The sequence below is a fragment of the Eleginops maclovinus genome, chromosome 2 (assembly GCF_036324505.1).
Source record: "Eleginops maclovinus isolate JMC-PN-2008 ecotype Puerto Natales chromosome 2, JC_Emac_rtc_rv5, whole genome shotgun sequence".
NCBI classification, from domain to species: domain Eukaryota; kingdom Metazoa; phylum Chordata; class Actinopteri; order Perciformes; family Eleginopidae; genus Eleginops; species Eleginops maclovinus.
Window position 1 is genome coordinate 8,966,288 of NC_086350.1, and position 142,871 is coordinate 9,109,158.

Genomic DNA, 142,871 nt, shown 5'->3' on the forward strand with positions numbered 1-142,871 from the left:
CCCCAGGACAGAGCTGGCCTTCCTTATCAGTCTGTTCAGTCACTTCCTGTCAGCAGCCGAGATGCTGCAGCCCCAGCAGGCCACACCATAGAAGATGGCTGATGCTGCCACAGAGTCAATCTTTTTGGGCTCTTTGCTTTAAAACACAATTTCCTTTTTTTGTGAAAATTTTGTTTTAAACACAAGTAACTGTAAATTGTTTGGATAAAATGGGACGTGGGAGTTATAATCATCTTTCTTTGTGGATGAGGACAGGACAAGTATTTTCTGTTTGTGTTTTTTTTATGCTTTCATGCAAAAATCCTCTCAATAAAAAAAAAGTGTTTGGATAAAGTATAAGCCAGGTAATCATTCTGTTCAGACAGACAATCATGGAGTAATCAAATTATTAGAGGTGATTAACATTCTTTTTTTCAAAAGTTCATCAAGCTAATCAACCTTTGAACTTTGTCAATCCAAGACAGTACTGAATCTCTATCTTAACCAGTTGTTTATCAGATTTTGGGATGAACACTATAGTATAAACATGTTGACTTCTCTCCTAAACTGCATTAAATACTTTAATTTATCCCCATATTGATTTAGGGGCTTCCTTTAAAAAGTTACCTCTGTTATCTGGACAACTTGACAAGAAAACAACTGCACTAACTTTGAGTTTAAACAAACGTATCAAACATGAAAAACTCAGCACACTTGATTCATGGAACTTTAAGCCCCTGTCTGTATAACCACAGCAGGTTGTTTACAAGTTCCTTCTGGATAAATAATGCAAAATCTGTATCCTCACCCAGGGACTTACTGTTGCGTTTTGTGTACCGTGGCAGTGGGAGATATCGCAGGCTCCTGTGCGGGGGACGATAGCCTTTCAGTGTGTTATTCGCAAATCAATTTTTCATCAGTGCTCTGAGGGAACAGAGGACAGCACCTGTAAGCGTTCCTGTGCTGTAGTTACCTAGAGACTGTGTCCAGCTAATTAAAGGCACTGATACGACCATTAAAACTTAATGACCAGCTTAATTATATCGTCGGCTGCTGTTTTTAGAAGTCCAGTACATCCTGTAGCTCTTTAATTTGATTCCCCACGGCCATATCTCCAAATCTCTCTACTCACCCTGCATGTCATGTTACACTTGCTGTTCAAACAAAAGAGGACAGCCCAGATAATCTGCAAAAGCACAAAGATATTGTGTGTAACTGTAAAGGTTTAGCGATTTGTGATGCAACATGGGCTTTTGTTTCCACAGCTAGGTGGATTAGCAAGCTGAATGAATGTGAGAGAAAGGCCCCGCTGGATTGTTCCCATGGCCTCTTGGGGCTTTTAGTTTTAATGCTTAAGGGCAACTGAGGAGAGCGCTACAAAACAAGGTGTCTCCTATATTATTTATAATATTACAAATATGGCATCAACAATTTTTGGGATAAAATATAAAAGTACCAGCTACGGACATCTCAGCAGTCGGATTTCTCTTGTTTAAAACATATTTTGGGTAAATCCAGGATTTTATTTCTCCAGTTTAGATATGATTTGTATTGTTTTAAACTCTACCAAATCTCTCAAGTCTTGAGTCTATCACAAAACCAAAACAGTGAGTGTTTTGGTTTGGTTCTTGATACAAAATTTTGTTTACAGGTAATATAATGTACATCTTTGGAAATCGGATATGTTTTTAATTTGTAGGCTATTTCCCCCTATTTTATACAGTCTATGCTTTTCCACATATTTTTTAAACAATAACTGTTGTATGAGTGACATTTACTCAGGAACTTTACAATTTTGAGGTACTTGTACTTCTGTTGGGCATTTCCATTCACTATATTTAATACTTCTTTTCGACCATACAGTTGTTTGACAGCTAGGAACTAATGCAGCACATGTCGACAACAAAATGATCATGCATTATTACAGATTAAACTACCCCATCATTACACTAAGTATCTTAGTTTACTAGATACATTAAAGTGCTGATGACTTTTGGCATTTTCTTATAATGGGCTTTTTGACATTTTCTGAACTAGAAACTTTTCTTTTCTTTTAACTAAAGTACAACTTCAACTTAACTAGCTTAACCGATACTAATGACTTTATGGGCTGTGAGTTAACATGTGTAAAATGCATTATTAAAAAAAACAATATTTCATTTATTTAATCAATATTGCAAAAGGCTGATTCTTTGCTTTGTTGAAATGTGTCTCCAAAATGTGACACTTAATTTAAAAGTAATGAATCATAAGATGCCATAAAGTAAAACCACACTTCAAAAATAAACATATTGTGGTATTATAATTATTAAGGAATTTCCTCTTGATCCTAAACTCAAAGAAAGAAATGTACAGGCTGTTTTTTCACCAGTGAGAGGCGCTGAAGGAGTTAACCCCTCCTCTCGGACAGAGAGAGGCGGAGCTTTATTTGTGTGTGTTGAAGAGGGCCGTCAGAGTGTGTGAGAGGCAGAGAGAGGGGGAGAAAAGGGGCTCAACATGGACACGAGATTAGGTCTGAGTTGTAAACTAGTCTAGCATTGAAGCCCCAGCCGCTCCGGACTGACCCACTAACCCGGGTTTATTATGCCCAGCGCCAACGTGTCGGTGCGAAGTTTATCCGAAGTGGAGAAATACCTCAGCAGCCGGATGGTGAGTAGTGTCATGTGAGAGTGTGTGTTCGCAGCATTGTTTTGTCAGGCAGGTCCCTTACTGTACCAGCGCACATTGTTATCGGTTCATCTCCACGTCATGAGTAACCGACAGCTGCGCCTCTAAAGCTACACATTTCCCCCGACAAAGAGCCTCCACCCTTGGGTACATGAAGGGAAATTAGGCAGAGAAAGAGCATGTCTTGTTCCACTGGTTGGATTTCTTAAAGTGTCACTGTGAACTCCGGGTACACCATCCTGTTCGACACATAATGGGGTTGTCCATATATTTCAAGATATATACACGGGATGATAATCTTTCTGTGGTTCCTTACATCCAAATTACGCCTGAAACCTATTTCACATATCGATTACTGTGTGGATCATTATATAGATTTTTTCGATTCATTCTCTGCTCTATTAAAAGGAATACATTACAGAAAAAGGCCCCCTACATCCCAGAGCATGAATTGATGTCTTGACATTGCCTGTTTTGTTCAACAGTCCAAAATAATTCAAAAACATGTTAAGTCCCAATGGGTGAAGCTGGATCCGTTGAATTTGAGTAAAAAAATAAATACTCAAATTAATTATTAATAATAAATACATATTTTTTCCCCCTATAACTATGTATTTCAATAACCTACATGTTTGCTTTAATTAAGCTACACAGGCATTGGCTATATTTGATATAGACCAGTTATAGTTAGTATTTTTTTTAATGTGATTTTGACTGGTGTTTCATCGATATGTCAATAACTTTTTGTAGCTTGTGAGGATGTTGTATGTTATTGCAAAGTGTTTTTATGTGTTTGTCATCAAACCAAATAAGATGGAATTCTTTTCTCTAAACTAGTATTTCAAGATTCAGATAAGACAATCAACAACCTCCAAAGCCTCTTCAATTACACATTATCAAGTGTGGGGGAAACCACCCAAGCTTTTAGTGTTGTTAATGTGTGATGCTGATGAAAATCCCCCAATGTTCAGGCATTCAATGAATTTAAAGGCAGGTGCTTTCAGCCGCAGCGACACCGAGGCGAGGACTGCTCTCTCAACTGTGAGGCTTGTGCAACCAGAAAGTCTGTCAGGTGTTGTGCAGCAGGTTGTTTCTGTTCACAGTGTATGTATGAGCCTCCAGTGTTGCCACTCCTGTCAGCCATACTCTTCAAAGGGATCCTGCAGGGCAGAAAGAGAGCCCTGGCAGCTTTCCTGTGACCGGTTTAGCTCTTATTAAACCAGCCATTTGAGCATATGCACATACATTCAGATTACAATAACTCTAATTAGGGATAAATGAATGAAATTAATAACATTTTCGCTGGAGTGGAGCTTGAAAGATACACAAACAAATCATTTGACCCAGCTTCTCAAGTAAACAAGTATTTGGTTGTGGTTTGATTGCCATCACAATATAATGGAACAACATATCTTAGGATTTGGCTGGTTTATTACCTCTGGGCTGTGTAATTATGCGTTTCCTCCATTTGTTGGCTGCAAATGACATTCCTGTTTGGTTCCACAAAAAAAAAAAAGCCATTGTGCAGCAGATATAGTGGGTTACAGGCCAAAGATGATGCAACACCTCATTTTGAGTCTCTAACCCTCTCACTAGATGGTGGCTCTGTAGAGATTTATGTGTCATTTCCATGTGACTGTCCTCACATGAACCTCCTTAATCTATAATGGTTCTCCAACATTAATGTCACCAAGAAAAAGCTTAACAATACATCAGTATAATAAGCAACCTTTTAATAGCTATCTTTTCTATGTTGTAAATAATTAACTGGCAACTATTGTCCTTTTTTATTTATTCATGTTTAATGTCTCAGGAGCTGCCTGACTGGTCACCAACCTTGCTACGTCACTTGCTCTATTCAATCTCCCACTTTGAATCAGTGCATTGAATGTAGCTGCATATGATCTTAATTGAATCCCATTCAATGCTTTCTCAGTCCACGGGGGGAAGGCAGATGCTGGGAGTGTTAATGGGCTATTGATTTAGTGCCGGACCAGCTTGTCTATGAGATAATAGTGAATATGTCTTAAGTAATTCACTCCGCTGACCTCCCGGGGATTAGTCATTCAGGGAACTCAAGACCTCGAACTCTGTTGCTGGTTTTATTTCCTCTGTTGTTCTGATGAGGCATACTTTTTGGCTTCTAAAGAAAAAGTTTAGCAAAAAGTGCGGTTATGCAGCTGTGGGATGCAGATGAGAGGAGGAGGAGGAGTTGCTGGGTTAGCTCTCTGCTATCAAAGAGGGGCTCCCTGTCGCTCTCCCTCTCTGGTTTTCTTCCCGTCTCCCTGTGTGAGCTCGGAGTGGGAGAGTGTCTGTATCCATGCGGATCAGCTGGAGGGAATACCAATAAGCACCGCAGGCTTCTTCCCCTCTGTGGCTCTGTTCTCTCTTGAAGGGACGGTTTTGTTCCATCTTAATGAGTGTGCCAGCTCTTTTGCCCCTCTGTGTGTGTGTGTGTGTGTGTGTGTGTTTGTGTGTTTTTTTTATTCAGGGTTTGGACAGTGAGAATAAGTTCCTAGCTATTCACCACTCACCAAAGCCTAATAACTATTATCTTATTTCCTCAAATAACCACAAACATCTGTGCCTGTGCATGTGCTTTTGCAAGACCTGACCTTTTGTGAACTGATGATCTCACAAGATTAGATATGTGAGCTTTTGCAAACATTACTTCCTTGTAACGGGGACAGTGCCTTCCTTTTTGCATAAGAAAAAAACGCCTCGAACAGGGAGGGACAGTGAGTTTAGCTAAAAACCAGCTCAGTTTCTGTAAGTCCTGCTCATCTGAAGAACCAATATTTCTCTCGATAATGCTGCTCAGTACTTTTACTGCACCCATTCTGAATAATTAGTGTGCTTTTCACCGCACCCCACTTCAGGACTTTAATGCTGAACCGCTGCTTTGCTTGTTTCTTCTGGTGCTGCGGTACAAAGATCTGTTTTTGCATGGAAAAATGAAATCACTCACTAGATCATTGATCCAATAGAGAGAGAGAGCTGCAGTGCAAGATAAGCCGCATCTGCAGTTTCTGTCAACTCCCCCGCCTTTGCCCCCAGATGTTACTGAGATTTGGATGGATTTCTCCAGCAGAACAACACACAGCTCTCTGTTGGGCTCAGATTGAGGCTAATGCAGTTGGATCTTTATGCTATGCTGTGTCTAGCCAGGTCAGAGTAGATAAAATGGGTCATGGTGTTGGACAGACGCTGTTTGCTATGTAGGGCAGCGTGGGGGACAGGGGGCTCAAACAGGGCTGAGGTGTAAGGGAGGCACCCCGGGGGCGTCCTGTAGATCCTGTCAGAGGAGATGATGATGATGATAATGATGATGATCGAGATGATGTGTGCTGCTGTGCCATGTGTTTGGAAGCGTCCTCCTTTTGTTCTATTCCCGTCATTGTATCTGTTTTGGTTTTTCTATGTTTTGGCACCCACTTTCTGTCTGTCACTCTGCTTCCGATCTCCTATCGAACTGATACCAATGGGCTAGTCAAACAGTAGTGGCTTATTCATTTCAAAGACAACATAACCAGATTTTAGGCATACGATCAGAGAGATTGTTAATGAGCACAAAAAGGAGGTCATCCTGTTGCTCAAAGACAGCCATATGGGTATTAGGATGGAGATTGAAACTCCATAATATCAAACTCTAACCGGTGTTGAATCTGGGATATTTCAGTAAAGGGCCAGCCACATACCTGTCAGATTTGACTGTTGCCATCTGCCTTTTCGTAGCGGCTTTTCCCATAGTTCCTTGGCTATCCCCCCTCCCGCCAGCCCCAAAAGTCCTTTTAATCCTCTCCATGTTCCAGCCCTCTACCTCTGGAGAATGCCTGCATAACTCACTGGGAGTAACAGAGTAAAAAGTAGGGCAGCTCCTCAGCATATTTCGGAGGACATTTTTCATCAGTATGAGTCTAATTCACTTAGCAGAGCCACTCACCCAGAGAGACCCTCACATTTCTCCAGCATTTAGCCAGCGTGGGTAGGAATCTTGAGTAGCTGCAATGGAAATGGGCCTATTCAATTTCTTATCAAATAGTCACGTCATGCATGTTTTTGGGATGAATGTGTGTAAAACATCTGGGTTGTGTTATCTGAGCTGCTCTCTTGACTCAGGCCTCATTCTGCCAAAAGCCTTCTTGTTCTTTTTTTTACAAGAACAATCGTTCAAGCTGTGTCAAACTCTTTTGGCTTGACATTCACTACTACAGGTATTTTCCAGAAGGCTCCAGCAGTGATTTATCAATGGCTGCCATCCCGGTCACAATTTGATCTATTCTACGCTCATCCGGTGTATGTAATATCACAGCACCTTGAAGCAATACAAATACACCCCTGTTTTCTCTGACCCTTGCTGTTCCAAGAGAGAGTATTGAGCATTTCAAAGTTAAGGCTGTGGCAGGAGAGTGCCTGAGGAGCCAGCTTAGTTCCAGTCCTGGATAAAAAGCATGCAGTCTAAGCTTTCTGGTCGAACAGGCAGCTCTTTGTGTTTGTTGTTTGAAAACTAAAACGATTGGGTAATATGAGCAACCTACACACAAGACTGCCTTACACTTCCGCTTGAAGAAGGAGGATATTAAGCTCCTCTTTCTTTTGTATGACAAACAGGTTTGACAAAAAGCAGGACTTATGTGTGAACCTGATTGTTTCGACAAGAGTTATTGCATGCACTCTGGAGGAAGCAGGATTGTGATTGGACCCGGGGCTCCTCAGGCTATACGTCAGGCCAGTGAATCCATATGCAGTAGCTCGCTCATCAGAATCCTGGACAGAGCAGAGGTAGGACATGACAAAGTGCGCTTTTTTCTTAGCAGACAAAGAGTACTGTGTTCAAGAAGGACAGATGCCAGGGGGGGGGGGGAGTGGGATGAGGACAGAGGCTGAAATACCCCAGGCATGCTTGTAGAAAGAAGCATTACATTCTCTGGTTACACACTACAGAAAGTATGTAATATGTATGTACAGTATAATTATAGGCACTATAATATTACAATTGGTGAATGCGTTCATGTACTAGTAGTTATTATTACAGCCATGCTAGCAGTTGCTTGTAGCTGTACTTACTTTGATTTGATTGCTAGTGCTAGCAGCATATTTTATTGTAGTTGGTTTGCATGCTAGCATTTGCTAATTGGCTCTAACCTGGCCTCATGATGGTGTTACGAGAAAAGTCACCAAAGTTCTTCGGATTTATTTTCTGTGCAACATGATTCAATTGCGAAAAAACTCTATCAAACCCATCTTAGTTGGGATAGTTTAGTCTGTTCCAAAGTATTGAATCAGGAGATAGACAGACAAACAGAAACACCTACTGACAGATGACACACAGGCGGACCTTTCCAACCTTAGAGCCACTCGACGAGCAAAGCCAAAAACAAGTTAATTTTCTGTGTTATTTTATAGCGAAACTTCTTGTACAACAAGGGGAAGTCAGCGATGATGCATCAAATTCTTGCTAGCTGGTATCAACCACACAAACCGGTTCGACTGGGTGATTAAGTGTGAGGTCATAATAACAACAGCAAGAAAATGTGTAACTGGATAACTTAAATCCAACTGGTTTGAAAGAGGAATAAAGACTCCGCTGAGTGAGAATAGATTTCTTATTTTGTCCTCTGTTTGTGTGCAGCAGTGTACTTATACTTAATCACTGTATTATTGCTTAACCCTGTCTTTAGTTACACTTGACAGTCACATGTCGAGGAGTGTTGGTGTGTGGTGAACGCGAGGCATTTGTCAATTGTAAAGGTACTTAGCTTGCAATATGTAAGCATTGCGTGGTGTTGTGGGAATGCTAAGCTGGATTCAGCCCTAAGCCTGTCTGAGTTAGCTGTGATCTGTTTATTTGCTTGAAGCTAGTGGTGTTACATTTGTTAAGGATTAGTGCAGCTTTGTACAGACCATAGTGCTTGTTGTACAACACTTCGCATTAGGCTTTATCAGCTTACACATCCTGTCCATACACTGGTGTTGTGCTGTGATCAAATTGAAGCGCCATTACACTTAAAGTGCAACTCATGTTCTAAAAACACTCCTCCGAAAAAAAATATGTCTTCACATCTTTTGTCGGTTTCCCCTTTATGTAAAGTTGTTAGGTTTCCTGCCATAGTTGAACTTGCTTACTTGAGCCACATTTATTGTTTCACTTCCTCAAGTTTATAGCAGACTTCTTGACAGTGAACTATTGACATGTCTGTCAGAGTGTAATGTTTTACCTTTTGTTAGGAGAATGGAGATTTACTGTAAAAACAGGGAAAACTGTCTGGAAGTGAGATTTCCTGAGCCTCATGGTCTGATGTGACATTATCACTGACCTACTTTAGATGTGAACGCTCCACTTTTTTAAATACACATTAATAGCTGGTATCTGAATTTGTCAAGTGTGTTATATTGTAAATGAAACAGGATTAAATTCTGGCTTTAAACATAACAGATCTTCCAAATAAGAGCATTACATACACACCCAGATGGTCTCACTGTGGCAATAGCAGGAAACTTGCTATGTTTTACTGAAGAGAAGAAGAGCACATTCAGAGACGTCAAAATGAAAATAAAGGAAATGTTTTATTACTTGGCTCTTGTTTTCTCCTCCATTGTTCCTAACATTTCACTCGCCAGCTACCCACCTTTAATGTTCTTAGTCTATCAAATGGCCGACATGAATGCCATTTTAATGCTTCAGACGGTGCAAACCGCGCCTAACACAAGCAGGGAAATGGCCAAAAACAACTGCCTTCAATAGACATAAAAAGGCCCCTTGGAGCAAAACACTTTTGTAGATCAAATGTTGGAACAACCATCCAATTTGACCAAATTATCCAAATTTACTGATAAATGACAGTGAAAATTATACAGTCCATTGGACTGGAGAGCTATTTAGCAGTATCCATCACCTGTAGTTGTCCATACACACTATATAGTTTTGCAATGCATTCGAAGATGGTAAATGACAGTTAACAATGATTTATTTTTAAAATCTTTTTAAATAGGTGACTCTTAAAAGAATATGGAAATTATGTGAGATGAAATAACATAATGTACTGTAACAAGAGCTCTTGCTCTTGGGGTTTTAAAGTAGTTCCAAGTTCCAAGATTATTTCTGAAATTGCTCCAGTATGTTTATCTGATTGTTGTTTGTTCTACTCGTAGGACCAAAGTTCTGAGGGCAGTTTCTCGAGCATCCCCGGGTCAATGCGGCGGGGCTCTTCAGAGACCGACCTGGATCTGACCGATGGAAGTCCTGGTCCTTCCATGGGAATCGACGTTCAACGTAGCCGTTCTTGCTTGGACAACCTCCAGCAGAAGATCCTGAAAGTCACGGAGCAGCTGAAGATTGAGCAGATAGCCCGGGATGAGAACGTGGCCGAGTACCTGAAGCTGGTGAACAGCGCGGACAAGCTGCAGGTCGGGCGCATCAAGCAGGTGTTTGAGAAGAAGAACCAGAAGTCTGCTCAAAACATCGCCCAGATGCAGAAGAAGCTGGAGCAGTACCATAGAAAGATGAGAGACAGTGAAACGCATTACAGCCCCTCCCCTCACCCGTTGCCTGTCAAACACAGCACAATGCCCAGGGAGTCTCCTCGACAGCTGAAAGATATGACGGGCAGTGGCCGACACCCGACCATGGACAAGATCAAGACCATTGGCCCAGGTGTTTCCCTCTCCCCTCCTTTCTTCTTTAGCAAGCCCCGAGAGTTCGCCAACCTCATCCGGAACAAGTTTGGCAGCGCTGACAACATCGCTCACCTAAAGAACTCTCTAGGATGCTTCCCCTGTGCTGCCCACTGACACTGCAAGCAAAGGACTGAGCAGCAGCACCTCCATGGTGGGCAAGCCCAAGTATCCCAGTGATGATGAATGCTCCTCAGGGAGTGCCTCCATTTCAGCAGACAGTAACGGCAACCCAGCAGGGCTGACTCCGGGCCAGCAGGCCAAGGATGACAGCCAGAGCAGACTAGCTCTAAGCCTGGAGGAGGTGAGGGAGATCAAGGAGGCCCAGAGCCAGCTGGAGGAGGATATGGAGGAGATCAAGGCTCAGTTCAAGAGGGAGTATGGCATCATCAGCCAATCACTGCAGGAGGAGCGATACAGGTATGTTTTTATTACTTAATTATATAATTTGGATACAATATTTGTTCTCTTCTGGGCAAGTATGCTGAGGGACTTAGGCTTTTGTATCATTCTTTTTTCCATCATAGTATCCGTTTGCTCGAAATGCTAGCAGAGGCATTTGTGGCTTTACACCCAAGTGAGTTGGAAGAGCGAGTCTGTTGTGTTAGATCTGCCTGCCCTCCTGCAGAATCAACCAATAGGACAATGCATAACTAACTAAGCTTGCTTGTAATTTTCCCTGGGAGTGGTGCCAGAGACACCCAGTTTGGAATACTGGAGGTGCATGGGCTTTCCTCAGTGGGGCAGAGCCTCAATTACCATTGTGTTGCCTCTATCCACAACCTTTTTGATTTCTACAAGTGTGTGACTAGCCTAACTTATCTGGCTTCTGACTTCTAGAGAGACAAGCTCTATTTACAAATATGGATTGAAATGTCCTACGCCAAAAAATACCTTGACAGTCCACATTATTACTTCATTCAACAATACAGCCTCTCTAATGTTACGTCTATTCTCAGGTTGAGAATAATAATTATTATAAATCGAAAAATGTATACAAATGTGGCATTTGGTGTTAAGTATTTCATGAACAGTATTCAAATCTGTCATCTTAAACATACATTTGTGCATCCTCTACCAGGTACGAGCGCTTAGAATATCAGCTGAACGACCTGACAGAGCTTCACCAACATGAGATGACTGATCTAAAGCAGGAGCTGGCCAGCATCGAGGAGAGGATCGCGTACCAGGCTCAAGAGAGGGCCAGGGACATACAGGCATGTAGTAGTGAATCTATAATGTAGCTGCATAATATAAGGGGTTGACATCAGCCAGCAGTTAAAGGGGCCCTATTCTGCTCATGTTCAGGTTCCTAACTGTATTTTGTTTCCATGCTTTAACGTTCAAAAAGGTCTTTATTTCTCTCATACTGCCAGTCTGCTTTGATTGGTTAGCTGGCCAGCGCTGTTTTGGAATGATCAACCACTTAGAGACCTCCCGCCCCCTTCGCCTATCACGTACAATTTGTTTGAGAGCTGGCCAATAGAGGTCTTAATGTTACATAGTGATGTTATTATGTTATAGAAGTAAACAAACGAGTCCAATGAAGGCATAATGCATAGTTTTAGATCAAAGTAAAAATCTTAACACCTCCTTGAAGCTTATCCAAATCCCATAGCAAGTCTATTGTCATCAGGCTAAGGACATTACCATATAGAGGCGAATGTATTGGTGGCCTATGTACAATCGTTCCCTTCATGAGATAACACTCTGAAGGGTACAAAGTCTGTTTTGTCATTTGACATTTACCTTCTCTGTCCTTGTGTCTCTCTGCTCATGCATAAGGAATCTTTAATTGGAGTTGGATTAATTAAGGGTCAGCAATTTAGCAATTTTGGAATCATTCAGACCCTCATGGTTCTTCTCTATCTTCTGTAGGAGGCTCTGGAGTCGTGTCAGACTCGAGTGTCCAAGCTGGAGCTCCAGCAGCAGCAGCAGCAGACGGTGCAGATCGAGAGCCGTGACGCCCGAGTGCTCCTGGGAAAAAGCATCAACATCATGCTGGCCATCATCACCGTCATCCTCGTGTGTGTCTCCACAGCTGCCAAGTTTGCCGCTCCACTGATGAGGAGCCGGCACCATGTGGTAGTTACCTTACTGGGAGTTTGTTTTTTGACCATTTTCTGGAAGAACTGGGAGCGTTTACAGTACGCCATAGACCGGTTGTTAGTGCCTGCCTGAGAATGAAGAGTGCACAAATAACACTTCTGAAACATGGACGCTGTCTGGTGTCAGGATAGGACTGTCTCAGAGGATTGGTTGTACAATCGTCAGTAGACACGATCGCCACGCATTTACAGGTCATTGTTTTTTAAAGTTAAGCTGAAAATTAATTTTGGTAATTTTTCTCTTGTGTAGAACTTGAATGTGTTGCTAACATTTTTCATTTAACCTTTCAAATAATATTTATAAGAGTTAAATGAATTAATAAATGGTGTTCTCTAAGGTTTAATATGAGTTCATCACAAGAAATAGTCAAGGATCAAGAAGGGTGGAAAGAAGTGCATAGGAGACTTACTTTTTCCCTCCGTTTTTTGGGGAAATATTATTTGATGAGGTCAAATAATGCAACTGATAAATGTTTCTCATATTGCTTCCGCTTGACTTGAACATCTGTCCATCTGTTAAAAAAACATTCACACACAAACAATACCTCAAGCTTGGTATGTTGTTGGGTAACGTTACAAAATGCTAACGTCACCTTGGTAAGACTAATTGGACATTTGGGGAAATATGTTTATCTCCATTATGCTAAATTCCATTTATATCTGTGCAATCAATATGATGCTACGGTTAGCTTTGCTTAGCATAAACCATGAAAAAATGGGGAAACGGCTAGCCTGATTCTTTGAGAATGTAACAAAATCCACTGAAAAGCTGACAAATTAACACGTCTTGTTTTATCTTTACAAATGAACGTGTAAAAATGACAGTTTCTGGCTTATGTGACTGACTTTATTCCAGGAAGTTACGGCTTCTGGCACATACATCTACTACATGTCCTTTTTAGATTTTTACACAGTTTGTGTTTAAATGCTCCAAGGCAGATGTTGTTGCCACCATTACCTTTGCACAGAGACATGCTATCTATTTCCCCATATTTTTATTCTTTATGTTAGAGATAATTGGCTACTGATAGTAGATTATTTCAAACCCGGGACATTGCAGTTATCTGGCATGTGCTGTAACCACTCGACTACCTAAGTGCATATTTAGCATACAGACAGCAAAGTGGTATCAATCCACTTATACTCTGCAAAAAAATCAATAAGCATATTTCCCCGAATGTTAAACTATTGCTTAAAATGAAGAATTTACAGTCTCAAGCACAGAGGCAATAGACATCCTGTTTTTAAGTGTTTTCTTTTCCTTATACCTCTGTCGGCCCTGTGCGGTCAGTCGCCTCTTAAAGTTTTTTCTGTTTACTGTTCAAGATGTTTTAAGTGCAATATGTTACATTTCTAAGAGCACTGTTTTTAAAATGGTATTTTAGTAGTGAGCATTCATGTCAATGTTTTACAGTGATAGGGTGCTGTTGGTGTGGGGTGGGGGAAGTGTCATTAATGTTGGCATATGGAGATCCATAACCACTGAAGCCTCTGCTGGGCTCTGATAAGACCAGCTGTCTCTCTCACTGTGTTACCGTGCTGTTGGCGTGTTAAAATTAACACACGGAAACTCCCAGGCACACACACACACACCCAAACAACACGAAACTCAGCTCTCTTTATGTCTTATGGGTCTGATGTTTTGTTTTATTAATAATGTGAGTGAGAGGCGATGGATTATACTGTGATACAAAGGCCTTTTTCTGAGGAAAAATGCAATTCTTTTTTTGTTTTTTTTGGTTCAGCCTTCAGTACAGGCTCTGAGTGATGATCTACGAGCCAATTTTTGACTGATTAATGTATTATTTTTGTCTTACTAACATTGCCTATGATGATCTCATATGAAGCAAAGGACCACTTTTTAATGTTCGTCTGCCATAATAACATGTTTGTGTTAATATTTGTTTGACTTCCTGTTGTTCTACTTACTGTATTATATTTCTCTCTTCCTGTGTTGGACATATTTGAGGCCATTTTGCTGATACATACATATCTGGTTTACATTCTCTGTTCCTCTCTGATGCACTACGTTATCAATCAGTTGTATTTCATGCATTACGTGCCTTTGTCTTACACTTGTTAAATTAAAAAGCCTTTTTAATCATCTTGTGACTGATGTCTGGAGTTGTTGTATTTGTTATATGATCACTTTTTCTTACATATTCCAGTATTGATCAGTGTTACAGTGGTATAGTTTTTCTCTACTCTCTACGATTCTGTCTAACTGGATTCTTATGTGTAGCACTGAGCATTTAGATTTGTATGTCAAGTAGGTAAACATTTCCTGGGAAAAGTCAGTACTGTACGATGCTGTTATACATTCAAAAAGGATATGCACATTTTTGTGTACACAGCAAAGTCTTACACCTAATTTAAACAGTAAAAATATAGTTAACCTTTCATGTTGAATCATATTTTGATTAGAAGTTCTTTACTGTGACCCAGCAGGTAATCAAGCAGACAAATATGATGGATACTTATGTCGTATACATGTATTTCAGTAATATTTCAATAATTTAACTAATTATTTTGCATGTGATCGCTGAAACAATGAAGGGGTTAGAAGTTATAATTGAATTAGGAATCAGTTTTGTATTGAACCAAAGCAAAAGAGGAAAAAACTGTAGAACGGAAACCGAAGAGTCACTATAGCTCTGAAACTGGGAACACTCTTTATTAATAACACTGCTGATTTTTAAATCTGAGGTATGAACCTTTAGAAAACAGGCAATATGAGTACAGTTTCTAAGGTAAATTTGAACACAACAAATGTTTGCTGTTATGACTAATACTCTTTCCTTCGACACCACTAGAGGGGGATGGTGCTGCACTGTTGACACAACAGAGACTGAGAAAACATACAGTATAGCAAGGCTGCAGCTTCTTAGTCAGCCTAATATTTTTCTGCATGATTTATGTCTAAATTATTCATTTAAATTCCATCAAAGTTAATGACAGTGTTCACATATTCAGAAAATAACACCGTAGACAACACTTTCCTTTGGCAGCGAAATCACTAGCAGAGTGGAGGAGTGGCACCCTCTGCTGTTGTAACAAATAAACATTGAAACTATTTTTTCAATTAAGTGCACGCCATTTATGCCCCATCACAGAATATTGTGCATATTTTCATTAACATTAAATCTAGGTCATATTGTACTCCATGCTGTGAACAGGAATGCTTTCTGCAAACTGTAACTGTGTCTGATGTGGTTCCCATCAGGGTGGATGTTGGTACCCAGGATGCATATGATCCAAGAGAGAAGCATAAAAAAACAATTAAAGTTCATTTTATGATCACTTAGCCGAGCTGTTACAGCATCACACAGCCACATTTATAAACGTTGTGAAATATCACCTTCAAAAATAACATAAAACATATCCCACATTCTTATCGATACAAACAGCTTCAACATCACTGCTGCGTATCACTGTCAGGGAGCAGAATGGACACACAAACACACATATCCAGAGAAAACGAAGCTCATGCACGGTTAAATTCAGCCGCAGTGCAATATGGGTCACCTGGCAGAGTGGTGTGTGTGATTATTGCCTTCCTGCATGCCATCTAGAGGCACAGACACACGTTGAGACACAGGAACAGAAAATCAGAATGATAGACAGATAGCTTAACTGAGGATCTAGAGCACTCGCACAATGTTCCCGTACTTTGTGAGAGCTTAAGTTTAGGAGTGGAATTGTGAGTTTTGTGCACATATATCTGTGTGCGTGTGTGTGTAGGACATATTGTGTTTTAGTGCATTTGTGAAGCACCTAAGGGGGAAAAGAAATATTCAGATTGGTGTGACGCAGAGATCCTGACGAACACACACAAGCACACTGCCACCCACACACACATACAGAGGCTTAAAAACGGGGATTATGAGCTATATTTGTAGGTGTGAACGGAAAGCAATATTTTTGTTCTCTCTCTCTTCTCTGTATTATGTGATCTGAGAAGTGAGCACTTCCTTTGATGTGTCCTGTGTTTTCCATTGAGCTCTCTTGTGGCTCCTGGTGCTTGTTGGCCTATTCACTGGGCTCCATAATGAGCTGCTAATTATCCCAGGACCTCATCAAGTCTCTCCGCAGCTAAGCCTCCTCCTCACACAGGTTGGCATGGTGACCGTAGGGGATGGGACCAGGATGCCACCAAAAAGCACCGCCACAGCTTCACTCCCGATCTCCTTTTACTGAGGAGGTGTGAGAGGGACACATTTTATTTTATACTCCCCTTAAGCCAAACGATAGAGTGGGAGGTGTGCAGATAAAATTATCTTGAAGCAAGGATGGTGTAAATTTAAGTTGTAAGTGTTTGTAAATACATATGTGAGTCTGTTTTATTGTGAAATGTTATATCGTTGTTCATCGCTTAAGGTTTTGAATGTTGTGATTTGTTAATCCATCCATCCATCCATCCATCCATCTTCTCCCGCTTTTCCGTCAGGGTCGCGGAGGTAACAGCTCCAGCAGAGAGCCCCAAACTTTCCTTTCCCTGGCCACATCTTTGTTAAACAAATTTTGAATACTGCGGAGTACATTAGTATTGTATAAATCATATAAACACATAATGTTACATAAAAAGTAACTAGTAACTACCAGAGGTGGAAGAAGTACTCCGATATTGTACTTGAGTAAAAGTAGAACTACTACAGAGCGAAAATACGCATCTACAAGTCAAAGTCCTGCATTTCAGATCTTAATTAAGTAAATGTAAAAAAGTACTGGCAACTAAATGTACTCAAGATACCAAAAGTACTTATTGTGCACAAAAGCTCAATTCAGAATCATGTACATCAGTGGATTATTATTTTTGATGCATTAATGTGTTCATAGCAGCTGGTAAATGTGGAGCTAGTTTTAATTACTTTAAATAGTACTGCTGGATATCTTTACCTATATCATAGTTTATATTTTGCATTAGCTTATTATCTTAACCTGTCAAGTAAATAGTAACTTATTTTGACAAAGAAATAAAATCTTAATCTTCTTAAATATAGTGGAGTACAAGTATCCATGAAAAGAAAACACCCAAAATCAAACTTAGGTAGAACACTTGAGTACATTTCCTTTGATACATTACAGCACTGTTTTTGGTCCCATGATTTGATATTATGGGAAAGTTGTGACCTCTCTTCCACGCTGATTTACCCTCCTCTGGCAGCACGGGGCCCAGCCCATTTCCTGTTTATGGTGTCATGGAAACAGGCCATATTCCCTTGCTCTGCTTTTGCACATCACATAAGAATGTGCCCAGCATCAACAGCTACAGTCCCATACCTCTGGAAGATCTGCAGCTGGGACTAGAGACTGCAATGATGAATACTGAGAATCAGCCGGTGGAAAATTCCTGATTTATGGCAACATTTGTCCTCAAGGTCTTCATATAAATCACCTCTTAAAATGCCCTAAATCAAAGGCACCTTCAGTTTCCTTTAGTTGCTAGGCAACCGCAGAGCGCCACACTGATGCTGGGAGTTAAAGGCTGGCAGCCCGGTGGTGTAGAGACGACCATGGGGGTGAATCACTGTATTTTACAGCTCTGAGGTTAGATACATGGCCAGCTGACAGTGACAATGATACACCGTCACTAGAGAGTAATTATACACCCTGCTCATCCCTCTGGTGCGTCCAGAAGCTAATTATGTTGGCCCAATGGTTGTAGTGCGGCTTGTGTTGTGTGACCACTGACACTGGACGAACATCATCATCAGATTTTAAATAACAACATCTGGTATTTCTGCCCTTAGAATTAAATGATGTTCTTGTTTAAGAAACGACAACTTCCTTTTGCTCTGTCCATCAATGTCCATGAAGTCTAATTAAGGTCTGCATGCCATTTGGTGCCATAAGTGTCTGCTATTGGTCTGTAAATGTAGGTTCTATTTTTTCTAAATCTTTGTTCTGCTCATGGTTTGATTAACCCACTCTGGGGCCCTGATACAAAAATGTGCTTTTGGGCCCATTTCCCCCACACCCTGTTCCCCCTGCTCTGTGTGCATGTAATCCATCATCTCCAAAGTCCTATTAAGAGCACACTGCAGAGAACATTATATATCACCTGGAGACTGAGTTAACAACAACAAGTTCAACCTGTTCCAGGTTTGCTAACAATTTCCGGTAAGACTAAGCCCCATGTAAACACAAACAAACAACACATGGGGCATTAGGAGCTGTCAGGTAGTTGCCATCTTTACCCAGTTGGTAGACCCATTTTGAATGTACATATGTGCTCGGATGTTGATATGATATATTGATTTTTGTCTTAATGGTTTTTCCTCTAATCCTTGTACTTGCCCATGGACTGAAGAGGAAAATCGGCCATCTAATTTTTCATATTTTAAAGAATCTGCAGTCCCGCTATGGGAGGATGGACTTGGGTACAGTTACACTTGGTGCTACTTGCTAATGCTAAATACAAAACAGCTGAGGCTGATGGCAATGTCATTCACTTTGCAGATCATTGCAAAAAGTGTCAAAGATCACCAAAGGCAGGAAGGTTCATCCTACAGGGCCAATGAATGTCCGTACAGCATTTCATGACAATAAATCTAGAAGTTGTTGAGTTATTTCAATCCAGACCAAAGTGCCAGACCAACCCACAAACTGACCTCGCCATCCCTGGAGTCATGGCTCAGACACAAGAATTACACACTTAATCGTTCATGATGCAAATTTTTGTGCAAATCCTTTTTAAACACTCCCATTGAAACCATCATTTTACTCAAAATTACACGAGAGCAGGATGTAGAATGTAAACCCTTAAAATTGAAAATAAGAAACTGTTGGCCCTTTGTGTGTTTTTGCATCTGTGTGCATCCATTTGTGTTTCTTGTCAATGACAGGCTCACATTTCTGAGGGCGTCTTGCGTATGACTTGTTAAATGTGGAGAAAACAAAGAAGACAGTATGAGAGGATGGATTCCCTGTGCATGACCTCACACTCTGAGGGCCAGAGCTCTGTTACAGAGCAAACACTCCGACATTGGTCGTATGGCACTTGTAGATACTTTTGCAAAAAGAAAACTTTGGGTGTGGTTTGCTGTAGAAAAATTGGACTGATTGTCTCATAGTGTAGCTTCCAACAACCCAGCCATTCAACAATCATCTAAGTGTGTTTTGGCTGATAGATATCCATCCTGCCCATCTGGTTCAGCAAGCAGTTTGGGACAAGCAGTGAGAATAATTTGAGTGTTGGAGCAGGGTTTAATCTTGTATCTGCATTCCTACTGTACTAGTTCTGCTCTGCAACCAGGCTCCTGCCGCAGTATGTGACACGGTGGACTGAAGCCAGACATTGTCAGCTCCTTATCAACACCTTGTCAGCAAACAGCTCTCACTTCCTTTGTGTGTTAAAGAGACCTTTTTGGTGGGACAACTTTGAAAGATGCATGCATGCTTAATCTTCTTGTAAGGGATCCATACACGGATGCCTGCGGAAAGCTGTGCAGAACCACACGGTAGAAAAAGGAAATGGTTATAAGTCTGATACCCTTTATCCATTTTTACTTGTTCACAACCACATGTAGACACTCTTTCTATTTCCGATGCACTTACTTCTGTTTTTTTTTTATACATTTCCTCTTTCAGATGTCGGCAGGTTCCTATATGTTTATGCTTCTGTGTGCACTTCCTGCTGTTTGACAGTGCTGTGATAGGAATATCCTCCTAGTGGGCCAGCGAACGGTTAAGGCTGACCCTCCTTTCCTCTCTCTAAGCTGACATATTTTCAGTGTGTTTCACGGCACACCTCACAATTCTGGCTCCTTACGCTCTGCACAGAAGTTGCCAGATGTGATAGCGACTGAGAAAGAGTGAGAAAGAGGTGAGAGACAGTCAGATACAGAAAGAGATGTGTGTGTGTGTGTATGAAGGGAAGTGATGAAAATAGAGATATATGTGAGTATGTGTGTGTTTGAGATGCTGTCTATAGTGTAAGAGCAACTAAGCAGTAAACAGAAAGAGAAAGAGAGTCAGCCAGGGGAGGAAATGAACAATGGAGGGGAAATGTTCAGTAATCTGCTGTGGTAGCTGTCCACAGCAACAGCCTGTCTGGACCTCGTTATAGGTAAATTCATCTGGCTTAGGGGCCAAGGCTGAACCTATATGAGGGTAAGAGGAAGCATGTGTGTGTTAGTGTGTGTGCATGTGCATGTGCAAGAAAGCACAGATGAATGAATGCTATGAAGCAAAGACTGAGTTTGGAAATGTTTTGGTGCTGTGATCCAGTCAGCTCTTCTTGAAAGCTGTTTGTATTTATATATATTCAAAACCTTGACCTGAAACCAGATTGAATCTGCATTAGAAAACATGTTTAGCAAATGTAGCATTTGGCAGCAGAATGCATTGCCATTCACTGGAAATCAACTATTTTGGATACTGTTGGTCCTACCGAGTAGATTAGTAGTGTATACATCTTATAAACACATCATGTTACCTGTGTAAAAAAGTAGGTAAATTCAAATATCTAATAAATGAAGTGGAGTAGAAAGTACAGTATTTCCCTCTGAGATGCAGTGGAGTAAAAGCATAAATTGACAGAAAACGGAAATACTCAAGTAAAGTGTAAGTACCTCAAATTGATACCTAAGTGCAGTTCTTGAGTATGCATGTCTCGGTTGCATTCTACCACACTGTGTATTTAAAATAGCTGGGGGAAAAGAGGGAATAAATTGAGGGAGGGAGGGAGGGAGAAAGAGAGAGTGCTTGCCGTCTGGAAAACAGCGCCCCCCCACTCTGCTCCTCCCCTCTTCCCTCTCGGCATCTCTCCCACGCTGCGGAGCTCAGCCTTCAGCTCCCCGGATCCTCCCAAACTCTCCCGAGGTACAGCCTCTTTGTGTGTGTGTCCATATGTGTATCTAAGCGTGCATGTGTGTTTGAGTGGCGAGTACTAGTGCTCAGTACTTTCCGTGTGTTTCTCCCTCTCTCTCCCTCCCTGCAGCTGAGGTGGGCGTGTGGAGCCTCTTGACCCTCTCTCGCCCACTCTCTCCGAGTCTCCCCCTCTCTGCTGCAGCTTCAGGGGGCTATGGATGGACTGCGTTTACCTCCACTCATCGAGGAGGCTTTGGACTCAACAGGTCTGTGCAGCTTTTTTTTGTCTGTGTGTGTATGTGTGTGTTTAATCGCAATGATTTGGCTATTTTTAGCGTCCGTACTACAGATAGGCAGGAAGAGGTAGAGGGGTCGATGTTTATCTCTGCTGAGAAAGAGTGTTTACTCCCAAAGCGAGGGATAGTGTGAGCCGAAGAGCTGCAGAGAGGTGATCAGCTGGTAGGAAGTGGGGACACTATTATAGGAGACTGTCTTTATTAGGATCTGTGCCCGAGCTGATACACTGACTGGGCAATACTGTCAGCTGTGGCATCTGTGGACATTTGATGGAGGCGACGTGCTGCCAGGTAATTATAGAGGACTGGCAACCAGAGGCATGTTAGTTAAGGTTGTGTTAGAAGGGCTGCATGTGTTATTCTGAGACTGATGAATTAAATATGTTAGATCCTTTAGTAGTTAGGGTATACAGTAATTTGGTTTTTAGGGTTTTTGGTGAGTGTAGGTTATGTTTTACGGTTGTAATGTTTGTGAATAATACTTGAACTCACTCAATTCTCTCTGTATCAATGATATATAATGTAAATACTTATATTTATTGTCTTGACCCCGGTTCTCAAGCTTCTTATAGCTTATTTGGGTGTCCCATTCCACGTCTCCATTATGTGTTATGATTGTATTTTATTTTAAAGAAACTTGATGGTGATGACAATTGACGGAGTCTGGATGTCATTAAGCTTATTTTTATGCTAAGGTTGAGCTTGTGGCGGACTCACTTTGCATAATGGTTGGGTTTGACAGCTGCTGCTAAGCTTGTTTGGTAACTTTATGAATGTGTTGCCTGACACTGGGCACAGTTCATCTTCACAGAATCAGTTAAGAACGTGTGGAATGTTTTCATGTGTCCGACAACATGAAAGAAGGATGTGTTTTCTTCATGTTTTGAATGGGCGTGCAGACAGAGCAGCTCTCTGTGGGACACCCCAGTTGGGAGGATGTTTGTCGGTGTGGAGGGGCACAGAGAGAACCACAGGTCACAGCCGTCTGACCACCCGCCATGTTGCTTCCTCTTCCTGCGTAGTACTGTCCTGAAACTGAACTTTCAATAACAAGCATGGAGCGGATTATCTCTCAAAGCCCCCCTGCTCTTCAGAGTCAGCAGTAGACTTATTACACCGCTTTGTTGTTAGCGTGTAATTTCCTTTTATTACATTATGCTGATGCTTGCGTATTGACCATCATAGCAGTTGATGCTCTCTCAGGAGAAAAGCTTCTTCCCTAACAAGCTTGTTCCTGCCTTATTAACTCTGGAGACCACTTTCCTTTCATCACAGCCTGAGGCATGCTTTTAAAGCCGGAAATTCAGCATCTAGTGATGGCAAGTGTGCGGTTTAATGGAGTGTGAATCCTGATCATAATAAGGATAGACATACAGCAAAGGAAAATTTGATTTTGGCGATGGAAAGTATAAACTCATGTCTTTTTGAATAACATAGACCCTGGAATTTTAATGGAGCAAAGTGAATTTTATCTGTCTGGATGAGGTCAATTATCAGTTTGACACTTTTATTTTAAATGCATTTTCAGTCCTGCTGGGACGTTGTACCATAGTACCCTGAAATGAATGCTTTGTACCACTTTCCAAACTTACCAACAGGGAATACAGATGCTTTTACACACACACGCACACATACACACACACACACACACACATGCTCCCACTGATCAATAACACACCATTAGAAGCTGATCTCAACCGTCGGCCACCATATTGTTCCTCCCACTTGCACGAGTCACCAAGCATATATCTCTCCATCCTTCTCTCTCCTCTGCTTTCCTACACAATATCTCTTCCCCCCTCTTTCCATCGCAATCCTCTGCTCTCTTCAGCGCCCACACACCCTCCAACACACTCACGTGCACACACAGGCATAGAGACATAAACCTTTGCACCTGCCAGTGCCTCAACCCACACATCGTTTCTCTCCTGTCCTCTTCGACTTTTCACTTCACTCCTCTCCAGTGTTGTGCCCTCACCTTGTGAAATGCACATAAGCATTAATACTGCCAAAGGCTGGAAAAACAGGATTTCTCTCAGCTCTTTAAATTTAATAAATAGCAAAGTTGCTTCTGTAGACAAACTTTGTAGATCTGGGAGCTGCAAAGACCTCTGAGAAAAACAACAATGTGAGATTCTCACATCAGTGTTTAATATTGCAAATCAAATGAAAACAAATCTTGCATGTTTTTCCACCCTCAGGCATCCCGGTTCCTCCGCCCTGCACCATCCTATCCCATCAGACTTTAGTGCCTTTTAAAACAAGCTTTCAATGCACTCTGCAGGTACCTGAAATAATTGAGTGTGCCACATGATTTTTACTTCTCAGTAAGTTGCATAATGGAGCAGATCCTCAAACTTTCAGGGGAAAAAAGAAGGTTCATGAACTCATAACTCCTTCCTGCAGCTTATGCTATTGATTTAAAAAACTTTTCTTCCCCCCTTGCAGACATGCTTGGCATCGACAACCTATCATTACTGCGCTCTCTCTCCCCATTAGTCTTTATACTTTTTTGATTTCCTACATGATGAGCTGCGGTGCCCCGTCTTTCCTCCTCGATTTAAAGGAACCCTATGCTTTTTGGGGGTTTCCTTTTCCTGTAGTGGGCTATATACGTAGGTTTTAATGATTGTAAATGGTCTGCAGAGGCTAAAATCGCTCCAAAACATTGTACGTGATAGGCTAAAGGGCTGGACATCTCTAAGCGGTTATCCAATCACAACAGAGTCAGCTAACCAATCAGACCAGACTGGGCTCTGGTTCCAGACAGAGGGTGAAAAGAGGTGCTGTGCAGCACAGGCAGTATGAGAAAAAATAAAGACTATTTTGAACATTAAAGCATGGAGACAAAAAAGAAGTATGAACCTGGAAATGAGAATAACAGGGCCACTTTAAGTGATTTAAAAGTGGTTAGGGGGTTGGCCTGGGAACTGGAGGGTCACCAGCCCCCGAAAGGCCAAGTGCTACCGTGGTGTCCCTGAGCAAGGCACTGTTCCCTACACTGCTACCTGGGTGCCTTACATATCCACTGCTCCTAACACTAGGATGGGTCAAATGCAGAACACAAATTTCCCCACAAGGATTAATAAAAGTAAGTTTTCATGTGTTGTTCTCTTTCATATCCCTTAATGCAAAAGCTATACAAAAAGCACATTTGGCACAAACAGTGCACCACCACGTACTCCCATGACGTAACATCACCTGCAGTATTTACACACTGACACGCTTTTGTGCATGTTCATCTAATGAGGGCGAATTATAGCTTATTCTACAATGTCTCTATTCTGTTGACCCACATTGTCTTATTCCCTTTGAAAATGCAAACATGGATTTTCCATTAAAATAGTCAGTCCTACTCTTTGGTGCTTATGATACCGTTTCTTTTCTTGTCATCTTCGGCTGCTGTTGTTCCTCACTTTCCCTGGAGGTTTCAGGCTCAAACTACAGAGAGAAAGAGGGAAAGAGATAAACTCACATTGACCTTATTAAAGACCTCCAACCCTGTGGCTCACTCTTCATCTGAAGCGGTTGAGTATCACAGTTTGAAGTCAGAAAATCTCATATGATGCCGGCTTCACTACGTGAGCTTTATGGAGGGACACCTGATAAGATCACCTGGGCTTCTCTGTGGGGAAAATGCTGGGAGACAAATGCCAAGCAAAAGTGTGGACAAAACATCTTTATTGCCAAGGTGACTTTCCAGATGGTGGATCCCCGTGTTGTTGCCGTGCAGAGGTCACCATAGAGATAAACGAGTGTGATACATCACCTGACTCCTTTTAGTTTCATGAGGAAGTGAGCATCTCCCAGGCCATTGCATAACTCCGCCTTCCTTGCATCTCTCTGATTGTCTTCTCCTCCTGTGCTCCTATTTTGCTCTTGCAAAGTCTCCCCGTGATTTGTCGACTCCTCCCTCCCTTCCCCGAATGATGTGTTGCTGAGGAAGTGTGCCAGTGCAGGGGAAAAGCTAGCATCATAGTGCTGGGCTGGCTTCAAAGCTGGGGCGGTGTGCATTATGCATGGCCTCCTACACATCTGCAGAGATCCATGGCATACATACACAGACTGCAGCTTAAACACGTGCGATCATATAGACTCATCACAAGTGGGTCTAAGAGATAAAACAACACAATGAAACACAAGCCTGCATATCGCCATTGTGCATGTACAAACAGGTATAAGTACAATTACACACTCATGTATACATTTTATACATAGAATTAGGGCTGCAAGATAGAACAAATGACTATTGGTGTTTATTTTGAAGTTTGTTTTTATCGTGATATGATGTGCGATGTAAGAGGGAATGAAACAGTTATTATTATTATCATCAAAAATTACGCAAATGATCAGGGGATTTTTTCAAGAGGATCTGTACAAAACAAAAATGTTTTTTTAATATATGTGTAGAATAATTTGTAGGTCGGCTCCACAATACTTCATTCAGATATGTTTTGCAAATGTTGCGCTTACTTCGATTAGGGTATTGCATTAGTCCAAAATGCGAGAATAGAATTTCAAGTTATTGTGCAGCCCTAGACAGAATCACAAAAAAGCTACACACACACACACACACACACACACACACACACACACACACACACACACACACACACACACACACACACACACACACACACACACACACACACACACACACACACACACACACACACACACACACACACACACACACACACACACACACACAGCAATAACACTGCCAGCACCATCTTTCTCCTCATTAACATGTTCAAGCTTGGTTCGGCACAAGGCACCATCACATTACACCTGCTCACAGCCTCCAGCTCCTGTTTCAGTGAGCCTTCATCTCTTTTTACAGCTGATTTGACTCCAGATGTTCCTCTCACTACAGTGAAATGAAAAATATAACCAGCAGTCAGAGAAGGAAGAGAGCCACTTGTTACATAGAGAAGCCTTATTGCGATATATATCAAGACATTTGAAATGACATAGCACCTGATTAAATAAAGCATAAAGTATAAAAAACGAGTATCATGATGTCAGGTTAAATGACAATTTATTTTTTCAGAAATACCTTGTTTGGTATACTGCCATCTACTCTACTATGCCTTTTGGGTGGTTTTCTCTTTCCTGCAGTGTGTTATAAGGTTGTGTGCATGTAAATGGTCTGCAGAGGCTAAAATCGCTCCAACACATTGTATGTTATAGGCTAAGGGAAGAGACATCGCTAAGTGGTTGACTAATCACAACAGAGTCAGCTGACCCATCAGAGCACACTGGGCTCTATTTATTGCAGGCAGTATGAGAAAAATAAAGCATATTTTGAACATTATAGCATGTAAACATGTCACAGTTGAGGCACAACATACAAATATGAACCTAAAAAGGGGCCGTTTAATACACTGAACTGTAAGTCTCACAGCAGAGTCACACTGAATGCTTTATGGAGAAAGGCTTGCCTCTGCTGGCGGGTACAATCCTCTGTCCTCTTCAATTACGCAAAGTGCAATTTTCATTACACTATACACTTCATCTCTGAACACCAAATCAGAAGCAAAACAAAGGCCTTGTATTGCTACGTTACTGTTCAAATTTAATCTCGGACATCTTTTCTGAAATGCTGACGGATAACACAGCCCTGCTTGTTGTCTGTTTTATAAAGTGGCACAATGTTTGCAGTGACACACTCAAAGTGTTTGGCTGCAATGTGATTACGGAGGAATGTGCAGACCAGATAAAGCCATCCTCTGCCCGGAGCTGTAACTCTGCTCCTGAGATGCCTCCCTCGCTCTTGTATTCAAGCAGCATCCATGGCTAATGCAATCCCTGCGTGACTAAAGACCAGCACTGAGCCAAGTATGCTGTGGAGTGATCACAGGTGTCACTGCATACGATTCTGCTGCACAATGTGTTTGACATACACTCACAAGGTGAGGAGATAAAGCTTCATTAAGGACTGAAGTGATAAACACACTGATGGGAGTTGCCAAGAAGGAACACTGGACAGATAGAGATGGCTCTGTAGGAAGGTTTTACAGAGTTAATGATGGGCACAGAATCCAATGTTGAGAGGCACAGGCTTATTCATTTACATCAAAGGAAGTTAAAGAAACTAGAGAAGTGCTTTGTGGCCTGTCATATTAACAGATGTCCAAAACAATCCAGCAGCAGCTATACAGAAAGTGGGTCAAAACTAAACTAGCCTATAACCTGTATTTCAGTTTATTTCTAATCAGCTATAGTTTGTGCTCATTATAGGGCAGCCCAAATGCCACATCTACACAATTTAAAACACAGGAAAAATCGTTTGAGCCAGCTTTCTGAATTTTTTACATCCTGAAAGATTCAGATGAGAGTGATACTCAGTGGGGAGCTTTTTGTCTCTCTTTTGTACAAGCAGCTCCGGCCCCTCTCTCTTGCTCCCTTTCTTTATGAGTAACTCATTACAACAGCATCAAAGTTTAATGACAAAATAGCCCAGCACTCATGAAACCTCCTCACATGCCTCTTAGGGGGCTGCATTGTTTAAATGAGGACTATTATGACACAGGAAGGATGCAGTCTGCTGTTAGTGCTATATATATGATTAGAAAAATACATGCTGGGTTGTGGTGGAAATAGTTACATCTCGCGAGGGGAACAACAAGGCAGAGAAATAATTACCACAAGAGATGGAAGCATCCCCTGAGCCAGGATTACCCCGGTGAGCATCACTCCTAATTAGATAGATCTTTAGTTAATGCTTTGCTGTGTCCCCTGCTGCACTTTTTTCCTGTCACATCCCTTTATTCCCTTCACGGCAAACAATACACCCCTCTCCCTCCCACACACTGCTTACGGTAGAAATGTAAATGTTCAGAGACCACTTGAAATGAATGAATGTTGTGATGCTGCACATCAATTTATTTCTGAGATTGGACTTGACCCCAGAGGGCATGTTATTGAGAAATAAGAGAGAAATGTTCTCAGGCCAGTGCGAGATGCAAAATGTCCTGGGATGAGACAGTAACTGTGGCACAAATGATCTTTTAACCTTTAACTGAATCTGAGAGCAAGCTGACACTGTGAATATAATATGCATTTAGCTCTGGCCTTTCCCACCTGGTAGCAAATCTCATCGAACTAATGGGAAAAGACTCTTCTGCTTCGTCTAATGAGAATTTACCAGCATGCTGTTGTGCTGTAAACGATGCCTTCCCTTCTCGTTTTCTGACCTGTTCTGCATTCATCTCTGCAGCCTTGGCAAGCAACAGCTGTAATCATGTCAAATCGAGTATACATCATAATGTTTCATTGGGCTTTGTGGACTCTTTCCAGGATGTTGACACGGATAAGGAAAATCCACACAAAGAAAACTGCAGACAGCCATGAGATGTGACACGGTGTGATACAAGAGAGAAACGTGTTTTTGTCACATCTCTCGTACTATGAGTGCTAGCTGATGTTATTATGGACTTAGAGGTGCATTGCTGAGTGGTGAGTCATAGTGATTGCTTCAGCATACAGCCCCCCCCCCCCCCCCCTCTCTCTCTCTCGCATTGTGTCGGCTTACTTGCTCCACCTGCTGGTCAGACATTTAAATGTGCGGATAAAGCAATGTAAAACAGATGTGTCTTAAAACTGTAATGTGTTTTCATGAACAGGGTTTATGTATTAATAATGTCTAACATAAAATCAACAGAATATAGAAACTTTGCCAGCAAGACAGATTAGATTTATATTTTGATGCATTATACCTCGAGTGAATGGACTTCCTTTAATCCCTTTCTAATTAACAGAAGCAGAAAGAAGTGTTGTCAATTATTTTTTTTCTATATAAAATTATAGTGTATAGTGTGTTTGTTTGGGGTATTTGAATGCAAAAGAAGTTGGTGTACAATAGACTCAATGCAAGATAAGATCACAAGATGGTGCTGTTGATCCAAAAGAAAACCGTATGCTGTATTCGAATCAATTTAGGTTGATGACAAAGAGGTTTTTCACCTGGTCATCTCTCTTCCTGTCACCCTCTCTTTTAATATCACGAATCCCTTTCTAATTTCACTCTCGTCTTTTCCTCAGATGACCTGTGCGATCTGAAAGCAGAGTGCAGCCCCACCATGGACAACCAGATAACAGCGAAGGAGAGAGGCATCCTGCAGGAGAACAACGAGAAGGAGGAGATGGACCAGGAAGGCGAAGAGAAGAAACTGAAGGAGGAGGAGGAAGGCGAAGGGGAGGAGAAGATGAAGAAGGAGCAGGAGCCCCTGACGGAGGAGGAGGAGCTGGAGGAGCTGAGGGCCCAGGTGCTGCAGCTGCTGCTGGAGCTGGACGACGCCAGAGAAACCTCCAACAAACACCAGGAGAGCTTCCACGAGCTGCAAGGTCAGACCTCCAGCCCATAATATGACTGTCACCGCTCTACCTTTACACTATAACTTCATTATTTAGTGCCTTGAATCATTAATCGTCCTCTAACACAATCTTTTATCCATTATTTACTTACAGCCAGCTGACCTGAAATAAAGATCTCTTAAGCTGCATGCAAACATCTTCCACATAACCTAAATACTGTCGTTTCAGCCCAAACATTTACATCTCCTTCCAGCTACAGAGATTCAAGAAAAGCACATTTGGAAAACAATAACAGCCAAAGCTTTGAAGAAATACGTTTGAAAAATGTTAAAACAATGTAACATTAAATAGTCCCGTTACCATTTGTAGAGAACTGCATGGGAGATGTCTATGTCACAATTATCCACAACTGGAATCCCCTTTAACCTTTATTTATATGGAGGCAATTCAATGCCATCTGCATAGTGAGTTCGTAGTATAAACACAGGCTCAATGGAAAGCAAGCAGCAGCTTAATGGTGTGTGTGCATTCACATGGTGGGTAAGTCAGTGACAGGTTGAACACAAAGTTGATAAGCCACGCTATAAAAGGGGCACGTTTTTTTTCTAAACCAATTTTGAAAATAAAGTGATTTTGTTTACTTTTAATAGTAACCATTCATAATATATAGTAAAAGCTTGACCACTTACTTTATCTGCAGTTTACGTTCGATAATATTTTGTGACGCTGCCATCATGTTCAATCTTAGTCTTCGAGTGCTTTCTAATCGCCTTGTGTCACTTCAACTGATCACCATCTTTCTGCATTTGCGTTTCCTGCATCTCTACAATGGAGGTCATGTGTGAAATGTTAAACCATAAACACAAAGTGGACCACACTGAGATTAAGATCCACATTCATTTCCCTTCATCACAAGTGAATTGTCAATAAACAAGAAAACCTTAAAACTTAATGAGCAATCAAACATTCACATTTATGGGCCTTCTGCCATCTGGAGTCTTCCCTCTATAAATCAGCTTAATTTATGTAGTAAGATGTTATGATTATAGATTCCATATTTAATCAATACTGCAGTAAAAATAAAATGAACATTGCACTTTTCCATCTCAGTGATAGTTTACATTGGATCAGTTTTTCACAGCACAGAAGAAAACCTCTTTCTCTACCTGGACAGCTTAACTTTCCAACCCCGACGTCTCCGGTTCAACACAATCTAGTTGAACATGTAGAAGCGTAATGTTTATATGTGGTCACTGACACGGTCAGTTCCTCATAGGCGCTAAATGGAGCATCACATCATAGCTTAGAAATGATGAGCTTAATGTTCAGGGACACGAGCAGTGAGTAAGGCCTTGGGTATGGGCTAGTGAGCTCAGTGTATGTGTGTGTATATGTGTGTGTGTGTGTGTGTGTGTGTGTGTGTGTGTGTGTGTGTGTGTGTGTGTGTGTCTGTGTGTGTGTGTATATGACTGTGTCACACTAAAAGACGCAGTGAGCTCAGTTGTTTGTTTGGCAGCGGTAGAGGCATTCCTCAGACAACTGTGTTCATGCTGAGGGAGGCTTCCAGACTGGGTGTCCTAAATCACATCGAGGAAACACTTTTGGTAAACTCCATCTGAGGACAGTCAGCTGTCCCAATGCTGGCAGCTGTTGGGGTGGGGGTAGGGGCTCTGGTGGGGTTCCTGAGTGTGCATGGTTTGAGAATGATGTAAGGTGAGATGAAGGAAAAATCAAGGGTCTATAGAGGATTGTTAATACAAGCTGCAAATCATGCTACACTCACCAGGGGACAGGACTGGAAATGAGAAACTCTGAGTGGGAATGACATTATATCCAGCAGTAGAAAAATGTAAAGCAGAATATTCTGGCTGAATATTGAGTTACTTCAGGAAAAGTGCAGCAAACTTCACTCCCTGCTGTATTTTTAAACTATATTTCATTATTTACCTCTAGTGGTATGGTGTATAGCCTTACAGCATTTTCTCCCTTTCTTTTCTGCCCCCACAACAACAATATGATGGAGAAACAGTCTTTCTAGAAACAGTGTCACTTACTCGATAATGCCCATGACAATTGTTGATAGTTTCATTATCTGCCCTGGCCTTGTTTTGTTTTGTATGTCACTCATTAGTGTTTAGCATTTTATTTTACACACCTCTGCTTGTGTTTCAGATCCCTTCCAGCCTTGTGTGTTTTCCCGCCGGTTTTCTTTTCTGCCCTGATTAGTTTCACCTGCCGCTCGTTAGCCCTGCAGTCACCAGCCCTCCTGCTCACCTGCTCCCACTTCCCCATTAGTCTTTCACAATTTGTGGAGCACAACTGTCAGGAAGGACCCAAACACAGACACAAAGCAGGCTGCCTGCAGCAGTTCAATGATTTATCGCTTACAGATAAGAGTCCAATTGCAGGCAGGTAACAGGTAAACAAAACCCAATACAGCAACTGACAAAGAACAAAGGAGCTAGGCTTGTATAAATTGTGAAAGAGTAATGTGGAGATGGGAACAGATGAGCAGGCGGTCTGGGGACTGCAGGGCTAACAGGGGACAGGTGAAACTAATTAGGGGCCAGGCAGACAAAATCTGGAGGGAAAACACACAAGGAAGCAAGTTAAGTTATCTGTAACAAGAGGAGATGACTAACAAAATAAAACAGGAAACACTTAAAAAAGCTAAATGAGTGACACAAACAAAACTTAACATACTTGCCACCGAGGGAAGACGTTCCGGGGCTAAATCATCATATATATTTATATATATATATATATATGTGTATATTTATATATATACATACATATATATATATATACATATAAATTATATATATATATATATATAATATATATATATATTTATATATATATATATATATATATATTACATATATGTATATATATATATATATATATATATGTATATGGCTGAATACCGCTCAAGGTTGTTTTATTTGGTAACTTTCTATTAATTGATCCTTTAAGAATATACAGGCTCAATTGAAGGTCCTCTGTATTCAAGTAGAAGTTGTTGTTGTTATTAAAACTATATTTAGATCTGGCCAAAGCATGCTAGAGAAATGACTTGGCATAACAGGGACCAAATGAAACAGAAAGAGAAAAATAGCAGGAAAACCGAAAGCACAGCCAACAATAATCAGCTTTATTTCTTTTGTTGACCTGATTTGAAAAAAAAAGGTTTACTTTAAAATGTGAATATCTTAAATAATCTCATTCAAAACTGCTGGTCAGGCTCAAGTGTATTCAACACACTGGCATACACAGATCTGCTTGTGTCATTCCTACATGCCTCAAGGTTGAAGAGCTTATCAAGATGTCATCTTTTTCTTTGGCTGCTGAACTGACATTTTGTTCTTATCTTTCTCCAAATCCTCCCCTCCACTCCTCCGCTCACTTCACCTTTCCGACAGGTCTGTTGGAGGATGAGCGTCTGGCCAGTGCCCATCAGGCTGAAGCCTTCACTCGCCAGATCCAGAATTTGCAAGGTATCAAAAAAAGAACATGTCAGCTCTGTGCTTTAAATAAACCCAGACAAAAACTAGGACTAAAAAACAGAATCTGTCAAAATCAAATACAGATATTGCATTTTGCAAGTCATGCTGATTTTACTGTGTGGAACAATTTGTTAGCCTTAATTAACATTTTGTATGTCACTGTAATACTTCTTAGTATCCCACTAGTTCTCTATTGAATAGTCTCAGACAGAGAGTACTTAATAAATATGTGACATTTTTTTTATATTAGGCGTTTCTAAAGCTTTCATTTTCAGTCAGTTGGGGGAATACCAAACTATGTAATGAAGCATTTGCATGCGTACAATAATTATGTCTTTGGAGTTATTGAGGGTTTTATTGTCAAAGTGTTTTTTTTGTCTTCATATTGTCTTTGTGAGAAGTAGAGAATATATCCTTTCCTGAAATACTAAACATATAATCCGAACACATCACCCTGAGAAAAAGCTGTTGCCATCAGTTACATCAGCTCCACTTTCATACAGTACACACACACACACACACACACACACACACACACACACACACACACACACACACACACACACACACACACACACACACACACACACACACACACACACACACACACACACACACACACACACACACACACACACACACACAAATATATAAATCTATAGTAATGCCGCAGTCCCACCTACACATCCCCCATAAAACAACACTCTCCTTCTCCTCCTCTCCTCACAGCCCAGCTGCGCTCTGTGCAGGAGGAGATGGACAGCCTGGAGGAGGAGAAGGAGAGCGAGCTGGCTGAGGCCCAGGAGGAGCTGCGAGTTGCTCAGGAGGAGGTGATCCTGCTCCAGCAGACAGCAGAGGAGGCGGCCGCGGAGAGAGAGAACGACATAGCTTCGCTGCAGGAGGAGCTCTGTCGCCGGCGGGCAGAGCTACAGCGCCTCAGCGAGGAGACGCAGGAGTACGAGTTGGAGATCACCACACTGAGGGCTGAGATCAGCATGAAGAGCCAGCGCAGGGTGGCCGAGAGGAGAGAGGGTGAGGGAGGAGCACCGATGGGAGGGATCAGTTTAGTAATAAAAGAGAAAACACACAAAGAAGATAAGTAGGGATGGATGCAAGAGAGGAAGGTGGAAGACAGAGGGTGGAGGTGGTTTTGGTAGTTTTCACACAAACCTTCTCCTCCTTTACAACATTGTTTTACTTACAGTACATAATAGATAAGATTAAACAAGTCCCGTTTTGACACTTCAGCTTCACACCTCATGTAAAAAGCCATCAGTCGGAGAGATTTATCAAACCCTCTACTTGAACAAATAGTCCACGATCAGTCGTTGTGCCTCATATTATGGAAACAGAGCAGGGTGTTATAGATGTTCTTTTTCCAACTCTCACATCAGCTTAGCACCCTGCAGTCAAGCACATTAATCATTTGAGGGGTTTAATAAATATTGCAAATGTGATGCTGAGTGCTGCAAGGGGAGTGGTGTCTGAGTGTGTACGTGTGAGTGTGTGTGTGCATTTAAAATACCAGGGACATGAAGTCACGAGCGGGAGGGACACACTCTTCGAACACATGATATCATCGCTGGGCTCTGCAGTCTCAGGGGGGAGCTCACAATATTTCATGTTGGGCTGTTTCATGTAAACATCAGACAGAATGTCATTAATATTGAAGTGAAATATAACTCACATTGGCCAATAGTTTTAAAGGAGTAGTTTTTGACATTTGAACAAACACGCTTATATGGTTTCTTGATGGCACGAAGTGGTGAGAAGGACCGGTAACTTCCTGGATTTTACCCTCGTTCCCTGGCAACCAAGCAACAGTCAAGCCACAGTCCAGCACATAACCCCTGTATAAAACGTCACATTGATGTTTTAGCATTTTCCCTTTTGTTTGGATGAAACAAATAAGATGCGATATTTAATATCGAGCGATACAAGTGCTATTGGGCAGATTTGGTTACAGTGGAACAGAGCCGGGCTTGCTGCTTCCCCCTGTTTTCAGTCTTTATGCTAAGCTAAAATAAGCTAACTAGCAATTGGTGCACCTTTACTGAGTAGCATTAGGGTGACATCAATCTTCATATTGAACTCTGGACAAATTCATATTAGTGCTAAGAAAAAGGGTAGTTGATAGATAATCAGGCTTTAGTTAAGTTATATTAAAGTTAACAAACAATAAACTGATAATTTGTTTTAATTACTTAATCAGAATGCTACAATTTATATTGTTTCATCATTAGTTTGGATAAGACTATCATAGAAAAGAGAAGATCACAATACTATATTGAGTATTTCTTAATGCATTACAAAAATGGATGGACCACACCATTTAACAAGGAATAATAATCTTTAGATGCAACACTATAGTGGTCACCCAAAAATGCCTTTAGTCATTTACTATAAAACAAATTTTAACGCTTCACACCATTTTAAGAATCAGTACCTGGGACATCTTTTGTTTTGTGTAACTATTGCATTAGTAATAATACATTAACATTTTATTATTTGTTAACAGTAAAAAAAACAATTAGCTTAAGGTTGACCATCTTTTACTCAACCGCTCAATGATGGTTATTATAAACAGTTCCTTTAGTATGCTCTTTAGATGTTGTAATTATGTTATCAGTAACATTAAAGATGAGCTCACCTTATCTGCCTCGGGAGGTATAGTGTAGTCATCCATCAATCTAAAGGTTGGTGGTTCGATCCCCAGACCCTGCAGTCAACACATCGATGTTTCCTTCAGCAAGACACTTAACCCCGAGTTGCTCCTGATGGCAGGGCCAACGATGTGTGAATGTGTGTGAATGTTAGTCTCCCTGAGCAGGTGGCACCTTGTATGGCAGTCGCTGTTTGAATGTATCTGAATGCTGACAAAAAAGGGACAAAGGGATATATAAACACAATCCATTTAACAATTTTTCTGTCTGACCTCTCTGTCCTGCCAGGTGACGTGGATCTGCTGAAGGAGGAGTGCCGTACACTGAGGGAGGAGTGTCAGACCCTGAAGGAGGACAACAGGCGTCTCACTGAGAGGCTGCAGCTGCTGCAGAGACAGAGGACATGGTGAGAGGTCGACGGCTGCTCACTCATCAGCTGTGCTTCCTGCATCAGCTGGAAGGGGATCCCTCTGGAATATTACCCTCGTCATTCACGCCACGTCTCATTTAGAAAGGACTCGCCACCTGTTTAATCGCTGCAGTACAACTGTAACATCATACGAGGGATTAAACACACATTTATTAAATGATAAGTAGATTGATGGAAAGATAATGGACAACAATTTGGAAATTGAAAGTTAATTCTTGACCTTAAAAACAATTTCTTCACACTATCTATGCAGCAGCTGCCGTATTTTTTTTAGCGCCTCACACGATTTTCCTCAGCAGATGGGAAACTGGGCATCTGCTGATAGAGATATCCTGATAAATAAAAGGCAATTTATAACTTTATTTGTAGTGCTTTCCAAAACATATGTTACTTAGTGGAGAAAATATATACGACATAGAGAAATAACCCTCAAAATAAATTATAAAATGAGTTCTTATTTCATTGATGTCAGCACCATGACCAGAATATATCAATTAATATGATGATTATTCAATTTAAATTTCGCAAATCAAAAATGCCAAACCAGCTCCGCTATTATCTGTTTTGCATCTTTTTGAATTTAATTAAATAAGTGTGTTTTGGTTTTGGACTGTTGGTCAGGCAAAATAAGCAATTATTTTTGTGGTGGGCCTTTTGTGACATTTAACAGACTACACAATTAACTGATAACAAAGGAAGCAATCATTTGATTGATCTAAAATTACAATATTCTTTAGTTGAAGCACTATTACAAGGCTGGCTAAAAACATAATGTCTCAATCAGTTATCAGATGTTGTGTACGCCATGAGGAAATCCCTGCATATGAAATGTGACAACACAAATTCTCCACAAGCTCTCACAAAAGAATTGCTGGAAAAAACATTGGGGAAAGGATCGGCCTATTTGGAGCCCATTTTTTAGCTTTAGGCCTTTTCAGCTGCAATTAAATGTGTATTGTGGTCACCATTACTCCTTTTCCTCCAGCTCCAGCGTCTACCTGTCACTGAAGGAGGAAGATGGAGAGGAGGGCTCAGAGGGGAAGGATATGGGAACTGGCTGCGATGAGGTCATGACAGAGAGTTACATGACCATGGCCCAGTCTGGGAACTGTCACCTGGTGGACGCCTCCATCCAGAAGAACATTTCTTTTGATGGGAAGCCCGCAACACCAAGCAGCTGGAACGGGGGCATCGGGGAAATCTTCTCCCTGAGGGAGCAGCTCAAACAGGCGGAGGAAAAGGCCTCCCAGGTCCAGAGAGAGGTATGGCACCCTGGGAGTTAATCGCAATATGAATAAAACATGGACAGATGTTGGTCAGACATTACAGGAGAAAAAATGTTTTTGTTTTCTGCTCTTGCTCTGAGCAAGAAATCTCCACTGCAGCAGCGCTTATATACTCCAGACTTTCAAGTTTTATTCCCATCTATCTTCTGAAGGATTTTACAGAGGGTTATAGTCATAAATCATTCATACCCTGATTTATATAACATTTTATGTCTGAAAACCTAGCGAAAATAGATGTTTTTTTTATGGCTTTTTTGACTTGTGGAGTGATACAACCAGATTAAAAAAAAATCTCTTTAAAAACATGACTCTTATACCGACAACAGATTGAAAGAATAACATTTACCCTGACTGGATTCAATGTTCAGATTTATGATTTGGAAATTATTTATTATAATTATATTATATTAAAATAATAAAGAAAATGCCAAAATCTAATATTTAAAGTTTACATTTCAAAACACCAGTCATACAAAAATGAATGAATTAACTGTCATCAACTGGGGAACTTGCATGGTGGTATCTATAAGTAATATTTTTACCTGTAACGTCTCCTCTTAATACATGCAGTCAGTCAGTCCCCTGCTGCAGGGAAACGCCTGAGAGTGTGACCTTTTTGTCCTCAGTGTGACGGCCTGAAGACGGAGCTGCAGGAGCTGCAGGTTCTTTATGACAGCAGTCAGAGGGAGCGCGCCGAGCTGGAGGAGGAGCTGCAGCGCTGCAAGGCAGAGCTGCAGAAGCTGTCAGGAGGGGCTCAGGTGAGGGGCTTACATGAATAATACAATAACATTCAGTAGGTAGCAGAAGTAGGCAAACTGATGTAAATGCTATGAATACAGTTTGTTATTTATGTCACTTTTTGTGGTTTAGCTTTGCATCTGCAGTGCAGGTTTTGTTGTCTTTAAATGTTAAATTAAATTAAAAATATTCTAGAAGTAGTTTTGAGATTACAAGCCATGATGACAACACAATTAAATAAATGCTTTTTCTTGGCACTCACTCTGTCAACAAACATGCCTCACATCACACCTACTGTACCCTGTGTCTGTTGAGCCCCTTTATATGTCTCATAGTGTAAAAATCTGTTTTGATATGAACTGACCAGGCCTCTCAGCCCATATCAGTATTTACTGTGTGCATTGGACTGGGGAATGTCCCCCCTGCTGTGTCTGTGTTCAAACTTCTGTGTGAAAGTTATGCTTGAATACTCAGACAAAAATACCAAACCGGCAAGAGAATGCCTATTTTACTGAAACTTTTTGAAGTGTCTCATATTTTTCAATTTGGAAAAAGTAATGAAAGGACAGTTGAGATTGATGTTATACTTTATTAAGACCTGATTTATTCGTTATAATAAGGTGCTGTGTGAAAGTAAACTTGCAGTAAAATGAAATAGGTTGTTCTAACAATACCATTTCTTTTGTTTTACTCTAGTCAAAGTCACACTATCATGTGTTGCATAATGAGTGTTTGAAAGGATGGATCGTTTTCATTTGTTCTCAAATGCTCATGGGAAAAACTAAACTGTTAATTTGAACCGTTTTAACCACATTATCTTAACCATCTTTGCATTTTGTTTGTCCTCTGGGTTTGACTTATTTTGCGATCGCAGCACAGTGTGACTGTTCGATTTTCAGACCCGAGGACAATCTGGGGATTTAACTGCACTACAAAACAAAGACAGACTTTCTGCAAGTTGATTTTCATACAGTTTTTATAGGAAAGGACAAAAATACTTTAAAAACAAACAAAGGAACAAAACTAGTGGTTCAAAGAAATGTTAAATAGTGTACTGTAGTATGGTCCTTTATGTTTTATGAGAAACAAACCGTGCTTACACTCTGTGTTTTGTCTCCATCAGCCTAATGAGATGTGTGCGTTGCGTCAAACTGTCTACCCGTGCCTGTCGCTGATACTGTCCTTGTTCTATGAATGTCCATGACCTCTCAGCCTGTACGATCACAAATGAGCAAAACATCAAAACAAACTAAAGAGATGAGGATAGAGAGACACAAAACACCACCATAAGCTAGTCACAACATTCATGCTGTATGTCTTTCTTTCTTTGTCACCATTACATCACACGCTGCCAATAAAAGCCACACAGCACTGCTCGCACATAATCACACTGAGTTGAAGATGTGTATGTCACCTTAAAGATATGCTTTGTTTATTTACAGCAAATGTGAATCGCTCCATCACAACCCCTTCCCTCCTCCCTTTTATATCACAGTCATAGACCGTGTCTCACTTTTAAATAGAGAGACTTGTTGTGGTGGTCCATTTGTTTTGTTGTCACACACTTTTTATCTGTGTTTGTTTTATTTGGATACTTCTATCCATCCATCCATTCATTCCCTTCATTCCCATCGTATTGTGTTTGTTTTTGTTCCCTCCTCAGAGATTCATCCATCCGTCTGAGCACCCTGTTCTCTCCATCCCCTTCATAGGAATGATTGTAATATTGGCTGTGGTCTGGTGCTGGTTGTCGGAGCTGGCGTCCCAGAGGGCAAGGTATGGGAGGAGCTTATCTCTATCTGATGCGTTATGCTAAGTCTTGCTCTTACACACTGATAACATAAAAACACAGTTTCTGGCATGCCTTATCTTGCTATGCAGATAGTTTTGCTTCTATTTGCTCAGGTTTTGAGATATCTGTTTGACCTGAAAACAATAAGTGGAAATAATGTTGTTCCTGTTTACTCTGGATTATTCACAGAAACTGTCAGTAAGACACTATACTGTAGAAACATAGTGCATTCTGGGAAGTATCCAGAATAATCAGGACACTTTCTGAAAAGACATATTTCTGGATTCATATATTTTTTTAATTCACTTGCCTTGTATTTGGGTTGTAGGAAAAACATCTCAAAACCTGAGCATGGCATCTGCATGGCTCAATACTGCCAGACTTAAGTGAGGAAATAGGGTTTTGTGTTACTGTGGTGAACTGACCCTTTAGTGTTAATCATTGCTTCCGAATCATTTAAAGTGGTGGTTGGTTTGGGGAGGGTCTAAACTGAAAAAATGCCAGATTTGCCATGGAAATCTTACATGAATGTGGGTAGATATTATAAAAAAATGTATGGAAGATGGACGTGGGACGGGTAGGCAGTTTGGCAAATTAAAACTATTTTTTTTCCCTTTAAATGGTGCTGAATAAGTCATTTACAGGAATAGTTTGACTTGTTTGGTAAATGTGCTGATTTGTCAGGAATTAGATGCGAATATTTTAAATTTGACCTTTTTTTAAATTAAAATATTGGCCCAACAAATCTTTATAAACACAAAACTTCCATTTTGATGATGATTTTAAAAAGAAAGGTAAACAAAGCCTATTAGGCTGTAAAATTGAATTGTAAAAGTGAATGTAGATTTTGTGGTTATGAATGGATACCAAGTAAGGTTTTGGATTAGATTAGTTTATCATGAAGGCATGACGAAGCGGAAACCAAAATTCTAAAATACCAGCACATCTGAAGCTCACTAATTACAACATTGTATGTTGTTGGTTTAATTTGTACAACAAAACAAATATAAAAACAACAATTTGTGGTCTTTGGGGCGCTAAGAGCCGTAAATTGTGTGCCGGGGACTGTAACTCCCTAGTGTTTGGTATCACCACAATCAATCAAGACAGCATTTGGGCGGACGGATAAACTTGGTTAGTGATATTACTTTAACCACAATCTATTTTATTTTATAAGTATATTTGTGTGTGGATTCAACAAACAGGAAACATCATGTTATATCAAGCTTTAGAGATGCTTGTAGGAGGACATGTATTTTTGATTTTCAGAGGGAGCTAGGCTACCTGTTTCCCATTGCTTCAGTTTGTATGTTAACTAAGTTAATCCCCTCCTGTCACCATGCAGCTCCAAAGGAGAATGGTAAAATGTTTCTAATCTGACTCCGTACAAAATTCAATCAGCATATTTCCCAAAATACTAAACTAATCCTTAGCCTAATACATTTTATCTGTGCCTGAGGAATAGCCTCTGCTGACTCTTAACACCACTATTTTCCTGTCTTCCTTCAGGGGAGTGAGGTAGGTTGGAACTCCATTTTGACTATCACTGCAGCCACAGCAGTGCTGCTGCTGATGACTAGCTTGTTGAGAGCTCTCGTCCGATGTTGATTGGATGGGCAACATCTGCACAGGGACACACGTCTGCTTCAGACCAGGTCTCTCCTGCCGCCTCTGTAGACTGAACTGGAATTCTCTAAAAGTGAGCTGACAGCAGTGTAGTAGAAAATGTTGTCGCTAATAGGAAGGTACATGCACTGAGAACGATGCAATCACATTTGAGATTGAGGACGATGAAGACTTTACCTGCAGAGAGCCAACATGAGGAATGATCTCACTCCACTAAATGTTATGCTAGTGCCGTGTCTCTCCTCCTCTGTGTCTGTGAATATTATGTTTCTCTCCTTTTAGCTAACAATGTGATACAAATCAAGGTTTGGGTTTTGATGTGCACCAAGTGGTTTTTGGTTTATTTATCCATTATTAATTTATTTCTTTGTTTGGATATTGTTCATAGATGTCTCTGATAATAATGAGGAACATGGATTCTGGGCATTGGATGCACTGAAATCCCTGAAATGTACATATGCTCTTAAAATGTTGATAGTAAGAGCAATTTGACAGTTTGTGTGAATACTTGTTGCATTCCTTTGAATAAATCCTACATCGGGATTGAATTTCGCCAAATCTGCATGAATTAACAACATCCCACCATTACCAACTATTCTGCCAAACTTAACTTTGGAATATCAAATTGATGTCTTTCCATTGCTAACACAAATGATATGCTGTTACAAAGAGATAATGGCTAGGTAAACAACTTTCAATCCAAGTCCAGTGCAGTGAGCTCTTCTTCACATCATTGTTATGCTTATTGCTCCAGGTTCAGTCACTTCCTGTCTTGTGTCTGACTATGAAATGAATCAACTCCCACTTTCCTATTTACTAATCAATTTAACCGAGACGCCAAAAAGTCTGCGAGGGTTTCTGATTCACCTCACCTGCCCACAGCTTGATTTGAATTTCAGTTATCTTACACTCACAGCTACATTGTTAGACTTACGAAATGTTCGCTGATGTTTTTTTATGTGCTGTAAAAGATATCTCAGCAACTTTGGGAGCGAATTTAAGGAGGAACAAGCTATAATATTGTTACATTTTCTATAATTACAATGTGGAGAATTAAGCTTTTTTTCCTCTTCCTCCTCTTTTCCTGCATGGAAATGGCTAGTGAATTGTTATTTAGATTTATGGTGTTCGCAGGTTCTTCAAGGTACTCAGTGTAAAAAGATGTCTGCCAGCATCTCCTTGTTTACTGATGACACACTTTATGTAGACAAACACGTGTGGAAATTGAGTCGCACTTAAATTGATCGACTGATGTGACTGAGGTGAAATATTGGTGTTAGTTGTGAGGGCATTTCAACAATTAATTTGGTTCCAAAATATTTAAATAGGAAGTTGTCAGGACACGTTTGTTTGAGCAGTCAATACAAAACATAGATATGTAAATGTGCAAGGACTTTGATTATTGTTTACATTTGTAAAACTTTCTTTTTTGTAGGTGACAATAACTAAGATTTTAAAAAAGCATGCCAGAAAACATTTAGAAGCACAATATATAATGTATGTTACTTTGTATTTCATGTAAATAGTTAAGACATAATGTACTATGGGAGAGATATTTCTTAAATCCATTTGTACTCGCTTTGTAGAAAGTCTATTCTATTTTGAAAGAGCATCGTATATTTGATAGCCAAATTATAAGCTGTGTAAATGTTTATTTATGGTGACGTTATTCAGAGCTGCTCTCATTGCTAATCTTTTTCAGGACCTCTTTGTTCAAAGGTTGTGTAGTCATTGCATGCATTTAAATTGCATTTGACCCTAGTTGCTAGAAAGACCAATTTAATTCAGAATTGAATTAAAAGACTTTGCTGACACATTGGTCATTAAACAAACTCCTGATAAGCAATGGCTGAGCAATTGCATTTCTATTAAGAACAATGAACAAAGGTAATGATGAGCCACTGGACTGCAAATGCTTCACTGTCTATTAAATATAAATCAGTTTGCAATAGAAATGAAATTCCCATTGACTGCAATGATACATATGAATGTTGTTACTATAGATTATTATTCTCATGATTTCCTGAATATTATCTTTCTCAAAGTTTCACAAGCTTCTATATTGCACTGTGTTTCTCAGCTTGTTGCTTTACATATTGTTGTTTTCGATATAGTTTGTGGCTATTTTGTTACATCGAGGTCTATTTTGTACTGTAATGACTTAAGAAAATAAATATAACCCCCCCCACGTGATGTCTGAGTCTTTTCTTTTCTTGGATGGTGGCCTCACCGTCTGTCACAGTTTGAGAGTTAAGGATATTTCGGAGTCTCATTCATGAAGTCACTACCAGTCAACCTGAGTGACAACCATCTCTCTGCTGGGATTACATTTCACGGGTTGTATGGATATTAATAACCTTCACTGCAGAGACGTGACATAAGCTCATAGACATGGTCTCCTTACAGATGGCAGGAACTGGTGTGTAAACGTTGTCGATGGGGCCCGTAATCTACACTCATTACTCCATTGCCACGACTCATGGGTCACTAAGTTGAAGTGTGTCTAATTAACTAAAAGTAGCATGGATGTGCCGACGTAGTCATGGGGTACAGTTAGCTTAACCCTCACTGCGCAACCTTCTGTCACTTTAAATTAAATACTAAATTATTCCCAACAGATTCTGAATCAGGTTTCTGTGTCATTCTGAGTTATGGCTAAATAAATACAACAGTCTTTATAGTCTTATTGTCAGACCCAGATCACCAGCGAAACCAAATTAAGTGGGCCTTGGCCTCAGGAATATCTGATCAGCAAATTCATCCAAAATCCCTTCTTAAATATTTAATAGATTCCCTTGATAGACTAACAGGAAAAAAGCTAATTAGAAATGGTGGAAAGCTGACTGTGAGAGCAGCCATAGGCAGTGTCTGGGGATAAAATGCCAAGTGAATAGTGCAAGTACCGGTACTACTACTAACACTTTCTATCAAGTTATGATTATGTTGTAACATTGAACAGATATATCAAAGCTTTCAAAATCACATTAAAAAGATCACATTGATTTAGTAACATTTAGTCAAATGTGCTTCTTTCAGTTTTGGTGCAAATCCATTTTTTCTTTAGCAATCATTTTCATAAAGAAGTGTTTTCTCGAATATTCAAATATATTTTGAAATTCTTCTGCTTTACTTTAAGAAATGTGATGGTATGCTACTTTGAAAACCACAACTCTGTCCCTGACAAATACAGGCATAACATGCCCTAAAAGTTCAGTTAAAAAATAAAAACCGTTGCTGCATTTTAATGGCAAACAATTGATTCTGTTTTATTTTGTACCTTCTTAGTTTGTCTAGATGTTTAAACAACTACAATACTGTTTAACTTAATTTAACCAAATGTATGATCAACTAATAAAATATAATGCAGTTCTTGATAAACCTATTATATGGTAAGATGTGCTCCACTTTGCCTATCTACAACGACAAACACACGGGGATACATCAATATGACAAAGTGACACTGACAAGACTCAAAAGGACTTGTAATTAATAAAAAAAAGAAAAATTAAAGGATTTTTGCTTCAATTGAATATTGTTTACCTTGACAAATTCGTACATCTACTTTGGTTAAAGATGTGAATACCTGTTTCACCATTGTTTCAACATGAGAACTTTGTACCATAATAAGTCCATATGACTTGTAAAGAATATTGTAAAGATACAATTTGATGGCTGATTCATTTTAAATACGAAATGAGTGCCATATCTGTCTTACAACCCCATAAGATAAAACGATTTAGAATACCAGTATTCAAGTTTATTTCCATGTATAAAAAACATTATTTTTGAGCGGAATATTCTGATTTAAATAAGCATAAAACAGCAGAATTGTTGCAAATCTTCAAAGTGTTTTATCACAATGGGAGATAAACATGGGGACCCCTGGCAGTGTGCAGACTGAGCATCCTGAGAATGCCTCCAGCATGTGTCACAGTTACTCTTACCTCCCACCATCGAGGTCGGTGATGGCATCTGGTGTCACTGAATGCTGAGTCACAGCAGCCTGACAGCCCCTGAACCTGCAGCAACATAACATTTATTGGAAATGACTCATTTTGTTTACAGATGATCAATTTTACTATGAGCGCAGGCTGTCAACTGTCTTAGAGTATTTCTGTACACAGCTTCATCTTCGATCAATACGCTGTCATGTTGACACAGTGACGGAGGTGACACTAATTTGCTTTCAGTCAATTTAAGAAGTCAGCTTGTAAAAAAAGAAAAAGATTATCATGTGGCCTGACAGGCATTTAAATGTGTAAATCGAGCAAAAGATCCTGAATTTTGAGAGTTAAAAAGCATTAACCCAAAGTCTTTGTTAGGAAATTAACTAAACAATATATGTAACTACAACGGTTTTGCTTGATGGTGCAGAACGGTTTTCATATCAAATCAAACTGGTTTTCTTCAATATCAAGTATCTTTCCATAGCCTTCCCTGAGCTTTTAGTGACCTTTGCTTTTCTACACTGAGATGCATTTCACTCAGGGGTGGCAGATAGCTGTCAAACGCACGTAATGCACTCATCATCTTTATCAAGGTGACCTCAATCCTTTAAAATGTTTCTCTCCAAGGCCTCAGAGTTCAAAATCCCACTTTTTTTACTTTTATCCTCAGTAAAAAGGATTTAAAAAAAAAAAAAATTGGGACAGAGGGGACCACCTTACCTCTCACTTTCTTTTCTTAGCTCAATTGTTCAGACACTTGGATCCAGAGCATGACACACATTCGAAACAATCGTCAAGTCACCGGCCAGCCCCCAGCAGCCCAAATAGGAGCGCCTAAAAATAAGGAGCATGCCACAACTGTTGCGCTGTCTGGGGTCTGGCCAATCACTGCCCCCTCTCCCCCGTAAACCGAGCCCCACTCCCCTTATTATCCGGGATTATAGAGTATGATCACAGAGGCTGAGTGACGCGGCCCTGGGTCCTTTATATACCCAACTCTTTCCTCTCTCAGCATTCAAGTTAAACACGCTCGAGTCAACTTTAACAGTGCAGCTCAAGCTCACCTGCCGCGAGACTTTATTTTTCAAAACCCGACATCCTCCCCGGGGCTAAAAGAGAAGAACGACTTCACAAGAGGGTGCCAATTAAAAAAAAAGCGGACGACCAGCTGCCTTGCCCATTGTACATCGGAGGTTTGAATCCATCACTGTCTTGACCTAAGTGGTTCTTTCGCAAGTACATCCGAAAAATCCCTAGGCTGCTTTCTCCAAAGGGTGAACTTTCCTCCGCGAGAGCGCGCTTGTCGTCCTCTCGCTAAAGTTTTCTGCGCACAATTCAACACTTAAGTGTCACCAAGGTATAAAAGTGGACACGGAAAACGCCACCATGATGAGCAATAACTACGGCGACGACCAGCAGCCTCCACAGTACTACCAGGCCACCGACTTTGGGGAAGAGGAGGACGACGAGATGCCAGCCACGGAGAAGGACCTGGCCGAGGACGCCCCCTGGAAGAAGATCCAGCAGAACACCTTCACCAGGTGGTGCAACGAGCACCTCAAGTGCGTGAACAAGACCATCACCGACCTGCAGAGGGAATTTACTGATGGGCTGAAGCTAATTTCACTCCTGGAGGTTTTGAGCCAGAAGAAAATGTACAGAAAGCACCACAGCAGACCCAACTTCCGCCAGATGAAACTGGAAAATGTCTCTGTGGCACTGGAGTTTCTGGAAAGGGAGCATATCAAACTGGTGTCCATTGGTAAGTAGAATTTTCGGCTTTTGAACAAAAACCACACTGTTAATTTATCCAAAGCGCTACATATATATAGTTACAAAGCACCAGTAGATAGGAACAAGTTATAAAAAGGACAACTTTATTTATTGATATTTAAAAGCTAAACCATGTCAACATATCTTTGGATATTTTTAAATCTGTCATACAGCAACATTGTGTAGCTGCTCTCTTTGCATGCTATCAGCCCATGTGTCAGCCAGCAATGAGATATGGGTTTCACAGGCCTCTAGAAAGCTGCATGCAGCTGGGGTCATCGGCTTATTGGAAAGTTACTGAAGAGGTGCCACTGACGTCATTAACTTGAGTCAGGGCCAAGGACTGGTAGCTCTGTAATTTTCTCATAAGCATTATCCTCCTGCAGCGATGTGGTAAACTATGAGCTGGAAATTTGCAAGGCCTGTGCTAATGAGAATGAAACAATTTATACCTGAGGACAGCTGTCACACACACACACACACCAGGGGTATACACAAACAGGCACACATTCTCATCTCTGTGAGGTCAGGGGTCAGAATGACTCAATGAGGCTCCGCGCCAACAGCATATTGCTGTGCTGAGCCATCAGCAGCTCGTGTGAGGTGAGGATTAACTCTGGATGGATTTGGGGATCAGACTGTGGTACGGATAGCTGAAGTTACAGTAAATTGTTCTGGCTACATGTGTCACACACACAATTCAGAAACAGACTTCACCCCACAAGAGCAAACAGAATGCCACCTCTTAGAAATATTTTACAACCTGGGATAAAGTAGTAGCTTTATATGAAAAGCTATAAAAGGAGAAAGGTTATTAAAACTTTGACAGAGTATTTTTCAGTTTTGGTGACTAATGATCCCTGCCACACACTGGAGAGAAATTCCCGGCATGGCTGAGGCTTTGGCCGGCGGACTGTGAAGGCCACAGGGTGTCCATCGCCATACACTGAGAGTTATATTTGATTGGTGTGTGACCTAAGGGCATCAACAAGTATTTTCGTTGATTTAACAGTTGAATATTTTCCCAATTATTCGGTTAGTTTTTTTGTTCTTGAAGTTGTTAGTACTTAGCATTTCCCAAATGACGTCCTGACTGTCTTTTTTTCTCCAAAACGTAAAGATAATCTTAATACTCTCAAAGCCGAGTAAAGAAACTATAACATATTCACATTTAAGAATCGCTGAATTTTGAAATGATCATACTGATAAATCCAATCCCAAAATAGTCTGTGATTTGAATTTAATATTTGAACAGTTGAATAATCTAATTATCTTTGCTGGTTTAAATAGGATGCTCAAATCTCAGGGTCCTGGTCAAAGGAGGGCAAAGGTCACCATCACAGATCATCTCAAAGTGTGCAGTGTGTGTCCATGATAGTGTGTCTAGGACTAAATATAAATATAAAGGAAACAGGTCTTGATAACATCCTGGCATTTTATTTCCCAGAAGCCTCTAACTACTTACAACATTAGTGTGGCCCTGTTAAGATAATGGCTCAGTCTCATTAAAGTGAACTGGAGACACTAAAAAAAAATCACCTCAGGCTTGGTTGCACATGTGTCACACTATGAAACTAGATACCATTTGATGGATGTCTCTTTGAGCACACAGTTGCCCCTAAATCAGGACACGGCAGGATCAAAACCAACACACTGTGCCACGTCGTGCCACCTGCCTGTGCCAGTCAAACAGTGACACATCAAACACTTCCCTCTGATAGGAGGCAGTCATCTATGAAGAGACACATAGTCGTAAACCTCTCAATAAACAACTGACGTCAAATCCCCTTTTTTATTAAAGTCTTACTGAATTAAGTGGAGTGTATCACCTAAGATTATTCGATTAGTAGATATTAAAGTCAAACGCTCCTTAGAGGTTTTCTTTTTTAAATGACTGAACACCTAAATGAAGGTGGGTTTGAAATAGCATATTTGAGAAACCTTTCCTCAGAGACCTTCAGGAAATTAGCTGTGTGCTCGCTGTGAATGAATCTAATCTACAAACTATTTGATTGATCACACTGTGGCGCTACAAGTTTTGGACGTAAATGAAATCCAAGTGGACTTTTATGCAGAGAGGGATCCACTTCCACACATCCTCAGCTGTCACTGTCTTCAGAGTGCCATTGTGACTGGATGACAGATTGTCAGGGGTCCTCAGCCAGACAGCTGTCTGAGAGAAAGGGGCTCGGGGGAAGTAGAGAGAAGCATTAAATTCTTGTCTCCTCAGCAGTCAATCATCATTGTTTATAGTTCTGATCCACTCTGTAGAACAGCATGGACAGACTAGTCTGATAAAATACACTTAGGTTTTGATCTTAGGACTGAATTGCCTATGTAAAACCATTTACTAGTAGAGTGTAGGGCCCACAACAATGAAATGCAGTTAACTAGAATATCCTAAAGTAGTCGTAGTAGTAGGAAATGGTGCATGGTGTGAACCTTTTGGAAGTTTTAAAATTTCATGTTTGTCTTTACTATCAACTACAGATAGCAAAGCCATTGTGGATGGAAATCTAAAGCTGATCCTGGGTCTTATCTGGACTCTCATCCTCCACTACTCTATCTCCATGCCCATGTGGGACGACGAGGATGAAGAGGAGAGTAAGAAGCAGACCCCCAAACAGCGTCTGTTGGGCTGGATACAGAACAAGGTGCCCCAGCTGCCCATCCACAACTTCAACCGTGACTGGAGGGACGGCAAAGCCCTGGGAGCTCTGGTCGACAACTGCGCCCCTGGTAAGAAATGTGTGGTGGCACCAGCTGAGCCTACAGGCTGGGCGGAATAAGTGCTGAGTCAGAGTACGTGCCTGGCCTGTTGAGGGCTTGTTGTATAGTGGTTTTCCTTGGTTGCTATGGAGCTTGAGGTCAGGCATTTGTCAGTCAGAGTGTCGGAAACAGTATCACCTTCTCAGGAGATTTTGTCTCCTTTGCTCCTCATATAGAAACGAGGACTGTGTTTCTCCCACACACTTCACAGTACAAACACACAGATTCAGATGTCAGTGTGTAAGCTGTCTCTGGAGAGCAGGTAGTGTCAGTAGGTTGTAGAGGGGTTGCTGATGGCCGGGGGACGTCCCTGCCAGCTGTCCCACAATGACTGAAGCATTCCCTCTTACTGTTTCGGGCCCTGAGGCCCAAGCCCGGCTTTAGTGTTTATAGCCTTGCTGCTACACAACACCCCCAAATTTGGGCACCATTCCTCCTCCTATGTCAGGGGGGATGCTTGGCTAGGCATCAAAATGCAGAGTTATCTGTCACAGGGAGGTGCCTAAGCCACAGATCCAAGGGCCACGAGGCCACAGTTTGAGCCACTGCCAGTTCAGGCTTCTGCTTCAAACACTGAACATTAGAGTCCTATCCACGCTGTGCATCACAGAGTGAAGGTGGAGGAGTAACAAGAGGAGTGCAAAGCTCCGACTTGAACTGTGTTTATATGAGCCATTGATCTGTGGAGATGCATCTTTCAAACACTGTGCAGCAGCACTGACCATACAAGGTTCGGTTCTTTCATCAGCCAATTACCAAACAGCAGGGTTACTGACGAAACTCTGCTCTGAAAAACACACAAGCTCTGCTTTCAATGCAGATACAAAAAAAATCTACTTAATTGGCCAGACCAGGAATAAACAAATGCTTTATCTGACAGGCATACACAGATTCTATTCTCATATACGATCTATGGCATACGTCCTGCTTCTTTGGTATTGCAGTGATGTTGCATTATGAACTTTGGGGCTCTGGGTTAACTCCAGAGCTGACATCACTTTGAAAAGCACAGATTTTTCATGGCAACATGTTAAAAGGCCCACCCTGGTGCCTCCCAAGTGACAACTATACACTCCCTTGCAGATGCATGTTAACTCAACCCTGTTAATACTGTGTGCCCGTGTCAATTATAATTGGATAATAGTATTCTATGGTGAGCCTGAATGGGCCTATTGAGTGAGTAGCCTTTCCATCAGCAACACTAATCCAATTTAGGCATTAGCAGCATGGAGGAGGCTAGCTACAGCCCTAGTGAAAGTGCTATAGTGTCTCGAGCGATAGAATAGCGAAAGACCGTTATTGTCCCACTTCACAGGAGCAGAGCAGTGTGGGTAAGGTCATGCATGTTGTAGTTGGAGGTGTTCGACAGATAGTAGTGACAGCCCAAGTGGCCTTATTATAGCCACAGTGGTGTAACACTGACTGCATTGTGCAGAGCTTTCTAATCTTCTGTTTGCTTTCTGTTAGGTTTGTGTCCTGATTGGGCAGAATGGGACCCCAACCAGCCTGTGGAGAATGCCAGAGAAGCCATGCAACAGGCTGACGACTGGCTGGGTGTGCCTCAGGTAAGATGCATGATGGATGTTGCTTGAAAAGTACTTTTTAGATTGCTTTAGTCCATCAGTTGATCTCACAGGACAATACAAGACAAGCATGTCTCTTTTCTACCTTCAGGTGGCAACATAGTCCATACTCAGTGGAAATACATTCAGCTAGAACCGTCATTACCATGCAATTAAAATGAGGCACCAAGAAACATTTGCAAATGAAAACTCACCACATGTACGCACACTGGTGAGGCAACACTGAACAGAAAAAAGCTATTACTGTGTATGAAATGGAGCCCAGTGTTTTCCAGGGAGATCATGCTGGAGGGTGTCATGAAATATTTATTACCCATCACACTTCCAATATTTCCATTCACTTTATTGTAGCTCTCAGTATGGGAGCTTTATTGAGTAGTTCGTGAATTTGTGGGGGTATGAGTTTTCTGAACACCTCCCGAGCCAGCCGCTGAAACAGAGGCGTGCGCTCATCAGAATACCAATGTGAACAGAGCAGGGGTGCAATATTTCCAGTCCCATTTGTAAGGCTCTGAGTCTCCGTATTGTAATGTGCTCTATGTAGGTTGTTTACTTGTTGGTCTAAGGCACGGGGTTAGCTGTTCTCCATGAGGCTTAGCATTGGTAAGATAGCTGGGTAGGGGGGGCAGTGCATGTCATGTATTCAGGCCTGGGGGCTGGAGTGCAGTGTGGTGGTGTTAAGGAGATGTGGGAAAGGTCTCGCTCACGATAAATCCCCCTGGCTGGCTTATTGAGGGCAACAATCCTTAACCCTGCTGTCCTGGGGTTAAATATAACCAGCGCGGTGCATGGCTTTGTGCCACGTTGTGATAGACCGGCAAACAAGTGCTGGAAGGGAGCGAGGAGTCAGTAGTGGGGGGAATATATAAATGTAATCCTTGTTAAATCCTATTTCACTATGATTAATAAGGGAACGCATTATAAAGAGTAAACCGTACCCTTCTTACAGTTCAAAATACTGTTAACTTAAACACAAACTGGGTGTTTTATACTCATGTTTAATGCAGGATGAAAACTGAGCTTGACCTTTTATGTTGACTGGACTTTTCAATTAAAATGCAACACTGACATTAACCTCTGATATGCTGGTTGTGTCTCTGTGCCACAGGTGATCGCCCCTGAGGAGATTGTGGACCCAGATGTGGATGAGCACTCTGTGATGACCTACCTGTCTCAGTTCCCCAAGGCCAAGCTGAAGCCCGGCGCTTCTCTCAGGCCCAAACAACTTTTCCCAAACAAGGCCAAAGCCTATGGACCTGGTGGGTAGCCACGAACACCTGCATGGTTTAAAACTGTTCATATTAACAGTATAAATGTGTTGTGAATAATGTTCACCTACTGAGTTAGAAAACGTTTTCCTACCTTTTATGTTGCTGTGCCACTGTGTTGCAGAATATATCACCAGACCCTGTGTCTCTGTATTTACATTACAGGTATTGAGCCTCATGGCAATAAAGTGCTGCAACCGGCTGTGTTCACTGTGGAAACTCTGGAAGCTGGCAGTGGGGAGGTCCTGGTATATGTGGAAGATCCTGAGGGACACAAAGAGGAGGCAAGTTATACAAAAAACCTGCAAGCCAACTCCCATAATCTTGCTAAGTTGCAAAGTGTTGCTTCTAATCTGTTATCCAGCCCTCTCTTACTTTGTTTTCTTATTCTCCAGGCTAAGGTTAAACCCAACAAGGACAAGAACAGATCCTACACTGTCACTTATGTTCCCAAAGTTGAAGGTGTTCACAAGGTAAGAGAAAAATCCACACATCATCAGCAAAAGATGGTCAAATAACTCTAAATAAAGGTGCATTAAATGTGTCTTGCTTTTCTCTCTTTAGGTGAAAGTGCTGTTTGCTGGTCAGGACATTGACAAGAGTCCCTACACAGTGAATGTAGCGAAGGATATGGGCGATCCCAGCAAAGTCCATGCCCGGGGCCCAGGTCTGGATGCTACAGGCAACGTGGCCAACAAACCCACATACTTTGACATCTACACAGCTGGTTAGTACATGACATGTTCACACGTCAACAAAGAGCATGTGATCTGATGAGAGGCTTGCAGAATTTTCAAACAAATTCTAACGAAGCGGTCAAATATTCTGAGGGAACTGAACATAAAACATCCTTTAATCTGTGATAACTGATTGTTTTCCTCTCACACTCAGGTGCTGGTAATGGTGATGTAAGTGTGGTAATCATCGATCCTCAGGGCAAAAAGGACACCGTGGAGCTCATCCTGGAGAATAAGGGCGACAGTGTTTTCCGTTGCACCTATCGTCCCATGCTTGAAGGGCCTCACACCATCCACGTACTTTTTGCTGGCCAAGAGATCCCCAAGAGCCCTTTCACTGTCAACATCGCAGAGGGTGAGCCATCTGTCTGTGTCGTCAATTAGTTTCAGACAAATCAGATTTCTTATCATGCTGTTAATGTCAGGGTGATCTATCAATCACAGTCTAGTCATATTTATTTGCCCTGGGAGCAGCCACCCAATATAGACCATAACCATTCCTATCTGTCATTTTTAGCTCCACCACTTGCTCCTCCTTTGGGAGCTCCTCTGCAGATAGCCCCTAAATCAATACACACACCCCCCGGAGTGAAGGGTGGAAAGGGGGTTCCCCCCCATAAACCAGGTCGCCCAAGTTAGTATGGCTTGCTGGGAGGAGCTTGTGCCCATTGCTAAGCCAGAACCCCCCCAAACATTTTCTCTTTGCCGCACCCTGCAGATTGTGCTTTCTGTGAGAATAGAGTGCGGCGGCTCAATGCCATGCTTGGTCGCCTGCTCCGAACTTCCTGCATCCTGTAGCTTGATGACTTTGTTATGTTCCGAGACAGAGGAAATGCAACTTTGCATTTCTGTCCACGTTCTTCTCTGTTAAATGTCTTTGCTTTTCTGTTGACATGTTTGTTTATCACATCTACATTTGCATCAACCAGCTTTCGATTTAAGCCTGCAGTCAACATTTTGGAGTGACTGACTGAAATGTTGTCAGATGCTCCCTTGAAGCTTTCAGATGTGTCAATAGGCTATTGAGCATTCTGCATTTTTGTAATATGTGCTGCAACAAGCTTTCTGATTTGCAGTTTTCTGTCTGTCAAACGTTAAGGAATCCCAACTGCATTGGATATTTTAATGTCTTTACTACTAACATTGCTGTAAAATGCTAAATATTATAGGTTGCCTTGCTAAACATTTATATTTAACACATTTTGTTATTCCTTTCAGCAATAAACCCAAATGCATGCAGAGCTACAGGCAGAGGCCTTCAGCCCAAAGGCGTGAGGGTAAAGGACGTTGCAGACTTCAAAGTTTTCACCAAGGGAGCTGGCACCGGATCACTGAGCGTCTCAGTCAAAGGACCAAGTGAGTCAGACAGCTTTCTCCTCTTTGCATCACTCGTCTTCATACATCTTTACGACTATTCACTTTGTTTGGGTTTTTGTCCGAAGGGTAACATTCTCATATGATATGATAAACTAAAAGCATAAAATGTCTCGGCCTTGATAAGAATCCATGTTCACTGTATTATTCCTCCTCAGCTGGAGCAGAGGAGCAAGTGAAAGTGCGAGATGCAGGAAACGGTGAATATGAATGTGAATATCTCCCACTTAAGCCTGGTAAATACACAGTGAGCATTGCCTGGGGAGGCCAGCCCATCCCACGCAGGTAGGGTCCTAAAGCTGCCTTAAGCTATTCCTTAACATTCACAGTCACATTTGTTCTTGGTTAAATTGTGTAATCTTGTGTACTGCAGCCCCTTCGAAGTGGAGATTGGTGAGGAGGCAGGTTTTCAGAAGGTGAGGGCCTGGGGTCCTGGTCTGAAGACTGGCATGGTGGGAAAATCAGCTGACTTTGTTGTAGAGGCCATCGGCACTGAAGTTGGAACTTTAGGTGAGATATTTGCAAACAATATCAACTCTTTTATAAGAAAAGTGGATTCATAAAAGTATTCTCACTGTGAAACCTGAATGTTTTCATTCTTGATCTTAAGGCTTCTCCATCGAAGGCCCATCACAGGCTAAAATTGAGTGTGATGATAAGGGTGATGGCTCCTGTGATGTGCGCTATTGGCCCACTGAGGCCGGTGACTATGCTGTCCATGTCATTTGTGATGACGAGGACATCAAGGACAGCCCCTTCATGGCCCACATCCTTCCTGCTGCCAATGACGTCTTCCCTGAGAAGGTAATTCCCACTCTCTGAAATATACGTATAAAGCTTGCCATATTCAAAACATATACATTAAAACAATAACATGTTGCAGGTGAAAGCATTTGGTCCAGGCCTGAAGCCAACTGGCATCATTGTGAACAAACCAACTGAATTCACCATTGATGCCACACTGGCTGGGAAAGGTCACCTCAAGATATACGCACAGGTACGGGTAGAGAGCCAGTTTGTGAAATCCTCATTGATTACTTATGGGAACACACCATTGATGTTGCATGTACAGAGCAGATCTGACATGCTTTTGTACCCACAAAGGACGCTGAAGGCAGCACCATCAACATCAAGATAACTGACAAGGGAGATGGCACATATCTGTGTGTGTATACCCCTGTCAAGTCCATTAAACACACCATCATCATCACCTGGGGGAATGTCAATGTGCCTAACAGTCCCTTCAGGGTAAGACACATGGCTATATACAGGCACTCACATACACATATACATATATACATAACTTTGCTCCATTTTAAATTCAGTCAATTAAATATAATGATACTCGACCAATTATGGACCAAGTAAGAGGACTGTAGCAGTTCTACTTGAACCAACTGCTTTGCTTCAAGTACGATGTGAATTCATTAGGTGCTGGTTGGAGAGGGATGTCATCCCGATAAAGTCAAAGTCTATGGGCCCGGAGTGGAGAAGACTGGGCTCAAGGCTAATGAGCCAACATACTTCACGGTGGACTGTGGGGAAGCCGGTCAAGGTGAGCATTTACAAGGAAATGGTGTGGGTGGTTACAAAAACACTACTGAGTTTAGTTCACTCTTAATTATAATAAGTGCTGCACCATGTGGGATGTTGAAAAGTATAAAGGAAAGAATGAACAGAATAAGCAAATGTGTGCAGTTTAGCTGACGAAGTCGAAGTAATGTGAAATGTACTTGAATTAAAGCTGTAGGCAATGGAGCGACTGCGTCTATTTATTCAGATCATCTATTTTTGAATGACCTTCTTGAACTATGCTCATTGTCATTCACCATTAGGGGACATCAGCATTGGAATCAAGTGTGCCCCAGGGGTGGTTGGCCCTGCCGAGGCCGACATCGACTTTGACATCATCAAGAATGACAATGACACCTTCACTGTCAAGTACACTCCCCCCGGTCCAGGCCGATATACCATCATGGTGCTGTTTGCTGACCAGGTAGGAATACAGTTCCCAGTGCAAGAGGGAATGATGAGTTAGGAAGATTTTTTTATTTTATATTACTCAGTCTTCAGTCCTTTCTTATGACTATTTTATGATTGACTTTGTCAGGAAATTCCTATCAGTCCATTCAAAGTCAAAGTGGATCCTTCCCATGATGCTGGTAAAGTGAGGGCAGAGGGCCCCGGAATCAACAAGACAGGTGAGAGACACTGACACCAAGAGCCAGTTTTAGCAATGATACTAAATATATAGTTTATTAAGAATTACCAGAAATCATCCTCTACATTTCTTTGAAGTTAGAGAAAGGATTTGATTGGTAGCACTGACAAAACACGTGTGTTTCAGGAGTGGAGGTGGGCACTCCAACCCACTTCACCATCTACACAAAGGGAGCTGGCAAGGCAAAGCCTGAGGTACATTTCACAGCCTCGGGCTCAGGAGAGGCGGTTCGTGACTTTGAGATCATCGATAACCACGATTACTCCTACACTGTCAAGTACACGGCTCTTCAACAGGTACAGCAGGCCTCTGTTTAAGCCCATTATAGAGATTATTCATAATAATCCCTCAAATCCATTAATTTTAATTCTTCCTTTTGTGACTTCAGGGTAACATGACAGTTTCAGTCACTCATGGAGGAGATGCTATTCCCAAGAGCCCCTTCCACATCACAGTGTCACCACCACTGGATATTGGAAAGGTGAAAGTGGAGGGATTAGACACAAGTAAGTTACACTAAACACTAAAAACAATACTTTTGCATTTACTATGTAGAAAGTTAGATGCAGTAGTTCAAGCGTTTCATCTTCTTGCAGAAGTGGAGGTTGGGAAGGATCAAGAGTTCACAGTAAACACAAAGGGCGCTGGTGGTCAGGGAAATGTGGGGGTGAAGATGACTTCACCCTCAGGCCGGCCAATCCCATGCAAGCTGGAGTCAGACAAAGCCAAAGGCACTCACGGTGTGAAGTACATTCCCCCAGAGGAGGGGCAGTACAAGGTTGAAGTCAGCTATGATGGCAACCCAGTGATGGGAAGCCCCTTTGGGGTTGAAGCAGTGATGCCTGCTGATCCTTCCAAGGTAAAAGTTCATAAAAGCTTTATGTAGTTCTGCACTGTGTGAATACTGGAGGCTCATGAAACTTACAATATTTGATGTTTTATATACCACATCTCAAAAACTGACCTGACTGTTGCATCACAGGTGAGAGCTTTCGGCCCAGGCCTGAAGGGAGGCATTGTGGGTAAACCAGCTCCATTCACTATTGACACAAAGGGAGCTGGTGCAGGTGGGTTGGGTCTGACTGTGGAGGGTCCCTGCGAGGCAAAGATTGAGTGTCAGGACAACGGGGACGGCACATGCTCAGTGTTTTACCTGCCTACCGAGGCTGGGGAGTATGCCATCAACATCCTGTTTGCAGAACAGCACATCCCCGGCTCTCCCTTCAAAGCTGCAGTGCGTGCAGCCCTGGACCCCGGAAAGGTGACAGCCAGCGGGCCGGGTCTAGAGAAGGCCAAGGCCGGAGAGCCAGCAACCTTCACTGTGGACTGCACCCGGGCGGGCGACGCTGAGCTCACCATTGAGATTGTGTCGGAGACCGGGGCGAAGGCTGAAGTGCACATCCAGAAAACTGCAGAGGGGACCTTCTCTGTTACATACATCCCACCCTTCCATGGCACACACACCATCACAATCAAGTATGGTGGCCAAATGATTCCCCAGTTTCCCAAGGTGCTGCAGGTGGAGCCCTCAGTGGACACCAGCGGGGTGCACGTCTACGGACCAGGAGTGGAGCCCAGAGGTAATTAAGAACCTAAGCATAATAATTTGTTGACATTCGTGGCAGGTTTTATTACACCTAGGGTATGTACTAAAGAATGATTTATTTAAGTCATTAGTCAATTGTTATGAAAGCAGCTGAAGTCATTTATCAAGCAAAATTCCAAACTCGCAGGCAGCTTTTTCCCAAACTTACATTTTTATTATTCAGATGCAGCTTTTGAACTATGGTTCTAAAAACAAGCTATTAGGAGATCTCGCTTTGTATAGACTAAACAAACAATAGCAAACAGATTAAGCCATAAAGAAAGTATTGAATTGTTAGCTGCAGCCAGAGTGTGCACTTTAAGTAGTTAAGAAAAAGGTCTTTACAAGGATTTATAATGTCAAGTCTTTAATATGACTGAAGCCACTTGGTCTAGTTTCTCTTCGGCAACAAATCACCTGAAGGGCTTTTCTTTTTCAAGGGGTCCTCAGAGAAGTGACAACACACTTCATCGTCGATGCTCGCGCCCTCAACAAGGTGGGAGGAAATCATGTGAAGGTTCAGATTATCAGCCCTTCCAACACCAACACAGAAACCTACATCACTGACAAGGGAGACGGCACCTACAGAGTGGAGTACACAGCATTCGAGGATGGTAGGAGAACATAGTAACTTTAATGATTGAACAATGTTAATTCACACAGTTAAATAATCACAAAATGAATATGCATCAAATCTCAAAATGTACAACATAAAAAACCCAAACTGCTTTAAATAGAGGATTTAGTTATAGGAAGTCCTCTGAGAGAGAGAATACAGACTGTCCCTAACAGGTGTTTGTTTACAGGCGCCATTTGGGAATAAGGCGGGAGGGTGGAATAGAAAGAACGAGAAAGAGATGGGTATAAATACAGAGTGATGCAGTGGAGCAATGATGTGAGGGGCAGAGTGCAGAGAGGCTCTGTTTTATAAATAGTTTGCTCTTGAACAGAAGCTCTTAACCAGCCAGGTATGTGTGCTGAAGGCTGCCTGAGCACAGCTATACAGCAAAGGAATGACAGGGGATATTATTAGAGACCTATAACACAAAGCAAAGAGATCACAGAGCACTTCTCCACCACCAGACAGGCTCTAATATCATCGCAGTGCTGCTGGGAGTCTGGCATATAGGCCGACTGAGAGGGCTCTGTCAGAAAAATGTTGCTACAGAATAATGAATAGGGAACAGATGTAACGTCTTGTACGTTCACCAGAGCGTCTGCGCTCTAGATCTTTTTTTAAATAAACAGATGTTTGTGTCCCTAAAAGGGAATTTGTCTGGCTCATAATTAAAAGCAAGTGGCAGTAACAGAAAACCATTTGTTTGCTTTGAGAACATTCAGGCAGAGGGGTATGGCAGCAGACATTGAACTGGTGTATCTGTTTGTGCGCAGGAATGCATCTGATCGAGGTGCAGTTTGACAACGCACCGGTGCCCAAGAGTCCCTTCAGAGTGGCGGTGGTGGAGGGATGTGATCCGACACGGGTCCGTGCTTATGGACCGGGACTGGAAGGAGGGATTACCAACAAGCCCAACTGCTTCACTGTGGAGACCAGGTACTGCTGAATCACATCTAAATGTCAGCCTATCAACTTCGGCTCATATTCTCTGGTGTTTTATTCTATCATAAAACATTTTTCATGACTTTGTCTCATTTCTATATATGCGGTTCGACCTGTGCCGTTTTAATATGCAGTATTTTTATTAGGTCCCTGTTTGCAAAATGTCCTAATTTAAAGTATTACACAATATCATGGAGGGGAGGAATTCTGTTAGACTCACACAGATGCTTGTCGGTAGTCCTTGTATGGTAAATGTGTTGGCATGATGAGCATTAAAACAGACATTTGTGTAATTAAATTACAAGCATCGGCTTCTCTCTCAGGGGTGCTGGTACCGGAGGCCTGGGCCTGACCATCGAGGGAGCGTCAGAGGCTAAGATATCTTGCAAGGACAATAAAGATGGAAGTTGCAGTGTGGAGTACATCCCCTTCACTACCGGAGATTACGACGTCAACATCAACTACGGAGGTCATCCAATTCCTGGCAGTCCGTTCAGGGTTCCAGTGAAGGACCCCGTGGATCCCACCAAGGTGAAATGCTCAGGTCCTGGTCTGGGCTCCGGAGTGAGAGCACATGTTCCTCAAACCTTCACCGCAGACTGTACAAAAGCTGGACAGGCCCCACTGGATGTCAAACTCTATGGCCCAACAGGTGAGAGCATGCGTTTGATATTTAAAAATCCATGCCTTTTGTAAGCTGACAAATAACAGCATGTCAACTTTATATGATTTTACAAAATGTCCTAATTCCAGGTACTGTCGAGCCAGTTGGTGTGAAGAACAACGGTGATGGCACCCACACTGTTCACTACACCCCAGCCCAGGATGGCCCTTACACTGTAGCTGTAAAATACGCAGATCAGGAAGTCCCACACAGGTAGAGTATATATTTAAAAATCACCCCATTAAGCCAGGCTGTAGGTGCAGATATATGTCTTAATTGAAGTTCCGCTCTGTCTGGCTGGATTAAAAAAAAAGTTCTGCAAATGTTCTTTTCCCTTTAGTAATTAAACTTGACATTCTCTCCTCTCCTTCTTCCAAAGTCCATTCAAGGTGATGTCTCAGCCTGGGCATGATGCCAGCAAGGTGCGTGCCAGTGGCCCGGGTCTAGACACAAAAGGTGTGTCTGCAAGTCTGCCAGTCGAGTTCACCATCGATGCTCGTGATGCTGGAGAGGGACTGCTCACTGTGCAGATTCTGGTGGGTACAGCTAGTTTACATCAATCATAATTTGTTGACCATAAGTCACCATTTAAAGTAACTTAAGTTCATGTTATAACAGGACCCAGAGGGAAAGCCAAAGAATGCAACCATCCAAGACAACAGGGACGGCACCTACACCGTCTCCTATGTACCTGACTCCACTGGCCCCTACACCATCACCATTAAATATGGAGGAGATGAGATTCCTTACTCCCCTTACCGTATTCAGTCCCTGCCCACAGGAGATGCCAGCAAATGTTTCCTCACAGGTGAGAAAATCATTCTGATCTTTAAGTGGTCCAATAAATAAACATTTATTTATTTATACACACTCAATTGGCATTTTTCTCTTTCCAGTTTCCATTGGAGGACATGGCGTGTGTGAGTAACAGTGACCTTGTTTTTATTTCTCTTACTAGTTGCTCAAAAATCTCACAGTCAATGCATTTCTTGATTTACCCTTTTTCTTTATTATCTCTTTCCTCCACAGCAAATCTTCAGAAGCTGCAGACCTCTGAGGATACAGTTATCACTGTGGATGCAAAGGCTGCTGGGAAAGGCAAGGTGACCTGTAAGGTTCAGACCCCAAAAGGGATGGAGCTGGACATGGACGTGGTGGAAAATCGCGACGGGACCTTTGACATTTACTACACAGCCCCTGAACCTGGGAAATATGTTATTACCATCCGCTTTGGGGGACAGAACATCCCGAAGAGCCCCTTCCATGTGATGGTGAGTAAGAGTTTAAATCAGATACCACAGTTGTTGGCTAAAAGCACTTTTGTTCTGACATTTACTTGTATGAAACCAACAGTTTTTCTCTGCTTCGTATTGACAGGCCACAAATGAGCCAGTTGTTCCCCGTGATACTGTGGACCCTCTCTTCCGTCCCGTCAACTTCCTCGTCCCCTTCACGCCACAGCAAGGAGAAATCACAGGTGTGACACAAACCACTCTAACTGAAAGAAAATCCTGCTCACACATACACCCACAACATATTTTTAGGTCACTGACATTTCACCAAACTGCTGTCATTTCCAGGTGAGGTGCGGATGCCTTCAGGCAAGACTGCCCGCCCGCATATCACTGACAATAAGGATGGCACCATCACAATAAAGTACCAGCCCACAGAGAGAGGTCTGCACGAGATGGACATTAAATATGAAGGAAACCACATTCCAGGTCAGAATCCCAGCATGTTTGGAGGATGGGAAGCAGTTTCCAACTTTGAAAATGTTGAACATATTTTGTTCTCTTGTTTTCTTAAATAAAAAGCCATTGATAATATGTACGGATTACCAATGTTTGCCAATTGTTATATCCCTTATAGGAAGTCCTCTGCAGTTCTTTGTGGATGCTGTCAACAGCGGGGTAGTGACAGCTTATGGTCCAGGTCTGAGTTACGGCATGGTCAACAAGGCTGCCACTTTCACTGTGGTCACCAAGAATGCAGGAGAAGGTACTTTATTTTATTTCCTGACAGCTATTTCTTATTTCACAGTGGATTTGTGGTAATACATTTAACCCTTACGTTACTCAGCAGAAAAGCAAGAACCTTGGTCTTCTTTCTCCCTCTCAGGTGGTCTGTCCCTGGCAGTGGAGGGTCCATCTAAGGCCGAAATCACTTGCAAGGACAACAAAGATGGCACCTGCACTGTTTCCTACCTGCCCACCGCTCCTGGAGACTACAACATCATTGTCAAGTTTGACAACAAGCACATTTCAGGCAGTCCTTTTACTGCCAAGATCACTGGTGAGGAAATAAATTGTTTTTTTTTACTGTTGATTATTATAGTGGATGTATTTATAATAAATCTCGGTCACGGGGCTACTAAACCACCTTTTTTATGTTAAGGTGATGATGCCATCACCAGGACATCTCAGCTGAATGTTGGCACAGCGGCTGACGTGTCCCTGAAGATCGCAGAGACTGATCTGAGCTCTCTGACTGCCAGTATCAGAGCGCCATCAGGCAACGAGGAGCCCTGCCTGCTCAAGAAGCTGCCCAACAGACACCTCGGTAAGATATTCTCTTTCCAGATAAACAAAATCACAGGAAGAGTGGAACATAGATAAGCAGTGTTTGATTCACTGTATGCATTTAGATTTCATTTACCTGGTTCTTTCTCTTGATTTTTCCCCCTCTCTCTCTTGCAGGTATTTCTTTCACCCCTAAGGAGGTTGGCGAGCACGAAGTGAGCGTGAGGAAGAATGGTGTGCATGTGGCCAACAGCCCTTTCAAAATCATGGTTGGCCAGTCAGAGATTGGCGAGGCCAGTAGAGTGAAGGCTTTCGGTAAAGGTCTGACGGAGGCACACACTTTAGAAATGGCTGAATTCTTTGTGGATACAAGGAATGCAGGTAAGATTTGGAGACGGAATACTTCAACTTTACAGCAAGAAATGTCAAAACAAGTACAAAGGCAACGCATACCTTTTTTTAATGACTCTCTACTTCTCTTCTTCCTTAAGGTTATGGAGGTCTAGCATTGTCGATTGAGGGTCCGAGCAAAGTAGATATCAACTGTGAAGATGTGGAGGACGGGACCTGCAGAGTCACCTACTGTCCAACAGAACCTGGAAGTTACACTGTTAACATCAAGTTTGCTGAAAAACACATCCCAGGTTAGCATCTTTACTAGAGAATTTACAAATACAAATCTTTTGACATCTTAACATAACATAAATGTGTATATATTTTATTCTCCAGGAAGTCCATTCACAGTGAAGGTGACCGGAGAAGGAAGGATGAAGGAGAGTATTACTAGAAAGAGACAGGCGTCTTCTATCGCCTCAGTGGGCAGCACATGTGGCCTTAACCTCAAGATCCCAGGTGGGTACATGAGTTCAGTCAGAAATGTTTAGAGGGCAGCGATCAACCATCATAAAATAAATGTACTCCCATTTGTATCCTCACTGCTTTTTTCTTCGGTTCAGGAAACTGGTTCCAGATGGTTTCAGCTCAGGAGAGGCTGACTAGGACTTTTACCCGCAGCAGCCACACCTACACCCGCACTGAACGCACAGAGATCAGTAAAACCCGGGGTGGAGAGACCAAGAGGGAAGTGCGAGTGGAGGAGAGCACCCAGATGGGCGGAGGAGGAAGCCCTTTCAGAGATGTTTTTGGAGACTTTCTGGGCAGAGAAAGCCTCAGCAGCTTTGCTGGCATCACTGCCAGACCTGAGGGTGAGACTAGTCCACTTTCAAAACAATTTTGAACTTCAACATTTTTTTTGGCTTAAATTGTACATTCTCAAATGTATCGGTTATAAATCCTTTGCAAATGTCTATCTTAATGTGTCCTATCTGTTGCTATTCCTCATATAGTAGAGAGTGGCTCTCAGGCCATGACAGCTCAGGTGACCAGCCCCGGTGGGAAAACAGTGGATGCTGACATAGTTGATGGAGGCAGCAGCACCTACAGCGTGCGCTTCATCCCCCAGGAAATGGGGCCCCACACTGTCAACGTCAAGTACAGAGGCCAACACGTCCCCGGGAGCCCCTTCCAGTTTACTGTGGGGCCCATGGGGGAGGGAGGAGCACACAAGGTCCGTGCCGGAGGACCTGGCTTGGAGAGAGGCGTGGCTGCAGCACCTTGTAAGTTAATTGAGAAAGATTCTACAAATATAACTTATGATGATAAGATTGTTTTAACATCACAACACAATAGGACAGAAAAGTGCTGCTGTATTGGGAAAAGAAATAGGCTGAAGAGGACGAAAAGAACAAAAGAAACCACAATAATAAAAAATAAACCAAGAAAGTAAAGCTTATTTAAGAAAACAAGACGTTTGATGGGATTTAACTCATGATTTAAATGTTTATTGAAGTGTTAATACTTAAGATTAACATTTTTTTCCCACTCTCTAGCTGAATTTAGTATCTGGACCAGAGAGGCAGGAGCTGGCGGTCTGTCCATCGCTGTGGAAGGCCCCAGCAAGGCTGAAATCTCCTTTGAGGACAGGAAGGACGGCTCCTGCGGCGTCTCCTACATAGTGAAAGAACCAGGTAAAACATTTGTTGCCCCCAAGAGAAGAAGGTCCCTGATTTTAAGTTGTTTCCAAGTGCTTTTTGTCTCTAAGCTGCTAACCTTTTCAGTACTTCTTTCATACTTCCTTACAGTTCTTTTGTTGGTGAAAGTAAATAATCTGTCTGTTCCCCAGGTGACTACGAGGTGTCAATCAAGTTCAACAACGAGCACATCCCTGACAGTCCATTCATCGTTCCAATCGCTACACTGTCAGACGAGGCCAGCAGGCTCACTGTTACTAGCGTTCAGGTAAGATTACACACACACACACGCACAAAGTGAACCAAAGCCACATTAGCATTAAAAGCAGACACAGCACATGCACAAAATATCAGGTGTAAAAAAACAGGTTGTATGTTACATGGTTAGAGTGGCTGTAGATAGTTCTGTCTAATAGCATTCGCCCTTGAAGCGTAATTTAATGCCAGAGCTGGAGCTATAATACTGTGATGCTGGCCAGTGATGAAGGGCTGGATTAACTGTCCCTTGCTAATGTTGGGCATCACAAGCTGTGCTATGTGTGGGCGGGCAGCGAGTCTTAGTGATTCTGTGTCTGTGTTTTCAATTGTGTCTCTAACTGAGAGGAGAAAGGCAAGAAAACAGCAAGTGCAAGATAATGACTTCTTTATAGATATCTGTGACAGCTCACAATATTGCTCTCTGCGTTACAGATGCTTGTTTTATTTGCTTTCAGTTTCCATTACAATTGCCAACAATGCTGCAAACATATATTTTTACCTGACTGAAATGCCTCTTCAGAGTGCTTTTCTACCACTTGAAGCCGGATGAAGTGCAATATCAGACCAACGTTTACAATGTCACACTGCCTCTTATGTCAGGCAGGACAGCTCGTACGCCTGTAGGGCAAAAACACTAAACGCCTCGCTGTAAACTCTGACCTTTTCTGCCTCTTACACCCAACCGTTAAATCTATTCTAGTTCAGGCACGATGAGTCACACACTTTGTGTCCCTAGAGATGCGGGCACACACACATGCACGCACATATTTTCTGATCATATTCTTCCCTGTCTTTTGCAGGAGAAGGACTTGAAGGTAAATCAAGAGGCATCCTTCATGGTGCAACGCAATGGGGCTCGAGGTGTCGTTGACGCCAAAGTTCACACCCCCTCCGGCTCTTCTGAAGAATGCTATGTCACTGAGCTTGACAGCGGTACGCACCGATCTCCCTGTAGTGAAAAGTAGAAGAATTCAGTATTTTGTTCTATTTTTTTGGATGTGTAAGTGTCATTTAGGAGTACTTTACCCAGTTGTTTTTTGTGTTGTGTTCAGACAAGAATGTAATCCGCTTCATTCCACGAGAGAACGGCGTTCATGCCATAGATGTCAAGTTCAACGGATGCCACATTCCTGGAAGCCCCTTCAACGTGCGAGTGGGAGACCCGGGGCTGGTTGGAGACCCCGGCATGGTGACAGCACACGGCCCTGGCCTGCTGGGAGGGACCACAGGTAGCAATCACCACCACGACTACAATAATGTTAAACATTAGCTGATAACCAAGCATGGCTCCATTGTAATGTTGTGCAATGATTAAGAAATCTTTTAATCTTTTCCTGCATTGTAGGTGCACCCTCAGAGTTTGTGGTCAACACCTGTAACGCCGGCTCTGCCACTCTATCGGTCAACATCGACGGGCCATCTAAGGTCAAGATGGACTGCCGGGAGTGTCCTGAAGGCTACAAGATCACCTACACACCCATGGCACCCGGCAACTATCTCATCACTATTAAATACGGAGGGCCACAGCACATAGTGGGCAGCCCTTTCAAAGCCAAAATCACAGGTCCGTTTGACAGTCACTCTCCCATCTGATCTGTGGATCTCACATGACAAGTGTCTCGATTATGAAACAAATGTTCCTCTGATAAAAGCGAGGAAGTCAGGAAAATGTTATGTCATCTTCGTTCCTGTACTCAGTGTAAATTTTGCATAAAAACTGTCTTCCTCCAGCACGGCACTGAGTTACACCTTCTGTCACTGCTAGCAAATTCCCTTTTCATTTATTAATGTGACATAAGATACTTTCAAGAATAAGAAAAACTCCCGTGAGTCTAGGAAATTCCCTTTATTTGAAAGTGGAATGAAATATTTTTCATTTTGTTCTCTAGCATCAGAGCTTTGATGACATTAGATAACCTCTCTCTGTGTCTGCTACAGGAGCCCGGCTCTCAGGGGGACACAGCCTCCACGAGACCTCCTCTGTGTTGGTCGAAACTGTCACCAAGACCTCCAAAGTAGGCGGTGCTTACAGCTCCAGTTCCTCCTCCTCCACCACCTCAACAAAGCTGACATCTGATGCCAGCATGGTGGTTTGTCGTGGAGCAGGGCTCTCCAAAGCCTTGGTCGGACAGAAAAACAATTTCACAGTTGACTGCAGCAAAGCAGGTGAGATTATCTGCCACAAAGACAAAACCCTTTCTATTCATACATTAGAAACATAAGTCAAATATCTTGATGAACATCGAGCAGACACAAAAACAATTAGCATTCACACGACTCATTAGTTTGCGTCGTGTTTTTGGCAACCAGAGACTGTTAATTCTCTTTCAATCTCCAGAGCAGTACATCATGTTCTTCAGCAGCTGCGCCACTATGTTTGGGAACTACAGTAGTTGCCTGCTTTATCATTTCTGGTGTTTGGTGTTGGGCAGGTAGCATACATTTTGTATTGTTTGACTTAAAAACATGGTGGAAGAATGTTGGTAAACAAAGGATTACAGTTGCAGGGTTTCATCCTAAACAAAGAGCTAAAAGACCCTAAAACGCTGAGGTAGCGTTATGGGAAACAGAATAAGGTGATTGGTTTATCACTATGAGGAACACCTCTTACATTAAACTAAATCACTTCATCCATTGCTTGTATAAAATGTTTGATAAGCTCATCTTTAGATCACGGTTGTCATTCATAAAATCATTAAACCCCTATTTCTTCTCATCCAGGTTCCAACATGCTGATGGTCGGGGTGCATGGACCCCAAGCCCCTTGTGAGGAGGTGTATGTCAAGCACATGGGCAACAAGCTCTATAACGTCACCTACACCGTCAAGGACAAGGGCAGCTACACTGTCATTGTCAAATGGGGCGACGACAACATCCCCGGGAGCCCTTACAAGGTGGTTGTTCCCTAAAAAAACTGCACCAGTGCCTCGTCCCTGCCCCTCCACCGACCCACGACCCTTTTCTCATCCTGTGCACGCATCGATCCCCGGTTCTTCCTTTCCGGTGTTTCTCTTCGCTCTTCAGTGGATTACAATTTGCTCAACATGCACTAAAAACCTGCGAGGACTTTTGCTTACAGTTTCTTGATGTCAGAATATCTATTGTGCCAAAGTGTTGCATTAACTCCATGACATTTACAAGTATGCATCCACGTTCAGTGATGCAAAGGCAGACAGCGTAGCGTACGAGTCTGTGTGATGTTTTGCTCGGTCTATAACATTTCCTCTCTGTTCTGTTGTGTTGTAAACGGATGTCATCATACATGACTGCTCAGAGATGTTGGAGTAATCAACGGTTTTAAAGTGTGATGCAATATGGTTTTGTATGGTTTAAGAATGAGATATTGATTTTTTTGTTATATTAACCTATTTTTGGCAAGTCTTTGCAGACCTAATAAAGATTTAATTGCTAACTTTCCAGACAACATTGATTGATTTTATTTGATTCCTCACAGCGCTGGCAGCCCCTTTGCCATTTCAGCAGAAGGCATTTCTCACTCCTCAGATTTTTACAGTTTCATCATGCAGCTATTTTCTGACCGCTGCTGGTTCTGCCTTCTGAGCAGCCCTCAGGATATTTTCTCCTGATCAAAGAGTTGCTCAAATGAGTATCTGACCAGTATTCTAAAGGATGGCCTTCAAGGCGTTTAATATTCTGGGTGTGCCATGGTAAAATTCATATCATTTCAACCTTACTGCTTAGTATTAGACTGATGAAGCAATCCAGGACATTCAGTCATTTCAGTCCTCTCATTTACATCCTGTACTTGTGCAGATGCAATCACAAGATGGCAGCATAGTCAAGCTCTCTTCTAAATCTATGGCTCAACAAAATACACCAGAACGAAATCTCCATTGTTCCCAGTGAAGATTAACTACTCCATCCTTAACACAAGGGAGCCTGCGGAGCATAGAAAACCAGAGACATCAGCCTCCATTGTGTGTGTAATTAATCCTGTTGGATCAGAGATGGAACACAAGTGGTTTCTGTTGTGGCAGCCTAGTAGGATGGGGGTGCAGACCCTGCTGTGGCTGAAATCAACCAGAAAGAAGGGAGTTTCAGCCTTATGCCTGTGTGTGTCCCTGTGCATATGTGTTTGTCATGACTTGTGTCCTCCATGCCCTGTGCTTGTGTTCTGTATGTCCTCTGCGTGGAATACCGGCCTCAGTCCCCACAGTGAGTCAACCAGCCAGCCTCCACACACTGACACACACCACCAGCACCAGTAACATTCTTCACAGAGAGGGTCCTATAATTAGGTGCTAATTTTCTCTGGTTCCACTGTGACATGATGCTGGGGGCCATGGCGAGGCAAGACAGAGCGAGCCGGTTCATTTGATGAACAGTGGCGAGAGCTTGACTCCGGACCATCTGGCCAAGTGGCTGCTGCTGCTGTCCATGCTGACGATGGGACCTGGGCAGGGCCCTCCCACGTCAACCTGCTCCTCCGGACCGGGACCCAGGCGTCTGGCCACCACAACATGTTTATCTCAAGTGGCTGCCAAGTGAATCACGACCGCGTGGAAGATACAGCTCCTCGCTATGGAGACAGCATGCGATCAAGCAAGCAGCGAGAGGGAGGATGGGAGTTAGGGATGTTGGGGAGGGTGTAGAGGGCAAATAGAGTGTGGGAGGAAGAGAGGGAGAAAGATGGATTAGAGGACGAGAATGGGATTAAAAGAATCCAGATGGAAGAATGACACACACACACACACACACACACACACACACACACACACACACACACACACACACACACACACACACACACACACACACACACACACACACACACACACACACACACACACACACACACACACACACACACACACACACACACACACACACACACACACACACACACACACACACACACACAGCAACAACCTAAAAACACAAGGCACTCAAATTCATTTCAACATGGTAATGCAGTTGATAGCTTAACCTCAGAGCAATCATAAATGTTGGACTTAGTGAAATGGGTGATAACTTATTAATTCTGTTCTAAGGAGGATCAAGTGGGGGGGGGTGGTTTGGGTTGCCACGGAGATGCTTCTGTCTCCCTTACATCTCTCTCATCCCCATCAGCACTCTCTCGCTCACACACTCTCCCTCTCTCAGATATCTGGATTATGTTAAGAGTAAAATTGTGTAAAGGCATGCCCCCCAAAGCTTTTGAAGTTGGTGCTTTCAGGGCAAAAAATCTCAATCTCTGACTTGCCCCCTATCATGCTGACTCCTGCTCTCCTCTCTATTTCCAACTTCTCTGATCTAGCTCCCCCCTCCCTCCAATTTAATTTTTACTCCCTCTCTCTAAATTTCAATCAATCCAAGCCTCTGCAGATCCAGTGGTTTATTTCTCATCTCACTTCTTCTGTCACAACAAGCCTCATTCCCCAGCGCCTATGTGGCCAGTCTCTTCACCTCCGATGGAAATCCTGATAGATTGGGTCACAAGACACCGACATTCTTGAAGCAGGTGAAAAAAGAAAAGGAAAGCTGCAATGGCTGAGCGCGCAGACAAACAAACAGCTAAACGAATGTTTGCACAAACAAATGGCTGCCTCGCCGGATTAATGAATGGACATGTAGAGAAAGTGGAGGGAGGGATCGTTGTAGGAATTTATCCATTCGGTTCTCATCTGAGCCCCAAGGCCCTGGTATGTAATTGCTTCATGCATAGTTGATACACTGCATAATCAACCAAACACACTAGATTTTGTCGGTGTTGTGCGGAGGGCTGCATGTGCAGGACATTGGTGAAGTTCGGATTCAATGAGAAGCGCCTTGTAATGGAAAAGTTCATATCTGAGTGCTCATCGCTCCCCTTTAGAATGGACAGTTACACATGGGACCAGTGAAAGGTATGCTGTCCTGTGATTGAATCAGGAACATGTTGTGTTTTATTCATGTAGAACAAAGATGAAATATTCATAGCAGAGTGATGTTGCTATGCTTTCTTCTGTGCCTCTAACCTCTCATGTACACAAATCCTGATTAGAAACCATACGGACTATGACCACAAATTGGTTCATTTCGTGTAGGAGCGTAAAAACAATGCAAATGGACGGGGGGGAGATCCCAATGGGCGTGAGCAGATTGTGTTCATGCAGCATGCAAATGTATGAAGCATGAAGCCGATCCAACCCACCCCAACCCAATACAGGCAAGCTGATATGCTGCACTATATAGAGGGATGGATTTCAGTGGATGTAAGCCTCAGACGAGGGATGCATGCCAAAGACCACCCCAAGATAACACTTTCACCCTCGTGCCAAAGAGAAGGCACACGCACAAGATCACACACGATTTCTTTCATAGCCATGTTCCCACACATAAGCTGACCTGCCATTCATACTTCACACACACACCAAGGCGGCACGACACACATGAAAAGAAAACAGCATGATTTGAAATGTTTTGGCTTCATGAGGTGAGTGAACAGCAACAGCCCCAGGCAGGGGACGAGATTGGAAAGGATAGCCTTTCTTTTGTAGGAGAAAGGTATGCTCACACTTCTTTTGTGGAGCAGCAGGGACGTGTCAGGGGCAAAGTCCCCATGTCTCCATCTCTAATTGGAGCGTATCCCTCTGTCCTGTCCCTATCACACTATGGTGGAAGCAGGATGCTGTGCTAATGGATACACCCCCATGGAGTGCTTGTCCTTGATTTGCCGGGTTGAGGGTGGCCCACGCTGAGGGTAGACTGCAGATTAGAGGCAAATCAGAAGATTTGTTTGTCCTCTCCAAGCGGGATGGGACATTCAAGGAGAGAGACCAGCCATGGCTGTGATGGAGTGGGTAGACCGGTGCGACAGATGTGTGTTAGGGTGACTGATGTGTTCAGGGTGATCGGACTGTGCTGGGTCACCGACACCTGGAGAACGAACATAAGCCCGTCCAAGAAATGTCCTGGCATACTGATGCTGTGTTTGTTTGGATCAATGTCCAAAAGGCAAACAGCTGAGCCAAAGGTAGCTTTTCCTGATAACACCTCTGGAGAAGATTTAGGAGAAGATAACGATGTTGTAATTACCTGTGCAAAATTGGAACTGTGGCTGCTCAATGAGCTATAAACAAGGTTACTCTGGTCCCCTTGGGGTAATTGTTTCAAATGCCTGCAACAGTCTGGTCCAGTGATGGTGAAATTGGAAGGGGTGGTATCCTGCAATTTCTCAGATCACTGAAGCATGTCGTCTGTGTGGGTTGAAACTCAGGCTGATTGAAAATGGAGGCATAACTTTTTGTTCCCTCTTACTGTAAGAGTCAAAGTCATTGGTCCTCATAAGCTGTTAACCTGGAGATGATAGGGTCCTGTGCGTCTGAGAACACAACATGCACTGCTTTTAACATTTCAGTAAGTAAGCCGATTCCCATTTAAGAGTATTTCTCCAGTCATGGCCGGAGTGCTTCTATAAAAATCTGCTTGTATTGGAATATGTGCACAGGTGGTTAAATCCATGTTCCCTCGGATAGAAACAGTTTGCCTGAACAGAAACACATCTTATTAGATGCTACTTGCCGATCAGGCAGTCTGCTCACATTAACATAATGGAATTCAAGGCACACTCACAGAAATTCACTAATTCATCACACCATCAGGACAAGCTAAACAATGCGGTGGCCCTTGAGCATCGAAAGGGCAACGTGTTTCCAAATATTAGAGCAGATTAACAGTTTACAGCCTAAAGTGCTGGTCTTAATTCTTGAATCTTATTTCAGGCAGGCAGCATTGCAGGGCGAGAAGTCTGTCATGCTGGTTTTAGCATAGGAAAGGCTGTGAACTGACAGGTCATCCTTCAGATCTTTATATCTTCTCCTCCTCAGCACACCATGTAATGGAGAAATTCAAAGCAACGGCCTGATGCTGTGATCTCCCTCTGATTTACATTCCTTCACTGCGGTTACTCCTTTGTATCTGACTGACTCGCTGTAAAGCATGCATCCGTGAGAGCCACAGCTAGTTGTTTTATTAAAGTTTGATTATAATACAGTCCCCCCCTTTTACATGTAACAACCTAACACGGCACAGCTGTGAGATTGAAAGATGAGAGGAATCACAATAAATGTGCTGCAGCAAATTGATGCTGGCGACGTCATTTTTGACTGCTGCATGAGGAAATATATATAATGCATCGTTGCTGTGCGAAAGTCAAGAGGTGTACATAGATTAAAACACCCACATAGATGGACACACACACACACACACACGTTATTTCATCAGGAACCCTTCTAAATGCATGCGTTCCAGGCACTCATTCTTCTAGATGTGCTCTCAAACAGTGATTAATAACGTGTTGCTTAGATTATTTAAAATCTTTAAACTAGATGCGTCTTTGTAATCATGCATATTACATTATCATATAGGTTCAGGCCACATTAAAGTCATGTAGGCTCATCTCGGGCCCCATGAGCTTAATTAAGCATGTTAGTGCTTTAGTGTGTGTGGGTTTGCTGCAGGCTACTCATGAAGAGATGATGTCCAGGAATGTCATTAAAATGGTTATGTATATCAGACATCAAACGCCACATACATACAATAAACATGTCATTACTCAAGAGTGGAAAGGTAGAAGGATGTTTGGTTTGACTTATTGGAAAGGCAGGAGGACAAATGTCGATAACAGAAATGATCATGGCTGATGATCATAGGAAATCAATCCATGTACATTTAATGAAAGTGGGCTGTGTTCCATACAGCGGATCCTATAATCACTGCATCAAATATCACATGGTGACATTTACATAGAAGACATGAGCCTACAGTATATTGTGCCTCTAAGAACAATTAGTCCCAGTCTGTACATTATAATTATATAATACAGGGAGTTTCATATGTGGAATTGAAGACTTTAACCATATTATGAAAAAATGAAACGTTTGTTTGGAATTGATTATCACTTAAATTAGCTTTTCGGAGGGTTAAGCACTCTTTCACTTATTGCTTTGCTTTAACCACTTCTCTGCTATCACTTTCTGACTGCTTAGCACAAAACAGCCTACAGGCAGAGTTTACTAGCTGGTGACGATCACTAACAGAGGCCGCAACCTTTGTACTGTACATAAGTAGTTTTAATTTGAATGGCTAAAGGATGATGAAAAGACTGGGTAAGGGGTCATGTTGGCCAAACACCTGCTCTTCAAACACCCCCCCGCCCCCATTTTTTTTTGAAGGTATCAGTTGTACCTCCATGTCAGAATAAAGCAATGTTGTCAGGTGTTTTCTTGCAGATGCCAACCCCTGTTTATCCTGTCAGAGCAGCTGACTTTATAAGGCATTATAACATGGATCAAGGTGGTAATGTGAAGTGGATCAGCTTCGAATTTCATTTACACCAGAAGCCTCATTGTCATGTGCATACATTGGCCCTGCCCCTATCGAACATTTAAAGGAGGAGGGGGTCCGTTTTCCCCACTGCTGTCCTGTTAGACTAAGTATTTCAACTTCAGCAGAAAAACTAAAATGTAATATGGTTAATAGAATATGATAATAAACCTAGTGTAACTAGAATTATACAGTATAAAAGTGAGTGGCAGCCCATGTCTTGGCTTCTAGGTGTGAAAAGAGAGAGAGGGAACATTTGCGTGTGATGATGTGAATGCCCATGTGCTGTCTGTTTATGTGTTTATGGATTTGTAACTCCAACGGGGGATACAATTTTGTCTGTTGTGATCCAGTCCCAGCTGTGTCTCATTAACTGCTGTCATTTTAATCCTCTTAGTCAAATCCCATAATTTTGTCCATCAACAAAAACATAAGCAACAGGGCAATGATTAAGCTACCCAGTTCCAGCCTCTCAAAACGAAGGAAGTCTAGATAGAGTCAACACTAGTTCATTTACATCCAACCTGATGTTACGTAAAACAATCGGTATGCCTTTCCTTTGAATTTTCATCGACTACTTTGTGCAAAGCTGCTGCTAATCCAGTTTTGGACTCTGCAGAATTCTGAGAACTGAAAAGGATTTCTTGTTTGTAGCTTTGCTCTGCTCATCTGCAGGTTCTCTCGGGAGGATGAGCAGTTTGGTTACGTTACATTACGTACCACTCCGGATTCCTGCAGTCAAATTCTAGTTTACCCATGTGGATTTATTTGAAAATGTATGACTGATTCAGTCTCTGCCTCCCTGTGGCCCAATAGTCCTCTTCCCTCCGTGATGAAAGCTATTTTCCTCTTTCCTCACACTGACAGCTGGTGTGTGCTGCACACCAGCAACACTTCAGCTCAGACCAGCTCTATGTATAGATCCCCGTCATTGAAGAAGCTTATTTTAGTGGCTCTTGCCGCTATGAATATATGTGCAACATTCTGCCTGCTTTATTTCCAACGCAATTACCTCCTTCTCTCCAAATGAGTCTAATAATGCTGCAATGCGCAACCTCTTCAGGGTACATAAAATCCAACTTCTACCCTGATGAGAAACACGACATGATTGTCCAAATGTCAAGCTGTCCCTCGAGAGGCATTGTAATGTACACAGAGCTTGTGGTTGGTTTTAATTGTGACATTTATGAGATGTGGGAGAGCAACATTTGTGCACACGTTCTCCTGAGCAAAAGCCACCCAAAGGATGCTTATTTTCCTGAATTGTCCATTAATTGTGCGTACAACTGGTGAATCGATCTGTCAGGTACGATTTTCCCGAGCTGCAAATTAGTTTCCTTGGAAGCTGTGAGACTAGGTATGAGAAGGTGGCTGTGTGTATGGTAATACCACAGTGTTGCCATAGCTTCCCATGATGCCTATAAAGTTCAAATTACCACATTGCAATTACCATCTATTCTTCAGTGTACGGCTGCCCGTAGTGACTGCCTCCACCAGGAGAGTTAGGACAAGCTTCACTGCTTTATTCTCCCGTATGTCATCCTGGGCTGAAAAACAAGATTAAATTGGTTCTGCTCAACTATTTGCTGTCAGCTAAAAGTAGATGGTTCAGCCTCAGAGAAAAAGGTATCCTGTGAATCTGTGACCAAACACTCACTCAAACAGACAATAAAAGCGTCCATGAAGGTATGCACCGTGGATGCAGATGCACTCGCACAACCTTGCACTCGCAACACAAATAAACCGAAAGAAATTCAAAAGGCAGATTCAGAAAGCACTCACAGATATACTTGCACATGCTCATACACACGTGTACGTGAAAACATACACACACTCAGTAAACACACACTGGGTAAAACACACAAGACCACACACTCAGACATTAGTGGCGTTTCAGAAGTCTGTCGTTTCTTGTTTGGAAGATGTGAAGGCGAAGGCCGGATTTGTGACCTTTGTTGTGACTGTGAGGCGTGTTTCCCCCTCTTTGGAGAAGATGATTAATTTCTGTTATTTACATTACTGCCCTGAAGGCTCCTCAATAGACCTCACACATTTGTCATTTCCACTGCACTGTTTTTCAAATGGAAATGAAATAGAATGTGCATCCTCCTGGGTCCTCCTTACCGAGACTCTTTTAAGCAGAGAAAGCGCAGGAAAAAAAAAAACTGTATTTGCTCATAATAAAACAGCCGTGTCAACATGGCGCTGCAGCACTCACACAGAGCGAAGTCTTTTGGCTCTAGTAAACAACAAAATGATATTGAGAGCTATTAGATGCTTTGCATTCACCATTCTCACACTGCGCTTGCTTAATTATAGCTCTGATTGGATGGGCACAGTCCATAAAGCAGCCATAACACTGGTTCATTCCAGCTGCGGATCTGCACAGCTTTTTTTGTACTGTTAGTTTATAGCCTGCAGGCACCATGGCTTCCCCAGATGTCTGTCTGCGTATTCCCAAATCCATGTAGCAAGCACACACACCTATACTTGAAACACCTAGTGAATTTATGTTCACCCTATTCGCACTTCCTCCTCTTCCTCTTTTCCAACAGTTCAGGGCTTATTCCTTTCACCTCCTGGGAGTGTGGCAATGGAGTAAAAGAAAAGTGAGAGGGGGAATCAGGGAGTTAAGGGGAAAGTGAGAAAGACTTGAAGGTGTCCTCAGAGCGCGTTCGCTTTATGGAAAATGCTGCAGCTAATCCTCTGAGTGTCACTTCACTCCCCGCATCCTAAATAAAAACGTTTTTGTAAGGTAAGTACAGACACTTCCCAAGACGTGACTATGCTTCCCCCCTCATTTCTGTTGCTCAGCCTTGGAACAACAAAAAACACTAACAATCAACTGCAGGAGCTTTGGTTTATCGAGACCATCATTAGCATTCACCGGCACAATTACACTTTTTATGCAGAAGCACAAAGTCACTGTTTTCATCGGGCTAGCTGAGTTACACTATAATGGTCTGATTGGAAAACAGTAGCCACTAATGAGCCATAAATGAGTTATGGTCATTTATGATTATCGGACACACCATACACACCTCGTTCTATGTTATTCACACACTTTATTTTCACAATGAGAAGGGTTGGCATCAGTTCCCCTGGGTTGAATTACTACAGCTGGCCTACAGCTGTGATCATAACTTAACATCTCCATAATGGGCTCAGTCCTCCAAGTAAGCTGACCTGTTAGGCCTGGGACTGCTTGATGGCAGTAATTACACATGTGAGCCATTTAAATGAGCATGATTAGCTAGTAACAAGCTAAAAGAGTGAAAGGAGGTGATTAGACAACTGCATGCTGATTCATCTGCCAGTGGGAAAACCCTAAAACCACTGCAGGTGAATATTTGTGTTGTTCTATGTTGAAATAGCTGCTCTAACGATGTTTATACTCATGGTGGGTAAGCCCAACCGTAATGACAATCTCACATTGAAATAAAATGTGGTTTACTACTATAATTTAGACAGAAGGCAAACAAAAGCACAATAAAAAGGAAGTGTTTTATGCAGCTGTGTGTACTCAGAAAGGCAGCTCAGAAAGTCAAAACCTATTTAATATCAGCAGTTCAGATTGGGTTACTCACCTTGTGTTTATTTCAGTCTTTTCTTTAATTTAACCACAAGCTCATGATGTCAGTGTAGCCCCTGAGCTACGCTCAAAGCCCCAGCATTGCCATCTGGTATTTTTTTCCCTTTGCAATTAATGAACCCCTGACTTAGCATATCAAAATATTGCACTTTAATGTGGCAGGTTTATTTTTAGAATGAAGGCTTTATAATTATTTTAGTATCAAAAGGTATGCTGGATAGTGTCATTCTAAAGTTTGTATGTGCTACTCACCATTAATATCTGACAAGCAGCTCCAGGCTCTTCACAGTGTATTCTGAGAAAGAGTCCAGTTGGCAGTGTTTCAACAATGCTACCTGTTTCAACTTTTTCCATTTAGATATTCATGACAGAACAATTCTTTAAATCCTCATGAAACAAACACTCGATTTACCATTGTTAATCTGATCATTTTAAAGAGAGCTGTCTGCATCACAGACGCAGGACAAAAAGACCAGTACATATCGCAAGAAAAAAAGAGCAAGGAAAAAAACTGCCACATTACATCTTGAATGCCTGGGGTGACTGATCTGCACTGTAGATGGAGTGAGCCGCAGAGTGTGACTCTACTGTTCTCTTTTGCAGGAAACCAAATACCATCAAACGTTGCATTAAGTAGAACATGACATCAAATTAGGCTCAGTGATTAGTGGCCTTAGTAGAGGTCAGTTATAAAGCAGGACACATCTCCAGTAAACGCTCACAAATGCACATATCCATGCCCAAACATACGTTCGATAATGATCCTTCACTCAACTTGAAAAACTTCTTCAGCAGCAGGCAAGCTCCAGCAGCCATTGCCATTAATAACATATTAACGATGTATGCCTGCTTTAAAATTATAATATTTTTGCAGGGGCTCAATTTGAAAATCCATCACGGGTGTGGGGGGCTCATTACAAGTACGTAGCTGAGGAGTTATCGGAACATGGCCCTTTGCTGGCTGTCTGTCATTACAACACTGTCAGATGTGCCTTGACTAGGGGGGCTGTTAAAGGGAGCATGGGGACTTATCTGCTCAGCTGTAAAATGATTTTCTGTCTCCTCAAGAGATACCGGGAGTGTGTGTGTGGGGGGGGGGTATCAGTGATCTGAGAGTAATTAAGATATGGGCTCACATCACACAAGGGCTTTGCACGTGGGAGACGAGCAGATAAAATTGAACGTGAAATAGTCGAGTTTAAAGGGGGACTTTGATTAATTACAAAACTCTCAAAGGACGGTCCACCCCCTCTTAAATTGAACTGCCATCCAATGGCAGCTGCTCTCGAGCTGATGACCTCAACACCTCCCCTTTATCTTAATAGGCAGGTTATCTCCTTATTCGTTGCAGCTCACACGTTCATTTGCTATATTACTCGTTCTGCAAGACTGAAATACATCATTATCTTTGTATCAAGCTGTTCCATGTAAAGATTTTTTTTAAAGGGTAAGACAATTGTGTGCTGAATGGAATTTCAATTGGGTTTATGACACATAGCCTATCTATACTGGTCTTTTCACCGCACACTTTGTCGCTAAGCAGGGTGCTTACATTTCATCATGAATATATTAGCCTTACTGTGGTATATCATGAACCTCAATACATTTCAAAGGAATTTTGACATTTTAGAAAGCACATCAGAAGGTAGGCTGAGAAAAAAAGAATTCCAATTTAATATTTGTCCATTTCATATAAAGCTAATGCCAGTCAGTAAATTCAGATTGTGGGTTGAAAATCTGCCAATCAGCAAAATCTCTATTTTTAACCATTTTAACTATTTCTTTATAGCAACAGGTGTAAAGTAACTAAAACACTTACTAAAGTACTGTACTTAAGTACAATTTTGAGGGGCTTGTACTTTACTTGAGCATTTCAATGTGTTTTTTACTTTCTAATTCTACCCCACTACAATTCAGAGGTAAATTGTGTACTTTTACTCCACTACATTTATTAAATATCTTTAGTTACTGATTTGGATTAATGATGTGAAAAATAATCACCTCTTAAATAATACATTAGTTACACCTGGAGTATATTACACAATCTACCCTGCAGTATACAGATGTATTCAAATTCCCTGCACAGGTTTTGATAACTCTCTAATGTATCAATAATTATAATCAAAACATATGATATATTATTCTGAAATGGGTCGATCTGAATAATAAGTACTTTTACTTGTGGTACTTTAAGAATATTAAAATGCCAATACTTCCTAAACTCTACTTTGACTCAGATATAAGATCGAAGTAGTGTTTCCACCTCAGCTTATAGCCAACTCAGTTCGGTTCAAATACTCACAGTGGAACAACACACTCACGTACAAGTTACAAGCCTGGCCTCCTCAAGATAGTTACATCACAGAAAGTTTACCTCAAAGTGGAGTGTCATTCCTTGAGGAACAGTGTGTGGTCCTATAGATGAAACCAGCAGACAGCAGAGATGAAGTCCTCGTCCCAAAAAACTAAACAATCCTACACGTACAACGTCATTTCCGGGAAGCAACGGTATCCCTGATCCAGCGACTCAACGATATTAGCTTAGCAGTTAGCACATTAACTTCCCCCTTTATCAAACGAGACTCAGCAAGAAATGTCCGTTTTATTCTACCGCAACAGTTCTTTTCAGATAACTCGTACTTACACCCGACTTTACTGTCCCAATTTCCCCCTAGCGTCTCTCACTCTATTTTCGTTTTCCTCCTGCATAACGTTTTTCTCCTCCCTCCTCTGCACCTTCGACCAATTACCACAGGTGCCACCAATAGAAACGTACAGCAACCAATCAAACACAATAGCTGAAATAAAGGCACAATGTGTGTATTTTGTATTTGTCTTCCGTCAACATTGCTTAAAACGGTTGATTTTGATTATTTATCAAACCATTTACATATTACTTTGTTACTAATTAAATTAATTAATTGGCTTAAATATGAATTTCTTTATTAATTAAACTACATTATTTTTATTTACATTGCATTACTGAATAATTTTCCTCCAACTTATTAGAAACTTAATTTAATCCCTTGCTTTTTTTCAGAGCTACATTGTTTCACAGGGGATTACTTTTCGAAATATTTATTGCCTTTTAGCAGTTGCCAGGCAACCAGCGTTGACTTCAGGAAGTTGCTGCTCCCTCCCAAGAAATAGTTTGCTACATGATCTTTATTACACACTTTAGTTCATTATTGATCAACAAATATATATAATGTTTTAATTAACACGCTGTATAGGTCAGATTTAGAAGGCAGAGCTTAGGCTAGCTGTTTTCCTCTTTTTCCGGTCTTTATGCTAAGCTATGCTAACGACTGCTGGTCTTAGCCAATTATGAAACGGACAGATAAGTAATTGGTATTGATCTACTCCATTAATTCCCTGCAAGAAAGTGTATTTCCAAATATGTCAAACTATTCCTTTAACTGTCACTGGTGGCAACATCAGCCCCCCTGTGTGATGCTGTGTGCACTCATTTGGTGAAATTTGGGATTGCTTGGGCTCAGTTCCTCTCTGAAAATAATTGTTCATGTATAGTCTGGTGGGTTGCACAACAAAAGCTGTGGGAAGTGAATGTGGAAATAATGAAATATGCAAAGAGAAGCAGCTCGCACAGGGCTTTCTTATGGATTGATTACTATGTGCACTCCCTGTCATCGCCTTTCTGTCCATATAATTTCCTGTGACTCTGTGGTCTGTGTGCTTTCTAGTAAAGCAGAAACAACACAAGCCTCTCAAAGAAGCTTTAGATTAAAGTGCTGATGCTTATCGCAGTTTAGTGATATGATGTATTAAGAGGAAGCCCTCCATCATTGAGTCTCCCCCCAAGCTGTGATGCTTATGATTGATAAAACTTTCAAAGGAGTAAATTGATTTGCCTCCTTCTCTCAGGATTAATAGGTCACACTTATACACCTACAGAGTGTTCAGTGTACTTTTCAACCCTTGTCTCCCTAGGTCTCTAAACAACATCACAAGATATCTGGTTCAATGAAAAATCTCAGTTCAGTGGTTGTTCCACTGAATACCATTTACAGATGACTGACGGTTCCTTCATTTGGGACTAAGAAACAAAAAAAAAGAGGCGGGGACACGAGACAGAGAGCAGAAGAGAAACACATTTTGCAGTCAAGATAAGGGGGAGGTGGAAGTGCTATGTGCTGTGCCTTCATGATGATATTTCACCCTGAACAAACAAGCTGAGCCTCACAGAGAGAGGAAAGCATCGATCTACCCGACTCCAATCATAATACATCCACTTTTCCCTAAGTTTACTTTCTGGCATTCTATCAGGACTTAATAAATTATTTTAGGTGACAAATCGATCTGTTGCTTTGCCCCCTCTCTCTGCTGAGTGAAGGGAAACTTGATTGGGAGCAGTGTGTGTGTGTGTGTGTGTGTGTGTGTGTGTGTGTGTGTGTGTGTGTGTGTGTGTGTGTGTGTGTGTGTGTGTGTGTGTGTGTGTGTGTGTGTGTGTGTGTGTGTGTGTGCTTATGCAAATGTGTCTATGCGTGATTGTGCGCGCGCGCGTGTGTGTGAACTCTTGCATGAGGGTTTGTGTGTCGTCTGCTTTGGAGGCATCATCTGCCATCTGGCCTCAAAGTACAGGGGCCACATGGTGGGAAAGCAAATGTCACTGGTCAGAGCAGCAAGTGCCAAGTCCCGATAAATGACGTAAGGAGAAGCCCACACTGTCACTGCCCAAACAAACAACCCTGCCATCAAGTCCGGTCCCCTCCTGACCCTTTGTCACAGTGTTATTTGCTAGTAATGATGGCGCTGATGATCTATTAATTAAAGCTCATCATATTCAGCATTCAGTGACAGTAACTCCGGAGAAGAGCTCATGGCATTAAAGGTCACATATTATTCAAAATGTACTTTTTCCTGGCTTCTAAACATAAATATGGATCCTTGGGGTGTCTGGGCGCCCCTGAAAGCTTCAGAATAATAAGTCCTCTCTCTTTTTCTCCTGGTCCATCAATCTTATACTGAGTGAATCAGATTTGTCACCCCTTCTAATGTCAAACAAGTATCTATATATCATATTCAGGTTCCCGGTGTCAGTAGAACCACCTCCAGCAAGATGATGTTCCTCCAAAAAGTGGCTGCTGGATCTCTCTTGTCCGCCACATTTGTTGCTCAATATAATGGACCTACAAACACAGCTCGAGCAAAGCAAGCCACTTGTCCTGTTGTTTGCTGCAATAACCAACAGAAAAACCTTTATGTTCTCCCATCAATCATCTGAGGTTGAGAATTTATGGCTGACATGTCCACACAACAGGAAAACTCGTTCTCAACAAGAAGCATGACACAGCAACACATTCACTTCAGAAACAGATAGAGTCTGGATGGATCTGTACCAGCGATGACGCTACTGTAAGGTTCTAAATACTATAGTAAAAATATGCGAAAAGAATCCAAGAAACTTCTCATAAATTTAACAGCATTTATTAATACAACGATATGATAAGTCTACAAAGGAAACACAGCTGTGGTCCTTCCCCATGTCACTGATCACACTCCACATTGAAGTATAATCTGTCTATAGCTGCATGAAAAAGGTCTCGATGTTCTGTTTACATCACGAATTTCTACTCTCTGCTCTTTCTGGACTTGTCTTCTCTCATTGGTTGGCAGCGGGGGCCGGATCCTATTGGCCCCTTGTCGTCACATAGGCATATCCCCGTGTCCAGAGAGATACTACTACGACTAGATACTTAGTATCTATATAACTCTGCTCGTGTCTTCCATTGGCTGACGTCGACGGAGGCTGGTCCAGGCCAAGCCACGTTCTGCTTGGGAAATTTTGGGGCATCTCACCCGGGGGGCGGGGTTACGTTCTGCGTCACATCTCTCATGCACATTAAAATATGAGTTTTGTGAATTATGGTGTTTTAATCGCCACTGCCCAAGCAATACAACCAACCCATAATCAGCAAATAAAGACATTAACATCCCATTTGTAACATTTCTTTGCCATACAAAATAAATATGATGCAAACAAAATGATTGAAAACTTTACACGAGGGTGTAAATATAGCTCTTTTTTTTCTTCACAAAACTGTCTTCTTTTAATGTAGGTATACCTTCATCAAAGGCTACTTCAAGCCGGGACAGGATAGGTCTACTTGAGTGTATATGCGTGTGGAAACTTAACTGGTAACTGGACTTAACTTCAAATCATAGTGGGCATTAGGCTACACCAAGCAAAATTAATCTTAATCATTAACTGTCCAAATCTTAACTAAACAGGATGCACACATCCCTATTTCATAAATCAGCATTGGATAAAGCTAAATCTCCGTTTAGCATGCTAATCACTAGCAATGTAAATGCACGTAAACTGTAGTTACACACTATACTCTTATTTGGCTACTTTTACAACTTTTGTGTTGGCATCTAAATATCCAGTCCAAAACAAACATTGGCATAATGATTGATGTTGGATTTAAACCATAGAGCTTTTGGTGTAATCCCACTCCTCTAACCACTGTGCTACGACACTTCTCATGAGTGATGAAACTGCAATAATTTACAATACTTATAGCCTCGGTTGTTGGGTAACGATAAACGAACTCAAAAATCATAACTCTTAATTTCGCTTACAAACTGACGGTTTTATGCGTTCACTAAACAAAGATTATGGAAATTAAACACCAATTTACCATCAAAAAGCTTGTTGTAAAAGGCATAAGTTGTTAGATCTAAGACCTAGGCTCGCTAGCTCTGTGCATGCCTGTGCGCGCTATGGTGCGCGCCGACCCTCGCCGACGAGAACACGGCTGAGAGATGTGACGCAGTACGTAACCCCGCCCCCCGGACGAGATGCCCCAAAATGTCCCGGTTCTGCTTAGCCCTCTTATGAAGTCACCGTCGCCCTCTGTTGGCGTAGTCATGACGCTTTCCCTTATGATATTAAATTATAGGCCTACAATTATTCTGAGGTTTATTGGTTATTAAACACGTAATAGTATTATTGCAGCGTCAACAGTGTTGGGTGTAACGCGTTACAAAAGTAACGGAGATACAGTAATGTATTACTTTTGGCTGTAACGCAGTAATATAAAGCAATACTTCTGAAATGTGGGTAGTATAATTCCCCTTACAATTCTCAGTAACGCAGCTACAACACTTTTTAACCCGAAATGATGTGGTTTTGTTTCTAAGAATTCTCAAACATCGCGAGACATTCCGACACCAGAGAAATAATTGTGCAGGTAGAATAGAAACTCAGTAAGCCTGTTTACTATTGGTTAAGACGGCTGCGGAAACAGATTCGCAATGGAGAACTGCAGGCTCACGCAAATACACGCAAGCTAAAGCAACAGAGGTAAACTTTCTTTGGATCTGCATGCTGCTTGAACCCCGAGCATTTAAGAGACTCGAGGTAGAGTGTTGAAGATATGCAGCCTCTGTCCTCTGTCGAATCGCCGGCTTTTAGAAAGCTTGTCAGCCAAATCCCCGTTAACACACCCAAGACAAGGTGAGCTAACGTTGACATAGAGACCCGTTCATATACATTAGGTTACTGGGCCGTGCCGAGGCTCGACTAACATGTTATTAATAACAAACAGCGACGTAATGTTACCGGTATTAAATATTATTTAGCCCACTTAAACGGAGCATGACTTTAATATCTAGCTCATTTCCTAATTTTCAGCATGTACTGCCAGATAGATAGATTTGATTAATGAGCTGCATTAAGCTACATTTGAGCATTTAAAGCTACACTTTTGCGGTTATTTTGGTAAAAGTAACTCAAAGTAACGCAAAAGTAGTGTAACGCATTACAGTTCAGAGACAGTAATAATGTAATGTAAGTTATTACTTTAAAAAGACAGTAATAGGTAATATGTACTGTATTACATTTTGGAAGTTACTTCCCAACACCGAGCGTCAATGAGTGAGAGTTAGAGGCGGTGTGTTTAGTGTAACTCCACGCGTCATTCTCCCTCTACTCATATATACATACTATTAGCTACATGCTACCTGAGGCTAAAACAGTCACATCCTGTTACCGGAAGTTCAAGTTCCGGTCCGTCGGGAAACAGTGAATTATTTACTTAAAGTTCCGTTTCAATATATTGATTTATTTTTGCACTACTCAAAACTGGGAAAGTTTAAGTTTAGCCTTCTTATGCTGTTTCACGGTTGCCTGTAAGACTAATGTTTGCATCATACACTAATGTGCCGACCAGCAGCAGCTTTGCTTTTCGACCCACGGACTGGAGAAATGTAATATTTTATGCAGATTGGTAGAGTGTGCGAGTGCTAAGCCTCATTTAAATTCAATTAGTTGATGACAGTTGTAGGTTAGTTCATGTTGCCTTTCGTGAAACGTTAGCTCAGCTGGTAATCTTTATATTTGCTCCATTCCAGTCTCTGATTAGGCAACATGTAGGTACATCAGTATTGTGTCTATTGATATACTTTACCCTCTGCTCTCAATGTACACATGTGAAAAAGAAATGGTCAAATTGTACAATGTTGAAAATATATATTTCCTATTGGCAAGTTATGTATCTTTGGTTAACATTGGCAACCGGCGCTAATTGCTGATTGCTGATGCGGAAGCATGACTTTCAGTGTAACATAAAATAACTTGTACACATAAATGAAAAACTGTCAACAGCCAAAGGTTTCTCCAGTCTGGATATCACTTAGGCTCAATTGGTCATTAATTATGCTTTATATTTTAAAAGCACTTGTCACAAGTTACACTCCAAGTCAAATTATCTCTTCAAGCAGCATCATTGTCAGGATTACCAGCTGACACCCCTTCAGTATACAAGAAAAACGTGTACTCTAGAAAAGTTTGTATTATACTTACCCAATTTATTTTTAATGTGACTGTCAATGAAAAAACAAAAGTGATTTATATTTTGGAGGTTTTTTGTCATTCTCTTTCATTGACAATGAAGGATCTTGTCACACATGCTAGATTTCATTCACAAAGATGTAATAACTCTGTTTATGGTAAACATAGTTCATGCAAACATACTGAGCAGACATGACTAGGAGATATAAATAGCATTATAAACTGAAAAAACAACAACAACCTGACAACCTTTAAATTCTCCTCGTTTTGGGATCTGATTCCTGATTGAAAATGTGGTGTGTAAAGTTTTTTGATTTAGTTATTGTCCACCTTAGAATTGGGAAATAGACACAGCGGGTCTCTATGACCGCAGTGATGCTGCTGTGAAAAGGCCAGTGTTTGACAGCATAAAGCCAGCAACCAATCAAAGCAAACTGGGCCTTTTTGGGAGAGGGGCTTAAAGACACAGACGCTGAACCAAAGCTTTTCAGACAGAACGTGAGCCAGGCCGACAGCATGAAAGGGATAAAGGGTTTTTTGAACATTACAGCATCTAATAATTTTCTAGTTTGAATCAAAAATACAAAGGATGAACCTGAAAAGTTTCATAATATGTGTCCTTTAAAACAAGTACATCTTTAGGGATAAGAGAGAAGTTTATTGCCTGAACTTGTTGGCCTTCATAGATTGTCACCACCTTTACAAAATCTGACACAACAAAAACCAAAACAATGGATTGAATGTGAGCCAACTGTATTAAAGCCAGTGACATTTAAGTATCAATCTGCTGAAATGGCAATGAAATTCTGAATATGATCCAATGAAACAGGACCTCACATCTGCCAAACAAATATGATTTCAATGCTGAGGCAGATTAGATCAAAATGGTTCCATCTTGGATGCTATCCAGTGGGCTCCAACATTCATACAAATCTATGCGCAGCAATGATGGGCGATGAACTCTAAATGTGCTGATTAATGTCTGTTCTAGTCCTGAGCTGAACTTTACAGCTAATATCCGTCTCCTCTTAGCCATCCTCTCAGCGCGCTGAAGCAGCTGCAACATAAAGGTTTCATCACTTGTCACACTTAGAAAAAAGGAGAAGCTTCCTTTTCAATTTGGGGGCTGCGGCTGCACAGGCAGTGTGAACCTGTTAAAAGCCTTGTGTTCAAAAGTTCACATAGCATCTGCTCAACACCTCTGCCATGGGGGTTTTGTTCAACAGATGAGAGCGGTAAACAAAAAACCCAGTCCTTGGAAAATATTTCATATTTCAATGAGGCTTTGCTGGTCGGGCACCGTGCTGTCTTTAGTTTTTAAATTAGACACCATGAGATGAACGCACATCTGTATTTTTCTGCAATGCAACAAGGCCAAAAAGAGTACTACAAGGCTGAACTGACAAGACAGGGTAAGGAAAAGTATGGTTTAGCTTAGTTTCATGGCCACACTTTACATTTTTCAGCAGATGTGCCTGGGTGCAGTGGCAGTTAAGGGACTTACGGCTGATCCTGCAGTGATGTACTGTACTCAAGGAGTTCTCAAAGCCCCAGACGCATGCTGCAGTGTGTGTGCTTTAGCTATAGGCACAAGCACTCACGCTGACAGTTACCTCCCTTTCTGTTCTAATCCCTTCTACACCTCTTCACCAGATGACAAGAGCTACTTTCCCTATAGACACATTGAGAAGGAGCCAGGTGAAAAACAATTAAAAAGGCGCTAGTGGGTGGATTTCATTGTTTCCTATCCAGGATGTGCTGTATATAAATGATAAAATGATTTAATGAGTCAGACCGTATTCAAACAGTACTTTTGGGTTTTTGCCAGACTGTAACGGTGCCAGTAACATAGGCTTTAACAGATTTGGTTGTCTATATGTTACAATATGCTTTTGATGTCTGGCTCGAACATATTGTTGCTTTTACAAAATATTCATATTTAGATTGAATACATAATCAGCATTAATGTGGATATGATGACTTAATGGGTATAGCTACATCATAGAACAGCTAGAAATTCTGGTAACTTTAGAAAATAACATCACTTTACTGTAATACCAGTAAATCTCTTAACACCAGTGAGAGACATTTACATGCAACATTACAATACCCAAAATCTAAAATGATACTGATGTGATATTTATATATTCGCTAGCACCTCCTTTATGATGCTAAAATAAACCCACAGGTAGCAACCACACATACCAATGTAGCGCATTTGTAGTTATTTGACAAGAAGCAGTTGTTAAATTACAGATTATCCCAGCAATCCTGACAGTCATACAGTCCTCAAGCACAAACATCAGCCTCCCACTCCAGGCATCTCTGTATACAGTACACACACATGAACTCACAAATAAATGGCTTAACACATGAATACATGCATGTGTACACACAAACACAGAAAGGGAGATGCAGACACACAAACACACCTGCTGCCATGTGCAATAAAGAACCAAGAAGACCAACTCTATTTTACACATCCGCAGGGGGTCAATAATTCATTAGAGCCTAGGTGAGGCAGAGGAGGTTTAGTGCGATGACGTGGTGTGGGCTGCTCACCTGAGGATATCCGCATGTCATTGTGCCCAGAGGTCATGAGGACAATTCAGACTTCATTTACAGCATGTCATAAAACATGCCAGGGTCGTACCCGGGCCTGAAATAGGGTACTGTGTGTAATTTGCCTGTTTTATTCCTCTCTAACCTTTTTCTGCCTTTCTGGGATTTTTTTTATTGCTAATCCTATTGGCTTTTTATTTATGACCCTTTTATCGCTTGTCATGAGCTTTGCATCTCGTTGAAATGCTCCATAAAAATAAAGTTTATTATGGGGTTAAACTAGACTTCTATCCCAGTATAGTACAGTTCAGTACAGTACAGAGCCTATATGATTGTATTTAAAGGCGTTGTAGGCATTGAAGCATGTATTTGTACTATAGATGATTCGTTCTGCTCACTTGTTATATCTGGCTTAAACTTACAAGCTCGCTTCAATAGTTTCAAATGTTTCAAGATTCTTCATTGATGACCCGAATCAAATGGCGGCTGCCCTTTCACTTCTTACTTAACATGCCATGGCACGTCTCCAGTGAAGGGGACTCATCTGTTTAATCATCTCAATCACTGAGCTGGACCTGACTAAATATAGAAAACAGAATACACACACCACTTAGGGCTGCACCAGTGTACAGTGGAGGAACTGTTACTGTCAATGACTGTTAAATTAGAAAAAGATGTCTCTCGGTGCGTGCTTGCGTGCATGTGTGTGTGTGCATGTGTGTGTGAGCCTCCATGAACGTCTGCAGAGGGTTTATCCGACAGTTTTTGTGTGTTCGTTTTGGGTGCGTGCATTTGAGTTACAACACTAAGCACACTTAAAGACCTGTTTACAAAATGTATCCTGTTACACAACCTAATCCCACAGCCCACAGCATTACTTTAGTGGTACAAGTTCAAAACGTCAGTAGGCCTTATCTGGCTGGAAAAAAAGATTGCCTGGTGATATATAACTATTGTTTCTGGAAGCCTTTATAAAACCTGTCTGGATTATTGTTGAAATGGATGCATTTATCTTATACTACATGAGTGGTTTCCATCTTTTAACTGATGTCCACACAAAACACCACGAAAATGCTGGACGAGTTGTTCAACCTTGTTGAGGACACATGCTAATTACTTGATCCAAAGAGTAAATCCATAAACACACAGACGGTGTAATTAAATCATCTGCACAGCTCTGTGTCAACACCAATCATCTGGAATGACCTTGGAACTTCTTTGAATGGACCGTGTTCATGAAGCATGTCAGCACCTTGAGGGTGTCATTCTGACCATCCCACTACACCACAGAGCACCACCATATAAAATGTCTGGCCCTACATAATGTATCCGTCAATATACTATGAAAAAGAAGTGGGGTCAAAGTGTGGTTATGCTTTTTTTAGAAAGATCTTATCAGGATTAGGAGGATTGACAAAACAAAGGCAAATGAAAATATGAAAAATGAAGGATAAAACTGCCATGCTTTTTTTATACAGTCCTTTTTGTAAGGCAAATATCATCATGTTCTGTTAGAAATTCTGAACGTTTTTGAGAATTTGCTTAAATTAAAGGATATGTAAATGCTAAATAACCATTTACTCAATAACCACTTTGAATACCTAAATTAAAACACTGTGGCTATCTGTGCTTTGACAAGCTTGCAGCTAGTCTGGCATCATGCTCTGCTGGGACGCCTGTGTTTGGTGCCATTTGGCAACCGCTGGAATATTTAAATGCCCTGATGAATACATAGCCCCTAGGCCTGACTGCTCAAACCGAACACTGAGTGTGATCCGCATACACTAATGGGACTTCTGACAGTCCTGTGCATTCATCCTACAAAAACTCACCATGGAGCCAGAGGGGACCAGAGGCTGGGTGTGAATGGAGTTAACTGGCCGAAGATCTGAGAACAAAAGGCCACAGGTCTGACAAGTGCAACTTCTTATGTGTCCATCAGCGGACACTTATACTATCAAATCGTCCTTGAGCAAAACACTTAGCCTCTTCTTTTTCTGTTGTTGCAAATTTCATTACCTTTTAAAAGAGCAACAGCTGGTGTTTTTAAAAATATGTTCAAAATAATTAATCTTAACCCCCATTTGGGTTGGGGCTGGGGGTCTGGGTCAATTCATGAAAAGACCATAGTCTATTTTGTTGAAGTTCTGCAGCTGTGTTTAGTTAACCATGACTCTGAAACCCTCTGTGCTGAGCGGATCTGGAGAAGTGGTACAGCTGAGTGACTTCAGTGTAAAACATTTCTGGAAAGTGTAACCTGCAGCATACAGGGGCACGAGAAAGATGTTGAAAGCTTTAGAGCTGTCCTTGGTGCTGAAAGACAAAAAAATGGTTGAAAGTTGACCGAAATCTGCTAAAGTATCAGTGGCAGTGGGATCCCCATGTAGACCTGAAGCTACAGAATACAAACAAATGCTCTATGCAGTTTTCTAAAATCCCCACGAAGATGGCAGGTTTTTTACGGCACACAAGAGGCATTTCATTGATTATGGTTATTTCTGAAAATGTCAGTAGAGCAGTGTAGCCCAACGATGTTGACCTTCTAAGCTGTGTAACTCCATGCTGTAGCATCACAGAACAATGCAATTCAAGAAACAATATTGATCACAATGTGCTGCAGATCTGAAGCCCTTAATTTATTTCTGTTAGGAAAAATAACAACTAATAAGCCCCGATATTAAAATCAATAAAAGTCACCCATAAACCAAAAGCATTGCATCTGAAATAGTTTTAAAAAGGTAAAACAAACAACGATATCGCTCGTAACTCTTCAAAGCGAGTCGTTTAAGACTTTTATTTCTATATTAGGTTTTTTTTTTTTAAAGAGAAAAACGAAGGACATCTTCAAAGGACTTGGTGGATTAATGTTGCCAGAGAAACCCACACAAAATAAGCCATCCTCTTTTCTAAAACAATCTATGGTGTGTTTCATATACTGTATTTGAGATTGTAGAAGTCAAATCGTGAGGGTTCACGGTGAACAGCGGGAGAAAACAAACAAACATAAGCATTGATTTGAGCTTCTGGAGATGCCGCCTCCTTGGACTACCATTACGCATTGATTAGTCTCCCCACTGAGAAGCGGCAGAGGAATTTCTGGGTGCAGATAGGACCACTCCTCTCTCTGCATATGATTTTCTCTCCTCTCTCCACAGTCAGGGCTCGGTGGTGAGGAGGGGGGAGGGTGGTCTTGCAGTCGACGAGAGGAATAGGAGTTTATTGAGGAGTAGCTGCAACGGGAGAAAAACGCATGCAACTGAGCACCGTTGCCTTGCGGATGAAAAGAAGAGAGAGAGAGGGAGTGAAAAAGATCGCGCTTGGACGGCTGACCACTCCGCTGAGAAACTGCTGCTCCGTTTGTTTAACTTGTTGATGCGACGATATTCTTCTGTTTTTCCTCTATCGTCTGGCTGCAGTATTCTCTTCCGAGGATTGCTATTTTGTATTAAACTCGCCGTGGATGCAGTTTAAAGAACAGCCTTGCCTAAGGTGGGTGGTTTTCTTTACTTTCATTCCTGCTTATTGATGGGTGACGTTTTCAAAAGCCAATTCATATTCTGCCGCAAAGTATAGGCTTCCATAACATGAACAGTTACAGGCTTGAGAGTGATACTCATCAGTGCTATGCGCATTGCCAGTATAAGTAAATGGGTTTGTGGGTTTTCTTTATCACATTCTGTTAAGCCTAGGTGCCCCAGACGCCTAACCACCAGTCTCTATCTGCTGTTCTTCCTGCAGATGCAATTCGTCTCTGAACCATAGCACTGTGATAACCGGAGCAGGGTTATATTAAACACTATAGGCCAGCATGGCAGCAGGTGTAGCGGCATGGCTCCCGTTCGCCCGAGCGGCGGCCATAGGATGGATGCCCGTGGCGAGCACCCCTATGCCTATCCCCCCACAAGAGAAGAAGAAAGGCAAGGACGGACTCATCATCCTCAACGTGAGTGGGACCAAGTTTCAGACGTGGAGAACCACTTTAGAAAGGTACCCGGACACTTTGCTAGGGAGCACTGAGAGAGACTTCTTTTTCCACGACGAAACAAACGAGTACTTTTTCGACCGTGACCCTGACATCTTTAGACACATCCTCAATTTTTACCGCACGGGGAAACTACACTATCCGCGCCAAGAATGCATATCAGCGTACGACGAGGAACTGGCTTTCTTCGGTATTATCCCCGAAATCATTGGGGATTGCTGTTATGAGGAGTACAAGGACCGGCGGCGCGAAAACGCAGAAAGGCTTCAAGACGACGAGGAAATGGACCAGAGCAATGACGTCACGCCGGTGAACCTCACGCCCCGGGAGTTCCTGTGGCGGGCTTTTGAAAACCCTCACACCAGCACCTTGGCACTGGTGTTCTACTATGTCACAGGCTTTTTCATTGCCATATCAGTGATGGCCAATGTGGTTGAGACAGTTCCATGTGGGATAATGCCCAACAGGGCAAAAGAGATGTCTTGTGGTGACCGTTACGCCCTGGCTTTCTTTTGTTTGGACACTGCCTGCGTCATGATATTCACAGTTGAGTATCTCCTCCGATTGATAGCAGCTCCCAGCCGGTACAAGTTCATGAAAAGCGTGATGAGCGTCATCGATGTGGTCGCCATCATGCCTTACTACATTGGCCTGGTCATGACGGATAATGACCAGGTGAGCGGTGCTTTCGTCACGCTGAGGGTCTTCCGGGTCTTTCGGATTTTCAAGTTCTCCCGGCACTCTGCAGGGCTTCGCATCCTGGGCTACACCTTGAAGAGCTGCGCCTCCGAGCTGGGCTTCCTACTATTCTCCCTCACCATGGCCATCATTATCTTTGCAACGGTCATGTTTTATGCAGAAAAAGGCTCCACAGCCAGCAAGTTCACCAGTATCCCCGCAGCGTTTTGGTACACCATTGTCACCATGACAACACTGGGGTAGGTGGCTGCATACAAGTCCATAAAACCCTTTAAGCTGTTTCAACTGTCCATAAATCACCGCCTCACAGCTTACTGCCTCCCTGAAACATTCATTTTTATATCCAAACACGCTATGAAACAAGTCCCCGATTATTTAATTACAGTAATCCAATGAATTCATCAACCAATTTTTTATTTTTCTAATTTGTGAGAAGCTGTTGAATTAGTGTACAGAGTCTAATTTTTGGGCCATTGTTTAAACTAATTGGTTGCAGCCACAGGTGTGCATTTTAGTGGGCCTATTAACAGCCTCGAGTGCTGCTCAGCCAACAGTCGGCTTTATAGAGGCTTCCGTGCACCATTCACTGCCTATCAATGAGCCTGCACCTCACAGGCAGCCCTTATCCGAAGGTTAGCCCTCGTCCCTGCCTGTTTTCTAATGGCTTTTATTTGGATGGGATCTTTTGGAAAGGTTATCGCTGCAGACACATACAATGTGGCAAGTAAAAGTACAGTGGAGGATTTGTTTTGTTCTATTTTTCAGTTTTTCTTTTTTTGAAATCCATGTAACAGGAAAGCTCTTTGGGCCAAATTTAAAAAAGGCTCCTAACTAACCAAGATCCTGCATACTGCATTTTCTGGCCCAGGCAGTGATTACATTAAAGGCAAAGTAGTTTACAAAATGTATGGACCGCACACACACACACACACACACACACACACACACACACACACACACACACACACACACACACACACACACACACACACACACACACTGCATCTCATTCCTTCATTCATTCTCTCTCCTTTCTCCTTTTCTCTTTCTTCCTTTAAATAGTTACAGTAAACATTTGAATGCTTTTTTCATGCTCATGAACAACATCAGCTGTACAATGTGCTGATGTAGCATGAAATAATTAAAAGCGGTTAAAACGATTACATCAAATTAATGTGTATTGATGAGGGCACTCAACCGCTCGGATGCTTGCATGGGTTATTATATAATTGAAGCCATTATTTCTTTATTTACTCTGGGGCGGTATGGTTTCCAAGGTGCTGAAAAGTTGTTGTCAGAGAGTGACTGGCTGCTATTTGTTTTTATCCAGTCAAATGAAGTGAATGTGGCATTCAAGTGCCTGAAGTCACGATTATTAAGTCATACAGTGGGAAATAATAATCGGACCGTTTCTAATTTGTGTGTAAAAATATCCTGGTTGCTTATTTACTCGCTGCTGCACGTATGAGGTTGTACAGCCACTCTGCCAATGTTAGTCCTCAGGCGCAGCTACTCACTGATGACACAGAAAAGAGGTCCTGTTGAAATAATGTTGTCTTTTAATTTCAAAGTCATAACATCACAGATCAAACATTGCAAAACAAACTGCCACTGGCTGTGTACGTATATGTGTGTGTATAAGTGTGTGCTTGAGGATGTGTCTGTTTATATTTGAAGTATACGTGTGCACTTTTTCTGTATTACTTTTGGTTTAACTGATGCAGGATATTTCACGCTTCATACCAACAGAACTAATTGCGTGCTTGACTTTTCATGTGTTTGATACGGTCTTTCTTGATCTTCATATCTGCATTGATGCAGGCACTCTGCACCTGGGAACACTTCAGCTCTGCAGGAAACATATCTTATTATAATTGTGATTATTATTACTTATTATCACGACGCCATCCTCTCACTATCTGCAGCAGATGACACTGAGTTAGTGGATTCTCTGTCACCTTAATGGCATACAAAGCTTCTCCCTGCACTCACTCAATACCAGTCGAACTACCACTCACCCTCGAAATGACCAATGAGTGCATAATTAGTGATACGCACGATCTGGTGATTGAAGCGGCTCAAACGTAATGCTGCATTGGCTATGCTTTCCATTCACATTCAAAGCAGAGATGAGAGATGAGTTGTGTAAGAGGGTACATTATTTATCTTTGGGAAGCAACAAAGATATTGCTGCATTCAGACCAGGATCCCCTTTGTGTTGCTTAAGATGGATTTGAAAAAGATGTTCTGCCGTGCGAGAACAAAACTGAAATGTCCTTGGTAATGGGGACGTTTCTGTCACTCTATTGTAAACCATGACAGCCTGGCTGACAGATTTGCAACCTCAACTGAAGCCTTGCAGTGGTGCAGAATGCTGCATAGTGGACCACCGGTGGAGAGGCTGAATACCTATCACTGAAAGACAAAGCCGGCTCGTTCTCATGATCTATCATTGTCTAGAGGTGTGCTTTTAAAAAAACATACAATCCTACAGTCGAACTGATTTGTGTTTGTCATTGTCTGCTGAAGACACTGAAGTGAGGGAAATATCTATTGTTGTACTCTCCTCCAGTAACCTTCAAATGCTTATCTGACCAGTGTAAATGAGGTACTCTGATGGTTTGTTTCAGATATCAGCATGCAGAAAAATTGATCCAGGTCTAGCAAATAGTTTTTTGAGTAAGATATGGATGGGGTAGTCGTTTCATTCGGCCGTAAATAAGCCCTAAAGGGGGTGCTGCTGGCTGTAACCTCCATGTGAGGCTTTTGATTTCTTCTGATAGTCAATGATGCCTTATGCCTGCATGGTAACATGATGCCTTTCCACTAGATATATTTTCAATTTCCCTGACTCACACCCTGAGGAAGTAAAGACAGTGGCGTGCATTCTGTACCCCGCTGATGGCCCATTGATTGTGCTTAAGCAGACGTGCAGACATTGGAAGAGCAGGGGCTCCTGTTCAGAGGCACTTGGCAGGCAGCCTGAATGGAAAGGAAGGGTGCCTTGAGACTAGCGGAGAATCAATAGCACTGTGCAGCTGCGTGTCACGCCTCTGCGTGTCTACAGCTCTGTGCCACCAAACACAGGACAAGACCCACTTATCCCTCCTTATTTATTGAGCCTAATCTCTGTGGCTTCTTTCGGATACCTGACAAAGAGGAACCTGCCTCAGTCAGAAAGCTGCTGCCAAGATCCTCGGTGTGTAAAATATGAGATTTTTATCTGTGTTGTGCAAAAATCTTCTGCACTCAGGTCTGAGCATATGATTTTGTAACTTGATTTAATATTGTCCAGTTAAGGCAGCAATATATTCCAATATAAAGAAAGCAGTCCACTTTATTAGGCTGGAATCAGATGTTGCAGTGTTTTCTTGCTCTTGTTTTTTTCTAGATGATCCACACCGTCAGGGTGAATTAGTTGTAGAGGGACTTTTTGGTGCTTCAGATCTTTTAAGTGATTTAAGGTGTAATGGAGTGCACTGCTGAGAGCAGCTGTGAAAACGGTGGAAGTCAAGCGCAACCCACAAGGGAAAGGGAGTGGGGAGGACAGGGTTGAGTGTGCCACAGAGGCACACGCGTTACTCTGGACACAAACTGACAATACCTTTGACAGTCAGAATGAGTCTCAGCTCCAAAACGAACACACGCTTTTCTCCCAATCCTCATATGAATATTTTCATAAGCTGCTTCTGAATAATGCTAAGAAAAGTATTTCTAATAAGGCATTTGTTGTGGTATTTACCATGTGCTTTGTTCGCTGGTGCAACAAACCCATGTACATTGTTGTCACTCAACAGATGCAAAATGTATCACCGTGTCGTTTGTCTGTGCTACAACTCCACCCACCAAATACAACTGGAAAGGCTTGACAACTGAGCCCTATAAACCTCTCAAGGTAGGATTTATAAGACAGAGGGGGCAAGGTTAACAGACTTGGGGGTCAGTGTTGGGCCCATAAACCACCACAAGTGTAGCCATTATCATGCTGCCAGTGTTGACACCTCAACCCCATTGCAATCAAAGCCTACAATGCAAATCATTAACGTAATGCTTCGATGTGGTGCAGAGCAAAGCTTTTTGCAGGCCTTTACCACATGTCAAATGTAATTCAAATATACAAGAACAATCTGCAGGGCCTTTACTGCATCTGTATCGTTGAGATAACAAATGCATTTTTGATGATATAGAAGGCATGTGGTTTGATAAGTTACCATTCCCCTCGCAGCCAATGCAGAGGATTTTCACTCAGTATTTTTTTTTTCAACTGAGCACGACAGTCAGCGAGAACATTTGGTGTGTTTGATGATGTACTGCAAAGGGTGTCATTTTTGTGTTCAGCGGAATACATTACACCACTTGGCATTGTGTATGTTATGCACATTATGAAAATCAGCAATCCATTATGTGATGAATTACTGTGTAAAGAAGAAGTGGCTGATGTGAGATGTGTAGGCTGCCATTAGCCTGTAGGCCCATAGTGCCTCTCCAGGTGCTTTATTGGGAAAGAGAGGTGATGCTAATATGAGCCTGGTATAATGGTGCTGAAGTGACAGGTGACTTAATGAGGGGAACCTGGCACTGAAATGTGTTATGTGCAGGCTCTTTTCTGCCCATGCAAATGACATCGAAATGGAGGAGTGAGAGCGAGGGGCGGGAACAGGCAGCTTTCTTCGGAGGAGATTAGGATCATTGTGAAAGACAGAATCTGTGAAAAAAACAACAAAGATGCTCTTTTTTCTGCTAAATTGAAAATACGCAAGCCCCTGCATTCCCTTTATTCTCTTTGTTTTCATCACACTGAGGTAGCTTCTCACTGGCAGCTAGAGATTTAAAAGCGTGTTATGGAGGTGTGGGTTGAATGATTGATTAACATTTAAATGGATTCATAAATTACAGATTTATTACATCATATGTGTGTACTCTAATAGGTAGAAACTTCAAGACTCTGCAGCTTAGGTGATATTTTAATGATGGTATATACTGTATAATAATATAATGGCAAAAAGAAAATGCATTTGTGGTCGGTCAACCCTGAACTGAAAACAGATTATGTCCAGCTGGTAGGTTGATGTGAGGATACTGTGTATGTGAACTGACTCTAAAAGCAGGCATGCGTCACTGCGGATGGTCAGATTGATAAATAATCTATATAGCAAGGACAAAATGGCTGTCCCTCCATTTGATTCGATTTCTTTGACAACCCATCTTCCAGGCAGCACCAATAACACTCGTTGCGTGCAGGGGTTTTCATTTATTCACTTTGAATGTGCTGCATTAAGCAGGGAAATAGACTAGCATGTTCTGCACTCGGGGCCTGGGTAACGTAGTGTGAGGACATAAAATATGGCATCAGTGTTTTTCCCCTCGCTCAGCATTTTCATCGTCTTCTTTGTAGTGCAAGCAACGTCAAAGATTAATGGAATTTCCTAGAACAAGATTAAAGTTACTCCAAATGAATGCAGCATCACTGCATTAGGAAATAAGGAGATATATGTGAGAAAACACATCACCTCGATTTCATTGTTGTTAGAAAGTGTTTGTTCTGCCTGGCTCCACTTCCATCCAATCTAACAGCCCAGGGACCCTGACCCCAGTTGAGAGAATGACTGAAATGGGAAAATATTGCCTATTATGTGACTGTGTCCTACCGTGGAATTTGATATGTTGTAAAAGATAGCGGATGGAAAAGTGTACGCCATGAGCTCTGTGGATCAAATGGTGTTCAAATGATAAACCCAAGCCCAACAGCTAGCTCCTACTCTGGTGCACTGTGGCTTATTTACATACATAGCATTTACATACAGATGGAAATGACTGGTCTGGTCATGGATATTGGTATGCATACACGCATAATGCCTCCTCATCACTTTGTTGAGAGTAGCATCAGATCCATGAAATGATCAGGGTCGCAATAAATGTTGACAATTGTTGCGACTATTACTATAAATATATAATGCATTGCTTTATCTCTATTGTAAAAGGTGCATACCATTGTAATCAGAGGTAATCCCACGCTGGTTAAGAGAAAAAGGGGTGAGAGATACCACAGACTTTCCATTTTCAATCCCATACCTAAATAACACCAGGGCCAAAATGATTGATATCCATCTGAGGACATTCATTATGAAAGTCGGTCAATGTAATGTAGTAATGTAGTAGAGTCGCTCGGGTCATGATTTATGAGGTGAATATCATTTATGTATGATTGTTAGTTGGCTACTTATGAATATATTTCCATCAACTAGTAATGTTAACTAACAAAAATGGCTACCGTAAAGAGCACATGCATTTCTGAGAGTGTATTCCTTTTTGTATCAATGTTATTGATGCAAAAATCAATACGCAAACAAGACTAAGTGCTGGTAGTCTCAATCGTTTAGGTATTGATTTATCCACCCCTACAGCACAATGCCTCTTCACAAAACACTAGCAGATGTATATGAACCGCTTAATATGCACCAATGCAAAAACACAACCAAACGAGTTTTACAGAAATGACAGGAAAAACGGACAAACGCGATTGAGCTAGCAACGTTTATTTATACCTGTGTATGCGTAGCGTTCACCTTTAATAAATAATAACGTATCTCGTATTGTGTCTTCTGCTAAATCCCATGGCGTTGAAAACAACCTGCAGCATTTCCTTACCTGCTTTTCTTTTTTTCCTTTGCAGTGCTTTTCTACGTCAGAGCAGCCTCTTATTTATTTCATTATTTTCTATGCCACCAACGTCTTGTCAATATGGTGAAGAATTATGTGTTTCCCTTCCCTTGCGCTTTGCATCCTGGAGTCCTGTTGTCACTGCATCTGGTTTTTGTACACAAAAAAACCCAAAAACAACAACAACAATATGACATGTTGATTAGGAAGTCTTAGAGGGGCTGGTAGAAAGATGTGTTACCTTTGAACAGAGTTTCTTTGTTTCTAGTCTTTATGCTAATCTCTGTCTTTACACATAACACACATTTGTTTTATGACCTTTAAGAACTAATTGCTTTAATCCAAACCCCAATGTCTTCCTTAACCTTACCGAGTCTTTTCGTGCCTAAAACAAAGCAAACCTTAACGAGAGCATCACATTATAAAACTGATTAGGTATTTTTAACAGCTTTTGGTGTCCCAGATACAACAAGTAATTAGACAATGCTTTTATGTGTTGTTCTGAAGTGCAGGGACATGCAGCGTATCTTGCCGTTGGATAAAGAGGAGTTGCTTCTCATCCAACTCAAAATAAGAAAGCAAATTAACATAATTCCGAAAATGTGTTACAATTTATTTAAGATGAGGTTCACCGAGTTATCTTCCTTTTGATCAGAAACAATCTAAATAATATTTTAAAGGTTATTTTAATACATTCCATTATATCACTCGAGCCTCTCCTCCAACAAAACATTTTCACTGCTGGAACACTTTTATAAATGTAAGTCCTGCTACTAAACGTTCCCTTGGAGAGACATAATGTAGCTACTAGCACTCAGTTGTTTAAATTTTCATGCTCGGGGTTGCACTGTAAGGTCAGAAAACTAATTATCGACTCAACATGGTGTTTAAACAACAGAGGAATGAATTGGTCTGAATAATTCCCACACGTCACATTAGCATTGTGTAGGGGGGAAAAATCACCGTAATAAATTGTAGAGTCAAACAAATGCAACTCACTGGCCCTTCATTTGTTACTTCAGCGTAACACTTTAGCTAATCTGCATACAGAGAACAGAGGGCTGAAACCTGTTTTAATGTTCACTATGCCTGTCTGAACTGCTCCCTCACAGGGCGTGTAATGAGTGCGGGTCGAGGGGAGAAGCAGTTGTTCCTTTATTTTTAGATGCCACTGTCTCTATGGTAAACATTGCACTAGAATTCATTATGCTGCATTTACCACATGTAATCCAGCCTTTGCCCCACGCCTGACCTCCAAATCCATCTATGCAGCACAGATGTAGGGACAAAAAAGTTATAGGGAAGATGATGATAGTCCCACCCATCACGGTGAAAAGTGTGGGAGGGGTGAATTGCACTTTGCACCGATTTTTTTCTCTCCGGCGCATGGGACAGCATAGCAAACACAATATCTTGAAATGGTGCCAGCTCCTCTAATGCCAGACTGTGAGTATCCCTCCCCCTGACATTTGTCTCTTTATCAAAAACGCCCCTCAGCCAAACAACCCAACATCTGCGATCAGCAGCGATTCAGAGATTATAGCTAACAGCAATCATCAGTCTGCTGGGTGAACGAAAAAGAATTCAAAGTGATATAACTTGTGCTCACCTGAAGAGTGATAGGATATCACTAAATAATGCTTTAAAAAGGAAGTTATGCTCTTTTTAAGCCTCTCAGCAAAACATGAGCCGGATGAAATGAAAGAAATGTATAACATTGACTGTTCCCCCAATTTTTAAGGATCTGCACTTAAATGCCATGTAGAATCTATTTATTTCACACTTTTATTCAATAAAAGTGTGAAATGTTACACCAGTTACTGTCTTGTATCCTGTGAGAGTGTGAAATCAATGGGGACTTTCATGTACCAAAGACAAACAGAAGGCATGGCTTGTCATCAGTTTCTGAGAGAGCGGGGACACTTTGATGCAAACACATTAATTGAAATTTGGTTTACAGCCCATTCATAATACCTGAACGTGAGCAGCTTCACAGCAAAGTCATGAATATTGATTCAGCTTGTTTGCCAGCTTAAAGCGTTGTTGATGAACTGTCTCATTTTTGTCGGAGCTGAGGCATCTTGTGCCAGTTTACAGCACCAGGATACCACAATAAAAGCTCCTCCTGATCAATAGTGATCCCACTTGAATAAAATCCTCAGTTTGCTGTAAAGGCAGAAAACGGATCTCTGTAAAGCGCACAAGCGTGGCTTTGAATCGAGCTGCCCATACTTGCCACTGTTAACCCAGTTTTTTATTGTCGAGTCTTTGCCAGAGGCTCCATAGATTATTAGTTTCCGTATGCAGAATGAATGATAAGAGGCGATGTCCCATTTCAGTTTAGGTATTAAGAGCTTCCTCCCGTCTGCCTCGCAGGGAGGTCCTGCTGAGATGAGGGATGTCAGCCTGTCACCCTGACGCATGGCAGCTGTTTCCTGCCTGCCCCAGCTTCCATAAATAGCTGAATATATCACCTAATGTAGGCCATTTGGTCAAACAGAAACTAAACAGGGCATGTGCTCCAGGGCTATAATTTCCTCTTTCCCCCCAAACAAATTTCTCATGAGCAGGTCTGGATATTTTCACTTTTTTTTTTAACTGTCCCCATGCACAATCAGATGGATGTTACATTAAGCACCAATCATATAGTGCTATTGCTTGAGGTTAGCTAATCACTCAAACCGACCTAATGCGAGAGCAATTGATTTGTAAAGGAGAAATATTTCTTATAATTCTGCTATCTGTATACATTTCTACACTTTCCATCATAGGCTACGGTACATTGGATGCATAAAATCAATCACACACAACAATAAGATGCAATTGAATTACTATGGTCTTAAAGAACTAGCACCGTGTTAAATCAACACTTTACTGCCACAGTCTCAATAGGGAAGAAGCATTAAATCTTCACAAAGGGGAAATGGTGATGATGCTTTTATTGTGCCCGCCACCTGTAAATTCAGAGCAGTCACATGGCAGGTTGAAGGCATCACATATCAGTGTCTGTCTTTTGTGTGTGTATTTCAATGTAATTTACTAACCCACAGTGATAAACCACCACATTTTTCCAGGTTTCCACATAAACAGACAGCAGGGTTTTTTGTTAGCAGCACTAGCAGTGTGGTTCTATGAATGGCAATGGATGTCTGCTGGTTCAGTCCAGCCCTATGTTCCAGACCATTGGATCGATTTCCTTTAAATTTTGGACAGATATTTATTGAACCCAGAGGATACGGAATACTGGTTCGTAATTATATTTTGGTGATCACCGACTCATCTCTAGCGCCAACATGAGGATGACAGTGAGTGAGACGCCTCAGTTCAGATGGTTTTGCTTGAAAGAATGGTCGTGTTACCCTCGTTGTAATAGTTGTAATATTCTTTTGTTGATTTGTTGATTTTATCGAATCTGAAAAAACTGAAACGTTGACTTTAATTAAATGTTTTACTGTATGTCACCAGATTTCACATAAATGTATTAGGTTGGTTCAAAGCAATAATTTAATATTAGTGCTTTCAACTAACCGACTCAAAATTGTTGGAAAATTGTGAAATGTGTTGAAATAATACAATCAATTAAAGTCAACGTTTCAGTTTTTTCCATCGTTTGTTTTCTTACACTCACATTTGTACAGATATAATACACACATTTTGAGAGGAACCAGAGCAGAAGAGCCAGCCTGCCCCAGTTGAGGGTTTGGTGGCTTGCTTAAGGGCCTCGGCAATGGTGTACCAGTCCACACTCCGTATTTCTTTGGTTCGATCGGGATGTGAACTGGTGACCCTTCAGTCCTAAGTCCAAGTCCCTACAGACTGAACCACTGTCGACTTACAGCAGCCATTGCATGATAACAAACTAAAGTAAGGTGACAAATGCAGTGTACATTGTGCTAAATTGAGCAAGCTAGCATAGTCATTGTGACCCTATGGGAATTGTGACATTACCGTTTATCTCGAAGCATACCCTCTGGCTAAGTAAAGTCTCTCAGAGCTGCTAGTCTATATATTTTTGTCAGTAGTAACAGTCTGTCAAGTTAACTTGGTGACAAGGCTAAAAAAGGTAAGCCCTGGTACTTCTTGCTCTTTGCTACTGGATGACTTTTAACATGTCATTGAGCTAATTTCTACATCACGGCTGAAAGATATCATGTCAGTGGATTAGTGCTCAGCTCAGGACAGTTTTCTGTCATTCTGTGCTAGCTTCACATTTGGTGGTGGACCGTTTTGTCACAGAGCAGGAGCTTTTGGTGGTGAAATATTTGACTTTATACTTCCACAGCATTACATTTGTTAAGGATATTTGACTGTTTACTCCACTATTTTTACACCAGTAGTTAGATATTAAGAGTCATACAAAACATTCGATCAACAAATAATATATCAGTCGACATTAAACAACTGGAAAATCTGACAATAGTAAGATGGTGACTACAACAAATGCTCCTTACGTATCAATAATAATAATAACACAAATCTGAAAGGGGGTCAATCAGGATTATGAATACCTATTTTGATATCATAAAGTACATTTTGCTCAAGAATTATGTTATTATGTTATTTTTCATTTCCAACAAATGAAAGTAGTGAATACACACTCCAGGGAGTAAATTAGGCTTCCAACTCACAAGGTCGCACCAGGTAAACATTACTGAAGGATTGAATTGGCAAATTGTCATCACACTCAGTCAATGCCTTTTGATGGTTGGAATTCATTGACTTAGAAATGGCACAATTTAATAGCTTTATTTAGACGCCAGCTACTGTATATTGATATGTTTGCTTGGTTTTATTGAAGTGTGGGTTTTGCTCCCACCTTAAGGATTTTGTGCCTGTGTATCTCTCAGCAGGCATCCAACACAGGAGTGCCTCAACTGCTTAAGGATAGCATTTCTATGTGGGGATTTTTGTTTCTTTTTCAGGGTATTAGAGGGAAACCGTAAACAGTTGATTATTATTTGTATTTTTCCCCCTTAGCCAATTGTCCGTAATCCCTGTGGAAGAGCTTACGAGTCAGATTTCTGGCATGCAATACCTTATTTTTACATAACAACCACAGACAAATGGAGTTGGTGTCATTTTTACTAACTACAGACAGCGAGCAAAGAGGAAAGCAGCTCAGATAGGAAGCATTAATACAAATAAAGCCGGACATTGTAAAGCGATTTCCGGTCCAGCTTAATGTCTTTTACTTGGATATTGTGCTACACTTTCACCTGCATAGAAACACAAACTGTGTACACTCCTGATGTAAATGCTTAGCGTATGCGATCCTCGAGTCCTTGCTCTCCTCTGGAGGTCAGAGGGGAAACATGCATGAGCGTCCTGGGAGACTGATCCAGCATCGGCCTCTCCAATGTGACATTCAATTACCTCCAAAAGGTGAAGTGGTCTCATTGTGATTCTGAATCAATTCTGCATGCAGTTTGCACAGGTTTACTCCTTCAGGCTCTTCTAGATACTTTTGTGTACATATGTTGGAGACACAAAAACAAGCTGCGTCGCCGCTGTTCCAACTCCCATCTTCTTTTCTGTGAAATGGCATCCATCAAAGTTAATGGGCTGTAATCATCACCACAAATACACTGTCACACGTCCCACTGCTCGCTCCCGAGTATTCAACTCCCAGTCAATGGGATGTAAAGACTGACAAGCGTGAGGAACACAATTTCCCATATCATTATCGATTTCAAGTAGGATTTGGTAGAGAATCCTAAAAACTGAAAAATCTCGTCTTTTGAGAGTGCGAAGAACCCTTATCAGATGTGCATGTGACATCACAAAGTCGATACCACTGACGCTGTATTTGGGGAACGTATCAACATTGTAATCTTGTTAAATAATTCTTATTAAAGTATGTCACTCAGTCCCGACCTATCTGCTCTGGTAGATTATTTTCTGAAGCAGCCAATCCTGCCAGCTTTAAATCAGGATTTCAGCATATAGTGTATTATCTACTTATCTCCAGGGTGTATGCTGCTGGACGTCTGATTATACATTACACAGGCACACACACACACACACACACACAAACACACACACACACACAAACACACACACACACACACACACACACACACACACACACACACACACACACACACACACACACACACACACACACACAAACACCCACCCACACACATGGACGGACTACTCTTTCAGTGCCGGGTATGGCATCACTCCAAGAGGACCGTCCCTAAAGTATTTGTGTGTTTGATAGGATGTTTTAGCTGTAGCAGCCCCAGAAGACAATTTGTAGGCCTCAACAGATGGAGTATTCCAATTAGAAGGCGGGCGAGTGAATGGGAGTGATGGGAGAAAAACGTTCCAACTCTTCTTCTCTCCCCCAGGACAGATTGCTAATCTTAGAGTACAGGTACAAAACCAACATCACTAGCGTTTTGGAAGGGAAACATACGAAAAAGATAAATAAAAGCTAGAAAGCAAGCGTCTCTGATTTGATTCCTTAACACTACACAGTCAAAGCGTTGAATTTGATACAGCTTGCTCCTACTCCACATCTACAGTATGTAAAAATATCTCCTTCTGTTGTCTGATTCTTCAAGGGCAGACGTCCCACAAAGCAATTGCCTTGCCATCAGCCAAGACCAAAAAAAAAAAGGAGAAGAAATGAAAAAGTGCTTAAATATAGCAACCCCCTGGGATAGTGGGAGGGAGGGCGTGCTGTAGTGTGATTAAAATGAATAACCTTCATTCAGACACGATTGTTAACGGCACATTCGAATGTGTTGCAAAAGCAGTGCCTGTCTTCAGAGTGTTAACATCATTATTCATCAGGAGCCTGTCCTCTGCAGTGACCAAGACGAAGAAGTTATAAATAATGGGAGCTGTGTCATTAAGTACACATACATTCTCCCACTGGCCCGGGGTCAGTTTAATTCAGGCTCCAGCCCCCCCCTGCTGTGAAAGTAAATTTAGCTATAAACATGTTGATGACTGATAGATTGTGTGGATGCAAGGCCAATTTTCATCTGCAAAATGACCTTTTAGTCGCGTTGTTGTTGTTCAGCTCTTGGCGCCGAGTTATTATTTTTCGTGTCATTTTTTGATTTGACAGGAGAAGTCTCGTGGAGTGAAATGGAAAAAGTAATGATGTCCCCATGCGCAGGAAGTAGTAGTGTGGTGCAGGTGGGGAGATGGTGGCGTCAGCTAGCACAGCAGCTCCATACTCTTCCCCGGGGGCCAGTCAGCAGCTGTTAGAGGAGATGCAGCTCTTCCCAATACTTCCCCACAGGTTCTCGCTGGTTCCTGCTACTCGCTGTTATCTGGCCTCGCTGCTGTCGCCATCCTGGCTGCTGTCCACACTCTCTGAGAGAGCGCTCAGTACATTTTTACGCTTCGCCACTCTCTCTGTCTCACCCCAACCTCCGCTATTCCCCTCAGCTTCACTATGAGATTTTTGAAGTGTTCCTTTGAACTTGCAGCTGTTTTTTTAAACGGCTGGAATTTGTACCTTCATGTTTGTTTCAAAGACACCCTCTGAGGAATTTAAAAAGCTTCTTTCACTGGCATGACAAAAAAAGGGCCATTTCTGTATTGGGTTCTGCATCTACTTACAGTATCCCATCTGAGGCATTAACCATCCTGCACTAGACTGTATTTTGGCATGTACAGGAAAGCAAACCTGAAGATGTGGGGCTGCAGCTGTTCGGTGCAAAAAGCTGATATAGACATTTTAAAGTTGCAACTCAAACAGAATCCAGAAGTTTTCTGGTGTTTAGCATGAGGAACATTGATCATCCCCCCATCATGTAATATCCTCAGACTAAGTCTTTTTAAAGCTTTTATAGAAACATTGACCTTCACAGAGACTGCAGAATGATATTCAATCAATCAGGGAAGTCTATTCCTGACTGGGAATAGTAATTAGCTTAAACAATCTGAATATATGCTCCAATTAAGCGCTTTCTTTATCAGTAAATGGAGTTTGCTCAGCATTTTAGATAAAGAATTCACAGGGTCCATCCTCTTAAATGTGAGGAGGTGCCACTTCACTTTGTCTTTTATAATTGGAAATTAAATAACCTTTTGTTTTTTAACTGTTGGTCAAGACTTTATTTTTCAGGTGTGTTGATAGGCATTTTAAATGATTTTATGACATTAAAGTATAAGAGTTCAAACAGGTGACAGATTAAAGAGACACTTAGTGTGGTATTTATGTACATTTCCACAAAGTTTGGGTATGTGAGAGATAAATCAAGAATGAAATGTCAAAAAGTGACGTTCATTACTTCTTTCAAATTCCAATAGTTTGTAACTCAGCCTATGTTAATCATTTTAAGGCTCAGAGCAAAGATTACAATGATGAAACCAGAATCAGGGGTTATTTCTGTACCTTTTCCAGAGCCACGTCCTTTGTTGCAAATTAAGTCCTCCTTAAAATGAGAAAACTAATCTTCATTTGTAAAGCTGGTGCACTTTCAAATAAATGTTTAAAAAAGCACTCTATAGATGAATAGATACTGAACATAATCAGCTAAATGGCTACAACAGGCACATTTAAACTAAACATGCAAATGTTTCTTCATAGTAAGGGAAATATTGCCAAGAGCGGAAAAACTGACTGGGGCCCAAAGTCTTGTGAGTCTGATCTCTGTCGTTAAAAAAAGATGATTTTTAGATACTGTAAGTCATGAATGCACACGCTGCAAACTCAGAGTAAAGGAACCATTTGTTGGAGGGAGCTGATATCCAGCGGCTGCTCTGTGTGGAATCGCACATCAAAGTTAATCTTTCACCGTCTGCTCTGGCGCCGCGGAGCACTAATCTGCTGTCAGTGTAATGAGGCTGCTGGACCCGTTCTCCCTTCCAACACAGAGGCACTAATGCACAAGAGTTTTCACATTTTCCTCTCCTCAGTCACCTGACCACACAACAAAGGGTATGGGGGTCACTTTGAAATCCCATCAGGTCAATACTAGTTGACCATTTGCATCGATCGGCATGTACAGTATGCAACAGTAAGAGACCTGTTGGATCCATTTTGTCTTTGTGAGGGGGGGCGGGTTCAAATTGCAGAATACAATTGAAAAACAATACAACTAATTATATTAGCAGTGGTGGAATGTAACTAAGTATTTACTTTATACTATAGTCCATTCAATTTGAAAATGAAAGCCAATATTGTAATTTTTACTCCAATATGTTTATATGAGAGCATTAATTCATTTACAGATCAGATTATTAGCTAATACAAACTACACATCAACTTATAAATATACTATGATATATTATTAGACGTTAAAATATCCAGAAGCAGTATTTCAAGTTATTCAAATCAGCTTTACCTTTACCAGCTACTGAATGCATGCATAATCATAATCCAGTATTTCATATATATGGTTCTTAATAAGTGGCCAGTAGGCTTAATAAGTACAAATCATTTTGTAATTTATGGCCCGTGTTGGTGTATGATTCTATGCTGTGCGGAGACTTCTTCATCATCTTCACAAACATTGCTACAAGATATACCTCAGTACTTAAAGGGGCCCTGTTATGCTCATTTTCCATTTCATTTTTGTACTTTGTGCTTCTACTGTGACATGTTTACATGATTAATGTTCAAAAAGGTCTTGGTTTTTTTATTTTTATGCACCTCTTTTTTTTCACCCTCTGCCTGAAACCAGAGCCCAGTCTGCTCTGCATGGTTAGCTGGCTCTGTTGTGATTGGTAAATGTCCTGCCCCTTAGCCTACCATGTACAATGTGTTGGAGTCCTAGCCATTATGAGTGTTAAATAGTGATGACACTATAGACTACAATCAAGGCGTTTCAGGCAGGGGCCGAGTGTGTGGGAGAAAAACTCCCTCTGGAGGGAACTTTAGGATTTTAGCCTTTGCAGACCATTTACATGCACCAAAACCTATATAACACTACAGGAAAAGGAAAACCCCAAAAAGCACAATAGGGCCTCTTGAAGTATAACATCTGAATACTTGTTCTACCACTGACTATGAGCACTGATATTTCTAATGCTTTTACTGCAATTACTACTTTTTCTTTTCTCACATTTGCTAATCTCTCAGTTTCACCTTTAACCCTGCCCCAGGCCTCCACACACCAGGGGTGACGTAACTCTCCGCCAGCTTGATCAGAGCTTCTAATGTTCAAGAAAATGCCACCACTCCCTGCCGATTAACCTATGATGAATACTGAATGAGTTAATTAGCATAATCGCTTGAGTGTCTGATGATTTCATTTTATTATCACATTCTCTCATAATCCATAGCGCTGGCACCCCTTTGCGCTTTCAACCCGACTTTCATGTTCCTTTGCCCCCCCACCCCCCACCCCCCCATTCAGCCAAGCAACAGTGTTATTGCATTATCAAGGCATTATGCAGACCTTATGAGAATATATTTTTAGCCCCTGGCTTTCTAATGTAAGGAGGATGGGTAATCTAAACATGGAATTACAAATTACTGTGTGCAGTGTTTGAGTCAGTTTTTTCATCACGGCCTTCTAATGCAAGACATCCAGACCGTAACACACACAAATTTTAACTATAACAAATTTGCTGTTCCCAGAATAGCGTGCTATTTTGTGTGTCCGTGAGGATACTTAACCCTCGTAAAACTTCTATTAATACAGAACAGCCATTTATCTTGTAATTAAAAGAAATCGCCAGGAGGAATTGGTTGTAATCATGACGACGGGAAGCTGAGGTAGAGGTGACTTGGCACATAATAGCAGGGGAATAGGGCTGCTTTTTTGCATAGGACAGCAGTTGTTTCTTAACTGTCAGCAGGTGTAGACTGAGAGAGGAGAAGAGCAGAAGAAAAGAAAAGTGTCAAGCAGGGCTGTGCAAGCACTGAATGATAATAGAAAAGGAGGAGAAAAAGAAAGAGAATGAAGCGTTTCATCTCCATCTCATAGTTGGAGGCAGGTCCAGGCAGAGGAAGGGTGAGTCAAAGTCAGAAATGGAAGAGCGGTAGAGAGGAAAGCTTTTTATCATCCCAGACTCTTAAGAAGATCTCCCAAATGAAAGAGGGCGTGCATGCTAATGTCAAAGCCTCGGTGATAACTAGCCGCCTGGTTTCCCCGGGTTGAGGGTTAAGCTGGGATTTGGAGGGCTGAGGGAATACATGTTTGATATGTGAGCAAGAGAGATGAGGTGCCTTTGCCAGAGCTATACGTGGGGGATTATTCTATACGGTTTATCTGTGTCTGCATGGGTAAAACAAAAAGGAATGTCTTCTGCCTTTATTGGTTCTGTATAGCTCCTGAGTCTACACGTTGAACCTTCAGTTTGAAGATCACAGCCACGTCGACACTGCTGCATCACAACGTCTTCACTTAAAATGCATTAACACAGAGTGGCATGTAGCCATGCGTGCAACGGCTGTTTCCTTAAACTTCACATGCTAACCTTCAGCTTTTCTCAGCGCCTTCCGAAAATCTGCAGGGACTGGATCTCAGCTGGATTGTGGAGAGCTTATAAAAACTATCTCTCACATCTGCTTCGAACTTCATTTTACTGCATTTAAACATCCAGTCAGAGCGATGAAGTCTGTGCATTTTTTTCCCCACAGAGTTGGCGCTGTTTACCTATCTCAAAGTTGTCCTTCCCTGTGGCTATTGTTCACAGTTACTCATACTCGAGCGCTCTGTTTTTCCTACCGCACGTATAACACCAGGCAGTGCGCTCCTCTCGCTCCCTGCTATCTCTGCTTCCCTATCTCCCCATTATGTTGTGTAGTTCTGCCAGCCTCTCCTACTCTCCCTTATCACCTGCAGTGAAAATCTAGCAGGCTAATCCCAGCGCCTGTGGGATTCCCTGCGCTATAATGATGTATATCTGAGGGATAGCATCAGAGCACAGCCCTATCAGCCCACACACTCCTAATCCCATCAGTCTTTGGTGTCCAAACCCAGGAGAGGCAACGTTTTGGATGTTGTGCTCCCGGGTCGCAGCCAAGGATGCAGTGCAGAACATCAGGAATGATACGTGGCGTTTAGGGATCATGTTAGAGATCATGTTCATTTATTGTGCTTCTGATTCTTGAAACCTTTTGCTGTGTCTCCCCAAAGGGTTGCATTGCAGTGGTTCACGGTGTAGCTGTGCCTCTGCATTGAACAAAAATCCTTCAGGGTGATTGCCACCGGGATGCTGCCAGTCTCTCTGGCATAACACAGATTTTATTTTACAGTCTGTTCACGGTGGAGATAGATAAACACAGTGTGTATTTAATATTTGAACATGCTGACCAAAACACAAAACAGATTTACATTTGCTTCATCAATAATATAGATTTATGGTACACCAGAGAGTTTTCCTTTATTCGACTAGCTCCACCTCGCCCCTGTTCATCTGTAAATGGTGCAATCTTTGTTTGCTGCATTTCTCTTTTCCTACTGTATGGTCAGATTCATGATGCCCATTGGCACAGAAAAGAACGATCATATAGCCTTTCTTTTCTTGTTTTTACACACTACATTTTTTATGAGAGCTTTTAATATGACATAACCACCCTCAAGACCTCTTCTGCAGCACACCATAAATCTCGCAGTCTTCACAAACACACCCCAGAAAATTTATATCGCCTTGTCGCTCATGTAAGTATGCCTCTGTGACATGCAGGCAGCACAATCCATTTTCTGAATTCATAGTGGTATGACCATGATGGAGTTCATGAGGAAAATTACATTCTTTTTGGGAACATCTATTATTTAACTGTCAGCGAGGAGGAATACTGTGCTCTTTCAGCCTTGTGGAGAATAAACGGAGAAGCATATTGTCATAGAGCTTTGCTCCATTCGCACCTTGTCATATCCCGTAAAAAATGTAGCCTCTCCCGGTTGGTCAGTGTAAAGCTTCATCACTTCTGTGTCAGAGCCTCAGATAACATTTTAATGTTGTGTCCACTCTGGCAGTCTTTGATCCTGGGCTGTAGCTTTACATTTCACATCACGCTCCAGGATCTTTCCCCACTTCAAGTATATCCGATACTTCCCGACCTTGCCACTCTCCCTTTGTCCCCACACTGTTTTAATGCCTCTCTCTGTCATTATCAAGTTTTGATTGGTACAGTCTTCGACAGTTTGGGAGTTTCAGGATAATTGGCAGGTTTTGGTCTCAGGTTTGGAGGGCTTGTCTGTGCTGTAGAAACCATTGAACTGTGAAACAGAGCGAGTGAATTACCCCAGGAAGCACTGATAGGGAGCTCAGTGTGCGATGGGATGGCTGTTGAAGGTCAGACGGTGAATATTGCATTCAAATAATTTATCAGTGACATGCTGATGACACTCGATGCAGAGAGTATTTGAAATATCTTATCCTTTTTGAAATGATAAAAAATGCTAATGCCATTTCAGACTGAAAGTGGCTGACCTTGACTTTTTTCCACAACAAAGTGCTTTTTCAAATGAACGTCTTACTTTATCATCTCAAAGAGCATTTCATAGTAAGTCCACAGTGACTCAACATGCACAACGGACGCCAGTGAATGAGCCTCAGGGCGATTTTCCCTCGCAGATAATAAGAAACTGACGGAGAGTGAGATGTGAATTCCAACCGATCTCATGAAAGAAGGTGAGATTGAAATTAATTTCAGATTCATATTCTCAGATTGCAGGCCCTCCCAGCAATCATTGGCACGAAACAACGGATAAGATGATGCATGAGATAGAGCGGTGTGCTTAATTTATCTCAATTCTAATCAGCTGACAAATCAAAATGCTTAATGTAATAATCAAATTAGTTTCATTCCTTTGATTCTCACTGAAATATCAAAGTGGAGTAGATCAAAGTACAGTTTGAAGAGATGTCTATAACCATGACGGATTTAATGGAAAAGCACCCCCAGTCGCTCGAGTATCTTTATCATAGGGTTTTTCTGCTTTTGAACACTTTGACCTTCATGGATCATCACTGGAATCGGATGCTGTGAAGACATTTATTCCCTTTACTTTTATTATAGCAGTTGACTATAGTCCCTTCTGCAGGAGGCGAGGTAGTTTCATGGTAAACCCCGGGAAGTGAAAGCCAGAGGTACCATGACAGAGGTGCCAGTGGATGATTGGATTTTAACGCTGGTGACAAAGCCCTCTCAGCTAAAAGATCTGTCACAATCCTTCTTGGATCCTAATTGTCAGCGCGGTTAAGCTGCGGGCTGTGATCCCTACTGCAGTGTGAGTTTGTGGGACAGCAGGACTTACTTTAGACCTCTGTGATTACATCGGGAACCTAAGCCTGTGCTCAGTTAAAAGAGGGCTTTGGAAAGTGTTGCCTTTCTCCTGCCAACCCCCCAAACTCCTTGATCAGTTGATTTCTGTTTGAAGCAGTTCAAAGATCAGATTTTAAACAATTAAGACTCATTGTATCTGGAAATATCAAATTTAATTGTGTTTGATTTAAGAAAAAGGACCCTAGTCTGCCTCTGAGAAGGGAATTAGACAAATGACGTGTCTGTAAAGTCATCCAGATATCCTGTTTTTTCATTTTTTTCTGCTCTCGCTTCCCACTAACCAGATGGCAGTCAGATTTCAGACACAGGCTTCTGGAAGACAATCAAGAAACAAGATTGCTTTTTTGGGAAAGGGGATTGGTTTAACTAGATGTCAAATTAAGGGCCTTTTCACACATACACGCACATATTCACACACAAACAAACAAACAAACACGGTTATGTTTCCGTGCCTGCTTGCTCCTGTGTGTGCGTGTGTGTGTTCCTGTGGTTCCGGGCATACCGAAGTTTCCAGATGTCGTGCTCGCTGTGTGGCGAAGAGGTCATGTTCAGAAATCTGTCTCAGATCACCCCTGATGAAATACCACACCACCTTTAAGGTCAGCGGCACAAACTCTGCCACGCAGGTTGATATAGGGACTCATGAATGTTTGATTGGTCTATTACCCGAGCCGGGCGGAGACATTCATCGCCCGCTTCTTGAATTCAAATATACCTTTTAGTCTGACATTTTTCTCACACTGTCTGAGACGAAGCCCCACTTCCTCTCTCCTCCCCTCTCTCTCTCTCTCTCTCTCTCTCTCTCTCTCTTTCTCTCACACTGCTTTGGGCTTCATCTGCAATGCTGTCATCTCACTGTAGGACAATTCCCCAGAATGCGCTGTTTTTAAGAGCGGTGCAATGCGAGCGCAGCATGGTTTCAGGTGGGTGGAACTGGGGAATTGATACTCAGTCATTCAGACAATCCTCTTCCTCCTCTGCAGGGTGGATAAAGATCTGGCCATCCATCTTCGTGTCTCACCCATGTCAGTTCGGGCTCGGAAACGTGGGTACCTGGTAGTCAGAGACAACAAGAACAAAGCAGGAACATTACTTTAATCTCTCGTTGCTGCTAATTCCTCCCACTGCCGCCATCCTGGAGGCACAGCTTTGTGTATCTCAGCTTCCCCCTTATGAACAATCCATCACTGTTAGTGTTTCTCTCCAGAGGGCGCTTGTTCCTTCCTTTTTTTTCACCTGCTCTCAACTATCCTTTGCTTTCAATAAAAAGCACTGCGATATATTGCATTGCATCAGGCAGCATCCTCCCAATCTTCCCATTGGCATAAAACAGGTTAGCAGTCACACTAGGTGAGAGAAAGCTTTCTTGCTTTTTTTATGTGGATTTCTTAATAGGCCTCTAACAGTACATCAGGAATGCATAATTGACACCTGCTGTTAGGCTTTTTCAGTGATTACATAGGGAGATGACTTGACCCGTAATGAACTGGAAAACTAATGACATCTGTGTGAGATTACTCAACTAGAAAGCAAACTGTTGTACATGAAGTCTCATCGAGCATGATATTAAAATGTCCACTTTTACATCTTCCCACCCAAGCTCTGTAAAAGCCCAGGCTGTTGGGCCAACGTTATGGAAACCTGAGGCTAATGACTCAAGCAGACGGCTGTGGGCATTAGACAACTTCATTTATGAAATAGTCAACCTCCCGTGTAGCGATACATTCACATTACCCTGCCTCACTTGAGAGACGCGCGGCTGTCACAGCCACTGAGCAATGCTGATGTCCTTTCCTACCTGCATTCATCTTACTCTCAGGAGGTAATGGTCTTCTCAGGTCATTTGCGCATTAAGGATCTCGATCATTCATCTAACCCACCTGCAATCCTACTGGTCCTCTGCCGCAGCACACAGAGGGATGTTTAGAAGACAAGGAAAACACACATGCTCTGAATCATTTATTTGCTCTCTTTTTCTACTCCCAGTGCTGCCTGTGGCCTAAAGTGTCTGCAGAGGGCTATTTATGCACAAGCAGGTCATGTTCGAATGATTTGTGAGTGTAATTTATAGATTTGCGCTTGGAAGAAATTAGGGTTTTTACCTTAACATTTCATGCTGTTGAATAATATTCACCTGTGTGGCAACAGGATGGCTAAATCTGGCAAAATTATAGTCTTGATAGGTAGTAAGTTGCAGAGGGGTAAAGTACAAATTTTAAATACACAAAAAAACCTCAGTCTTGAATCATGATTGCAATAAAGAATCTGACTCTTAGCAGTAGAGTTTCCCTTACTATGGTATGTTATTTTCCCATTAAAGACCACAAAGCCAGAGTTACAACCATAATACGATAACCTTGTTCGTCACGGAAACATTAACCTCTCTCAGTGTATCGTCTGGTTTTATTCTGAACTGAGAGCAGCTGCTTGAAACAGCAACATGAATATTAGCGCTGAACAGAATGAGTGCTGAACATCACGTCGGTGTGAACAGTGTTTGAACAAATAGTGTTGTACGAGCAGCCTTTTCAACAGTGCAAATGCTTCACTCAAAGTCAAGTTTATATTTAGTCGCAAAGAATCCTTATAATGAATTGAATGAAACAATTAAAACAGCTGATTTATGGTCTCTTTACTAAGTGGCCTCGGACGTGCCGGAAAATCTAAAGAAAGTGAGATCATGAAGACAGTTTGATTTTTGCTTTACCTTGAGCGCAGACAGGCTGATAGAGGACGGGTACATTAATCTCTTTAATGGAGATGATTCAGACCCATCTGACATATATACAACCATTAATCTGCTCATGCTGAATGTAGCCTGTTCAACATGTGTAAAATGTCAAAAAATAGAAGGCATAGATTGGATCAATGTAGCGCACAATTTCCAGAGAGCTGCTTTTCGCTTTATCTCCAACATGGACGGTTTTAATGTGTTTTCACTGGGTGTCTGCATTTAGTATTCAAGTCCATTTTGATGTGGGAAGAAGAACAAAACACACCAGTGGCTGAGGCCCACACACACATTTCTCTAGGGCTCGGCATCACACTGTTCCTTTCCCCTTTTGCTTTTACTTGATGTGATACTACTCCCCGTATCTTTCACACGCTGTTTGGCTAACAGAGGTCACAGGGGATATGTAGCGCATTTGGTCGTGATGTGAAAGCATTAGCCGGTGCCAGCAGGTGTGTAATTATATATGAAACAGGGTTTTAAAAGAGCAACATCAAGATGGCATGCAGAAAGTAGGCCAGGGAGAAAGCTACTTCAGAGAAGTCCTATTTATTCCTCACCAACTTCAAATATGTGACTTTGTATTTGAAATAATCCAAGGTCACTGTGACTATTTCAAGACTTTTATAAATAACATCAAACAAACAACGACGTTACATGATGAAACAAACCTCGAAAGCAGATTCTTTCAAAGGAATATATTATTTGTTCTTGTTTTTTCACCCGGTGTGCTCACTGTTCTCTGTCTTCTGTGTTTCAGGTATGGGGACATGGTGCCAAAAACAATTGTGGGCAAGGTGTTTGGGTCCATATGCTCTCTGAGTGGTGTACTGGTCATCGCCCTGCCTGTCCCTGTCATTGTGTCAAACTTCAGCCGGATCTACCACCAAAGCCAGCGGGCGGAGAAGCGACGAGCCCAGAGGGTACTGACACCCCCTCTCCCTCTCCTTCTTTTTTCTCTCTATCTGTCTTTATTCTGCGTCTATCTGCCTTTCTCCTCTGTCCCTGCCTTATCCACAAGTAACAGAATGACAGGGCAAACACTATCTTTCAGAATATTAATCTGTTATTGTGTTTCGGTGTATGTGTGTGTTGGATGGGCTCAACTTCCTTGAGTCAGTGGGAGAAAGTAATAAGAGAGGGACTGACAATGACTGAACAAATGATCTTCAGAGTATAGTGTCAGCAGCTTTTCAATAGCAATATGTGCATTTCTATCTCAAAGTGTTTGCTATGGCAGAAATTCCTAATGGTTGAGTTAAGCATGGCCTCTCCCTACTAAATACTGTGGCTGCCGGAGGGAGACAGCATCAATTAGCCTGACAGAGAAACCGTCAGAGGCTAAAACAGAGGTCTGTTTGTTCAAACAGAAATCTCGGCTTGCTAGAATCCGTGCTGCGAAGATTCGAGGCACTAATGTCTATATGCGCTACAAACAAAACGGGCAGATCAACTCACTGGAGGAGGTAACGGAACCAAACAGCGGCTTGACTGACCGGGGCCTCGCTGATGCTTGCATGCTGCTCTGCTCGGGGGCCATGCCACCACACAAGGGGGAGGGGGGCGTCTCATGCTGCTGTCATTCCAGCGCTTCAGTGTGATCGTCCTCTCTCTTACATCACACCTGTCAGCCGCGGCATTGACATGCTTCCTCGACACTCTTTCTATCCATACAGCAGGAGGGCCAGGCAGGCGCAGCTGCCTTCTGGCGGAGCACGGCCATTACAGTCACACTGACTCATGACAAGCTCTGCATGTCTGTCCAACAGGGTTTGGAGGGGAAGGAGGGAACCCAAGGCTTACTGGACAGTGGGCCGCCTTTGGAGGCTGTCTGCTCAGCCTGCATCTCCTCTAAACTCTGTCTCTGATCTGCTGTGTGTTCTGTGTGTTATTTCTAGAGCATCCAGGTTGTAATGCAAACTAACGCAACATACCTTCCATCCCAGAGCCGTGCAGAGCTTCATCCACGTGTGCGGTGTTGTTGTGGTCAAGAATCTGTGACGTGTTTGGTGCAATCTGTCCGATCTGTGTCTAGGTGTGCCACTGCTGTTGCACTGAAATGAGCTCTAATTTGACATTTCTGGTCCTTCTTACCAAATCAGCGTAATGGCAAAACCAATTCTATCAGTGAAACATGTTGTAGTCAGCCACTGTCTCTATGCATCTTTAAAACATCCTCATCTCACCAGGTTCTCAGTAGATTGGCTGCCGTGCTACAGATCAGCATTTCAACCCTCAGTGCTTTGTGTACTTACTCTCCACTACATCACCGAGCTGTTGCCTGACACTGTTTCTGTGCTGAGTGTGAACCTGCTCATCTACACTGTTGTTTCTCTCACTTTGTATGTTCCAAGGCCTCCAAGGAGGCAGGACAAGCCCTGGTGGCCAAGGCCCCCAGCCCTCCTTTTGAGACCCAACATAATCACCTGCTGCACTGCCTGGAGAAGACCACGGTAAGATATATTTTCTTTTTCTTAAATGCTGTGTCCAAGAAAAAACACACACTCACTCATCGATCAGTCTTACTATCTTGGTAACAGATTTGAGACAATCTAAAATAAAATAGCCTATTTTATGTAATGTAACATCACTTCTGTCTGTGCTGTATCATGCAGCAGTGCAGTCCAGCTAAATTGTGTTGCAAATAGAAACAAAGTGAGTTGTTTCATCCATGCACAAACTGTACATTCTATGTTATATGCAGCACGTGTTAAAAATAGCTGTAAATGGGGCAGGGAAATGTTGAGTTCCCTCGCCAGCAACATGCTAAAGATAACATGAATCAGCCAGCCAGAAACATTACGCCTTTCAAACAAACAACCACACTTCAGTTTACACGATGTATAATTTAGAGACGTAAGAGCGCCCATAATGCTTGGCTGTGACATGATTTTTACACTTGCAGCTCTAAACCCATGGACAGGCAGTAAATCAGTGTCCCTCCTTACACTGTAGATGATCCTCTCCCAAGTGAAAAGCTTGCTTGTCATCCGGGAAAAGCTCCAAAAAGTCTTCTTGCCATTCAGATGGCAGCGCACATGTTTACATTAGGCCCATCATGGCGTGCATCAGATGGCAGGACTGACAGAGGGAAGGTATAAGACAGGAGGCGCGATTCAGAGCGTGGCATCAGATCCTGCGTGGTTCTTCTGCCACCTGCTGGCTGCGCCTGAAACACATTTGGAGCCTGACCTTCAAGTCATTCTCATTTGTCACAGGGATAACAGTTGTGAATGTTTTCACAGATGGCACTTCATATGGACATCTGTGCCAATATATTTCTATTCCCGTGATGACTCATTTTCAAATTATTAAACCATTTTGCTGTGGATTCTGTTCAGTCTGTTTAATCTTTACCGTGCAACATCTTTAGCCATTATTTAGTGAGCCAATCATCGATGTAATAGAGTGATTCATGAGCAACATTGAATCCCAAAAATTCTGCCATCTTCCTCTGCAGAACCACGAGTTTGTGGACGAGCAGACGTTTCAGGCCAACTGCATGGAGATCTCTGTGATGAACAAGTCGGGGTCCTGTGCGTCCTCGCTGTCCTCGTCTCCACACGGCCTCAGCTCGTGCTGCTCACGACGCCACAGGAAGAAGAACAGCTTCAGCCTGCCCAGCACAAACAACCAGGAGCTCAGCACCATACAGATTCGAGAGAGGCCAATGGCCAACAGGTAGTATCCTCTGCTTGACTCTAACGACTCATACTGTATAGACAATATACACCTTGTTGATTCCATGCTGGAAAATCAGCTTATTTATACAGGTATATAGGTGAATAACATATTATAAGGAAGGAATAAAACATACTGTTGCTTTCCTATAAAAAACAGGTGTCTCTTTATTTAGTTTTTAGGGTTAAATATAAACTATAAAGGGCTTCTTTTGATGATTCATTATATTTAATACATTTTTATGAATAATCAAACAAAGTTGTTTTTTTCTTAATTTGGAGAAACATGGAGTCATTTGGACAGCTATGAAAGTTGTGTGATTTCACATGATAGTCTTAAAGGGCAAATTAACACAGTTATGTTAACGCTACCTCTTCTGTTATCTTCAGACAGTTTTGGTTTTATTCTCCCTGGTCTAAAGAAATCTGTCTTTGAGATTTCTGCTCACATCCCAGGACATTGGAACTGAATGCAATTTGGTTTGTGTTGCTCAAAGATAGATAGAGAAATAGCAACATGTCTCTCCAGAGACAGTTTCCCTAATCCACAGGAATTGCAGTTTTCAGTGAAACTACTGCAAAGAAATATTCCCTCCTTCTGTGAAAACTGTAGAACAGCTTGTTCTTTGGATTATCCATTGCAACAAGGACACTGTGTTTGGTGTTGCTGGTGACTTTGATGCTGTAAGCTGCCGTAAATGAAATTCAGGTTACCTTTATTATACAGCATAATTATTAGAGATTAATAATACAAAAAAAGGCTGTAAAATATTTCATTCTGACTGTGAGCAAACCGGTTATTTAACAAATTGGGTGAAATAACACCCATTAATCTTGGTGCGAAAGATACCACATACATAGCTGATAATTATTTTTCATTGGTTTGCCTGTTATCACAGGTTATCTTCTTCTGTGAATCCTAATTGCACGTGCAACACGACCATACACACAGTAAATGAGGATGTATTTATCATGCATCTGAAAACACATTTAATTGGAGGATTTCAATGTGTTTTGGTACAAGATGGATCACATATAAAAGAGTTGTATATCATATATTCAGCAGAGCCATTCTCCTCGTTTCATATAGAGAGTCCTCCCACCTCTTTAATCTCTGACAAAGTAGAAATCTACCCTGAAAACATGGATGTATGTTTAATGAGCAGTATGAGACAAAGCTCCTTTATGTATTCCGTCAAAGCATGTGAGTATTTCTGAATCGTGGCTTTAATACTGAACTGTAAAACAAGAAAGAACTCTGTGTAATGCAGGCTTTGTGTAATACATTCACAAGGTCAGAGCTCTCACCTGCTTTCATCCTGTGTTTCTTTTACAGCCGCTCCAGTCTGAATGCCAAACTCGATGGGACTGCGCCCTTGAAATGTGACAAATCCTACATCACTCCTTCCATGGTCAGCCTCTCTGCCCCGGTGGTGACCTCATCGGACGGGCACGGCTCCACCACCACCTCCACATACTCTCAGAGCAACATTGTCCGAGTATCTGCCTTGTAGATGTCATGCTTATCTGATCAGCTAACTGGTCTCAAGAAGCATCAGATGCTGAGGAGAGGGACCACCGAGCATCAACCTGCCATAATCTAGAGGGATTATAAGATTAGCAGAAATCTGGGTTTTTTGAAGTAGTGATCTCATCTGATGTCAAACTCTGCATGGTATTACAATGATGTGGACGGCTGCCTTGGATATATGAGCGAACCAGCAGATCTTGCTCCATTAAGCACAGCAGAGCAACGGGAGTGATTGGATTGCGTGGTTATCGTTGTTGCCTAAAAATATCGAGAAAACTTTATTTTTGAATATGTAATGTTGTGGTAATTCTTGTCTTCTGGTTCAAAGGAGGAGAGGCAGACGTTACAAGGTCACTCATCATGGCCTCTGATGACAAAGCACACATATTCATTAACCGAGGGCCATCTTTGTGAATATTAAATCCGAATACTTACACAGAAGAGACTTTCACTCACTACCCACTTAAATAGATTGTTTTGAAACCCCTCAATTAACTGCTTTCTAATAGTCCCCTCACTGTTGTAAATTCAGAAAACATGCATCCACTGGAATGGATAACTGTTGTGAATATTCATTAACTGACTCATTAACTGGTTGGTGTCATCGCTTGATGAGTAAAATATGCTTCGCATCATGACATGTTTGTGAAATGTGCAAGTGAAAGTCAAAATGACAAAATCTGTGTTAACTTACATATTTGACATTCTGAAATGTGAAAGCCATTTTCATTAATTAACAATTGATATTGCGAACTATACAGGGTACATGCAGTATTAGTTAGGTCACAAGGTAGAACTACAAGTTAATGTTCTCTGCAACACTTAACTAATACTAACCCTAATGTTGACTTAAACCATATGAAAGAGTGTTGGACATCAATTCCACTGAGTTGCTCTTAAATTCTAATATCCATTATAATCAGCGAGACTTGGTAGATTTCACTGTGTTAAAGGACCATTTTGTACATTTTTCATATTGTAAATATCTCAGTCAGACTTTATCAAATGCATTTGAAGTTGGCTTCTCTTATTTCTAGATTTAGTTGACAGTTGTTGCCATACTATTTCTGTCTGTTAACTGGTTGAATTAAGGATTTGCATGCTGTCATTGCAGAGTTCTGTTTTATTAAAAGTATGTCTTCTTGTCGGAGGTTTGTCAGTAAAAATGAGATTAATGAAAGGAAATACAATGAGCCTGGTATGTTATGATGTAAATTCTTTGCTTTTAATGAAATTAAAATCTTGTCATGGGTAAGGAAAAAGGGATAAATAATCACGCATTGTGCATTTGGTGCAGTGGATAGAATAAATACTGTAGCTCTACTGAAAAACCCATTAAATGACCCATGTCTTGTGTTTTTAATAGGGCGCAATTAGGTGGATTTCTTCATGTTTTGCTTGATTACTCAAAGAGCTAATAATAATAGGATGAGATAATAATTAGGTGCTGCTGGAGGACATGTGAGGGCCTGACTGGCCCAGCGGTGGGTCTCTGCTGCGGGGTCTCTTGAGACAGACAGGCAGGCCTCAATGATTGTTTGACAGAGCACTCCGCTGTGTCCCCCTGCTGAGCACACTGCGTAGGACCAGGCTGTTTGTCGCAGCATGCAGCGTCTCCGCTCTGCCGTGTTAAATAACCGTTGTGAAGTCAGGCTGCATAAAATCTAAGATAACACAGCGGCATATAAAATAATAAACCTCCTATACACAAATAAAAATTCACACTTTGACGTCTGGGGTTTAAATGTGTGTCTGTTTGAAAAATGACTAGAGAAACCATTGTAGTATTCAGTTACATATTGTATACTGAATATGGTCTAAAAAGATAGTAGTCAGAAGCGAAAATATTATAATTTCTTACTGAATCTGGACACACATTTTATTTTTAACCTCCCAAACTCCGTCCTAAACTGAGGGTTCACTGCTGCATATATTATGGGGTTACTCAGTGATGTGATGCAGGCGACAGAGACTGACAGGATCTCCACGTCCTGAATGACTTTCACCTGAAAAATCACAGAAAATGATAAAGTGTTAGGGAGCAGATAAGACTTTGAGTAATTCTATCAATCCAAAGAATAAAGCGTTTGAACCTTGGGCTCTGAATACGTGTCAGATGTGTATATCATATTTTATGCAGAAGCAGCACCTTTACATTCAAAGTCTGGATATATAACTGCGGCACAATCATGACATTCTTAGAAAAGTAGAGCCCGGATACTGTGAGAGGCCCAAATAAACACTTCAGTTAATCTTTCATCCACTTCAAACTGAAACTTTTTACATACACAATGACAGCAGAAGTTCAACCCTCACCAAACAAATACGTACCGGTCTATTTTTTTTTCTGTCAACAGCAAAATTCATCAGGATAGTGGTGATAAGTGGTAGCCAGAATAAGAGGAAAGTAATGATTATGTAGCCAGCACGCTTCGCCATTTTGCTCTCCTTCTTTTTGCTGGATCTCTCTCTACTTGATTTGGAAGGCATCATGCAAACAGCACCTTCGACCTGGGTGTCTTGTTTTGTAGCTTCTGCTTCTGGAGCATTACTTGAGCCGTGGGGTAATGAAGACCCCTGATCTGCTGTAGAAACATTCAGTGTTTCTCCTCCATTGTTGCTCTTATCTTGTTTTGGTTCAACCAGTAAAACAGAAGTGGGTTTGGGATTTTCTAACTGTGCAGACGAGTGAACACGGGGGCTGGTTTCTTTCATTTCAGAAGGCACTTTGTCGATTTTCATTTTTTCTTTGGACTGCTTTTCAGTGTTAAAATTGCTTGACACCTTCTGTGGCTTTGTGGTTGAGCTCTTAACACTAGCAGCAGCATCTCCATTTGATGGTTTTGCTTCAAATTCTGTACCACAGGGATTGAGCTGCTGTGTTTTAAGAGGCTTCGTCTCAGACTGCAATGCAGGGGGATGAGGTGTTTCTGTTTCCAAGTCAGATATCACTAATGTGTTTTTTAATTCTTTTCTAATCTCTGAACCGAGTGATGCACATTGTGGAGCTTTTGTCGAGGCCAGTAGAGCATCAGCAGGATCTTTGTTAGAAACATTTTGTTCAGTAGGTATCACTAGTTTCCCCCCAGCAACACATTTGCTCAGGTTTTGCTCTGATTTTCCGTGTCCGTTTTCCACTCCTGGGGTATCTTCTTTCTTCTGCTCATCGTCTGTTTTGTCTTTCTTTGAAAGAGGAAAAGAACCGTTGTCATATATTTTGCGATTGTGTGTTCTCACAAGGAAAAATATTCGTGCATAGAATCCAATGATAACACTAATGCAAGCTGCCCACAGTGGGAACAACATGTAAAGTCCAAAGGTGTCATAGCTGGATGATGTTTCCCCTAGTAATCCTGTGCATCTGTCATGCACCGGAGAGTCCTTGATGAGTATCAGACAAAAGGCAGCCACCAGAATAGCCAAGGTCCACGTTAGAGGAATCAAAACCACAATCCGTTTTCGCCTCTGACTCATGGAGAAGGGTCGGGCGATGGCCTGGTACCGCTCTGCACTGATACTGGCCAGAGTCAACAGTTGGATGCAGCAGCAGAAAGAGAAAGAGGCCACTTGTGTATCACAGATTAACTGGTCTACATGTCCTCTGTGATTCACAGTTATGACGATGGTTAGCAGAATGGGGCAGTCAATCACACATCTCAGGAGGTCTATGACTGCGAGATTCACCACCAGTGCATTGTTCACAGTTTGCAGGGATTTTTGCTGATAAACTGCCAGAATGACAAAAAGATTTGCTGCAATCCCCACGGTAAATGTGATCAACAGGATCAAGCTGTTCGCAACTACAAAGGCAATGTCAGAGTACTCCTCCCAAAAGGTGTCGTTCCCAGAGTCCCATGCAGGTGTGAGCTTGCCTCTCATCTCCAGGTTCAAAGAGTCAACATGTTTAGTTCTGTATCTTCATTCTCTCTACGCCGCAGTGAGCCTGCTTTGCTTGCTGGCAGGTGATTCTCCACTGAGTGAATAATATTAATGGGGGAACCTGTAGCTTGGATAAGTATCCGCCCTTTTCATTATCACTCCACTGCAGTAGCAGGTCACCTGGGAATCCTCACTGTTAACATTCATTAAAGACTGTGCAGTGTGTCCACAGCACAGACGACTGGAAAAAGGGATGGTTGTTAATTGAAAAGTATTTACGTCACTATTTTCGAAATCCTTATATTGTAAAAATAGATGTGCAATAATGCTGATGGTATGGCACTAAGGTGCATAGGAAATACATGCAGGATGTATGAAGTGAACAGCTGTCCATCTCCTTTATTACAGTACCTCTCAACAAGGTTAAAAGCCTTGCATTAAGCAGATGGATGACTTGGGAGTTCCTGAATTGGCTCAGGAAATAAAAGGAGTCATGCTGCTGGATTATAGCATAGCATTGTGTAATCCTGTTTGGAGATAAAGTGTGAAATGCTCTTTGCTTCGAATGTGCAAGCTTATGGTCTAGGCCAAATCTGGGATTATATCAGCAAAATACATTTTCCTCCTCACCATCCTACAAATTAAACTGATCATGTGTCTGTCAACATCGTGTGGATTCAAACAAAGTTTTGGAAACAAAAAGCCACTTATCAAATGTCTTGGCACTAAACAAATAAGTCTTTTTAGGATGCCATATGCTCAGACATAACATTATAAGCAACTTGTAAAAATAGACTTGTGAAATAAACTTTTTTTAGAATCAAATACCCATTAACAGTCTGTACATCAAGCGTGCCAAACAAGTGGGAGGGAACAGGACAAAAAAGGCAGCTAAAAAAATCACCCAGACTATTTTGACCAACAGCCCAATATATACCAATTAAAACAGGGCAGCCACCACTGAACGGTTGTATGTGCAGTGATACAAATAACTTACAGTGTTTTGGAAAGTATTCAGAGCCATTTTTACTTTTGATCAAGTTGCAGCCTTTTGCAACAACATCAGAATCAGAATCGTTTTTTTTACCATGTAGGTTTACACATACAAGAGATGGTATATGTGGTGCATACAAAGACAAGAAGAATATGTAGCATTTATATAGTTTACACTTTTTTAATGAACATACCATTCTACGAAACCTTATAGAAAACCACAATCATAGGGATTTCAGATATATTGAAAGGAAAAAACTGGAACTGGACTTCAGTTATCAGAACCTTTGCCATGACACTTAAAATGTACCTAAGGTGCTTCTTGTTTCTCTTGATTGTCTTTTAAAAGTTATTTCACATTGTGAATTAAACTAATTGGACATGATTTGGAAAGATTTCAATCTCACAGATTATTTGCATATCAGCAGAAAGAAAGAAAGCCATGAATTCAAAGGAACTTAATGAATCATGTTGAAGTACAGATTTGGGGAAGGCTAGGAGCAGACCTGCTGCACCGGAAGTTCCCATAGGCACATTAAAATTCTTTAAGGGAAGACATTTAGAGCAACCACCACTCCGTCTTGGGCGGACCACTAATCTGAGCAAGAGGGGTAACAAAGAACCTAATGGTCGTTAATGATGTGCTCCAGAAAATGTGAAAGAAACTTTCAGAAGGACAAAAAAAACACCTCAAGGAATCTGAGTCTGACAAATAACATGTTGGCTGTTTGGAATCAATTCTTAGCATCATGCCTAGAGGATGTAAGAGACATATTTCAGTCAGCCTTTTGTAAAAATAACTATTATCCGATTATATATTTAAGGTTTATTGGGAAAAGATGCTGAATAGTATCATATTTTAATAGACATAATTGGATAATTTGTTACTAGAACAAACATGTGAGGAAATAATAAAGCACAAATAAAAGAAACAAGGTATATTAGATTATATAATTGTCCCTCTGAGATCAAATCATTGCAGTCGCTAGCACTAAGTCAACAGTCGGAACGCTCCTTATTTGTGTCCTTTTTTCTTTATTTTTATTCAGTGATTCATATCAATCCTTGTTTTGTGTGACTCAGTGTGGACTCATGCGTGTACCATATAAGACACAATGTCCTGGGTTTGAATAAGACTCAGATTTGTCTTTACTTCATCATTTTCTTAACCCCATCCCCTCTGAATTCTATTTAAAAAATATTAATTACAGTATCTATTTAACTCATAATGACAATACTAAGCATAGAAATACAAAATGTAGGGAAAGTCAGGCTGTGAAAAACATGTTTTTCACAGCCTGACTGGGTTCCTATTGTTAAAACATGAGCGAAGTGAGATGTGTAGCAGGCTCCACAAGTGCACCCCAAACTCCCCATGTTCCTGATTTTGTGGGTATTGCAGGACTGATTTATATTCATTATGCTACTCTTATGGATTAAGGCCAGCCACACAGTGTGAGAGCATATTATGTTGCCTTTGCAGCTTTCCTGAAACGGGTTAGTAATTGTACTGAGTAAATCCTGTATTCACACAGGTGCTTATGAGGGAAATTATGCATGTATAGCTTGCAGCAATCTAATATTGTGTTCTGTGCAGCACACTCCTGCGAAATGTGAGTGTTGGGGCGAGTGCGAGGCCTTGTACTCTATTTGTCCAAACTGTCAGTGTTGATGACACGATGGAGCTGGCTGTTGTTGACATTGATTTCCTTTATTTGCATAATGATGTTACATGGGAAGAGTTGCTGAGCAGTATGTGTATAACTAACAGAGTATTTGTTTCCAATAAAGGCAGCACAATCTACTAGATATGAAGCTCAATTGCATGCCACACAGAATGCTTTTCACCAAACATGTAACCGACTTTCAGAAAGGAATATCTTTTCACACAAAATGTACAAAGGTCAAGTGCATTTTCTTTATAAACAACAAAATCACAGGGGTCAAAGGTTTCACTTTCTCACAGTCTGTCTTTACAATCTGGCTGGATTTGACTTGCCTATAGTAGTAAATCTCCTTTCTTTTTGGCTAGTTTCCCCACATGCATACACTTCACACCTGGACACATCAATATGAAAAAGGTTAACGTTTATTGGTCTACACAAATCACAGAAATTAAACCGTATAACTGAACACTTTGTTCTAGAAAAATGGAATGGACAATAACTAAAGGAAAACCTTGCAATATAATGCACTTCAATAAAATGTCAAAACGAACTACTTTTCAGACAAATCCGCTAAAATCTTTTATAGTCAAAATTTTGGAAAGGATTGGATTGCATTTTATAAGGTTTTCCACTTATTTTGTCCACCTTCAATCCATCAGTGAATGAGCCGATTCTGCTCTCACTGGGCTGCAGGTCGGACCTCTCGAAGAGACATGGGCCTGTAGATGAGCAGGTCTGCGTCCTTAATGAGGCAAACAATGACAACCGTGGCAGCTTCTTGTTTTTTTTTTCCTGGAGAAGATCACAGAGGCAACACCCTGCTGTGCGAGTTGATGTTGGTGCTTAAGGAAGTCAGCCGGCTCCTCCTGTTCAAGGTTTGCATGTTGATGCTGACAGCAGTGGGAGGGCGGGGAATGAAGCGGCCGCAAGATAGCACCTCCAGAGAGGCGTCGCGGAACTGTTGGACATAAAGAAATGTGCATCAATGTTTTTTTCAGCTACCAGGCTCATTTTCTCTGGAACCAACTTCCTGTTTGTATAAGGGAGGCAGACAATGTACAAACTTTTAAGAGTGTGCTGAAGACTTTACTTTTTAAATGAGAATATAGTTAAAGCTGGTTTAAGATTACCCTATGTTGGTCCTCCTGAGTCCTACATTTTATGGTATTTTCCTGTTTTATTGTCTTCTTATTTTCTTTATTTTGTCTCATTTTACTTATTAATTACTTGTTAATCTGTAAAGCCCATTGAGACAAACGTGTTTTGTGATATTGGGCTATATATGGGCATTGATTTGGTTTGATTTTCAATTTCACAGCACACTTTAGCTGCTTACCTGCTTGTTGGTAAGGAAGTAGATGATGGGGTTATAGACAGGGCTGGTCTTGGCAAAGTACATGGGTATGGTGGCAACCAGAGGAGGGATGTAGAGCTCCGGATCCACAACGACCACCACTGATAACGCCGTGTAGGGCAGCCAGCACACAAAAAAAGCTGTGATCATGGCCAGGACCATACTGATGGCATGGTCATTCTCCTTCTTGCTGGAACGCCCACCCTGCAGCTCCACACTCCTGTTCAGCTGCGAGTAGAAAGGGAAATGTGACTCCCATTAAAGGCTAACAGCTCGATTTAGTCAGTAGGTGGTTAATTGCAAACACAAGTATGTGGGTATGAGTTTTAAATCTACTTCTAATGGTGTGAAAGTGTAATGAATATACAGAAGCCATTATTGGGCCCACCTTGTTCATGGATTTAAGCACTTTGGAGTAGCAGTAGATGATAATTATAACAGGCAATATGAAGCAGAGGAGTGTGTAGAGGATGAGGTAGCTGTAGTTGCTCCACGACCTCTCCTCCCAGGCCAGAGAGCAGGACGTCTGGACTCCCTCAGGTCCATAGGAGCTCCAGCCCAATAAAGGAGCGACCGCCCAAAACAAGCAGAAGAACCAGACAAGTAGCAAGCCGACGATGCTTCTCCGCATGCTCATCTTCAGACCATCTCTGGGCTTGCACACCACGTTGTAGCGCTCGTACGCCAGCAGTGTCAGAGTGCAGAGAGATACCAGACCTAGGAAAGAAAACTACATTTAAAAATCGAAGCTTAAATTCAAACTAATAGTTTTTTTTCTGGATTTGTTTCACTAAATGTCATGGATGCTCTCAGAGAAATATGCTTAGTTGTCAGAACTAAGCATTCTCAGTATCAGCAAACTCCATCCACTGAAAAGGCTATGTTCAAAGCTACTATGTGTGCTTTGAATGGCATTTTTTATATAAACTTTGAAGTCAGAAAAACACATTTTTCAAGAAGGAAAAATGGAATTTACAACATCTGATAACAGCCATTTCTAAAAAGCTCCAAACTGAGCCACAACATAAATGTGTTTGTGAAGCTACAAAACATTCTGAGATAAGGTAAAGCGAAAGAAAAAGATCGATATTTTATCCGTACAATTGTGTTTTGTGTTTCTCAAATACAGATCCCAAGGCACAGAGACAAAAAACTAAATTGCTCACAAAAAGTCCATAGTGCACAAACTGCTCTTTCAGTGCTCCACTTACCAAAATAATTGACTGCAAATCCTTGGAAGATGCAGGCTGCGTGTCCGATAAAGAAAAAGCCTTGGTAGTTGGTTATGGTGACGACCAGGGAGCCGCACAGGCCGATCATGAGGTCAGACACGGCGAGGCTGAAGATGAACACGTTCATGGGCTGCAGGAGGGACGGGTTCCTCAGCATCACGGTTATGACCAGACTATTGTTGAACACCGTGAACACTGTGTTGATGAACATGAGGAAAGACAGTATACTGTAGCCCACCCGAGGGAAGATGGTGGACGCAACGGTCACCCCCTCAGCGTAGATGAAGGCAGGATGTGTGCTGGAGATGGACGGCGTGCTGTTGCTGTCCATGATGCGTAAATGAAGTTCTGCCTCGAGGAAACCACTATGAGGCCAGAGAGTGAACCCGCAGGACACAGCGTCGTCGATCTTATCATTTCTGATCCCTGATAAACCAGTCGGCTTTGCTTATTGTCAAAGATCTCGGATTGTGCACCTGCCTAATGGAGAAAGCCCCAAATGCAATATTGGAAATTGCTCCGTAACACGATTTGAATGGATTAATCCAAATAAACCCACTGCTATAATGGTAATTGGAAAGTTGAGGGATATTAAGGAGGGATGAATTAGTACTGAAAATTAATTTAACGAAATTATGAAATATGGTTTCCCTTTGATGTTTATACAGCTAATAGAAAAGGGAAAAAAAGAGCACAGTACAAAAACGGATTACACATTCAATAAACACACACCTGCTAATTACACCTCATTACATAGCAATTACCCAACCATATCAATTTGCTTTAAATTCATGAAATAAGCACTTGGCTCGGTTCATTAATTCATTTCTATTTTAATAAATAGTGAATAAAAATACACTTCATTAACACATATTTTTAACTACAGAAACAAAAATAAACCATGAGGTCAGTTGGTATCTGGTACTCAAAATTCCCTTTTCCAGATAATTATCAAATGTATTCTTCTCATGCATTCATCCCAGCGCGTGTGAAAACATTTCCCTTCTGCAGAAGTGTCAAACACACGAAACTCAATGATGCCTTAACAGATCTAATAGCAATTATTGTGCTAAATATAGCAATAATTATCCATTTCTTCCAGAAAATATGAACATGTCTCAGCACTTGCTAAAATGAGACATACAGGCTGTGGTGAGGGAAACTAGTTCAGACATCAAACACAAAGATATCTGAACCTAAATGTGCAGCATGTCACAACGGCAGCTCAAAATGAAATGAACTAAGGTGCAACATTTGAAAAGATTGATAACCATAGAGTACATGTGACTGTTACAAAAATGAAGACATTGTATGTGAAAAAAGAGAGTAAGGCAACAGAGTGTGTAATGTAACGTCTAATTTGAATATTTCACTGACAGTCTCTTGCAGTTCGACAGATGAAAAGAGCATAAAAACAAAGGTAATTCGAAAGCGAATAATTGATACTGCAGAGATCCTTGATAAATATGATGTATGACTGCCCCCTATTGTTTAAACTGGGTAAATGAAGTAAACCTAAAACATTCAGTGCATTCAATGTCTTAAATTCTGTGCGATTAAAATGTAGAAAAACATGTTGACCTTGTTTAAAATGAGAACACTACATCCACTGCTCCTCCTGAACGGTTTGAGAGGAAATTCCTAACTATCTAGTTTAAAGCTCATTAAATATTACCGTGATCCTTTCAAATTGTACATGTGTGGCATCTAAAATGCAATATTTAAAAACCTAATAATGTATTTGTCTTAGAATTAGATCAGCAGCGGAGATGACCCTTTACTTTTGAAATTCTGTCTCCCTCTCTTCTCTCTAATCGGACCCTGCTTTAGTCCCGCTGAGCTGGTTGGGGAACACCAGAAGGACTGTGCTCAGGCCAGAAAGGGGACTCGTGCTGCAGGGGAGTGCGGCGAGGGAAGAAGGTGTGCTGGAAGTCATAGTTGAGCAGGCAGCTGATGGAGGGCATGTAGATGTCAGCGAAGCGTGAGAGGCGGCGTGAGAAGTACGTGGGGTTGTGGTACGTCCGGAAGAGACTCCCGAACTGAGCGTTGAAGATGTCCTTCGTCTGGGATCTGCCAAAGAAAATACACATTCATAGCATCAAGGGTAGATAAGATCCGTCTGCAAGACCACAATAAATGTTCATGACTGCCAAATTCATTTTCATTTAGTACCTCATGTCTTCTCTCTCTTGGATCCACTCCTTCACGACAGCTTGAGATGCTGGATCCCTGTGTACCTGTTTTGGAGCAGTGCAAAATGTTAGGCACACAACTCTGAGGATAAAGACAAAAAGGGAAAGACGAATGTTTTCATGAAGTCTCCTGACCTGCATCTGTTCAATTAGTCCAGTCAGAGCTTGTAACCAGGCCATCATGTGCACGTACTGCTCTGTGTTCATGATCTTAATCTCCTTCCTCAGCTCAGGGATGATGGCGCCTGTCCTCCAGCCATGTTTCAGCGTCAGATCCTGCAAAACAAATCACCAGAATTTGAGAATTAAACCATCAGTTTTAGTGCCGATACACACTTTTTACATTTAGGGAATGAGCAACAATAAATCAAAAGGAGTGCTATGAACAACACACAGTAGTTGTAGAAATAAGACCCATCATAAAGTAGAGCATCCTGAATGTGAGGGTATTGTTGCTGGTATAACACAGTGTCATACTCATTATGTTAACTGGTGGGACAGATATGACATTAACCTTCTCTATTCCAGCCATACAGAAAGCATGTCAGCACCACAACTGCTGCTGACATGCTTTCTGTATATCTGTACATTCATAGGAGGCTTAGTCTGCTTACTGTACTTGCAAAACACATAATCAAAGTAGTTCTGCAAAAATATCTGTTATTGAAAAAACTTTGCAGTATTTCTTCGCCTGAAGCTCAAATAACGCAAGAACCAATACCAGTTTAACATTAAAGTACTGTAACAAGCACGTAAGTAGGGCGACTGAGAAAACCTTGCTGACTCAGTGAAGTGAGAAGATGTTTCTGGAATCCGCTGTGTATAAATAAATATAGCTGCATGCCCTGTAACTCCTTAGCAACTCTTGCTTTTTCTGTTTCCATTTGCAGTAATGATCCCCTCGATGTCCATCTATCCCACAGTGAAGCGGTGGCAGTGTAAAACCATGTTCCATCTTTCTTAATGAGCAGGGCTACATGTCTGACAGCCGGCTGCCTGCCACCAGCAAGGCAAAGATGTAAACTCCGTATTACATTATCACCATTTACAGCTGATCAGACACATACAGTCGTTAGAACCAAATATAACTGGGTGATACTTTGCGAGTTTATCGAGATGAGGGGCTGCTTACATCTGGTTGCTAGGTTACAAGGTAATTTAGGTGCAGGGGTGCTCGCTACTGTAGATTTGGTAGGTGGCAGGAGACACTGACACTCATTAAAATACCTGTCAACCAAACCCAATGCAGTGCTACAGTGACAGTGGTTAAATGCATTCCTAACCCAGTTATTTTAGTGTCTTTGTTCTGTTTCTTACGTCCGCTCAGTACCTCATTATCTGCTCTTTAACAGAGCGTTAAGATTGAGACTGTTGGATATAAAGATTAACTCAGCGCCGGGCCTTTACATTCAGGAGAAAAACACTTATCTGAAATGGAGCATGGTCAAAGCGGGGTTCCCCTCTTTGTTCATGATATGGTAATCATTCGTTGTACAGAGTTTTGTGTAGTTATAATGAGCAGTTGTGATTATGCTGCTTACTGCCAAGTCACTGTAGATGTGATCACCAAAGTAGAGCACTTTGGATCCTCTCCAGCCGGTGAGTCTCAGGAACTCATACAGGTTTCCCTAAAGGCATCAAGCACAAAAAAAACATATATTTTAAAACGGTAAATCCACGATAACAATTACAGAAACATTGATCTTGCACACATGGCACAACACCTGTTTGTAGATCTTCCCCTTCTCCAACTTGTGAATTCTGTCCCACAGCAGTGCACCTTTGTCTGTCACTCGTCTGAAAGGTCTAGGAAAAAACACACAGAGACTTACATTACCCAATATTGGTCGCTCCCAAACAAACATGCACATTCTGTGTTAAGAGTATGGAACAAGGTGTACTGGTAACTGCTGGCCCAGTGAGGCCTCTAGTGGAATAACAGGACACAGCATGGACACAGTATAAGGCTGCCTTGTCTTGCTTACTTCCTCCTGTCGTTAAAGAAACCCGGTTTGTCGGCCTGGACGATCACAATATCAAACAGGTCTTGCCAGTCCTTCCCTACGATGTAGTTCATTCCTCGATCCCTGGGAAAGATTAAAGAAAGCATCTTGTCAGCAACCTCTTAGAGCTCATCATGAGGGTACTCTAAACTAAGATTTGTGCATCAAGTCTGACCTAACAAGAGGATCAAAGTCAATGACAGTGAATTACAAACACTTGCAGACAGAAAGCCTTTGATGTGTGGTTGCCTATCTATGTAATTAAATATTAGTACACCGCTTCAAGCTATTTTTAAATAATCACGGCAAAAACCACTTGCGCTCTGTTTCCTCACACTTACACAAAGTCAAATGGGCTGTTGGTAATGAGGAACATCTTTTTTCCATGTTCTGCCAGCTTCTTCAGCACAGCGTGGCTCTGCTCACCGTAGCAAATGTATTTCCCTGAGAAATAAGAAAAACAAAGATAGGGAGCAGTGGATAATTTGCACCGACAAAACTGCTTTTTATTTGTAATTCAGCATCCTCATTATTTCAGTCTTAGTTTCACATGACTTGTCAACAATTCAAAGCTCAAACAAAGTAAAGCAAATCAAAGTACATTACCGATATCTGCTTCCACTGCGCGGTACATAATGCCTTTGACGTGAACATCTCTAATGGCTTCCTGTGGAGAGGAAAGAGTGAATTAATGGGAAAATGTTAACATTCAGCTCAAGCAGCAACACTTTGCTCAGTTTATAAACGGTTGACTTGGAGGCACAAACAAAGTGCACCTCTGAATACAAATTAAATATGGAGAAAGCATCAATAGTGAAGTTACTTTGGTGACACAGTGAGCAAGTTTCCAAAGCATTTTCAAAAGTGTATTTGCTTTTGAATCAGAGAACGAGTAAATAGACCCTCCTTTGTGAAGTTGCACATATAAGGGCAATTTTAAAGATCACTGGATGAATCCAAAAACAAAAAGCAAACAAAAAAACAGAGTTAATGCTGAATCATAAATCAGGCTTGGCAGGGGGGAAAAAAGGGATTAGGCAGTCTGTCCTTGGAAAGATATGAGAGGCACTCGAGGAACTGAGAGTGTGTGTGAGGGCTTTTAATGACAGCGATCTGTCAAAAACGCTGCAGTGTCACACAGAATAGACAGGACCAGCATGACAGCTGCCCTCAAAGGCAGAACAAAGCGCTTATTTCTCGCCCCTCTCCCTCTGAAGCGGCAGCGCCACCAGAGAACAGACGCAGATGGTTGGAGGCGGACTCACTAGACTAAAATTAGACACCAGTTTTCTGAGCTAAAAGTAACATGAGATTGAATGGCTGGTGTATTACATCACACTGCAAACAAGTAAATGTTTATGTAATTGTGGCTGGATTTGATGTCTTGGATTTAATGTCTTCAAACTCATTTAACCCGGGGAGGTAGATATAACTGGGGAAATGAGTGCCACCGAAACTATTCAATGCAAATGTTGTATGCTGTGTTTCCAAAATGACGGATCAAAGACGGGATATTAATAACAAGATAGTTCACCTTTACGTCTTTGTAGAGATGCACTGGCTCATAGTCGATATTGTGCCTCATGAAGAAGTCGTTGACACAGGACAGCAGGGTCATCTCAGGCAGGGAGAAAATGTCCATGAACTGCTTCATGGTGTGGCCATGGGAGCTCTGCAGGACAGTGATAACACGTCATTATCTTCTGTTGGTTTTACTTCTGTAGTCTTATCCTACATAAGAGAGGGAATGTTTACCTTGCCATAGAAGTCACTCATGTTCTCTAGAGGTACATGGCAACCTTCATACATGGCAATCACTTCCTCATCCGGAACTGGATCCAGACCTCTGTTAAGAAACACAAAATAGAAGATAGATAAACATAAGACCAAAATATAATTCATACTGTCATTTTAAGCATCTGCAAACACAAAAAGTGCTGATAAATCATAGAAAAGCTTTGCAATCTTAATGGCTAAATAATTGTGTTTAACTGTCTAAATCTGCAGCCTGTAGAGAAAACTCACAGAGTGTTGTGCTAGTTTTACAATTCAGTGTATTACTCTATACCTGGATGTGAGGAGTAACACAATGCAAAGTTACCTGTACACAGTTCCCAACTGGATGTAGTGAAACGCATCTATCTTCATCAGCAGTGCCTTTTGATTAATGATGAAAGTTTCCCCCCAAAAAATATCATGAATAAACAATAAGTCCACAGTTCAATGGTTGTAAAGAATATCAAATAGCAAGTTTTTGAGTTAGAAAAGTTAAGATCTTCTCACCTTCTGCACGTCATAGTGAAGTCCTCTTACAGCAAAATTAGGAATATACTCATAGTCTCGCAGACCCTCTGGGTACTGATATAAAAGAAAAACCAAGGCATAAGAAATAAGGCAAAAGGATAATAAAACAATTGACCAAAGGAGTAATACATGGTTAATACATGGTCCGAGAGTGGGATTAAAATTAACAATACATGTGTTTGGTTGTTTTTGGTGGTATTGGGCTGTCAACATATTTTTATGAAACGTTGAAGCGATCCTATTGACTGTTCTTTCTTTTTTGTCTCGTTTTTGTCCTTCTGTTTTCGTCTAATGTGTGCTATCACACTTATCGTATTGAGATGGGAATGTCATCTCCCTTATGTCATTGTTATGGCTATGTTTGTGAAAACAAAAAAAAGGTTAATCCATGGTCAACCTTCAGAATGTACTGTAGGTAAAAAAAAAGAAGCTGCTTGATAATGCAACACACAACCAGTTCAGTTTAAATGTGGGGTGTGTATTTTAAATATTATAACCAAAGCTTTCCAACCTGGGGCAGTGACTCTCAGTCGCATCTGCTTATATGTTATTTCATGTGTATGTTTCATGTGTGTGGACCCCCTCAAGGGATTCAAAAACTACACCTTCCTTTTAATACTACTGTAAATATCTTAGCAACAGGAAATCTTAGTTTAAAAATTAACTTCAGATGTAAATAATGTTTCTTTCTTTATCTGAACTAAAAACACCATTTGAAGTGCTAGTTTTTTTAACACACTCACACACAAAACATACACACCCTGAGGTTAGTGATGAGAATATCCCGCGCTATGTTGAAGATGAGGGTGTGGAGGTTCCTGGAGTAGAAAGCCAGGGTGTAGTCATAGTCAAAGCCATAGACCTCTGTGTCTCGGAGGCTCATCTCATTGTTGGCAAAAATGGTGTCAGGGTTGACTGCATTGGTAGAAATGGCCGGGATAAGACCTAAGAGGAGAGAAAAACACATTATTCTGCAGCCTTCTTACATCTGGGTATATGACATTTTGCTATGACATCCACGTGACGTCTACTTATCTTGTGTGGTAGATAAATGTTTCTGAATTGGTGCCTGAATAAAGCCAGTACACACCAACATGCACTACTTCATTAGATAACATGTCAGCTAAAGTTGAATCTCAATAAGATAAGATGGACCTTTATTGGTCCCTGTAGGGGAAAAACAGCTGTGCCTTAATCAAATTAAATATGCATCGTTCAGGAAAGCACACATTATTAGATGGAGCAAACTTTAAACAACAGGCCTTCAGGGTTTGTTTGTTTGTTCCCTAGCACTAAAATACCACAAATGGAAAACAGAAATGGATTAAATGTTTGGTTATGTAAACATGTGGGCTTGTTGGTCACTTGTGGGAGATGACTAGTTTGACTTGAGCTAATACATCATACTTTAAAACAGAAATTATTTAATTATTCTGATTACCACGATTTTGATCAGTATAACTATTCATGGCGGTGGTTTATGTTAGAATTGTGCATATGAAGGGTGTGTTTACTGTTCTTAGGCTGCAAATGTGGTGCTGTAGAACTGGTTAGCGTACTAGTCTGCTTGAAACACGAGTTATAACAGGGTTACACGGCAGTGTTGATTTTGACACAGAGCTGTATGCTATTGAATTGCATTATCGTGTCCCTACCTTCAGTCTGCCTTTTGGTTTCATTGTAAACAGATCTGAGCCTCTCGGTCAGGTCCTGCCCGTCTGCAGAGCTGCTACAAACACATGCTGCGTAGTTTTTGCTTCTTGGTTGGTGTGACAGTAGTTGACCGACTCCATGCGTAACTGCACCGAAATTCCGTTTCCATAGGAGAGATGTGAATGGCGGGTGGTGTAAACTCTGTAATACATTACAGAACAGAGAAGCCTTCTGCAGAAGGTCCTTGTGCTTCAGCAGAGACGCCAGGGGTGAAGACAAGGGCGCCATGACTGCGCTCTGTCTGGAGCAGACCGGGTGGAGGTCGAGGTGGACTCCGAAACAAACACATGCAGCGGAGAAGCTCTCGTGTAAATACCAAAAGCGTCGCGGTATGTTTGTTCATTGCGTCACTTCCGCATTTGGCTACGTACCATCCAACCAGCGAATCAGATGCCTGTGCGTCTGCAGTCCAGTCTCCTCCCACTGAGGCTGAGCACCAAACAGCTGCAATATGTTATTAGATGCTAGATGTATTATTAAATATTCATATCCCAGGAAATAACCTCTGGGACTGAGCAGCGAAGCTTATGCGAAAGTGCCAAAAAATACATTTATTATTTCCTACAGACTATTAATTGTTCCCATTAATATATAGCCTGCTGCAGGGGTTTATCTTGCTTTAAAGAATGGCAAACAAAATACAAACACTCCTGAAAATACATTTACTGCTGTTTTATAAAAAATAAATACAAAATAAAACAGATAAAGTTTTAAGGCAAAATTATGATAGTAGGGTGGAGATTTTGACTCAGTATTGGGACTGTACTGAGAAATTCGTAATTGTATTTTACTATTAAGTATTTGCTTTGTAGTTCCTCTTGGTTGGTCAAAACTATGAGATTCTAGGTCATAATGTAATCATTTTAGGGGCAAACTTCTCCTAAATGTCCTTATGTTACTTTTTACAGTCAAACGTTTTGACTATATCAATACTCTGATTAATTATGTTGCTATCATCTTAATAGGTACATTTAGTTTGTTTAGTATGTATTTAGTATCTCACAATTCAGTTAAACCATACGCATTTCTTTGTCACTCCTCATGGTTATTCAAAATGATGACATGGAAATTAAGGTAATCATTTAGGCTTAAGCCTCCTGCACTTAGGAGATACACTTATGACAAACCTTGTTCTAATACCTTTTTTATTTAGATAAAAAATATATATTTATATTCAGTCAAAATGATGAGAAGCTAAGTAATTGTAGAAAGTGTTTTTTTTTTCTCTCTCTCTCTCTCTCTCTCTCTCTCTCTCTCTCTCTCACACACACACACACACTCACACACACACACACACACACACACACCCATAAAACTTTTTTTTTTTTACACATGTAGTGTGCTCTTATAACCAGGTAAACACCATATACTTTATAAATATACTAAACACACTCATCAGACAGGCTGAGCAAGCAGTATTCTGATGTGCACAACCACGTATCCATAACCATTCATTATTTAATTATGAACAAATCTGAGATTTTACTGAGAATTCTTTAGAACTTGTTTTTTCCTTCATCTGCATTTCATCTTACTAACAGCAACCCCTTGTGGATAAC

The 142,871-nt window shown here is 41.6% G+C and overlaps 7 protein-coding genes and 1 long non-coding RNA gene across 15 annotated transcripts; 4 read left to right on the top strand and 4 right to left on the bottom strand.

The window, feature by feature from the left end:
- The first annotated feature begins 2,411 nt into the window (after positions 1-2,411).
- Positions 2,412-14,532, top strand: LOC134881930 (transmembrane and coiled-coil domain protein 3-like). Its single transcript, XM_063909542.1, is given in 5 exon segments — positions 2,412-2,628; positions 9,799-10,409; positions 10,411-10,740; positions 11,402-11,537; positions 12,199-14,532. Coding segments are annotated over 5 exon segments (1,446 nt in total). The 5' UTR covers positions 2,412-2,562; the 3' UTR covers positions 12,502-14,532.
- Positions 14,533-20,077: 5,545 nt separating this feature from the next.
- LOC134881577 (coiled-coil domain-containing protein 136-like) lies at positions 20,078-44,083 on the top strand. Of its 5 annotated transcripts, none has more exons than XM_063909048.1 (10): positions 20,078-20,253; positions 21,370-21,505; positions 29,582-29,884; positions 33,277-33,351; positions 34,090-34,392; positions 36,312-36,429; positions 37,439-37,715; positions 38,366-38,497; positions 40,141-40,253; positions 41,779-44,083. In XM_063909048.1, the coding sequence occupies exons 2-10, from the start codon at positions 21,454-21,456 to the stop codon at positions 41,789-41,791; spliced, it is 1,386 nt and encodes a 461-aa protein (XP_063765118.1). In that variant the 5' UTR covers positions 20,078-20,253; positions 21,370-21,453; the 3' UTR covers positions 41,792-44,083. The 5 variants fall into 5 exon arrangements, 4 of the variants coding, with proteins under 4 accessions (XP_063765118.1, XP_063765100.1, XP_063765109.1 ...); XM_063909030.1 differs by lacking the exon at positions 20,078-20,253 and adding an exon at positions 20,265-20,540; XM_063909039.1 differs by lacking the exon at positions 20,078-20,253 and adding an exon at positions 20,615-21,251.
- Positions 44,084-46,848: 2,765 nt separating this feature from the next.
- On the top strand, positions 46,849-69,608 carry LOC134882577 (filamin-C-like). 2 transcript variants are annotated; one of them, XM_063910370.1, is made up of 47 exons: positions 46,849-47,604; positions 50,106-50,354; positions 51,852-51,949; positions 53,076-53,226; positions 53,401-53,519; positions 53,631-53,708; positions 53,800-53,962; positions 54,127-54,327; positions 54,490-54,606; positions 55,191-55,328; positions 55,505-55,631; positions 55,720-55,856; positions 55,957-56,150; positions 56,230-56,343; positions 56,451-56,594; positions 56,778-56,901; positions 57,182-57,342; positions 57,457-57,547; positions 57,694-57,863; positions 57,956-58,073; positions 58,164-58,426; positions 58,550-59,147; positions 59,593-59,766; positions 60,545-60,707; positions 61,037-61,365; positions 61,467-61,590; positions 61,757-61,913; positions 61,996-62,185; positions 62,274-62,297; positions 62,407-62,648; positions 62,755-62,854; positions 62,958-63,098; positions 63,247-63,375; positions 63,496-63,669; positions 63,772-63,936; positions 64,074-64,277; positions 64,388-64,540; positions 64,626-64,748; positions 64,853-65,101; positions 65,243-65,512; positions 65,786-65,923; positions 66,079-66,194; positions 66,985-67,117; positions 67,237-67,413; positions 67,530-67,748; positions 68,123-68,350; positions 68,906-69,608. In XM_063910370.1, the coding sequence occupies exons 1-47, from the start codon at positions 47,229-47,231 to the stop codon at positions 69,091-69,093; spliced, it is 8,241 nt and encodes a 2,746-aa protein (XP_063766440.1). In that variant the 5' UTR covers positions 46,849-47,228; the 3' UTR covers positions 69,094-69,608. The 2 variants fall into 2 exon arrangements, with proteins under 2 accessions (XP_063766440.1, XP_063766448.1); XM_063910378.1 differs by lacking the exon at positions 54,490-54,606.
- LOC134882587 (uncharacterized) lies at positions 65,902-81,859 on the bottom strand. 2 transcript variants are annotated; one of them, XR_010168177.1, is made up of 4 exons: positions 81,748-81,859; positions 81,478-81,518; positions 67,211-67,394; positions 65,902-67,133 (listed from the first exon to the last, which is right to left on the bottom strand). It is a non-coding gene; the product is annotated as an uncharacterized LOC134882587 (long non-coding RNA). The 2 variants fall into 2 exon arrangements; XR_010168176.1 differs by lacking the exon at positions 81,748-81,859 and having other exon boundaries at positions 81,478-81,737.
- An 11,720-nt stretch (positions 81,860-93,579) lies between these two features.
- On the top strand, positions 93,580-125,894 carry LOC134874951 (potassium voltage-gated channel subfamily D member 2-like). Of its 2 annotated transcripts, XM_063899259.1 has the most exons (7): positions 93,580-93,972; positions 94,222-95,403; positions 119,525-119,687; positions 120,135-120,230; positions 121,119-121,217; positions 122,225-122,445; positions 123,781-125,894. In XM_063899259.1, the coding sequence occupies exons 2-7, from the start codon at positions 94,292-94,294 to the stop codon at positions 123,956-123,958; spliced, it is 1,869 nt and encodes a 622-aa protein (XP_063755329.1). In that variant the 5' UTR covers positions 93,580-93,972; positions 94,222-94,291; the 3' UTR covers positions 123,959-125,894. The 2 variants fall into 2 exon arrangements, with proteins under 2 accessions (XP_063755329.1, XP_063755335.1); XM_063899265.1 differs by lacking the exon at positions 120,135-120,230 and having other exon boundaries at positions 123,781-125,893.
- LOC134879784 (dopamine D2-like receptor) lies at positions 125,823-127,854 on the bottom strand. The gene is made up of 2 exons (XM_063906292.1): positions 126,307-127,854; positions 125,823-125,981 (listed from the first exon to the last, which is right to left on the bottom strand). The coding sequence occupies exons 1-2, from the start codon at positions 127,852-127,854 to the stop codon at positions 125,823-125,825; spliced, it is 1,707 nt and encodes a 568-aa protein (XP_063762362.1).
- A 2,706-nt stretch (positions 127,855-130,560) lies between these two features.
- Positions 130,561-133,781, bottom strand: LOC134883655 (parapinopsin-like). The gene is made up of 4 exons (XM_063912103.1): positions 133,080-133,781; positions 132,257-132,585; positions 131,851-132,096; positions 130,561-131,472 (listed from the first exon to the last, which is right to left on the bottom strand). Exons 1-4 carry the CDS (start codon positions 133,429-133,431, stop codon positions 131,317-131,319), a joined length of 1,083 nt encoding a protein of 360 aa, XP_063768173.1. The 5' UTR covers positions 133,432-133,781; the 3' UTR covers positions 130,561-131,316.
- Positions 133,782-133,913: 132 nt separating this feature from the next.
- nt5dc3 (5'-nucleotidase domain containing 3) lies at positions 133,914-141,651 on the bottom strand. Its single transcript, XM_063912102.1, has 14 exons — positions 141,255-141,651; positions 140,360-140,544; positions 139,579-139,653; positions 139,397-139,452; positions 139,051-139,141; positions 138,830-138,967; positions 137,902-137,962; positions 137,637-137,739; positions 137,278-137,379; positions 137,017-137,098; positions 136,834-136,920; positions 135,428-135,568; positions 135,273-135,337; positions 133,914-135,170 (listed from the first exon to the last, which is right to left on the bottom strand). Exons 1-14 carry the CDS (start codon positions 141,538-141,540, stop codon positions 134,927-134,929), a joined length of 1,716 nt encoding a protein of 571 aa, XP_063768172.1. The 5' UTR covers positions 141,541-141,651; the 3' UTR covers positions 133,914-134,926.
- Between the last annotated feature and the right edge of the window lie 1,220 nt (positions 141,652-142,871).

Excerpts from the sequence above, each read along its gene's own strand:
- LOC134881577 (XM_063909048.1), top strand. The coding sequence starts at position 21,454 with ATGGATGGACTGCGTTTACCTCCACTCATCGAGGAGGCTTTGGACTCA. Across the intron at positions 21,506-29,581 it reads GGAGGCTTTGGACTCAACAG|ATGACCTGTGCGATCTGAAA; the intron begins GTCTGTGCAGCT and ends TCTTTTCCTCAG. Across the intron at positions 29,885-33,276 it reads GAGCTTCCACGAGCTGCAAG|GTCTGTTGGAGGATGAGCGT; the intron begins GTCAGACCTCCA and ends CCTTTCCGACAG.
- LOC134882577 (XM_063910370.1), top strand. The coding sequence starts at position 47,229 with ATGATGAGCAATAACTACGGCGACGACCAGCAGCCTCCACAGTACTAC. Across the intron at positions 55,329-55,504 it reads CGTCTCAGTCAAAGGACCAA|CTGGAGCAGAGGAGCAAGTG; the intron begins GTGAGTCAGACA and ends ATTCCTCCTCAG. Across the intron at positions 67,414-67,529 it reads CCTGCTGGGAGGGACCACAG|GTGCACCCTCAGAGTTTGTG; the intron begins GTAGCAATCACC and ends CCTGCATTGTAG.
- LOC134874951 (XM_063899259.1), top strand. The coding sequence starts at position 94,292 with ATGGCAGCAGGTGTAGCGGCATGGCTCCCGTTCGCCCGAGCGGCGGCC. Across the intron at positions 119,688-120,134 it reads AGAAGCGACGAGCCCAGAGG|AAATCTCGGCTTGCTAGAAT; the intron begins GTACTGACACCC and ends TTGTTCAAACAG. Across the intron at positions 122,446-123,780 it reads GAGAGGCCAATGGCCAACAG|CCGCTCCAGTCTGAATGCCA; the intron begins GTAGTATCCTCT and ends TTTCTTTTACAG.
- LOC134879784 (XM_063906292.1), bottom strand. The coding sequence starts at position 127,854 with ATGAGAGGCAAGCTCACACCTGCATGGGACTCTGGGAACGACACCTTT. Across the intron at positions 125,982-126,306 it reads ACAGAAAAAAAAATAGACCG|GTGAAAGTCATTCAGGACGT; the intron begins GTACGTATTTGT and ends GTGATTTTTCAG.
- LOC134883655 (XM_063912103.1), bottom strand. The coding sequence starts at position 133,431 with ATGGACAGCAACAGCACGCCGTCCATCTCCAGCACACATCCTGCCTTC. Across the intron at positions 132,586-133,079 it reads ATTTGCAGTCAATTATTTTG|GTCTGGTATCTCTCTGCACT; the intron begins GTAAGTGGAGCA and ends TTTCTTTCCTAG. Across the intron at positions 131,473-131,850 it reads ACTTCCTTACCAACAAGCAG|TTCCGCGACGCCTCTCTGGA; the intron begins GTAAGCAGCTAA and ends TATGTCCAACAG.
- nt5dc3 (XM_063912102.1), bottom strand. The coding sequence starts at position 141,540 with ATGGCGCCCTTGTCTTCACCCCTGGCGTCTCTGCTGAAGCACAAGGAC. Across the intron at positions 135,338-135,427 it reads GACTAATTGAACAGATGCAG|GTACACAGGGATCCAGCATC; the intron begins GTCAGGAGACTT and ends GCTCCAAAACAG. Across the intron at positions 135,171-135,272 it reads CAAGAGAGAGAAGACATGAG|ATCCCAGACGAAGGACATCT; the intron begins GTACTAAATGAA and ends TTTCTTTGGCAG.